Source organism: Dermacentor silvarum, chromosome 7 (assembly GCF_013339745.2).
Source record: "Dermacentor silvarum isolate Dsil-2018 chromosome 7, BIME_Dsil_1.4, whole genome shotgun sequence".
NCBI classification, from domain to species: Eukaryota; Metazoa; Arthropoda; class Arachnida; order Ixodida; family Ixodidae; genus Dermacentor; species Dermacentor silvarum.
In genome coordinates, this window is record NC_051160.1 from 8,169,992 (window position 1) to 8,284,155 (window position 114,164).

Sequence of the window (114,164 nt, forward strand, 5' to 3'; positions counted from 1 at the left end):
AAGTATGCTAGAAATATAACCTTAATGGGGCTGCTTGTTTAAACAAAGCTTCTGATGCATCGATGGAGAGCCAATCGATCGCTCACTTGAGTGACATCACTCATCCATTTTACTTAATGTGAGCAGAGGCAGCTGAAAATGCAGAAGTGGTGATGCCTGTGATCTCAAGCAACGTAGATGTTTAAAACCCAATAATAAATTATCCACTTTATGCACAGCACTTGAATCTTTCTCTTGATGATCAAAAGGACCTATTCTACCAATTCGATGCATTTGTACACAACCTTCAAAATCATTTTACTGTCCCTTCAATCCTGTGGGGATGGCACATACAAACTATCGTGGATGCATAGAACTGAATGAATCAATAAATGACATAATACTTTATCAGCATGCACTTCTAATAAAATTATTAGGTGATACGGCCAGGAATCCAGGACATGCTCCTTCCTCAAGGCTCACCTCTATCCCTCTCTGCTTAAAAAAAAATAAGGGGGAGGGAGTACGTTGGGTGGGTAGGCACTGTTACACCTTTAATGCGCACAGCTCAAAAAACTGTTGTTAAGACATGCCTGAATGTGTTGCTGGGAGGATAAGAGACCTTAGCATTGAGCAGGCTAAATAAACATACATGTCTAAATAAATTGAAGGTGCACAATAAACAGCTCCGTACTTCAAAGTTTCACAACCCTTGCACAAAAGAAAAAGAAACTGCTGATGTATGCCAATTCGAGAAGCTTATTACATCAAGGAGAGCTTATAAAAGAGTTCTCACACCCTTTGGAAGTCCTAGGAATCTTGTCTTGCAACTGTTCGAAATCTACCAAAGAATCTACCAAATGCTTCGATATATCTAGTGCAATTCTTTCACTATACCTGACCCTTTTCATATGCTTCTGTATATTCTAGCTTTGTATACATACCCTTGTTCTGCCTTTAAAATCATAAAAACCTGAGCCCTTTCTTCATCAATAATTTCTTCGATGCTATCTATGATTTCATGAATAGACGTGGTGCCTTCTGGCAAATTGAATGTAAAGTGGTGCCTCTTAAGGGCAACAGCAGCAGAGGTCTCGATGCCATTCTCACATGGCTCTTGGGAGGGCTGGCAATGATGGGTTGAGGTCCCCTAGATTAGCAGCGAGAGAGATCCCCAGCAGGTTTATGGATGCTGAAGCCAATGCTGACAAGACGCTAGTTACGCATCAACACGAAACAATGAGGTGCTTATTATGCTGTCGAAACTAAAATTAATATTAGCCAAAAGCTCTCGATATGTGAGAGAGGCAAAACAATGTGGTGCTTATTGCACCACATGCTGCCAAAACTAAAATTGATTTTAGCCAGAAGGCCTATATGCAATATGCAGAAAATGCTTGTCGATTTGGGCCCCTCCTAACTGACCATCAAACTGGAGCTGGTTAAATAGGATGTGACAAACGAGCCAAGATAAATGCCCAAATAAGTCTGTTCAAATGAGGTATATGCAAGGTAACTTTTATTCTATAACACTTCATAATTACGTTTCAAAGCCAATTCGGGGATTCTGATGCAAGATGCATTGCTGGTTCTTTGACATTCAATACCAGGCATGCTGCCACTTGCTGTTGGCCTTCGCCACCGTCAAGTCCCCTTAACAGCCTTGCTTCACAACAAATGAAGCTGCAAAGATGGTGTAGTTGCAAGAGAAAAAAAGTGTACACGCTCTAGGCGAGAGAAGACTGACCATAATTGGCTGACATGTAACAAAGCAATGCAGGCATGAGAAATAAGTGTACCAGTTGGCAACAGCGAATAGTTCGAAGCCAGTGCTTCATCTGTCTTTCCCGATCCATTTGTTTGTGCTGTTTTATTCAAAGTAACTGGCTCTAGCTTGTTGAATGATCTACCAAGCATTGTCTGCACAATCATTCTACAGCTGGACTTGAGGTGGCGTGGTTGCTTCACTTAAAACTGGCAAAACAGCTTTTTACATAATGAGGCTATGATGCACCGGGGAAACTTGGCCTAGTTGGTGAATGTTCACTGCAGACAAAAGCACACTATATGAGACAAGGATTAAGTAAGGTATGCGTGCAAGCACTGACTCGAAACAAGTTTATTATTGAAAGAACAAGTATATATATACATAACCAATTGAAAAACAGAACTGGTGATAATAAAGATCGTACCAGCATGATAACCACACTCCCAGGTACATCCAACAAGAGAGACAAGACCTGGCCACTTCAAAAGTAGAAAGTTCACACATGGTATCAAAACCTAGTAAACAGAATGAATGAATGAATTATTTCTTTTATTAAAAAAAGGGAGGATAAAAGGTTGCTTGTGGGGGAGGAGGGACATACGAGGAGAGGTAGACACAACTAGATCACGCGAGCCAGGCCGCTAGCAATGCCGAAGTGGGCTAATTTTACTAGGTGATCGGGGTTTTCAAGATTGTTTAAGGACATCGCCCTCAGCCGATCCCAGGAAATATTCATAAATAAAGTACTTGCCAACACAGCTAGTAAACAGAAAAATATATCGAAAGGAATCCAAGCTGAAGAACGGTGTGCTCTTGTATTTTTTTCTTTTTTACTAAATGCGGCTGGTGGCTTGCTAATGTAGTTGTCATCTCCCCTTATAATATAAGGCCTCCAATATTTCCATTGGGTTCTGGTTGTGGTAACTCAACAAAATCACTTTCTTTCTGATTAGATGGCATCCACATTTCCTTCTATATGCTGGCAGTTGCCCCAAAAGCATTCAAGGATAAGTGTTTCTTTAGCTGTGCACTGACCAATTTTGTCCACACACACAAGTCCACAAATATTGATAGCCGTAAACAATGGGTGTTGAAAACTGCCTAGCCTCTCGGAACACAGAATGGAACCTGTATTAGAAGGACGAGCTCTTCTTTGCACGGCAAGACAAATTCTGATCAGAAAGTTTTTTCAGAAAAATTATAACCATATGCACACCCAGTGACATCACTTGGCTTCCCGGCACCTGGGGCTGCTGCGCAGTATGTCAACCAGCCCCTCCCCTCTTTCTTTTGCCACTCCGTCCTATTTTTTAACGAACATATTGTAGAGTGAATGTGAAATAATTTTAAAAGGCAATGCTCCTATTTTTGTCCATAATTCGACATTTATATTTATCTTTTATGCACTACTAACAATTCAACTTGCTATTTTCTTTGTGACTTTATTGGGGAATTTAGCGTTTGCTGCAGTTTCAGGCCTTAAATGCAGCACTGATTAGCGCTGCTGCATGAACATCTTGCTTTGTATATTTCATAGGAGTTAAATAATTTTGAGCCAATGCTTTAATGCCTGTCCCTTAATTTCCAGGATTTATTGCACTTGTTGTATGAGACAACTGATAAATTATATTCAGTCGTTGATCACGCAGACTTTGCTAATTATGGTAAAAATTGTCCTTTATACATTAGCATACATTAAATGGCCCACCATTTATACCTGTGGGAATGGAGTAGCAATTTTTCTGAGTTTTAGTAATAAACACAACCTTCAAACATCTCTGCTCATGTAAGCACAACGTTGAGCATGTGTGTGCAATATTTAGTGACGTAGTGAGCAAATAGAAAGACGATACATTTGACGGTCAACCTCGCTTTATTCTGAAAGTAAGAGACGGGAGAGGGAGAGTGTTGGATTTCTAATTTCTGTTCCCCAGATGCTTTTGTTTATAAGCAGCTCAGGTGTGTGCTTTTAAAACAATCACAAGTAAACAACTCTACGCCACATTTGCTGTTACTTCTGATATGACGCTGCTGGTGTAATTAAGTCTCATCTCGTGCCACTTGTAGAAGTGCCTGAAAGCTTACACCAAGCACGCGGTTCCGTCAGCGCTTCTCTGCTTCAGCTTATTTTCTTCAGTGGCCAATTCAGCTGCCCTATGCACAGACGTTAACCGCATTCAGCTATAAGCGAGTAGCCGCCACTCAGCGGGCAGCACCTAAAGCGAACCCCCCCCCTACTGATGCCACTATGCACACCATATCCTACTGCTATACTCTTTAAGCAGTATGAAAATTTATGCACACACGACACAAATATCAGCCTTTTGTCATTACGCAGGGACTCTTTTGACATTTGTGTTCTTGTCTGCATCTTTTAACCAATTTGATCGATTTTTGGCATGGCCCCAACATTAAACAAATCAGCTACGTGCAATTTGACGCTGGAGGCATTCCCTTAATATATGTGTGTATGCTCTCTGGAGCACAAAACACAGTGTGGTGTAAACAATGCCAGTTTTTACAATCTTGGAATGCCCAGAAAAAAAATTTAAATGTGCTTTCACAAAGTGGAGCTTATGTTGCTAGCACGAATGTTTATCCTGCAGACTGGTAATCGTATGCTATTAAGCTTCTTTTTAGTATATGCATAAATAGTAATTTGTGTACCTGTAAACCATTATGTTACTCTGATGGTCCATCGGTTATCTACCCTATGCATTACATGGCCTGCCCAGCTCAGTTTCTTACTCTTAATGTCAGCTAGAATATTGGCTATCCTCGTTTCCTCTCTGATCCACACCGCTCTCTTACTGTCTCTTAATGTTAGGTCAACATTTTTCGTTCCATCGCTCTTTGTGCAGTCCTTAACTTGTTCTCGAGCTTCTTTGTTAACCTCCAAGTTTCTGCCCCATATGTTAGCACCGGTAGAATGCAATGATTGTACTCTTTTCTTTTCAATGACAGTGGTAAGCTCCCAGTCAGGATTTGCCAATGCCTGCCGTATGCCCTCCAACCCAATTTTATTCTTCTGTAAATTTCTTTATCAGGATCAGGATCACGTAAATATAATCACACAAATTCGAGACATGTAAATGTTTCTTGAACAAGTGGTAGACTTTTGCCTAAGATTGCAGATTGTCTGCTACAGTTGTTATCTGTCCATGTACATATCTGCACATGTGTGCTAGTGAAGGCATGGAATAAAGAGTTTCTCCAAAAAAAGCTAGGCTCAGTTGTAGAAGTGTGAGGTGGCATGGATGAAAGCGGAGAGTGTAAAAATCGCTACAGAACCAATCTCACGATGACTGTCGATGGTAATGTGTTAGCATTGAATCAGTATAGCAACACAACGTATTGCCACCATCGCAACAAGTTATGTATCAGGCATGTATTGCAGCGGTGCTCCTGTTTTGCCCTTCTGTAAGCACACTTGGTGCCATGTAGTGCCACTGCCCAGAAGCCTGTATGTGGACCTCTGAAATGTATGGCTATCATGAGCTGCACGTGCTGCATTACAACAAAGGCAAATACGACGATGAAGGCACGAGCATGACCGTGCATTGGCACCCAGAAAAGGCGAAAGAAAAAGAAGAATCTACAGAGAACCTCGTCACGTGGAATGCTGGAGAGGCGCCATTGTGAGAGAGGAAAGTGAGCGAAGAAGACAGCCACGACGGAAGAAGCAGCCCGTCAGCCCGTGGGTCCGGGCTCCTGCCTGTGTCTGGTGTTCCTGAGCCTACGGCTCAACGTCTGCAGCTGGTGTTCATCTGCAGGCCGTCCACCAGAGCACCGACCATGGCTTTGCTCGCGGCTTTCCCTCCAGGCTTATGTTCCTGTCCCGTCGTGCCACATCTTCTCACCTCTCGACTCCAGCTGGGGTACCTCAGCAGCAGCCCACTCGTCTGCAACATTCCAGCCGTGACCTCATCCGACGCCTCACACCAAACCATATGGGGATGTGTGAACATTAATCATTTGATTCAGTAGTTTGCAGACTGTTTAGAGACTCCATACTTAGAGGTGTTCCATATTTACGTTTGTCAGCAGTTATAGGTCATCGAATTGATATATAGCATTGTTTGTGAGTGTGCGACAGAGAACATACGCGTCGTATTTCATTTCCTAAATCGGTATGTATTGACCACGTTAAAGAACCTAGTACGGTAAAAAGATCTACACCGTGACAATGGCACACAGGTGCGTGCAAACGCTAAGAAATGCGGCATGCGGCAACCAGGCTCCTCCCACGCTTCTTTCTGAATATGCCATGTAATGGCACTGCCCAGAAGTCCACACGTGGCCTTTTGAGGAACTGATGCCTGGAACAATGCAATAATTTTCCTGTTCACGCTTTGTGAGTGGTTGCAACAGCATTCTAGCTACATTATCACCAGGATCAGCAGGTCATCAGCGGTAAACAATAGACAAATCCTGACATTATACCAGCTAATAACTACCTTGCTCAAGGTGGACAACTGAACTATTTCATGGTGGGAGTGATTGGAAGGTTACTTCAATTCTGAATGAACCAAATGCTATTTTGCTTCAGTGAATAGAAAGTAGAAATAGAAAGTAGAATAGAAGTAGAAAGAGCTAGCATTAGTAGGTTTTGTCTTTTGAAGAAATTTGCGTCTTCTGGTAAATGACTGGAGATGCATTTGCCCGTTTAGAATGAAAGCAGTGGAAATTAATGGGACGTTGAAAAGACACTTCAACATTCGAGTAGTTGTTGCACTTAAGGGTACAGCAGCTCCCCTAGCATTCCTGTTCTGTTAATCATTTCAAGGTTAGCTTGCTGCCTTGGTTTAGACATTTCACTCCTACCCCACATTCAAAAGACATGTTCTTGTTCATGTTCTTGAACCCCATCCTTTCCGTGCGTATACTTTGCCACACACAAAATAAAATAGTCACAAGTCAGTGCCGTGTCTGTCTCCTTTCCTTTTCCAATCAGTTTCCAATGTTCTCGTTCTAGAATACTTTGTAGGAACTAGGCTGTCAAGAAATTCAAGAAAGCCCTATACTACTGTGTTGCACAGACCAATTTGTCAGTTCGAACATTCTGCTTAAATAATTTCGGTATTGTTTACTCTTTTACAGGTCAACACCACTACATATTTCATGTGAATAATAAAAGTTACTATGCAGAAAGTGCTCACTTCTTTTATTTGAAGACCAAGCAATTTAAGTGGTTATGCATGTGCTGACAAAATAAAGTTAATGAAAAGTGACGAAACATATTTTTCAAAGAAAGGTTATGTACACACACAATATACGAAGGTAACAACTACATCAATCTGCATGCCACTGCTATAGGTCCCACGACCAATGCAACTGCAGTACAGGCTGTGTAGAGCTGTCAGATCAGCCAGCCTTTAGTCCGTCTAGCTTGCTTTGCTGTTCATTTCATGTATACAAACCAGAAAGCAGCTTTCTACAGTCTTATGTTTAAGATTATGAAAGGTTGCCCGACACTGTGCCTTGCAACATTCACAGGCATCTGACTTACTAGAAGGCACCATTTCTATTAGCAACAGTAGGTGAAAGGTAAATAAAACTCAAGTACAGACATTGATTTAAAGGACTTCACCATCACTACATTGTAAAATAATAAGATGGTTTCCCAAAGGACGAAGCCAGCGCCATGTGCGTGCACATTGCTCACCAGCTGCAGTGGCTTCATATCAACACAGGCGACATGCAAAGACATCTTTGTGCTTGAAGATAGGTGCATGTAAAGCACCACAGTCTAATAAAACTGCTCTTGCTGTATACATATACAGGGTGTCCCACGTAACTTGCGCAAATTTTAAAAATGAAAGGCGCGTCAGAAGCAAATTGAACCAAACTCGTACCATTCGCACTGGCCTATAGTAACTCGGGCCATTTTTTGTTTTCCCCATAACTCGCTCACTAATTAAGTTTAATTACCCAACTTTTTCATTATTGGCTGAGGACCCCAAGTATGATTCGCAGATTTGTAGAGCACCTTCAGAAACCACTGGTAGAGTTGATTCCTGTGCGATCCGATCGTCTCACGTAGTCCTTTTTTCAGGGTTGCAAAGAAAGCCCGCGAAATGTGAAAAAAGAGACACATGATGGAGCACTTGCACAGTGGTATCGTGCTGCTTTCAAGCGTGCGTTCGGTGAACAAGGTCAGCTGCATCGCGAGTGGCAACGGGGAAGTGGCAAGGCATTGTGATGGTTGTAGGCTGCTGGGCCGGCGGCTCCCGTTGGAGGACGGCGCAAATGCATGCTGCTGGGCCAAGCGCTGCCGAGGAGATAGCGATAAAGCGTCCAAGAGTGCTAAAAAAAGAAAATAGCCTTTTCATTCTGTTTAAGGAAGGAAAGGGTAAAGCGCTAGAGGACTATAGAAGGTGATGATGGCTGCTTCAATTTCGCTGGTGGGGGGGAAAAAAAGAAAGACCTCGCCGCCATTCATTAGGTGCTCCTCAGGCGCCCATATCCCTTCGTGTTCTCGACTGCTTCATAATTTGGCTTTAATCTACGCAGAGCAGCAGACATGCCGTATTCCAATGAAGAAAGAGCGGATATGGTTCTGGCTCTGCCTCATCAAGCAGCCATTGAAGGCAGGCAGTTAAGCTGTTTCAAGGCTGGCATCCAGGTACCCGTCCAAGCTCAATGACAATTGTGCGTGCACATGAGACGCTGAAACAGAATGGGACATTTGCCATGAAACGACACAAATCTGCAATTTTTGGAGAGGAAGCGGAGACAGATATTCTGTCCAAGTTTTCTGCACACCCCCGGGAAAGTGTCTGTAGTGTGGCTGCTGAAGCTGGTGTGTCGAAATCTTCAGTGTGGAGAATACTGAAGAAGAGACAACTTCATCCTTACCATGTGCAGTTGCCCCAAATGCTGGAGCCCCACGACTTCCAGAGTAGAACAGACTTTTCAAACTGGATTCTAATCAAAACAGAAGAGTACCCAGGTTTTGTTAGCAAGATCCTGTGGACCGATGAAGCTAACTTTTCGCGCAATGCCCAAGTGAACATTCACAACACTCGCTATTGGCAGGACGAAAACCCTCACTGGGTTTTGCAGGCGCATGATCAATATCAGTGGTCCTTTAATGTGTGGTGTGGAATTTACAGTGGCACTAACATTGGGCCTGTATTTTTTTACTACATGCTTGCCGGTGAACAATATGTCAACAATATCCTCAATGGGCCACTTCAGGATTTTCTCTGCGAAGTTCCATTGGCTAGGATCAAAGATATCTGGTATCAGCATGATGGAGCTCCTGCGCATGGCAGTCGCAAAGCTTGCAATTGGCTGGATGAGGTTTTCACGCAGCAGTGGATAAAGCCACATGGGCCCATTTCCTGGCCAGCAAGGTTACCGGATTTAACCCCCTGAATTTCTTTCTTTGGGGGTCCGTCAAGAATCAAGTATACCGGAGAACAACCAGATCATCAGCCAACTTAAAGGAAAAAATAAGACAAGTTTGCAACTTCATTCCCGAAACCATGATCAAGAACGCCACGGAAAATGTGCTAAAGAGATGCCAGAGTTGCATTGCAGCAGATGGCGATCTGTTTGAACACGCATTATAATCATGGGACGATTTCGCTAGTACTGACCACTGAAAGAAAAAAAAACCTACTGCTAATGCTCCCTCCCACCCCACTAGCACCCCCCTACTTCCACATCCTCCACATTGTCACCCCCTCTCACGCATTCCAAGTTCAAAAGTAAATAAAAAGGTATTTCCTTGTTTTCTTTAGCAGTCTTGAATGTTTAGTCTCCTCGGCAGCACTCAGCCAGCAGCATGCATTTGCGCCGTCATCCGACGGAGCCGCCAGTTCAGCGGCCTACAACCATCACAACGCCTTGCTGCTTCCCTGTTGCCTGTCGCGATGCAGCCGGCCTTGTTCACCGAACGCATGCTTGAGAGCAGCACGATACCACTGCGCAAGGGCTCCGTCACGTGGCTTTTTTTTCATATTTCGCGGGCTTTCTTTGCAACGCTGAAAAAAGGACTACGCGAGATGGTATCGCACAGGAAACAACACCATCGGTGGTTTCTGAAGGTGCTCTACAAATCTGTGAATCATACTTGGGGTCCTTAGCCAATAATTAAAAAGTTGGGTAATTAAACTTAATTAATGAGTGAGTTATGGGGAAAACAAAAAATGGCCTGAGTTACTGTAGGCCAGTGCGAATAGTATGCATTTGGTTCAATTCGCTTCTGACGTGCCTCTTATTTTTTAAACCTTGGCTCAAGTTATGTGGGACACCCTGCATAACGTCATCACTGCCACTACAAGGGCGATATGAGATGGGATGCCCGATACATAAGCTGCCAAGTTTTCAAATAGCATGAGACTTGACATGACTGTGATGGGGCTAGCCATTTCCTTTTTTTGTTTGGATATGCTGTTCAGTTTGTGCATGTTATAGTGCAAGCATGCCACCAATGGGGTTGAGCATTAGAAAAATCAAGTACACTGCATAAATACATTAACATTTGTGCAATAAAAATGTTTTCGGCTCGAGAGCTTTTGCTGTATACAGTGACCTATAGTGTCAAAGTAAACGTCAAGGATTATTCTAGAATGTAGAGAAATTCACTTCTATGGTAATGAAGAATGTTACAAAATGTGACGTCACCCAGCATGTTACACTAGGCATAGTAGGCAGAGAGACTGTGCTTGCACATTTATTGGTGCACAAGGGGAGGCCTGACTTGGATGTCAATGGGGACTAGAACCAGGGACTCGGATGCCAACTTCACTGCTTTAGCTAAGTGCATTTACACAGTAGAAATATCTCATGCCTACCAGGCACAGCGCTATATGGCATGAAAGGAAACAGTTGTCATCATGTGCTTCTTTTGCTCAAACTAGTCTGTGATGCACAAGTGTTTGTGCCAACTGTGAGCAGCACATGAATTGCTCTGGCACTCGCCATTGCATGGGTATACGCGCGCACAGAAACTAGTACAGTAGCTGCTGGAGAATTCAATAGTAGCAAGAGCAAGCAGAAGGAAACATTAGGTGTCTTATCACCAAAAATGAATTCACAGTGCTTACCTGCACTGAACCACATGCAGTATATCCTGTGGTTTTGGAAGTGCGTTGGCTATCTCGAGGTGGAATGTACCATTAAATGTGGAGTACAAACTCTGATACCCATGCATTCAGTCAGATCTTCCAGATTAAGAAGATACTAAAACTCCAGAGGAAAACTTGTAAAACTACAAAATGGCAACTTTATTTGGTAAGTGAAAGGTTGTTTCCAGTAGAGAAGCACCTGCATCGACAGAAGCTGTAAGCTGCAGTAAACGTTATACTTAAGCAAGTGAGTGCACTGACGTTACACAAATAATAAACACGATTTCACTACACAGATGAAGCATACCTCATCTCAAAACATTGTTCTCACCTTCTGCTCTCCTATTCGCCAGATAAGCGCTGCATACTAAGACATACTCTCAATCTTTAGTGCAATGCCTTTGTCACTGCTAACCACAAGTTAAGCACTATACAGTCAGGTGTAATATCAGCATTAGACTGTTCTCTTCAGCTCCTACTTTGTGACTGATGAGCCGGCTGTGTTTCCACGAGGCCGGATCCAGCTCCACAGGGTCACCACAGGACTGCAGGAGCATGGACACCTGCATAAATAAAGTTCTCTATTTTTCACACACTGCAAGTAAGTGCCCAGAGTCTTTATCGATCTTTTAACTCACGGATACAGGCGTACGCTATCCTTTACGTTCAATAAAGAGGTGTAAAGATCGACGAAAAGCTCTTGAACGTGTGTTTTCTAGCTTCGCCGCAATGCATGGGTGCTACGCGGTCAAGCATACGCTTGCTCAACAACACTAATGAACAATGCATCGGCACGATGTAATGCTTTGCCACTAAAGTCATCCGAGAACACACCTCACTTCCAAACCTATCCCCCTGCGACTATAAAAATTGAATATACTACCGTCGCAACAAACTCACCTCGGACACGGCTTCTTCGCCTTGCCGGTACGCATTCTGTCGATTCTGTGCTGCCAGCTCGGCTAGGGACGAACGGCGCTAACAACTTTCGTCCCCGTAGCGCACAAGCACCTCAGAATCGTTACGAATCTGCACTGTAGAGCTCTCACAAGGGTATAGTGTTGTGAAATTACATGACGATCATTTTTTCTTTAGCATACATTTGTTCCGTATTCATAAAGTGTTTCCGTTCCCGCGCACCTCCTGAAGTGTGCGGCATGTTGACCTTGCTCAACGACACTAATGAGCATCGCACGACATCGGCACCAATAAAGTCATCGGAGAAGACACCTCACTTCCAAACCTATTCCCCTGCGAGTACAAAAATTGAATATGCTACCGTCGCAACAAAATAGTGACCAACTCACCTCGGACACGGCTTCTTCGCCTTGCCGGCCACGCAGTCTGTCGATTCTACGATTCTGTGCTGCGAGCTCGGCTAGGGACGAACGGCGCTAACAACTTTCGTCCCCGTAGTACCTAGGCGAAGAGAAATTTTAGGGACCGAAAGTCTTCACATTTTTTCTCTTTCGCACCCACTACTCCTCGCGCATGCGCAGAAAGCGGACAACTCCAAATATGATGTGCAAGTGGTGGAGACAACTGCGTCGTCTGCTACGGCGTCCGCCATGTTCTTGCCCGCTGCGAGCGGCGCGTTGTAGGCGCGCGTGTGATGAGCGGTTTGACGGAAGCAATGCGCTGTTTTTGTCGACGATAGCACTTCAAAAAGGCACTAACGCGTCATGACAGTAAAGTAGCAATATATTTTATGGCATCCGATTTAACGGAACAGCTAAATAATCTTCGTCACGTTATTTGAAGGGACACTTACGAGAAACCGGAAGTTGAGCTGTATACTGGTGGATTGCAGTCCCGTTACGATTACAGTCGTGTCATTCTTACTGCGAACAGAGCTTTAATAAGCGAGTAAACAGCAAAAAACTGAAGGATCCTACAATACCGAATCAGGGACGACAGAAATTGAGGAAGAGATATTTGGACTTCGATTACGAATTTCTCCACTAATAAGACATCGTTTTGCACCGAACAAAAATTGTGCGCATTCCGTAAGACCCCTCTTTTATTCCAGCTGAACTTCCAGTTTCTGTTTAGTGGCGCTTTAATGCTGTCGTCTGGAAATACCCTCGTAAAACGCGTTGCAACCGCTCATCAGCGTGGCGTGTTTTGTTTACGAGCTGTAAATACAGAAATTAGGTTGCGCGGCAATCACTGACTTTGTTTCAGAGTGGGAAATAATGCTTTTAACACAAGCGTTCGTAGAGAAATGCAAAAATTGCTACGTTGCCAGCATTGCTGTTCTTCGGGCAGTTACGCGGTGAACCTGTGTTGCTGTGTTGTTGTTGTGTTGCGGCCGGACAGCAATTTCACAAGTGCACTCCGCTGGCATCTACCCCACATAACAACAGGCTATGCCCTTCCATATCACCCCGTCCAACCACCGTGGGTGATGGTTCAACCTTCGGTATGCGTGAACGTCCCCGGCATACTAAAGAAATCATTAGTTCCCGTTAGCGGACTACAACAACTTGCTCTGGCATACATCTGGTCAGAATACCAGACCTATGTTCATGTTTACACAGACGGGTCCGCGTCACCAAATGCATCGACAGCACCTGTGGTGATACCAGCCCAGCAGATGACTCGAGGCTTCATTCTAGATCACAATTGAACATCAACCGCTGCAGAACTTGTGGCTATTCGGGAAGTGATTCGCCACATCTGCGGGGAAAGACCTCAAGAATGGTGCATTTCACGGACTCAAAACCCGCGCTGCAAATTTTGGGATGCTACCTGCGCCACACCGCATATCAAGTTCTGGCACTACAGAGTACCGAGCTACTTTCATGCGCTCAAGAAAAACACCACCGCATAGTGTTCCAATGGATCCCGGGACACTGTGGGCTCAATGATAATGAGATGGCCGATGCTGAAGCAAAGCGCGCCCTCAGCAATGGCCTACGAACTGTAGTGCCGTTCTCTAGACCGGACATCACATGCCTCCTGTCAAAATTAATGAGTGCGACGACACAGCCAGACGCTCGTCACGTCCGCCTTAAAATGCTGGATCCCGATATGCAATTTCCTGTTCTGCGTGGAATTCTACGCCCTCATACATGCTTAATACAGACTGCGATTAGGCGTCGCTTTCACGCGCAAATACTTGCACATCATTGGACGGACAGACTCCCCGGACTGTTCAATGTGTGGTTTTATAGAGACTATAGACCATGTGCTCGTGGTGTGCCCTGAGTATGCGCGCGCATGACTGACACTGGCAGCTACCTTGAGGCATTTATACAATGGACCACTGTCGGAAGACCTCTTGCTGGGCGCATGGCCATAGACTTGGCAGACGATAGAGACAATGCGTGCTATTTCACGTTTCTTAGGCGACACGGGCCTGGACTCACGATTGTGATAAAATTTATGCAATGTATCCTTTCACCTCGTTCCTCCCATTGTCATCCCCCAATGTGACCCTCTTTCTTTCCCTCTTCCCCTTCCTTTACGTGGAGTAGCAGGCCAGATGTTCCATTTTCCGGCCGATCTCTCTACATTTTCAAATCATTAAACTACTTCTTCTTCTGTGTTGCTTGTCAGCATGTTCTTATGCAGCCCTGGAAATTCGTATTACATAAAAAAATGCCGGTGCTAAAGAAAAGAGGTCAATAAGTGACGAGTAGACACGTGATTTCTGTCATGACTTTTCAGTCGCCATGCAGATTTTTATTATGTCAGCTGTCAGGAGGTGTCAATTGCCACAGGTCTTTCGTAGATCTTAGACCAGGCATTTTGTACCGACGACACCCAGCGCACTCGTCGCAGCGATGTCCTACCACCTGCACCGGGCAGCGTGCGCGGCGGGCATGAACATGGCGGCGGCGGCTAGAACGAACCGGTTCTGGCGGCACCAACGCCGTCAAAGAATGTCTCCACCCTGTACGGAGCGGCGGGCGAGGAGGACATCGAGGCACCCTAAATACAGTTCGCTTGCAGCGCCCTCGCACAATTTTTCCACACGCGGCGCCTCAGCGGGAGAGCGCCGTTCGGCCCACTCGACCATTGTTTAGTACACAGCTCGTGCATGCATGAAGTTGTCTGGGTAGCCTGCACGGTATTTTCTATCAAGATACTGATCGGTTGCTGTTGCCGTTCACCAGATTCCAACAGCTCTTTTAATGATCAGTTGCGCATTAGCATAGACAAGGCATCTGAGCTCTTCTCCGCTGACATTACCTATCTGTTTGGTGACTTCAACTTTCCACTAATTGACTGGGAAAGGCTTTCATCACCATGCAACATGTCGACTGAATTCATTAACTTGACCCTTGACTATAACCTCTCCCGGACTGTATCGCAGCCAACCCGTGGATCTAACATACTAGACCTTATTCTTACAGACATATACCTGAAACAGTAGTTCACATAGAACATTTAGACGGTTTTAGCGATTATAATTTCCTTCATCTCATCTTAAATGTACCTTCTCCTGTATCTAATACGTCGCCGAAGCTAATTCGCGATTATAATTAAGGCAATTACATTGTCATCACCACCGAACTAAAAATGCTTTGGGAGCATGAGATGCTACCGTCATTTTACGACCGATCAGTTGAAGAAAATTGGTCGATGTTCAAGGAAAAAATGGCCTCGTTAATTGACATGTACATTCCCCGCATTAAAATCAGTAATAATGCATCGAATCCATGGTTCACTAAAACCCTTAAGCGCATGAAGGATAAAAAAAAAAAAGCGGCTTTACAAGTACGCCAGGCGCGTTAGAACGCCTTCATCGTGGGCTGAATACAAAGCCTATCTTAAATCATATTGCATTGCCGTACGCACAGCAAAGGATAAGTACTTAACTAACGACCTCCCACAATTACTCAAGAACAATCCAACATAGTTTTGGAAAACAATAAGCCCTATAGTCAAGAGAGTAACCGCATTCTGTTGCGCAATGATAACGCAATCGCTTTTTCTGAGAATGAGTGTTTCAATTCCTTTTTCACGTCTGTATTCACAAGTGAGGATAGCCCTAATGTACCCTTTGTACATGATTTCGACTACGATTACATGGCACCGATAAACATCACGGTAGAGAGAATTGCTCCGCTAATAAACAACCTTAAATTGTCTTCTTCTTGATGGAATAAATTTTAAGATACTAAAAAAATAGCACTTCTGTTTCAAGCGTCATCCTGTTCCACATATTCAGGCAGTCCTTAATGTCTGGTACGCTTCCCTTCGACTGGAAGATCGCAAAAGTTGTACCGATTTACAAAAATGGAAGTAAAACCTCGTGTGAAAATTACAGGCCCATCTCACTCACCTGCATTTGCTGCAAAATGCTCGAACACGTAATTGCTTGGCATATTTATAGACATCTCGAATCTAACAGCTTTTTTTTTTTTCCCGCAATCAACACGGTTTGAGAAAAGGCTTTTCGTGCGAGACACAGTTATTTGAATTGACAACCGATATGCACCTTAACATGGATCACTACTTACAGACTCACTCCTTGATTTTTCCAAAGCTTTTGACCGTGTTGCACATTTCCGCCTCATATCGAAACTTTCTGCGATAAAATTGGACTCCTGTACATTGTCATGGCTATACGTAACTTTTTGTCTAATCGAGAGCAATTTACATCTGTTAATGACTGCGATTCCCCCAAATCTAACGTTACTTCTGGTGTGCCGCAAGGAAGCGTCCTTGGGCCTCTGTTGTTTCTAATTTATATAAATGATCTGCCTAACCACATATCGTCTTGCATACGAATATATCGCCGATGATTGCATAATCTACCGCCAAATAACCAACAGTGATGATCATATAGCACTCCAACGAGACCTATAGATATCGTGAACCATGTGGTGTAACACATGGCTCATGACACCAAACCTAACATGGTCTGAGCACATTACGTGTGTCTCCGCCAATGCACCCAAATCATTGGGGTTCTTGCGCCGGAACTTGCGCAGTGTTCCAACTGCCTCGTGTAAACTGGCTTACTTAACATTCGTGCGACCCCAGCTTGAGTATGCGTCTCCCATTTGGTCACCACATCAGAAATACCTAATTGACGCATTGTAAATAATTCAGAATAGGGCAAGTCGTTTCACTACTCATAATTACAGTTCCCAGTCTAGCATAACGCAGATCGAAGCCGAAATATAATTGCAGTCGTTGAGTACTCGCCGTGATATTGCATTGCTGTCATTATTCCATAAATTCATTCACTCTGACGGAATATCCCTCCCATGCACCACGTCTTCGCATCGCGCAGATTACACAATAATTTCAGCTATGCCCGCGTATATGGCGTGACGCAAGCATTTAACTATATTCACCACTGCCTCGCGCTATCCGTCTCTGGAACAGCCTTCCAGATAGCATTGCGTCGCTCACAAATCATCACGCTTTCTGCTGTAATTTGACGAAACATTTTTTTTTATTCACAAATTCTCTAGTTTGCGTACAGAAAACCAGAAGGGTCAGGACTAAAGGCGCTAGCATGCGCCTGACTGAGGCCCTGACCCCTGTACAATCTGCGCTCCAGCGACGCGATCAGGACAGCGTAAGAATAAACGAAAAGGGACAAAGAGATGGGGGAACAAGGAATTCATCAGGCAAGCGCGAGAAAAAAAAAATTGTGCACTGCAAGCTAAGAAAAACAAGCACAACGATGTGCAACCATAAAAAGAAAAGAAAAGCAGCATGAGCAACGCAGTTAAGGGCGAGTAATAAAAAACGTAATTAACCATATTTGTAGTACTGCTATTCCAATTCTTGACGTCACGATTTGCAACAGTACGCATTCGGGAACAAATATAGGAAACAGGAAACAAAAACAGACATAGTTCTTTAATATGTCTTGCATATAATTACTATATATAATTACTATATGTAATTACTGATCGCAGTTTTATCAAACCGATTACGTTTGCAATGCATTGTCACGGGTTATGCCTGTGTTATTTTTTATTCACTTTTTTTTTCCAATATTATGCAATGTATAAAGTCCTTTGTAACTAAGTAATGTATAATGTAACTTTTTGTTTCATATCTTGCTGTTTTTTCGCAATACTCATCTGTTCACTTCTTTTTCTTTTTTGAAGATATGTCTGGTTTTTGGTATATGCAAATTTCTTCGTCTTGTGCCTATATGCTTGATTCCTTGTAGCATCGATATCCTTTAACCGATTGTATTTATTGTGACATACGCCGCACTCACCCTGTGCCTCTTCGTAGGCCTGTGAGATATTTATAAATAAATAAATAAATAAATAAATACCAAGATTTTTCTTGCATGTAAAATTCAATATCTCTCATAGCTATAAGTACTAAGGGAATGTTAAGTCTTTAGCGGAGCATCATACGTAACTTCGCAAGTTGAATTCGCGGTAATTCTTTTTACGCAAAATTTAAGGACAGACACGGCGGATATACGCATTGCAAAACCAGTAGACCTCAACGCTACATAGCTTGTGATATCCAAGCCGCAAATTTTCACGACTCGCGCGGTTTCGAAGAAACTGTGGTTTAGGCACGACAGCAGAAAGAAGCCGAAACATCCTTCACCAAATACGGCAAGAGCCACAGATACTCCGAGCACGGCCGCTGGATAAAAAAAAAAAACTTTTTTTTTTTTATCCAGCGGCCGTGCTCCGAGCATGCACGAAGGAAACGAGCTCGCGCGGCAGCTGAGCGAGCCGGAGCGAGCGGTGTCCTGGCCGTGATGTCACTCGCGAGAGGGCTCCCCTCCAACATGATGTGGCCAGCCATGCCGGCTCGTCCAAGCTTTGCACCTGCCACAATGTACCTCCAGGACAAGGCCGCGCATTCGCTCAGCAGCGCGACTGCCATGCGTAGCCACGGCAGACTATGGGAGGAGGAGAGAGAATAGACATTTTTAAGTACAATTTAACGCACGTCATGCGCTTTCCTTCGGGTGGAGCTTTCAGACCAGGGCGCCATTGCCAGTGGCCACGCGGCGAGCCCGCTGTTCCCCCCGGCTTGAGCTGAGTGCTCGGGGGTGGAGCGGGGGGGGGGGGGGGGGGGACCAGGCGCGCACTCCTGTCGACCGATCGTAGTTTGGAACGCCGTACGAGGTTGCGGGTTCGATTCCAGGCTACGGCATGAAATGCAACAACGCTCGTGTGTCCTTGGTGGAGGCAAAGACTTTGAATAACTGGTCCTTCTTGCGGGCCGCCCGGCGCATGCATTTCGTGCACTGCAGTGACAGGTCGCGCCTTCGTCAGCAGAAAATAATTGCGCAACTCTCCCGAATTGAGGGAATAAGCCAACATTGATGAGGTGTTCGTCAGCGTTTAGGGCAATACCAGAGATCCCCACTTTCGTTTGTCAACATTGTGCACACCGCGGGAGGCGCTTGCTTAATCAGGTTTGGGAGGTTGTTCGTAGCCTGCGAGCACTGTCGTTGCCTCGCATCGGGGCAAAAGTGGTCATTAAATTACGGGGCTTGGCCTTATGAGGCACGCGGCAGTGAGTTTTTACCACCCAGGATTCTTTGACGTGCAGGTAAACGTGAGTGCACGAACGTTGTTTTGAAGATTGACTCCAACCAAATAAGGAAATTTACTAGCCCGACGTTTCTGAGCCATTTCGGCTCCTTCAGCCAACCAGCGACGCCGCAGCCCCCCCCCCCCCCCCCCTCCCCCCTACCTCTTTCGTCTGTCAAGAACAGGTGCCCTGTCAAGTGTCTCCCCACCTTACGCTCTCTCCCCCTTCCTCTCCTTTCTTACGGTGGACCTTTTAAAAGCGGCACACCGCCACCTCCGAAGAACACCCCCTGAAGAAGGAGCCGATTTGGCTCCGAAACGTCGGGCTAGTAAATTTCCTTATTTGGTTGGAGTCAATCTTAAGGAACGTAGTTGCATTTCACCTCCGTCAAAACGCGGCTGCAGCGGTCGGGATTGAACAACTGCAGCAACTCAGTTGTCCGCTTGTCAAATTTGCACGGTGCTTATTTTTCAGAAATAGCGGAAACGTACCGCAGCGTACCTCGAATGCATCCAGTATGTCTGCTGCTGTGCAACGTTTCCCCTACGTTTTCACCGACCAGCAAAAGTGGCGCGTGTCTCGCCTTTCTCCCCCTCGTGTATGCGAGTGGCAAGGCATTCGTTTCGTGACACCGGCCTCCCCTCTGGAAACGTCAGTAATGCTTTTGTCACGGCCGTCAAGAGGGGCGACGCAATGGAAAGGTGCTCCTGCCACGTATCTGAACCACGTGCAAGTGTACGGCGGTGAGACTCCCAAGTTCACCGCAAGAAGGCCAACAGGAGAGCGAGACGGAATGAGAGAGGAGGCGACCCACCGCGTTCTTTTCTTGGCGCCACCGTGACCCCGACAGGCCGGGCGGACGGAGGAGCTTCAGACGCGTCTCATCGCAGGTGCGTCGCCGCGGTTGTTTCCGAAACGTCCATCACCGCTCTCCGATTTCCGGGCGGACTACGAGACGAAGGACCCTCCTTTTCGCCGACGGAGCCCACCTGCGTTTTCAGGAACAGAGGTGAGAAACGCTACTCGCGTGAGAGTGGCCAGGTAGCAAGTTGGAAAGAGTCAACATTTCAATTCACTGGCCAAGTAAGAAAATTGCAGATTTATGAATCGCGAGAGAGCTCCGATGGTCGTCATTTCTCTCCTCGTGTTGTAACACGTGGGCTTGACAGCTGAGTCGTGCGTAGCGGCGCGTGTGCTGCCCGTCGTGCCAGTTCATCACAACCGAGTCGCGACATGGCGGATAGAGCCTCCAGAAGCTCGTGCACAAAGCCTCTGCGACTTGCACACAGTTATCCATTAAATTAGACCCGCCATGCTTGAACTAAGCACATTCGCCACGGAACCCGCGTCCCGGAAACTTTTGCGACCGACTGTACTATACGTATTGGGCTTATATTTGACGTGGTTTCACACCCAAAAGAAAGGAACAGACCGGATATGCGCTGTTGCGGATAGGGAGAGAGGATAGACAAGGACACCTAATGTTACTCACTGTGGTAAAATAATAAATAAGTAAAATAAAAGCGACTGCTTTCAACATGAAGCACTGTAGCTGGCTTGTGCTGTCGCTTGGGCCAAGTGTCCCCGCACACTGTTTAGTTGGTGTATTATATGAGCAGCCGGATTGCGAGTTTCCTCTTTTTCTCTGACAAGACGGCATGGTAGGGCGCAGCACTTGCGCCCGCCCGTTCTAAACGGTGAAGCCACGCGAAAAAAGGCGAGAGATGGCTATTACATAATTTGGAGACACTGCGGCTGTATGTTCGTAATATGCTGGTGCATATTCGAGCTCAGCGTGGTTGGGCGCTTTAAAATAGCTCCGCACGAAGCTTTGAGGCATTTATTTATTTATTATTTATTTGTACATACTGCAGCCAGCAGTAGGAAAAGAACGATGAATTTTACACATACATTACAACTGTTAAAAAAAGCAGTAAGAAATGCATCTAAAGGGCATTCGCGTACATTCCCGGGCAAAGCATTCCAGCACTGAATCGTATGAGGGGAAAAAAAAAAACAGTACAAAAACAAGTCTGAACGAGAACTATACGCAACAATATTTAGGGCATGATATTGTCGAGTATTTGAGGGGGTGAAAATGAAATGTAATCCTGAGAAGAACAACGTGGTGAATTTACATAATTGTGCGAAAACTTGAAACAATCAAAGTGGCGACGATTCTGGAGTGTGATCAGATTCAGGTCAGAAAGGTTGGAAGAGGGTGAAAAATATCTATCATAACGACGACAGATAAACCCAACAGCTCTTTTCTGCACTGACATCTTTTTTTTTTTTTATGATGTGACAGAGGCGTACTCTAATATCGGTTGGATAGCTGCCATTCGGCTCTAGGTTTGAGCTCAGGGCATTCATGCAAGATGTGTGCTAAATCGGCTTTGTCGGCCTCGCATAGCGTACATTCGGGGGAGTGTATCCCTGGGTAGACTATGGATAGTTTGTACGGGTTGGGGAAGGTGTGTGTTTGGAGTTGCCTCCACGTTGCCTGCTGGTTTTTGGTTAAGGATTTGTCAGGGGGTGGGTATTCGAGTCTTTCGTTTTTATAGTATTGCGTAATTTCGTGGTAGGTTATCATGCGCTCTTTTGCTCCTCGCAGGATCGGTTGGCTCAGTGCCCGGTTGACGAGTCCTCGGGCGAAAATGTGAGCCGCTTCGTTTCCGGGATGGGACGAGTGCGCAGGGATCCAGATGATTTTGATCTGGCGGGGCGTGAAATGTGTTTTCTTCAGGATTTGTAGCGCCGGTTCGTGGATTCTGTCTTTGGCAAAATTACGCACTGCCGTCTTGGAGTCACAGAAAATTATTTTGGCTGCGGTATTTGTGATAGCTATTGCTATCGCGGCTTCTTCCGCTTCTTCCGCGTGCCTTCCAAAAATGGTGAGCGCGGTGATTGGTTTGAGGTCGTTTCCTACCACCCCTGCGGAGAAAGCTTAGCGTTCTCCGAGTTCGGCTACGTCTACGTAGACCGCCTCCTCGTGGTTTACGTAGTGTTTCTGGAGTGCTTTGGCCCGGGCCTGTCTCCGTTTGCTGTGATACTCCGGGTGCATGTTTTTTTGGGGGGATTGGGTCGACCCTGAGGCGACTGAAGATGTCTCTGGGTATGTGCTCGACGTTTGTTTGAGTGCTCTCGTACGGGATGTTTAGTTTCCTTAGGATGTGTCTTCCCGTAGGTATCTTAGTTAATCTTTCGTATTGGGCTGTTCTGTGTGCTTCAACTAGTTCGTCGAACGTGTTGTGGATGCCCATTTTCAGGAGTCTCTCGGTGGATGTGTATCTCGGCAGGTGGAGCGCCGCCTTGTAGGTTTGTCTTATGAGGCAGTTTACCTTTTCCTTCTCCGCTTTATACAGGTTGAGATATGGGAGGGAGTACACGAAACGGCTGAGCACGAAAGCCTGGATTAGACGCCTAAGATCCGCTTCCTTCATACCAAAGTGTTTGTTGGCGATGCGTCGGATCAAACGGTTGGTTTGGTTCACGCATGCCGTAAGTTTGTTGATAGTCACTGTGTTTTTGCCGTTGCTTTGTAGGCGCATACCTAGTATCCGGATCGTTTGGACCTCGGGAACTAGGGTGTCGTCCACGTATATTTCTATCGGGACTGAGGTTTTTGTGTAGCCTCGTGGATTGTATCTCATGACGAGAAGTTCCGATTTTTGCGGGGAGCACGATAATCCTATCTTTCTGGCGTGTTCTGAGACTATGTCTGCTCCAGTTTGCAGTAGGTCCGTCGTTTCCCTTGGTTACCCAGAGTGTAATGTCGTCTGCGTATAGGGAGTGCGATGGGTTTGGTATTCCTTCGAGCTGCTGTGCCATGGGTATGAGCGTGACATTGAAAAAGGTAGAAGTTTTTTTCTAGGTGGCATTGGCACGGCGCAGAACGCGCGTTTGTTCTCCGCCGTGCGTTGGCTCCCCGTGCAAGCGCGCGTCCCTCGCGCCCTTTCACTCGCACATACAGCGTCCGGCGCGCGGCGACGATTTCATCGCCGTTAACGTCATACGGAACCTCGCGGCGACGGCGACGCCAGAAATCCTCTTTGAGTGTCCATATAATTGCTATCGCAATAATATTAATTAAGACTAATTATGTAATTAGGTGGAATGAAAAAAAAATAATCTGAGTATCTCCGAGTGACGGCAAACATCACCTTGGTGCATGGTAGTTGGGACACCCTGTATTTACGCGAAGGCGCGCCGAATGACAGCACCGGCGAATGGGATTATGTATGCGTTGTGATTTCACTCCCGCCAATACCTGGGCCTGTGCTCACAGGCATCTCTAAAGTACACTGAGCGGTTAATGGAAGGGTGAGTTATATTAAACGGATTTTATTTACATTATTAAGGCGCCTTAACTGCCTCATCAGACGGTGGCCTTGAAAACGCGGCGTGCGCGGTACAGAAAGTCACGTGGCTCGCCTCGAGCAGAGGTGCGCTCGTGCCACTGCTCGCGCGTTCGTCGCCGTCTTCTTCCACAGCTGGCTCCGATGCCGCTCATCCTGCAAAAAAAAAAAAAAAAACTGTGGCTCCAATCTACGCTGTGAATGTGGTTGGACAGCGAAGCTGTAAACGACACCCACAACGATTACCCATTGTGACGTCACTTGAATTAACACATGTTGATCTACAAAGAGTGAAACCAGCAACAAGTGAAATGTACTTCACCACAACCTTTATTACTTCACAGCGACATTATATTCACGCTGTTCTTCTGGCATCTTTACTTTCCATGGTCTACCCATGGTAGCCTGGAATGAACTGAATGAGTTGCTAGACCCTGGTGACGTCACTACGTGATTTCTATGCTGTTGGGTACTTTTCCACTCGGAGTAGCTTACGCAACCGTAATCTTTACCGGGAAACACACGCGGGAGCAGGAACGTGCTTCCCATTATTCTCAGACGTCATTAGTATACATGATACGGTTTTCACTTCGTACGAGGGTTCTGAATGACGTCAACCCCTTTCCAAGCAGCTGCAAATGTAATCTTTACCGGAACGCGTCGGAGGGTGTTCCCAGTGTTCACACGCGCCTTATAATCCATCATGTGGTTTTCCTTTTGAAAATGAGTGTTGAGCTGTATGCTGCATCATTTTTTTCTTTAACTCCCTCAGCAATTCGGCCATTATGGGCGCCTTTCGTACTGTTTTAGTTTTTATTAATTATTACAGTTAACACGAGTTAAGTCGTAGGCTCGGTTTGAGCGGTGAATTAAATTTTATGCGTAAGTGTGAAATGACCCATTGAGGGAAATGCAGCTCCACTAACGTGAAACCTGGGAAGTTTTCACGTTTCAAGAGAGGTGAAATTCTACGCTGAAATGATGAGCGGCAACGCAGCCAGCTGTGGAAGATGACGACGGCACGCGCTCGGCACAACCGATTGCTTATCGTGACGTTTTTTTTGTTTACGCCAACAACACGAAAATCTCCTTGGCTGGTATGCAGCTTCGCTGTAAGAAGGCCAATGTTATAAAGATAGAGGCCACGGTGGGAGTGAACCCTCGATGGGAATCGAACCCTCGAGCTTATGTGGGACTCGAACGCACGACCTTTGATGTTAAGGCGAAGTTAATTCAGGCACAGTTAATTAATATAAATTAAGCCCTTCGGTGGGAGTCGAACCCACGGCGCTAACTAGGCCGAGATTAATTAAGGTAGCGTCAATTAAGGCACTCGGACCCACGACCTTTGGTGGGAGAAAACAAGAAGCAACAGCGCATTCGAATGCCATGTCTCTTGAGCCTCTTTGGCTATACATGCTGGAGTACTCTGCCATTTGGTATGTGCCACTGCTCCAGAGTGACACGAGAGGTGCACGTGTTCTGTGCACCATTCTTCCCTTGCGACACCGCTGCGTAGACTGCTCGATCGTTTGCATTTCGGCATAGCTTCTGAGCGACGTACCGCATAAAAAATTGCATGCCAGTAAAGCTGCGACTTCTGCGATGTGCGTATATCGTGCGACTTCATCGCACGATATACGCGTCGCGTAGGATGAAAGTAGACTGCATTGCACGCATCGCGTTTAGTTGTAAAACAATTAACCGCTTCGCTTCACGTAGATTCCAATATGTCTGTTGGATCTGTATAATTTACATTAATGCGATTAGCATTCTCAGTTTGCCATTTTGTGTCTGTCTACCTAGCCCTCGTTCTCCAATTTGCGACTTCGCCTACCACCTGGACTCTCCCGTCGCGAAACAACTTCACTGTGTTGCATGTGGTTGGGCGTCGCATTTACCAACGCCTATTCGTTTCTAATAGGAATGACCAATAGCGCGACGTGCAATTTGTGCGGGTGCGATGAGATTCTAGGGCACCTACTGTGTCATCCTTTGACACTCAAGTTTCAACTACGTACTCTCCAAGCTAAACTCAACCTGTTAGATAACAGAGCGCTCTCGGAACAAGCGATCCTTGGACCATGCACTCTTGCATGCAAAAAGCCACAAAAGCCCGTCTGCATCTGAGGAAAGCATGGTTGCGCGAACGGAAACGAAAGACTTGGTAAGAAAAGTAGGAACAGATGTCAACCAACTCGCCCAGCAACAAGTTCTACTCAGCCCGTCTGCAGTTCCTGAAGGATACTCGATTATACGAACGCTTGTGACGGCCGAGATTCCTCTGTGACTGACTCTGCGAATGACTAACTATGTTTTTAACAACGAGCTGTTTAAGCCAGCCGTAATTTGTGGTGCGTAGCAAGACACTACCGAGAAAGAAAAGAAAATAAATTTTCTTGCCGAGGCGGGATTCAAACCCGCGTACCCCCGGTCCCAAAGCGAGCGTCGTAACCACTGGGCTATAGAGCCTTTTTTTTTTCCCCACCTTGGCTAGAAGCCTGAACAGGAGTTTGTCAGATCACACTCGTTTTATATGTGCTAAAGCATCCAACATTGATACCACATCTTCATCACAGTCAGTCGTTTTGTACACATCATGTATACTTTCACAACCATTTCCACAAAATATTCATGCACAGATCGGCCTTTAACATCACAGTGTCTATATGCTAACAGACTACGCCAGACTGCGTGCAACCCGAGTAAGAAAATAACGTGCATCTGTTCAAAATCGCGTTCAGGCGGTAAAAAACGAGTGCCATGTGGATTGAGGGGTAGGTCTATCTTTAACGTTCTCTGTAATATATCCCAAAAGAATATAGCATTATTACAGTCAATAAAAACATGTTCAATAGTTTCAGCTTTGTTGCACATAAATGCCTCTTTCTTCAAACCACGTTTTAACAGGCAAGGTTCCCGTGTGAAGCTTGAAGAAAAATGTTTTAACGTTGGCTGGTATCTGCATATTTCTAACCCTCTTGAGTACGTCTTGCCCACGCCCTTCTTGAAACATTAACCGATACAATGGTACAGGGAACACACTCTTAACAAGATCCTTCACAAGACGCTTTCTTTTTACATTGGAGAGGTACTCAAGTGAAAATCTTGCTCTGAGGAACCGATAGGAAGTAACGACTTCCCGCAAGAACCGTGACATTGTGTAACGAAAGCCAATGGCCGAAGATACAAAAAAAAAATCGGGTATAACACCTGCTAACATGGTTTGAAAAAAAAAAAAAAACAACACAGAAACGGGTCTCTTCCGTCTCTTAGCAGTATGAAACGCGATACAACTTGCCGAAGAAACAAGTGACACGATAGACCACCTTTCTTTACTCGACGAAACAAATTTGTCCTTGATGTTCGCTCCCACGTAGAGCACCAGATAAACGTGGCAAAGATGCGGTGAAATTTTTTAATGTGCTTACGTGTGCAATACAGTGCCTGCAGAAGAAACATAATTTTCGCAGCGAAAAAAAAACGTTACAAATAGTGGCACGTACAAAAAAAAAAATGTCGCAGTTTCGCCCGAAAGGCGAAGCATCAATTGCGCTAGCAAATTAGTAGAGAGCTATTCGGAGTAGGGATAGTAGTTTTATCGGCTGCATAAACTTGGACACATTCGTTTTCTAACTGAATTGACAAGCGTGGTGTCAGCGCGCACAAGCAAACATGAATAGATCGCACTGAATGACCGCAGACACCGACTGTCAAAACGCTGGCAGCAAGCGCAGCCGCCGCAGCGGGCGAAGGTCCGTGCGGTCTATCGCTTCAACGGAAACTGAGCGGCGAATGCACAGCGCATACAAAGGTCAGAGCCGTGTGGAGATAAGAGACGGTGCGGGCGACCGCCACCACAGCCAGTACAAGCGTAGTTGTTGGCAGAGTAGAAGCTGCGCCCCCCTCCCTCCCGCGCTGCCTTCCCGCTTTCGCGTGGGAGATTGAGTGGCCAGTTCCCCTTGTGCTCGGTTGCAAGATACGCATTTGGTGCCGTAGCAGAGCGTCAGCCCGCCTCCTTCCCTTCCATACCCCACGGCCTTTCGCGCGACGGTCGCGTTTGCTTTCCGCCGTGCGTTCGCTCTCCGTGATAGCGCGCGTCCCCGCGCGCTTTCACTCGCGCATACAGCACGCAGCGACGATTTTATCGCCCTTGGAGTCTATACGAAACCTCACGGCGACGGCAGAAGTCCGGTTGAAGTGTCCATATAATTGCTATCGCAATAAAATGGACAATTCACGGCCGCCCCATGCTTCGGCCATCGCACGCATTTCTGTTTTTCCGAGCCAGAGTGACTCGTTCTCACGATATCTATCCGAAGGTACCCCCAGATAAGTGCTAGGTGTTGTGAGCAACTGAATATTTTCAAGAACACCGGGCGTGGCATTCCAATGACCATGCCACAGACCAATACTCTTTTGCTTATTAATTTGACTGCTGCTTTTCTCGCAAAACTTGTCAGTAATTCTTCTCCCTATCTACAGCAAATAGGGCAACGGCATCGGCGTAAGCTAGAACACGGACTTCACACGATTGTATCTTAAACCCCCTGATTCCTGTACTATTAAGTATTTTTCTACAGAGCGGCTCTAAGAATAAAGCAAAAAGTAAAGGACTTAACGGACAACCCTGTCGAGCGGAAGAGAGTACTTGTATGCGTTGTGAAAGTTCACCATTGACAATTAAATTGGTACACGAGCTTTGATATGCCATTTATATGCCTTTACATAAGACGGAACCAAGTCCAGCGTAATTAACAAGAGAACAGTATGTGGCAGCATGTCAAAAGCCTCATTGGAGCATCGCCACTTTGAGGAGAGCGCTATCACAATATTCTAAAATGCTTCTAGCTACATGAATGTTTGTAAATATTTTCCTACCCCCAATGTCGCATGTCTGGTGCGGCCCAACTAACTTCCGCTGCAGCCTTGCTGCAAGAACTTTCATGAAAACCTTGTAATCAGCATTTGTCAACGTAATTGGCCTGTATCTCGTTGCCTTACGTAATATATTACTATCTTTGCCTTTTAGGATTAGTACTGTGTGCGCACGATTGAACGATGGGGGTAAAGTCCCCCGCTCGAGCGCCTCTGAAAATACTTCGTGCAATGCTGTTGCCATATCAGTCTTAAACGCCTTGCAAAATGCCGCGGTAATCCCATCAACACCAGGAGATTTGCCCGAGCTTAGTTCCTCAATAGCCCACTCAATTTCTAGCATACTAATATCATTTTCTAATAAAATTGTTTCCTCTTCGTCTAGTGTCGGCATCTCTGCCAGGAACTCATCCTCGTAACCCGGCACCTTTGGCTCACGACAATCAAACAATTCTCGATAGTAACTTTCAAATGCTGTCATAACTTTCTGTTCTCTCGATATCTTACCATCATATTCTATTTCTAATATTCCATTTCCTCGAGCGTACGCCTTTTCATCTGACAAAGCTCGCTTTGTTGGTACTTCCCCCGCGAGATATTTTTCAGCTCGTGCACGTATAATTGCACCTCTGTGTTTATCGTCTCAGCTTTCCATTTTTCTTTTAACGTCTTGCAGTTCTTGCGTCATAACACCCAGATTAGCTCTTTCGATTTGTACCAAGTCTTCCAGCTCTTGCCGCAGGTCCTGTTCCTGTTTTTGAGCTTGATACTTCATGTATCCATCTCTTTCTATTGCGTTCAATTTTACCCGTTGTTTAAACAACTCCCATTTTGCTGCGGCATTGCGTAGTGTATTACTAAAAAACTGCTAGATTGCTTTCTTTGTTTTATCTAAGAACACTTCATCTCTGATTAGCTTAGTGTTCAATTTCCACCTTTCCCATTCAAGTCTTCTTTTTTGCTTTTCGCCGATCTCAAACCTCACTATACAATGATCACTAAAAGAAACAGCATCAACATCGTAGTTCTGACACGGAGGTGCAATCTCTGAACATACGTACACACGATCTAGTCGTGCATGACTGGTGCCTTAAAAGTGTGTGAAGTGTTGGCGACTTCCACCTCTTGCGAACTGTTCCACATCACTTAAAGAAAATTTGCTCACGCCTTCTTTAAGAAACGCAGCACTTTCATCATTTATACTAGCAGTGGTTGAATGGTTGGGTGACTTTGACACAGTTAAAGTCACCCAACACAATCACACACCTTTCACAACCAAAATACGCACTCAGTTCGCGAAAGATAAAACATCTTTCATGCGGCTCTGTAGGTGCGTAGATCCAAATAAATCTAAATTTTGCCTCCACGTAAGTAAGGTCACACAAAACAAAACGTCCTTGCAAGCAGCTTGTAACCGTTTCCACAACAATGCCAATAGAATTTTTAACAAACACGATACACCCGGCTGGTGTTCCCACCGCATGGCGACCAATCTGTCGGTCTCTTTCTTGCATCATGCGTTTGACCTGCTTGCGTCTAGACCCCGTACATTGAGCGTACCGCCGACGCGTAATGGTGCAGGAATACTGATTGTTGCGTCTCTGACCGGCGACCGGTCTTCGGGGACATCCCTTGGCGCCACTGACGTTGCGTTCGGTCCTCCGTCAACTTCGGAATGCCCGTTCTTCGGTGCTGTCTCAACCTGGTCATGAGTATACCTTGGACCACGTGGCAGCCCTTTTCATCAGCGTCGCCCAGACGGCGACAGTGGTCGACACCGACGGTGAAAGCTGACAAGCGTCCCGAATCGGGAGTGCGCACCTGGCTGTTGCCACGAGGCAGCGCCTTCATCAGCGTCGCCCAAACGGCGACCGCGCCCGACATCGGCCATGACGAGTTAACGGGATTAAGGCGAGAGGCCAACTTCCAGGCTACCGTGGGAGCGACAACGATCTCGGTTTCCCGGAAGACCACGCAGTGGCAGCAAAAGACGAGCGCGAGGGTATAACAGAGGAGTTGGGGTGAACACGACAACCCCTCTGATTGGCCGCACCAAGGTCAGCAGATTCCCCAGTCGAGTCTCCTAGGGAAGACGAAGAGATTAAAAGCGGAGACCGGTAGTGCAGTGGAGAGGGGGGGTCGACGTGACCTGATACGAACTGAGACGTTGAATGTGCTCCTGATGGAGTGGGCTTCCGTAATCGGAGCCAGTGTACATAGTGTAAATTAAACCGTTTTCCTATTTCCTTCTACTGGGTGTACTCATCGATGGGTTTGGTGATTTGTTGGCCCAAACGCCACCGAGAGCTGCAACAGTGCTCATGTCTTGCTCGAGAGCGGTGCCTCCTGCGTGCAGCTTCAGTTGCCTTCGTCCTGGCTGTCAGGCAGCATTGTCCCTCCAGCTTTCTTGGCGTCCGTCTCCTGGGCCTTGCCTTCGTGTTCCTTGATGTTGTTATTCGGGGCAGCTCCCTCCGCGTCCATTATGTTCTCTTGTACGTCGTCTGTTGGGATAACCATTTTAGTTACTCTAGCTCTTGGCTTTCATGTCCAAACACCCGGCACACTCCACAGCGTGGCGTCTGACAGTCCCGTAATATGTGTCCTTGCCTGCGGCATATAAAACATAGCGGTGACCGACCCGGGGCCACAAGAAGGACGGTGCCACTTCCAAACTTGAAAGGCAGGTCGTCAAGCACAACACCTTCCTTAAGTCGTCGTGGACGTCGCATGTTCAAAGCCAGCTGCGGACCAGTTGTCGTTCGAAACCTCAAGGACGTCAACAAAGTTGCTCAACGCTTGCCGAAAGCTCTCATTTTGGACAGCAAAGTCGACCCAGTGGACTTTCACGGTGACGTCTTGCTGGATGGGGTCAATGACAGCGCAGAAGCCGCCTTTGACCTCAAGTCCACCCGTCTTCACCAGAGCATCCTTGTCAACCTTGCTGCGCAGCTTGACCAGCCAGATGTGGTTCATCTGGAAGGCTCCTATACCGGTGTTGTTCTTGATGATGCCCGCTTCTTCCAGTGGCTCTCGAAAATCTTGCAGTCGATATGGTCTTTTTGCCAGGTCACCGTGCAAAAACACACACTGCTGCATGCTCTCTCCCGAAGGCAATGTCGGGAGCAAAATCCTGTAATCCGAGGGTGCAGAAGAAAACCTGTCACCGCGGCCAGCAGCGGCCGCCGAAGAACCACACGTCCGTCCTTCTCAAAAGCTGAACGCGGAATCGGGGCTCTAGCGCTTGCAGAACGGTGGCATTTATGCGAACCATATGATTGCGTTCGAGCGTCGTCGTCCACAGTTGGCGCGTTCGCACGCTCGTGCTCTGCGAGGTGTATATATCATGGGGTTTTACGTGCCAAAACCACGATCTGATTATGAGGCACGCCGTAGTGGGGTCTCCGGAAATTTGGACCACCTGGGGTTCTTTAACGTGCACCTAAATCTAAGTACACGGGTGTTTTCGCATTTCGCCCCCATCGAAATGCGGCCGCCGTGGCCGGGATTCAATCCCGCGACCTCGTGCTCAGCAGCCTAACACCATAGCCACTGAGCAACCACGGCGGGTTACCTGCGAGGTGAAGAAGAGGTTTTGCGCGCTATGTTGGGGGCAATGAACAGCAATGGAGACCGAAGACGTGTCTGCTTCAACCCTCTGTGAATTTCCTCAACGTCATTGCGTTTCTGGCCTTTCCACACGAATCGCTTGTTCATATGTCTCATTCAACAGCTCCACGAAATCATATCGATATTCCGCTCTCTCTGCATTATCAATATATGGCGCCCTTAGGAAAAAAAATCATGGTAATGATTGGTTCCCGCAAAATGGGACCAAGGACGTCACCTTGATAACAGAGTGGCATGGCGGAGTATGCAGAATGGCACCGTGTATATAAAATGAGCAGGCAGCAGGAGTAGTGTGCCTATTTGTCTAAATATGCGCCATAGTAGAAGAGGCCTATCTTCCGAAGCTAAGAAATTTATTTATTTGGTACCTGCTGGCATCGCAGCACATCAGTGGCATAGCAAGAAATGTTTTTCGGGGAGGCACGCGCACGGTGTGCCACCCCTGGTTTGCATCTTCGTGTACAGCATCGTGTCATGGACGACAAGATCACCGTCAGACACCAATTTGCAGGCAGAACACCATTCGACTCTCTGTTGGCACTTTTATTCACTTTTTTTTTTCTTTTCACTGCTACCACTTGTCCCTAAAGCTCCCTATCCTGCGTTAAGAAAAGGCTCCAATTCGTCGATTGAACTACGAAGGTGGAGCAAAGCAGAACTGCTCGCAACCGCCGAACTGACTTGAATGAAACCTGCCGCATTTATACAAAAAAAAAGGGGGGGGGGGGGTCTAGTGATTTTACGCAGATTAGCCATTTATGTCCTCAAAATCTTTTGTTTAACAAAGATTGCCGAAAAACAGGAAGAAAGTGAAGCCTTTCACGACATTGTAATCCCCGTAATAATAATAATCAATCATTTATTTAACTTGTCCAGGAACAACCGACGGTCAGAATAATGGCGCACATAGAACTAAAAAAAAATGTAGCACAACTGCGACGAACAGTTATGACTGAACTTATTAAAATCAGCAAGAGGTGGTGGCTGGGCCTAGGCCTCCCACGTGGGGACGTCGAGGTGTTGCCTCTTCGCCGCCTCGCAGGCTTGCTGGGTCGCCCAGAGTTGGTTGTTTTCTTTTCATTATATTTCTTATCCCATAACTGATCGAGATGGCACGAACAGTTATGGGATAAGAAATATAATGAAAAGAAAACAACAGAATAAAGATAGCGAGCATAAACTCAGCGATACGAGGAAATTGAGACACACACGATAGGTGGCACAATGAATAACGCATCTTGAACACCAGTTGATGGCCAGGAGTGCACGTTCGATGAGGTACATATAAGGAAGGAGAGATAAGCTATGGCAAGAGATCATTGCAGCTAAAAAGAATCGGCTCAAGAGAATGCGCGAAGCTCGGAACAGAAAGAATACAACACGTTCTGGAATATTCGGGGAAAATGGCTGTTGCATTCTGTGGAGAGGTCTGCTCAACGAAGAGACGTGGTGACCCTCAGCGGGACCCGTATGGTGCGTGTCATGAGTGGTTTTATGCAAACAAGGGGGCCATTACGACGCAGATGTGAGTATCAGCACTTGAAAAGTTGTTGGTACGCGAGTACAGAAAACGATGCTTGTGTATATTCGTAACGTTTTTTTTTTTTTTTTTTTTTTTTTTGCGCGGGCTCAATTGATATGCTGTTTTAATCGCTCGTGCCATTCCACATTACTACGGTGTGCTCAAGTAATGAAATACACATGGAACTTGAGGACTCTTGCAAGTCTGCAGACGGAACCGAGTGTTGCGCTTAGAGTGGGCTTAATTAACGTGCTCTTAGAGAAGCTGCGCCCAGATAATATCTTATTTCAACAACCACGGTCAACAGAACAAGTAACGACAAAATTATCTGTTTTACGTGAATACGAAATAAATGTGGTTTTAGAGAAAAAATTACGAGCGTCTGTCTAATGGGCACCATTCGTAGAACGAGGATAGGTGGTCGGACTGCAGAGCGCGGCATCTCTTCGGTATCGCTGCGGCGGTCTCCGCAAGCTATCGCCGTCACAGCTTCGCAGTTTCAACTCTCTCGCAAACCCGTTGCGGCGAAAAGTCACAACACGTGGCCCTCGTCGTCCGGCCGGCTTCCTGGACTCGATGCCGGTTTCCCCCCCTCTCTACAGCGGTGCGTGCAACGGGTCACTGGGTTGAAAGGTGGCTCCGCGGACCCGGTCGTCGTCCGGCAGCTTCTCTCTTCACCGCGAATAGGAGCAAAAAGGAACTGGCTTCTCCCCTCCCGCCGCGTCTTGCAAATCGCTTGCTCGCTCCGACCCCTCTTCTCTGCGTTCCTTCCGCTACTGCTCCCCGTCTCCACTTTTGTGCTCTTCTTCTGGCATTGGGAAAAAAAGAAAGGCCGAGCTGCTGTTTTAGAGGACCTCGGCAACTCCATTTATCGAAGCTGTGCTGAGAAAAACGTAAGGCGTTAACCATGCACAGCATAACCATTCGCGGTTGGCTACTGTGCTACATTCCTTTTGTCTCTGCAGCTCGTTTAATTTTTCTTACGCGCTGGAACATGTCCTTGAGACAATAAGAGACCGTTGTGAAAACAATTTGTCCGCACAAGCTTCAGGAAAACAATTGACGTCTACATTCTTTCATAAGGTCCGGACGCATAAAAAAAACCCAGAAAGAAAAAGAAAAACGAAAAAAGAAAAATACGCACACCAGCGATTTTAGAGTCTCTCGGGCTAGCGTACCGCCTTTAATTCCATCCCATCTTACATTCAGGACACCAACCAATTTCTTCGCATAATAACTGGACTCGAGATCCCAAAAGAGACCTTCTGGTTACAATGGATGCAGTATCCCTATACATACAACAAGGAGATGAAACAGCAGTTCCGCCTACAATGCGAAGCAGTGAGGCGATGGCGACAGTCACATGAAGGCAAACACGCCTGCAAGTCTAGACGAGGACACGCTGTCAACGCTACTGCGGTTAGTACCATGGGGTGCAATAACACTTTCGCCAGATACGCCATGGGCACGAAAGTGGCTCCTGCGAATATCATCGCCCGAAGAACCCTTTCTTGCGGCCAGAAGCCGTTCATGTACAAAAGGTTCCTCGACGATATATTCTTCATTTGGCACCACGACGAAGAAAGTCTCCTTAAATTTGTATCAGATTTTAATTCCGTTCACCCATCAATCTTTTTCACATACAGCTATTCCTACTCAGCTGTAAACTTTGTTGTTGTCGCTGTACAAATTGAGGATAATCACATATTCACGACCTTGTATAAAAAGCCAACAGACCGCCACCAATATCTTCATTTCAAAAGTAGCCATCCACAACGTTGCAAGGAAGCCATCCCGTATTCGCGAGCCCACCGATACCGCCGCCGCATCTGCTCTGAAGAGACAGAATTCGAAATTCACGCAAAGGAACTCAGAACGGCCCTGGGGGCGAAGGACTACGCGGAAAGTATGGTTGATGATGCTATAAGCCGAGCACAAGCCTTAGACAGAAATGGGATGTTGACGGGCTCAAAGCCCCGCCATCCTAGAAATCAAACCAATTTGGTCCTCACTTACTCGTCTACATTACCGCACGTCAACAACATCCTAGCCAAACACTTTAATATTAGCACAAGCCTTAGACAGAAATGGGATGTTGACGGGCTCAAAGCCCCGCAATCCTAAAAATCAAACCAATTTGGTCCTCACTTCCTCGTCTACATTACCGCACGTCAACAACATCCTAGCCAAACACTTTAATATTATTCAGCAGAGCACACGTTTGTCTTCAATTTTCACAGAGCCACTCCGAGTTGTAGTCGCCCGGGAAGGAACCTAAGAGATATCCTCGTCAGAGCTGGAACAACCACGGTTCAAAACATGGAATCAGGCTGCAAACCTTGTAGTAAGCAACGCTGCAAGGTCTGCAAGCACATCACTTCAACCTGCCTTGTTAAGGCTACTTCCTCTGATTTCACATTCAAAATTAAGGAACCTCTAAATTGTGACAGTAGCAATGTGGTCTACATGCTTCATTGTGAAGTCTGCGACCAACAGTATATAGGCCAGACTGGAACCGCGTTCAGACTCCGTCTAAATAACCACAAAGTTCACACACGCGCCACTACCACATCTCACATTTTCAAAACATACCAGTCTGCCAGAACATTCATTTCACAAAATACGTGTCAAGCCTTTCCAGTCAGGCTTCCGCTCTTCTCGTGAATGGCAACAAGGAGTGTCATATTTTACCCACAAATTTAGAACATCTCTAATTTCTCAGTCCATAAGTTAGAGTGGCTAAATAATAACTCCGCACATGCAAACCGAACACGTGGGTGATGTTCAAATAATGCCCACTACTCCACTGGGGGGAGCGGACCGACAAACCCACGTCCTGGTGCCTCGTTATTTCTTTTCATGCTTATTTCGTCACGTTATTATTATATTTGCAGTTTCTTTCGTCTTCTTTCGGCATTGCTTTTTCAAGCGTTTTTTTTTTCTTCTTTTTTTGTCCGGCACGATCAGTTCTTAGTGCTCCTCGGAACTGACGCTGTCACCCGCCCCCCCCTTTTTTTTAACGTTCAACTCAAAATGGCATGCGTCTTCGCCAATCATGTATGTCAAAGCACGCGTAACGGGGACCGTGTCAAAGACCTGTCCACTGCCAATGATGACCGGAACGCACCGTGAAGAACCCCGTTACCAACAAGTAATTACTTGTTGGTAACGCATGAGGGAGAGCCGAGCCGAGTGCCAAAGAGATTAATCTCTTTGGTACTCGGCTAGGCTCTCCCTCATTCTTTTTTTTTCTTTTTTTTTCTGCCTCTCTATTTTCTCTCTTTTTGTGCGTGTTCTTTCTCTACCTAAAGCTATAGGCTCCCTTCAATGGTCAGGCGGCGCAGCGATCGGCTCAGCCATCAGCGCCGCCGTGTCAGTTCCGCGAAACACCGAGGCGGCCACTTCTACGAAGGCATGCTTCTGCGGCGCTCGTTTGAAACAAGTCGGGCGTTCAAAACTGTGGTTTTTAAGGCAATTGAAAACATTGAGGCCCATTTTCGACCACCGACACTCGAGAAAGGACGTCAACTTTACGACAACAACCATATATATCGTGTCAAAAAAGTAAACCGGACGGACATCGCAGCAAAGTTCTTGTCACACCAAATAAAGCACGTTTACGACGTCGAACTCAAAGTAAGTTAACAAATAAATAATTTATTCCGCTTAAGTGGGCAAATACGGCCGTAAACGTTTTTCAACTATCATTTGTAGCTTCAGTATACTTCGAGTGTGCCTTGTTCATCACATTTGTCGAGGTTTTGGCGAGTTGGAAGGTCACTTGAATGATTATGGAGCTTTTTTCTCCGTTGACAAAGTACCTCGAACATAGTCTGGTGTTGTCATTCGCGCTCCAGTGTGAGAGGTCATCACTGCTGAAACATAACAGAGAGCAATCAGCTGACACTCAACACCAAGACTGAATAAATGTGTGCTAGCGTGCGCGAGAGAAGTGCTAATTTGCGAATACTCGATGTGTGCTGCGGTGCACTCCAGCCTTAGTTCTGTTCTAAACGCGAGAGAGCATCGGCATGAATGAGCCCGTTTTCAGCAGTCGCGTCTTGATCCAGGCGCAGAAAGGAGCTGCACGTTAACTTATTAATGCACAACAAGAACTACAGTGCGTACAAAGGCCTAACGCGGAGTGCTTACGAAGCTAGATTTGACACATAACAACGACTGCGCATTTGTTTCGGAGCGAGAATAGCTCAACAATTATCCAAACCAATTTACAAGAGCGAGAATCAGATCACGCGTGTTTATGCAGTTGTCGCTTTATTGTGCGTTTTCACGGATGCTGCCTTGTGTTTTTTTTTTCTTTTTATCCTGTTTTTAAGTTTGCGTTTGCGTCTTAGTTCATCAGAAATTCGCAAGAGCGACTCTTGACGGGCCGAACCGCGACGATCCACCTTCAGCCGCCGGGTTTCTCCCCACAGTCTTGAAGGGAAGCGGCACAATTTGATGCCGACATCCCCTTCACGGTTGTCAAAATACCTAAAACAGCAGTATATGCGCATGTTCTTTTTGTTCACACTTCTTACGGAGGAGCTGCCGAGTGGTCGCGGTGAATCCATTGAAAAATTGGAAAAGGAAGCTTTTAGGCGCGCCTGAGCGCAGTACGGACCAAGGTGAAATGGCAGTGAGGGCCTACTCGCGGGTGCTCACCGCCGCTGCTAGGTGGCGCGACATGTACAGCCAAACTGCATTGCAGGGTGCCTATAAAGAGACTGTTGCGAGAATTTCCTGTATCTCGGCGAAGTTGTGCTTGTCATCATATATATATATATATATATATATATATATATATATATATATATATAGTGAACGAGAAGAAAGGGAACCGAGGGGCCCGATTTTTTTAATAAGCATATCATAAGAAGCCAACAAACAATAGCACCAAGGACAACATAGGGGAAATTACTTGTACTTATTGATTGAATTAAAGAAATGATAAATTAATGAAAATGAAAATGGATGAAAAAACAACTGTCCGCTGGTGGGGAACGAACCCACGTCTTCGCATTACGCGTGCGATGCTCTCACCATTGAGCTACCGCGGAACCATTTTCCGATCCACTTTCTGGGGTATTTATTGTTGAATTCCAATGGCGGAGCCGGAGCAGCCGACGGACTCCGCGAGCGAGCACTCGACTCTGGCGTACGCCTCCAAATCCGCGAGTGGAACACAACCTGCGCCGCCGGAAGTTCTATCCTTCGGGCGTCCCAGGATACCTTGCGTGTTGTCATTCCTTTCCGCTCCCAGCACCGCCGCACCGGGCACTTGTCTTTTCAGCGCCGTTCACCCACTGCTTAAAACTGCAAAATGGATATCTTGCCAATTAAGCGTGCAACAGCTTTTGTTTGCTATGGTGAGCACACAGGATGCGGACAAACATGGTAGGTGTCTTCGCAACTTGAAGGACGTCCTCGATGAAGCTCACTACTTTCGGCCTCTTCGCGGGAATGCGGAACATCCTGTCGAATTCCCGCTCATAAGCGGCAGTTTCAGCGTCGCTGGCACTATACGAGAAATCGCTCGTGTCGGAACTTGAGCTTTCCGACTCGGAGCTGTCGCTATCGAGTAGCAGAAGCAATGCCGCACGCTCTGCCGAACTAGCCGAGCCGTTCATGTCGTCCGCCATTACCATCGCGAGTCGCGACCGGCTGCGCCCCCCGGCAGACAAACGTGGTAAAGGAAATGCGTCACGCAGAGTTCCGGTCCACTCCGCCGATTTTGGCGGAGCATCTTTTCATGCTCCGCGGAGTCACTCCCGCTCTGAATCCACTCCGACTCTCTCATTGGAACATTTTACTCCCGCCCTCACTCTGTCATTGGAACAAACTTGCTCCGAAACGAGCAGAAAAACTTGCTCCGACTCCGCCATTGGAATTCAACATGTGTTTTACAACTAGAACTAACCCTGGGAGTGTTAGCCACTCACAAACCATAGGGCGGATGTGGAACATCCTTTCTGCGCTTGCATGTAGGCTCCCTATCCTCGCCCCCATACACGGTGTAACATATATACTCTTTAGGTGAGGACACTCGCCAGACGCGATCGACCAGATAGAGTAGCAAAGGCGCGCGCCGATCGGCCCGGTGACGGCAGCGGATACCTATCGGCAGTACGACGCAACTTGAACACAGAAAGCTTTTTATTGGTTTAATCTCCCGTTGTTATAGCAACCGGCGGTTCGCGGGAAATCCGAAATGATTGAGTGACGCACGAAAGTAGGTCACCGGGGAGAGGGCATGCGCGCGTTCCTTGTCGGCGCACGCTCTCGCCTGCGTTCTAACTGAAGTTGCGTCGTTCCGCCGATAGGTATCCGTCACCGCCCCGATAGACGCGCGCCCTTGCTACTTTATCTGGTCGATCGCGTCTAGCAAGCAAGCCGAGAAGTGTCCCCGCCTAAAGAGTACACCGTGCCCCCATATAGCGAGCGACGAGCGGTCCTGCCGATGTAAACAATGTACCGGATCGGCGCTTTGGACTGTCACCTGCGTTCTTGCGGAATACAAGTGCGGAAAGTCGTCCAAGCGCTTCCCTGAGAAGGGGTAAAACACCTAAAATAGCAAGCAGCACGTATAAAAGGGGTACGCTTGGTTTTCATGTTGCAGCGCTGGTGGCGGGTCGAATGCGAACGGCGATTCGTGGCTATTGAATTCGTAGGTGCTTGACAGATCTGAAGAGGTGGTGCAGCTTACAATGTCACCCGAAAGTCCGGCGCGGTCACGAATCAGATGAGCGTCTGCTCTTCGTTCGCCCCGCGGGCGAGACCGGCATGCGTTGCGCGCCTTTCCCCGCCGGGGGAGAGATGGCCGCAAGCGCGTCGACGAAGGGCAAAAAAGTGTCGCTGGAAACAAAGTTCACTGCTTGTATACACAAAACCTCGCAACAAGATATTTAAATGTACGTATAAGTCTCCAATAAATCTACGTATCTAAGCAAACGTCACTGTATATAATGCGTAAGACAAGACAAATAAACATGCTGCTCAGTCACAGATAGTAAACTTTACGCATAGAAAGACAGACGATCCAGGCAAGAAGAAAACTATGATCGCAGAAATCGTGATATGTACTTGGGCCATGTGGCGGTCGCGACAGCGCCATGTGGGTGGAATAATGGAGGAATAATGCAGAAAGCTGTACGAAAATGTGTAATTTAACTGCCTGCAGAGCAGCAACAAATATTCTACACACACAATTAAAGAAGGGTTTTGCTTCGGTTCAAAAAAGACGTAAAAGCAGGTAGCTAAAGAGGAAAGAAAAGGCCAAACGAAAGCCACTGATGATGCGGCAAGTTGAACTATCCAATATCCGAGTGTGTTTGTTCGGAAACGCCGCGTGGGCCGGGCATTCAATGAGCAAGGTCGGTCAAAATTGGTTATTGATGTCCTCGTAATTTTCGTATTCGCGTGATAATTTTGATCATGATGCTAACTGTTAGAATAAACGGCGAAAATTTCTGCAGTTTTAAAAGTAATGAAAAGTCATACGTTTTCATAATTACGGGTTTACGGGCCTGTATGAACAGAGCTTTTTACATGTATTTATTTTTGCCGCTTCGCTATCTAAAGGACAAACTTCACTCGGCGGGGAAGTTTAGCGAAGCGGTCAATGACTTCGGACACGTTGATGCCGATGTCTCTGTGGGCGTATAAAAGCGCCATCCTAACCATGCGTTCTTCAGACATTGTAGAGCGGAAGTAGTTTTTTAGTAATCTCATGTTAAATATATTCTCTCTGCGCCGGCAGTGGTCACTGCAAGGGTGACTAGAATCTGCAGCAGCTTGTACACATTTACATAGAAATGAGAGACGGCATCTATATATTCCGGCGCTAAAACCTAAAAACACTCTTTCAATCTCGTTGGCATCCTTGTTTAGGTACCGCGCACAAACAGTAAGCTGTTCGGTTCCAGCAATATCGTCATTTCGTCAGGAAGTATGGAGAAGCAGCCTGCAGCGTTTACTTTTGCATCTAGACTTTCTTTGATAATTTCACCACAAATGTCTATAATTTGGTTCTGTACATCTGGGAGGCATTACTGGGGCAACCTTGAAAATGGTTCTTCAGATATGTATCTACACCACCAGCTCGCCTGCGAAGAAGTGCTCTGAAAATACCAGTATTTTCAGTGGGGGCTTTGCTTAAATCCATAGGACCACTGTCCCTATGGCCACGGAGAGCCAGACTTTGTCGCCCGCAAATAGGACGGCCTCAATAACTTTCTTCTCATTTCTCTTATTTGCCTGCCCTGGTCCACCTGATTTATCACATTGGGCGCGCTTCTAGAAAATGCTTGGAGAAAATTATCAGCTGCCAGCTGACAATCACGGAGATATTTAGTATTTTCGTGTGTGTGGAAGATTGCGAGCGCGTGCTTCCATTTCTGAGCTTCAGTGCGCGCGTATGTTGGCCTAAGAACATTAAGCCCATAAAGTTCCAAAATTGAAAATCTAAACCACGCCTTTGGAAATGTCAGTGCACCTTTCGCGTCAAAAGTTTATGAGAGCTTTATACCCGAAGGACGAAGGGGATAACCCCCCTCCACTCAAACGCAAGGCCCAAGCCAGAAATGATAAACAAGATAACATGGCGGTAGATAAAGCATTAGTCGATATCCAAAAGACCCTAATAGAGATACAAAAGGCAAATGAAAAACGGGACGAAATGATGAACCCAATGGCTAAGGCAATAGCAGCAATTATGAGTAGATTAGACATCCTAGAGGCAAACCAGTCACCAGGTAATGGACTCCCCTCTGGTGCATCAGAAGCACCACAATCCTCACCCACTTCGCAACCAAAAAATTATATAAGATCAGCTTCTCTCCAGCCTCCCGTCTCCCTCCCATGGTCGCACCCGCAATGAGGCGCGCTACAAAAGAGTTCAGGATATGGCAATGGAACTGTAGAAGTTACAAAAACAAAAAATCAGTTTTGCAGCAGTATTTAAAAGACAAGGATAAGCCGGACGTCATAATTCTGCAGGAAACACATGGGGTCGCAAAGCTGGCAGGATACAGATCTTTTGGCTATGCCGAAGGGGAGACCAGGGCATTAACCACGCTTGTAAAAAGAAACATAGTATGCGTGCAACACAATACAGGCATAGCGCACATAGACAATATTCAATTGGAACTCATCCCACAAAAGAAGACAGGACCTAGCTTATTTATTCTGAACATTTATAGCAATCCCACTAAACATAAACACAAGTTCAAGGGCCTATTCCAGAAAACACTCAAACTAGCTCGAGAAAATCCGGTAGTAATAGGAGGAGACTTTAATGCCCCACACACTGCGTGGGGATATCTATATTCCAGACCAAAAGGAAGGGCCTTATGGAATGACTCGCAAGAATTGGGCCTCACGCTAGTCACAGACCCCGGTACTCCAACCAGAGTAGGCACGGCGTTAAACAGGCACACAACCCCAGACCTAACATTTACCAAGAATATTGAAAAGGTGACGTGGCGCAACACACTACAGGATTTGGGTAGCGACCACCGCATATCGGAGTTACTCGTCAAAGAAGGGCCGAATAGACCCAACGAACGACAGATCAAATTAATAGACTGGGAACTACTTCGTAGATCGCGAGAGACTACACAGCAACGATCCATCACAGACATAGAGCAATGGACTAAAGAGCTCAGCGATGACGTCAAAGCTGCCACAAAAATAGCACCACCTGAATCTAACTTGGAGAAATGCGACAGCAGACTTCTCCACATGTGGGAAGCTAAGCAGTCGCTGCAAAATAGACTTCAAGGTCAGAAGCATAACAGAAAATTGAGAAAACGCATAGCGCTCCTCAACAAAGAAATAGAAGAATATGCTGCGCAATTGAGCAAGCAACAATGGGACGAGATATGTAATTCCATGGACGGGCAATTAAGCACCGGCAAAACCTGGCACATGCTTAGGTTCTTGCTGGACCCTGAGAATAACAAGAAAAACCACAGACAAAAGCCATTAATAAGTTAATACACGCCTATGAGTGCACGGAGGAGGACTTTCTCAAAGAATTAGAACAGAAATACATAACACAGGCACCCCCTTGCAACCATCCTAGCTACAACGGGAATATCAACGCAAAATTAGACGAGGAATTCACGGAGGCAGAAATCCGCGCGGCCCTACAAAAGTTGAACACCAAATCAGCCCCAGGCCCAGACGGTATAACAAACAAGACTCTCAGGAACCTCGATGATGGGTCGATCACCAACCTAACGGAATATATGAACGAGTGCTGGATAAAAGGAGCAGTACCAGCTCAATGGAAGAAAGCGACGATAACGCTTATTCCAAAACCTGGTAAAAAGCTTTCGATCGACAACCTCAGACCGATCTCCCTAACATCCTGCGTCGGAAAATTAATGGAACATGTAATTTTAAACAGAGTAGATAACTTCTTAGAGGATAATAACATATACCCAGATACAATGATAGGATTTCGCAAAAACCTTTCGACACAAGATGCAATGCTTCAACTTAAGCATCAGATAATCGACTATAAAACGCGCTCTACAAGGGCCATCTTGGGCCTTGATCTTAAAAAGGCTTTTGATTATGCAAACCACGCAACCATATTGGAAAACATCGAGTGATTAGGACTAGGGCGACGGACGTATAACTATATCAAGAGCTTCCTATCAGATAGGAGAGCAGTCTTTTCCGTCGGAGGACTCATGTCAGCCGAAATTGACATCGGGCGGGGGGGGGGGGCACGCCGCAAGGCTCTGTCATCTCCCCGATGCTGTTCAATCTCGTCTTGATGGGACTCCCCGAAAAACTAAATCACATATAGTCCCTCAATCACACAATATATCCGGACGATATTACTATCTGGGTCTGTGATGGCAGCGATGGATCAATAGAACAACGACTCCAGACCGCAATAAACACAGTAGAGGAACACCTCATAGGAACAAGCCGCACGTGCTCTGCAGAGAAGTCTGAACTTCTCTTATAGCGCCCCACACTTAGGGGCAGGCCTCCCAAAGGATACGACAGAAACGATGCTCATGAGGAAATCAAGCTGCACCCCAAGAACGGGTGGAATATCCCAATAGTCAATCAGCTCAAGGTACTGGGTCTAATAATCGAGAACAAAGGTACAAACGGGGAAACCATAAGGAAGTTAGACACAAAGGTAACAAACACCATGAGATTAATCAAACGAATTACTAACAAGCACCAGAGTATGAAGGAAGAAAGTATCATACGGCTCATACAATCATTCATAATCAGTCAGATCACATACATAGCAGCCTTCCACAATTGGTTTGCAGCTGAAAAGACCAAAATTAACAACCTCATAAAAAAGGCATACAAACTAGCACTAGGGATTCCAATCAGTACAAGCACAGATCTATTCCTTAAGTTGGGACTCCACAACACACTGGACGAACTCATAGAAGCGCAACAAACATCCCAGGTGGAACGACTAACCAAAACCAAAACAGGACGGCATATACTACGCAAGCTAGGAATGAATTACCACAATCAATACGGGGAAAAGACGACGATAACGAGAGAAATTCGCGACAAACTCCTAGTAACAAATATACCCAAGAACATGCATCCAGTTTACGACAAGGGCAAGACGCACGAGTAGAGCAGAGAAAATGATCCGAAGCTATGGCTCAGACGACAGAGCAGCCTTCGTAGACGCGGCTGAATACACACACAGAAATAGCTACGTGGCAGTAGTCGTAGATCACACCCAAAAACCCCTTACAAGCGTGTCAGTTAATACCAAACATTCCGAGACAGCAGAGGAGGTAGCCATTGCACTAGCATTGGTCTCCACAAATGCTCAATACATAATTAGTGATTCTCAGGCGGCCATTAGAAACTATGCTAAGGGTAGGATCTCTCCTGAGGCGTGGCACATCATCATAGTCAACAAAGCAAAATTCTCTAACGCAGAGAAGAACGGCAGGCAATTGCTCTGGTTCCCAGCGCATACGACTCCAGCAATTCACGCAATCAACCCCAACGAGGTAGCACACCGCGAACCTCGAGGTCTTACTCGCCGAGCTGAGCAAGGAGTGACTTCCATTGGTCAGGGAAACGCGGAGGAGGAGATCTGGAGAGAAAAAGACAGATTAACAAGACTTAGCGATATTACAAAATTCTATCAAAATCAGAGGCGAATATTACCACCACCTCACACTAAACTGAACAGAACTGAGTCCGTTGCTTGGAGGCGATTACAAACAGAAACCTATGTGAGTCCCGTGCAGTTAAAGACTTTCTACCCCGAGATATACGCCAGCGATATATGCAAGCTATGCAAGTCTGCTAGAGCACCCTTCAACACATGTTGTGGGGATGCACAATATATCAAGAAAAAATGGCAGTCTCCCCGGAAAATCTACGGGCGCGGTGGTCGGCCACGCTGCTCAGCTCAGAACTCCAAGACCAACTTTGGGCCGTCCAGCGAGCTATGGATGCCGTGCGGGAGCAACAGCTCCCAGTGGCCATCTAGGCGGCCCCAGGCCCGGGCCTCCCAATCGCCGGATTTAAAATAAAGTTATGTCACTCACTCACTTTATACCCGTAAAGTTTCGGAATTGAAATCCATGCGCTCCGTAGATTCCGCTGCGATATGCCGCACGCTATCGAAAAGCCCTTGAAAGTTTGTGCTCGGCTGGGGCTCCTTGCGACTCCAGCTGCAAGTGCGCTGCCACCAAATCCAGTTCGCAATGTTCGTGCCGAAATGTCTCTTCGAGCGCGAAAAAGACATTGTAGACCAAATCCAGAATGATTCCCGGCGCCGGTGGTTGTTTTGGTTGGCGGTGCATGCCAGCACGAAAAAAATTGGAGGCTACATCCCTGGTTCCAATAGAATACTATTCGATTCGTTGGTCCAGTGTTTCCAATATTCGCACACCCCTAGCTATTATATATCCCTCTCAAATATATCACTAATTTATGAGGAATTTTGCAAAACTCTCGTCAACATTACAATAAATTCACACCAGATATATTATATTTGTCCGCTTTAAATGCTCTATAACGGATACAGTTTACAGAACTGTGATGTTGGTGCACAAGCAGTGACGGATTTGTAAACTTCGGGCTTCCGTTCTTTTTTTTTTAGCTTAACAATTTTCGGCAATTTCTGAAAAATATTTTTGGTCCTAAATGACGATTTTGCTTAATACAGTCACTATACAGCTATCGCTCTCATATGCAACAAATTTCATTCAATTCGGTGCAGAGGTTGTCTCGTAAAACCATTTCTGCGTTCTACATGTATTTGAATAGGCGGCGTCAGAGTTGGCCTCGGGCTTAAATGGACACTAAATAAAAAAAAAAATGCCGCGTATCTGCGTGCTTCGCTGCAAATGTCGTCGAAAGACGATAGTCTTCTGCCGGCCGTACTACATGAGTGCTGGTCTGATCCGCGGCCACCCGTGATGCTGTTCTCGTACCATTTCCCTCCTGGCATGATAAATGCAATGGAGGTTTGTTTGAACAGATTTCATTTTACCGCATTATTTCAGCAAGCGGCCATTTATGTTTTGCCCTGCCTCAGACAGCGCTTCCTTTATGTTGAATCGGCCGCATCTGGCTGGCATTGATAAAATTGAGGAGGCGCTGCGTGAGACATGGACGCCATCTGGCAATACATCGGGAAACATGAGCTTGTGCAGAGGGTTTCCTTCCTCCATGGCAGAGGGCGCTCGTCGGCGCGCAGTCGGGGAACGTCGTTCGCCGGCGCGCATAGCATGGCATTTTCAGCGCAGCTTAAGAAACTAGGGTCTTTAGAGTTACGTATCTATGTATTTTCTATTAAAGGAACACACCTCCTAATACTTGCCTAGTGATGTTGCGCCTCAGATATGCGTAATATTTACTTTGTGATCGATAACGTTCACAAGTATGAACAGCCGTACCAGTTTAAGTAGTGTGGGCTTGCAAGTGGTCCAACTTTGGCCGGGTGGCTGAATCGGGTGACAGACAGACAGACAAACAGACAGACAGACAGACAGACAGACAGACCAAATTTTCAGCGTTTAAGTTCCCCAAGAAAGACTATCGTCTTTAAAATAGTAAGCTGAGCTGCGTTTGTAAAATACAATTCTGTGATAGCAAAGCGGCCAGTATCACCGCGCGTGGAGGCTTAATTAGTGAGAAAAAAAGGAAAATGTCGCAGTTTCACCCGAAAGGCGAATTATCAATTGCGATAGCAAATTAGTAGAGAGCTATACGGAGTAAGGATAGTAGTTTTATCAGCTGTATAAACTTGGACATCTAGCAGCAGCATCAACGCGCAGAACTGTTGTCGACGCAGTCGGCGTTTGGCCGCGTTCGCACCGAACGCGCGCGGCGTTGGTGACTCTTGCCGGTGCATCTGGCGGCGGCTCGGAGGTTTTCGGCGAAATCAGAACGGGACACTCGTCGAGCAGCGTCGGAAGTCTGTACCACATTCTCGCCTCGCAACGTTTTTATATAAATAGGCATTTGGTGCCGCAGCTGAACGTCGCCTCCCCTCCCTCCCATCCCCCCACGGCCTTTCGCGTCATGTAAGACGTCGCGTTTGCTCTCCGCCGTGCGTTCGCTCCCCGTGAAAGCGCGCGTCCCTCGCGAGCTTTCACGCGCACATACAGCAGACAGTGCGCGGCGACGATTTTATCACCCGTGGACTCTATATAGAACCTCACGGCGACGCCGACGGCAGAAATCCGCTTGGAGTGTCCATATAATTGCTATCGCAATAAAACTAAAGACGGCGCCCTGATGTTGCCGCGCCTCATGCGCGCGCTCACCGAAAAGGGGGGGGGGGGGCATGTATGTATCATACCTGAGTAACTCGATCAAGCAGGCCAGGTGACTATTTCTCACCACCCTGTTTCAGTGGGGATCCCAATAAATCATCAACATCATCATCAATGCCCGCGCCAGTTCGCCGTGACGGCATCTATTCGGATATAGTCACCGCCCCGTATAATCAAGTGTATAGTCAACTGTTTATCCGTAACGAAGGACGACGCTGCATTCTGAAGGAACCGATGACTCAACCTAGCAAGTTTCGAGAATATTTCCTGCGCCGCAACGGCACATATAGGAGAAACTACGAGTACTCTGAAATCCGTGACCACGCTGACCTACCGGTGCTAATGCCCTGGCACGAAATTCAATAAAAACATGGCCTTCATGTTTTTTTTCTTCGTTTTTTAAGTAATAGCACATTTCCCGCACCCCTTCCCCCCGCCGTTGAAAACAGAGCTTTGAAAGAATGCTTTACTGGTTTAAACTGATCGGGTGTTGCTTCTTAGTGCCCCTTTACAGTAGGGGTGTCGGAATAGCAAGGTCCCGAATTGAATCGAATACGAATATTCGAGGAAAACGAGCACCGAATAGCGAATCAAACATCGAGCGTTTTCTCATTTCTAAACTAAGTGATGGCGTGGAGTCTGACAGAAAGAAAAAAGAGACGGGTTATACAGCTTATTTGATACGTGCATGCAACACAGTTCGAATTTGGACGTCCGGACAACTAAGGAGTTTGTTCGCTCTAAAAACTGCTAGCTTCCACCCTTTGGGGCGCATCTTTCTCCCACAACAACAGCAATGACCTTTTATACCGTGCGTGCCTCTCCAAATTTCTGCGCGCACGATATACTAGCAGGTCACGAACGGCGTGCGCGTCCTGGTGCATCCTTGACAGAAGCCACAGCAGTGCTTTCAAGAGAGTAAATGCGAGAAAGACAGATGACGATTATTGTTTGGCGACACCCTAAGGGGTGCAAAAGTGTTTCGAGTATAAAAGGGACAGAACGGCTATAGCAAGAGCAGGTAGCGATGAAGCGTCCTGAGATATGCACTGAGGCTGCCGTCCGAGCCTTCGCCTCGGGGGTGGTCTCCAGGAAGGCTGCCGTTATCCTCAGTTCGGGGGGTGTGGTAGGCTTTCACACAATTACCTGGTTCCCGGCCCACATGGGCTTAGGGGTTCATCCGTCAGCTTCCAACGTCAACCGTGCGCGAGAAATGACGTGCCGCGGCGGTCCGAGCGGGTCCGCAGGCGGGTTCGCGGAGAGCTTCACTTGGCACGTCTGACCATCAGCTGTGAACCCCCTCCCGCATTCCAAGCTCTCTAGACCGCAGTCGTCGGCTATCCGGATGCTGCAGGCAGGTTCGTTCCCGTCTCGTAGCACGTTTAGTGACTTTGCTGAAGGCACAGATCCAGGATAAGTGCAGACTCGCTCACATGCTCTGGCAGTGCCCGGCGTCACGTATAAGTTGAGCACAGAGCAGGACTGGGAGAGGGCCCTCAAAAGCTCTCGGCAGTCCAGGAGGCCTTCCAGTACCGGCGTGTGGCCAATGCAGTCGCGTTCGTCGAAGGACAAAAGTATGGCATCGCAGCGCGACACAAGGGCGGCAAAGTTGGTCAGATTGGCCGAACATGCAGTCGAGACAACAAATGCGTACTAGGACTGCCTAAAAAGCGAGCCACTTTTCATTGAATTACTGGAAATTATTCCGTTCGTTGTTCGCTCACGAACTGGGGCAGAATTGACACGGCTTTTTGCCACTGACCGGCCGCCTTCGATAGTGTCAGGATTGGCAGGAACAACTTTAGCGTATCAACTTTCATTTTGCGAATACGAGAAAAGGAAAGGTTGGCGCTCTCTTGTGCAGCCCTTGAGGGAGCACGGCTCAGCGGCAGCAGTTCGGAACACTTGCATCGCTCCCTCGAGGCTGTGTCCTCATATTCGGCAATTGTGAATTCTCGAATCGAATGGCCGAGAAAAAGGAACTGCATATCTCACTGTATTTGCATTGATGTTATTGTATCTGGGTCGGCCTATGATGTGTAATCAAAATAAGATTTGCTGTCAGGGTGGCACAACCTAGTAAGGCTCTCTCCGGGCCGTTTGTTGTGCCTCGTTAGCCTATTTGTATGAACTTGTCTCAAATAAAAGAGAGACTATTCGATTCGTAGTCCTAGTTTCGGATATTTGCGCACAATCACGCTGTCATTCAAACCCTCGCAGCAGCCGGTAAAGAGGCGCCATGGCTCGCTGTGGCCACCTAGCGGTTGGCCTGTGCCTGGTCACGTGCGCCGTCCTGTCGCAGACGACGCCCCATCATCATGAAGACACGCCGATCGGCCCCAACGACGTAGCGGCCGGCAACGCAACCGTCCGCTCACTGCAGCATTCCTCGCATTACAGGTGAGCGATCAACTGTTCTCCGTGTGGCATACGCATTGTTCGCGACCGAAAAAATGTTGCATCTGAAAGAAATATAAATCTCGTATTATTACGTCGCAGAACACGGCGTATCCATTACGTGAACGGCGTCAGAGATGTTTGCCACCTAAAGAGCGGAGTGACACGTGCGACTGGCGGCAATGGAAATGCCATTTGTGCAGTCTTCTCCAAAACACTCGGCTAACCAGCAAGACGTAAGATTAAACCGCTTCACGAGTTCTTTCGATTACTACACAGGCGCGAAGGAAACTTGCTCGGTGAAATCGCTTGCATGCTGAATCTGCGTTTTTCTGGACGTACCCCTTCTCGCCCGTCTTGATCGCAACGTGCGTCGTTATCTACACAAGAAAGATGCCCTAGAATCTATTTAAAGGACCTCTTGCGGAATCACATCCAAATGCCGCGAGCTCGATAGTTCACAGTAAGCGTCACCAACTGTCAACACGATATTGTGTGTGTGTACTCGCTTCAAGTACGACTGTGATTAATGCTTGTTATCGCGCTGTGATGTTTCTTCCATGGGGCACTAGCGGATCTTTACTCACACGCCTGCGAATGTTATGCTCTGCGGCGATATTAATTTAATCTAGAGACACCGGCAATCCAAAGATTTTCTTTACACTCAACCTTACGCGGATATGCCGTCGGAAACCGAGGGGTCGCCTCGAAGCGCCAGAACAACAAGACCAGGGCAGAACTGCGCGTGCCGTGCTTGCGCATCGAGCACGCGTCTTTTGTAGCCGGCCACACAAGGCGCCGGCCGAGAGCGCCGACTTTGCGGCGTCGGTGGGCGCTACAATGCCAACCACGTTTTTAATCCTCAACTAATGAAATCGCTATCGTCCGTTGCAGGTCTAAGAGACCACAACTGACTACTATTTAATCTCTGTATCGCAGTTCCTATCCGACATTCCACAACAAAACACATTAGGGACTACAACGAAGCGGACTTTAGAAAAATTAACACAACTAAAAAAAATTGTTCAATTTTTTTCCCCGTTAAACTGTTCCTTCTCGTACAGTAGATGAATACTGGTTGCTATTTAAGAATGCATTATTGACTCGTCGTGGTTGCTCAGTGGCTATGGTGTTGGGCTGCTGAGCACGAGATCGCGGGATCGAATCCCCGGCCACGGCGGCCGCATTTCGATGGGGGCGAAATGCGAAAACACCCGTGTGCTTAATTTAGGTGCACGTTAAAGGACCCCAGGCGGTCCAAATTTCCGGAGTCCCCCACTACGGCGTGCCTCATAATCAGATCGTGGTTTTGGCACGTAAAACCCTATAATTTAATTTTAAGAATGCATTATTATCGCTGTTGAGGAACACTTGCCTCTTGTTCGCATTCGCGGTGATTTAGGAAAACACTGGTTTTTTAACGCAGGCTGTTGGGACAGAAAAAGCGTGATGGGAAACGCTCGAACTCTTGTTCAAAGTGGGACAAGTACTTTTCGTGCCTGCGTGACTAGCACTTTGAAACAATCCAAAAAGATCTTCCGTGTCATACGATCATACGTGTCAACCCAGTAAAATTTCGGAATATCTTTAAAGCGAACAATATCTCCAATAACATTTCTTTGACTTACCCTGACGGTTCCAACGTGCCACTTGATCAGCAGTCAGACGTAATCAACTTGTATTTGTTTGTCTTCGGTTTTCACTCGCGACACTGAAGGGCATTGATTTGCCCGAATGTTTCCCATTACCATTTTTCTCAAGGCACTTGATTGAAAACCCGAAGATTTCTAGCGCCCCTAGGCTAGATGACATCACTATTCGCAAATAGCTTGTCATTTTGGTGATAATTTCTTCTTTTGTCACATTCAACACTATTTCCGGCCTGGTTTGTCATGTCATACCTAGCGTTTTGAATTTATTACTGAACTTTATCTGACTCATCAGCGCGACTTTCACGACTCGACCCTCGCGTATTCGTTGCTTTCTCGCAGATCGCTTCCAGTGCACAGCTATCGGAAATCACTGCTAGCGGAGTGGTTCCGTCATCTACGACCTTCCTGACGGCATTTCATCCTCTATCGCACTTTTGCCTTTATCGTCGCTGTATAGACCAAACCGACCATGCAATGTTTCAAAAAAGCTTGCATTTAATAGAAACCTGGTGTTCCAATGAAACTTAACATCTCCAAATGTAGAGTTATGCAGATATCCCGTAAACGCTCTAACAGGGATTACCTGTACTCTTTAAACTCGACAACCCTATCCACCGTTAAATCACATCACTATTAACAGCGAGTTTACCTGGCCCGACCACATCACAAAATTGGCTACTAAATCACTTGGTCAGACGTACCCTCGCCCTGTCCTCAACACGAAAACTAGCTTATGAAACTTTCATTCGCAGAAAACTTGAATACGCCTCAGCTATTTGGAGCCCGCACCACGCTTACTTAATTAGCGCTTTGGAATCAATACGATACCGTGACTTTGAGGTACAGCCGTGAAGAAAGCGTCAGTGCGATTAAACCATCCCCAAGTCATGCGATGGAAAGCTGTGCCTTTTCCACTGACGCCTTTTGCAGCGAGGATGTGTTCCAACCAGGCCGCGGTTTACGTTCCTATCACGGGGGCCGGAATACGCGTGGGCCGATACGGAGGCCAGCTTCCAAAAATACATCTCGGGTCCAAATAAATCCGGCGATATATTATGAAAGAAATGCTCAACAACAACGAAAATACTGTTATCTTGCCTTCGTGCGTCCTGTTTGACGTGAGAGGGGGAAAGAGTGCGGCGACGGCGCCTGTTCACGTGACCTGTGATGGCGGCGCTTCTGTGTGGTGCCGTCTCCGTATGAACAGCATCCAGTGCTTGCATGGTCTTCTTTTAATCAATCGTTTTTGCCTATCGCAGATTTGAACCAGACAGAGTTGTCAACGAGCCTAAACAGCTGCTTACCTCAACCTTTATACTGCGTTTTTCCTTCTTCTGCAATGGCCGATTCATATTTTCTGCTTTTGCATTGTATTCAGTGTGCCTCCTAGTTTGTACGTTCCGTTCTCAAACGAATGCACAGGCTGAGTTTTGTACGAAACTGTAACACCATGTCTTTGTTCCTATCCTTACCGTCTGTAACAGGCCCCACCCTCCATCTTATGTAATACCCCGATAGGGGTCCTTAAAAGCACCTTACCAGGCCACATAGCAAATTTTGGTTATACGCTAGAAGGGAGCGTTCTACCGCAAGAAATTTTCCAATTGGTTCATTAATTACCGAGATAGAAACATTTCAGTGCCGTGAACCCATGCTTCTCCACTTGCCCCCGTCTCCCCGCGTTCGCCCATACCGGAGCTGCAGGATCCGTGACGCATATACGCCTTCTTTCTCATTTTTTTGCTGCGCAACTCACTTCCGGTGTCAGTCTCGCGCGCCAGCTGTCTCTCGTTTCGCTCAGCGCACTATTTGGCTCGCTGTGCACCAGACTAGCGGTATAAGTCAGTACTGATGCATCTCTCTTGTTGCGGTACCTCTTGTTACAGTACCAAGTAAAATCGAGACACGCAGACATTCGGTGAAGCAACAGATCAAACAAGTAACTGCTTTTGCCTTGAATAATTCTCAAAGTCATTGATCAATTAAATATCACATTTTTGAGCTCTAATAGACTCAAATTACAAAACTGCGATATCTATTTTTTGGATGCAGAGTTCCGGATTTCTAGTCTTCGTGCCTCAGTTTTCTTTTCTTACTTACCGAGTGTCGGAAGCTGTTGTTGAAAAAATTCAGGTCTTTAATCAAAATTGTGTTTTCCACAGTCGGTAGAAAGCAGCATTTTCTTCTTAAATGCAACATTCAAGTCGGTTGAGCCGTTGTCTAGTGAGAGTATTTCTGCATTTAGCAAGTATGTACTTGAACATTGATCAATCGACTCCGAGGTGATAAGGAGCCATCACACTGTGAGAGGAGGTGACGGTGCATACTGCTGGGCCAAGTTGTTTATCGACAAGAAAGAACTGCACTGCGTTCTCAAGAAACGGGAGAGCGAAGAAAACATGTTCAACAAGTGGGGGACGTCAGAGTGACGTAATGGACTTCGGGACGACATTCGGAAGACGACGGATAGCTTGACTTTTTTTTCTTTTACAGTCTGAATCAACCGGGAGTTTCTCCCTTGAACGAAAGCAATGTTTTCGAAGAACGCGTTAAAGGGAAAATTATTTAAGTTGCACGAGGGGCGTTCATAAAGTTCGTATTATTGGCATGAAAAAAGAGAGACAAAGAAACGAAATTTTATTGGAAGTTTATTCCTTCTCTGCATAATATCCTCCCAAAGTCACGCACTCCTGCCAACGATTCATGAGCTGCGGCAGTCTGGTGCTGTAGAACTCTTCATTTTGAGAGTTCAGGAAGAGCTCGACGTGAGTGATGACTTCTTCGTCGTCCCAAAAATGTTTCCCGTGCAGTGTTCTCTTCATGCGAGGGAAGAGGAAGAAGTCACTTGGTGCGAGGTCAGGTTTATATGGTGGGTGAGGCAAAATTTCGTAGCCTAAGGAGGCTGAATGCGTCGCCGTCACATGTGCCGATGCGTTGTCACGGAGCAGACGGACGCCTTTCGTGAGCTTTCCTCTACGCTTCTCCTTGATAGCACTTCGAAATTTGGTGAGAAGCTCTCAATAGTACTTTGCTGTAATAGTTTGGCCTTTTCTGGCATAATCTGTGAGAAGAGCACCACGGCAGTCCCAGAGAACGCTCAGCATGACCTTATCTGATGACGGCACAACCTTGGCTTTTTTGGCGCGGGTGAGTTTCCGTGCTTCCATTGTTTGCTTTGAAGTTTAGTTTCAGGGTCATAATTGTGCACCCAACACTCATCCATGGTTATCAGGCGTTCAAAAAAAGTCGTCAGGGTCGCTCTCGCAAAGCTTCAACATTTTTTCGGCTGCTTCCTTCCGCAAGTCTTTTTGCACTGCCGTCAGCAAACGCGGAACCGGCAACTTTCGTCACATGCAGGTTGTTGTGCACTCACGCTAACCTGTCCTACTAATTCTGCCGGTCAGCGAGTACGAGAGCCTCCACTTGCGCAACAATTTGTGGTTCACCATCGAGCGAGGGGCTGCCACTTCATTCTGCGTCGTCCAGGCTTGTTTGCCGCACTGAAATCGTCTGCGCCATTTGACAACTATGTCATATAGTTTTGTATGCTGCTTGTTTCGGTTTATAATTTATTCTGACTACAGGCGCCCCGCCGCGCCTAATGTGGTTATCAGCGCGAACGCTGATCCCTTTCCCCTCTCCGAATAGACGGAGTCGTCGTTTGGTCACCAACATAAGAAATCGTCTCGTTTTCTCTGCGGCGCTTAGCGCCCTGGCCGTTAGGCCTCATCGCGTAGGTCGTACGCGTCCGGCCGTCTCGCCGTTCGAGGCCCCAACACCACATCGTGGAGGCTCGATGCCACATCTTGGCGACGAGGTATTACCACACATAGGCTGGGGCATTGTCACCGTACACCGGGTGCGACTGTTTTCACAACAAATCCGTGCAGGGGCGCGGCCTCGCCTCGATGACGCATCACCATTTTCTTTTTTTCCCCTCTCTGTTTGGCGGCTTTCCAACGCCGCCGGAGAACACGCTGGGCTGGTGGTGACTAGGCACAACTGTGGCTGCTGTTAAGGGATCGATGGTATTCCTAATTAAACGCATCACTGTTTTGATAATCCAAATATCTCACTATCAAAGAGGGAGCACTCTACCTGACTGGAGCAGTATTTCTTTATTTGGGGTGTTGCTACGCTGTGCTCCGTAACACCCCAACAACCGCCGCTTCGCGTCGGCGCCTGGCACCGCGGCTTCCGCCGCGGCACCGGGGCACAACCGACCGCGCCGCCAGAGAAAATAGTGATACGTCATCGAAGTTAGGCCCCGCCCCTGCACGGATTTGTTGTGAAAACAGTCGCACCCCCGTACACCGCCACCAGCTCGGCGTGAACCATCTTGGCATTTTGTCCCTTCAAATACAGAAAGCGGATCACCGCACGTGCTTCGACTTTCCCAATGGGTGATGCCATTTATGTTTTGGCCTCCTAGCGGTGTTGCGCGGTATTATATAGAACATTAGTTTTATATTACGCTAAAATTAGACGCACACGCATTTTGATGCATATTGTGCACGCCTCTTCTATCTGTGGCACTGATAATACGAACTTACGCCCCTCGTATTAGTAAATTATCGTTGCACACTCTAACTGAACAAGTAACTTAGCGCAATAAAAGCCTCTAACCGCGATAAGAGGATTGGCCAGAAAGGAAGTAGCCTTCCCGTGCCAGCGCGTCATGGATTTTGACGCCATCTGCTGGTCGGTAAGAGTTAACTTTTCACAACGACATAAAAATTCAGCTTTGCAACTTTCGCGAATAATCTGCTGAGCCAACAAGGCCCAAATACGAAATACATACTTTGAGATCCGTCAAGTCACACTGGCTCTGGGGCTCCGGCACAAAATTAGAAAAAGAAAATTGATCTTTGTCCTTTCATTTTCTCCTCGGATAATATCGCGATATCGACAAAAAAATAAAATGTAGTAGTGAAAGAGTGCTTCGTAAAATGATTTAGCGTTGTCTCGTTACAGTGTCACCTGTTGTTTTAAGTGTGACTGGTGCTGGCAGGTCTCCGGTGGAGCTGGGCATGATCGCCGCGGCCGCCGCCGGCGCAGTGGGGGCGCTGCTGTTGCTGCCACCGACACCGTGGCTGGTGCACGGAGGCGATCGCGCCAGCGCGGGCGGCGGACTGGCGGGCCTCAGCGAGTTCGTCATGACGCGCGTCGACAAAGGGCTCGAGAAGTTCCCCAGCATCCCGAGCCTGGACCCACAGGAGTGCATGAAGCGCAGCGTGTGCGAGGCCCACAACCAGCCCAACAAGTACGGACTCATCGGACTGGCGCTGCAGCTGCTCTACCCGTGAGTGTGCAGTTCGTGCGATATTGATGCGAAAGCTTCGTTACGCTACCTCGGGCAGCCGTCGGCGACTTTTCACCTTGAGAGCTAGAGGTCAAACCACAAGCGCTTATAGTCCATCGGCACGCGGGCGAGCGTCATCAGACGCCGGGCGCGTCGGGTTACGTTGGCGGCGCCAGTACATCAAACCATCGGTAGAACTATAGCCGCTGTTGTCCTCGCCAACGTGACATAACGTGTGCGTGCGTTCACGCTTCGTCGGGCTACATTTAGGCCTTTACGGAGCCCTGAAAGGAGACATTGCCGCCGTTGCCCGAGTAGAGTTGGGACCGGCTGCGATTTGCAACCAAGTCTCACTACTTTACTGATCACCGCAGTGTCTTCATGGGCATAAAAAAAGATGAATAAACACTATTCATTGCAAACATGTCTGTATATAATTGCGAAACCGCACCTCGGCCACAGCTCGATAATGGGCCTAGCCAGGGCAGTGAAGCTTTCGCTATTAACCAGGGTTAACCAAAGCTAAACCACGGCAATTTTTTATGTCTACTGCAGGCCGAAGGCCTCTCCCTGCGATCTCCAATTACCCCTGTCTTGCTCTAGCTGATTCCAACTTGAGCCTGCAAATTTCCTAACTTCATCACTCCACTTAGTTTTCTCTTGGTATCCATTCTGTAACTCTAATGGTCCACCGGTTATCCATCCTACGCATTACATGGCTTGCCCAGCTTCATTTTTTCCTCTTAATGTCAACTAGAATATCGGCTATCCCCGTTTGCTCTCTTATCCACACCGCCCTCTTCCTGTCTCAAAGTCCAAAGCCAACGACCACGCAACGAACCCAAGAAATGCTGAGCGACCCGACGCGATGCATACGTGATTTGATCGCTTGTTTAGGATTGTATTTTTTGAACGTTGAAGTTGAATGAAGACACTTTTTTTTAAGTTGTATAGCCTTTATTTTAGATCATGTAGCCGTTGATTACACGCACACACTCGCACTTTCACGGACTGCATGCCGTTGCCATACGGGATTACGGGCACGATAAGGTTCGCGTACGGCAGCCTCTTCTGCCGTGTGCCGCACCCGTGGCCTGCCCATGGTGACGGCCGGGAATGCATTGCGTGACGCGCGTAATGCAATGCACATATACTATACAGTTCGTCTGGGTAGCGTGGCGTTGCAGTTCCCATTGTTCTTATCGGTACAACTGCGGATGTAAACTGCACTGTTGTACGATAGGTATGTCGAGCTCCGTTGTTCTATTATGCGCGAAGATGCGCGGATAGTTCCATTGTGTAAGTTGGCTTTCCTGCAGTGCGTTTTCGCGCTCACGGACGAATCAGTGAGACACAGAAAGCTTCGCTTTCAAGTGTGCGCTCGCGCTATACTGGTCGCCGCCCCCCTCCACTGAAGGGAGGCTGCCACTGCAGGAGTGGCCCTGCTAGAGAGACGTGCTCTATACCGCTGCGGGAACCATCGGCATAAGCAAGATCGCGCTCAGTAAACAAATGTTCTGCATTCGTTTTTTTTTTTTTTTTTTTTTTTTTTTTTTTTTGTTCGACGGCGTGTTGCTGAGCAGTATCGGTACGCGTAATTGTTCTGAGTGAGCTCGAATAAAGTTTGAGCGAGCTCACCGGCTCTTCCCGGAGGTGAATGCCAGTCGACTGCCGTTAATAATTAACCTCCCTAGCGCTCCCTGTTGGACACCATGCATTGTTGTGGAAGGGCAAGATCGTTTAGTTCGAACGGTAAAGCTTCGGTTGATTCCTCACCATGGCAAAACAGGTCACCTGCGTACATGTATACTTCGCGCTTACATCGATGCTGACTACTTCACTAAATGTATAATATGAAACGATACGGACCCAGTATATGCTCCCCCACGGGACGCCTGCTTTTACACCTCAGAATGATGTAGCTACGAATCGAGGCCCGTGTTGCAGGTCAGACGAAGGTGCCTCGAATACCGTAACGACCGAGTTAAAATGCCTTAGAAAGATCAAGAAAAATTGCAATTTCTTCCCTCAAATTCTCGTAATATAAATTATTTTTCAGTGAGCTGGGATATTTCAGTCGACTTATCTTTACGAAAACCAAATTAGGAAGAACTTATGATATTCAACCGATCAGTAAATTAACATAGCCGTGTAAGAATCGCTTTCTCCGAGCTTCTTGAAAAAAAAAAAAAAAAAAAAAAAACAGGTAGCACTGATACAGGGCGGTAATTCGAAGGATCATTCTTATTGACTTTTTTGTATATTACTGTGACCTTATTAGTCTGCATGCTACGTGGAAAAACACCTGAAGATAAACACAGATTAAAAATGTATTCCAGACAAGGTGTAATTGTGTAAATAACGAATTTCAACGGAGCTACTTGAATACCGGATGCATCAATCAATTGGTAGTGCGGTTAGTTAACGACAAGAATGCAAGAACAACTTCCTGTATACCATGTCAACTGACTATTTGGTGGGTTTATATACGATAGGCCGACATTACCTGATGCCAAGAGGCAAAAAGAAATCATTAAAGGCGTTAGCCAAGTACTGAAAGTTTGGCGAGCTATTCATCTTGAAACTGCAGCGCGCGCACACAAGAAACAATAAGGACAAGTCTCTTATTGTCCTCGTTTCTTGTGTGCGCGCTGCAGTTTCAAGATGAAACGTTAGCAAGATTCAGCGCCGTCAAAAGTGATGACGTATTTTCTAGCGTGGCACCAGGTATCGAGGCGAGCGTCCTCCAAATATTACTATAGGGCCGATGAGTTGAAGGGATTAAAGTGAGACTTCTTAAGCAACCTTTGTTTCGTTACGTCATTCCTGTATTCCTTAAATGTTCTTAGTGCCTCCGGAGATTTACGTTGCATTAATGAACTTGTCCCTTTTATTTATAAGCTTAAGCAAGTGGTTACTTACCCACGGCTTGCGACATTTCTTTGTGGGCTTCAACTTCTTAAGCGGGGAACATGCATAGTATATTTGCATAGATGTTTGCAAGAACTTGTCATGTACGTCACCCCAAGAAACATCTGCGAGGCAATCTGGAAATGCAGACAAGAAAACGCTCGATGCGGTTGTTGTCCTTGGCAGTGAATATGAACACAGGTGTGTATGATCAATAATTGCTTAGACCAGAACACTGGATTTTACACAAAACATGTCGAAATTAGTTTTAACAAATCCAGCGCATTCTCGCACGTCGCAGTAACTCGCGTAGGCAACATGATAACGTTCTGACAGATGAATATTTAATAGGGATTATAATTCTAATTTCATGTTACTCTCGGCAATTATGTTTATCTTGAAATCACCTCGATTTGATATCTGTTCATGTTAACGAATTCTGACAGTGAATCTAAATATGACAAGAACTGCAAATAATTTCCCGATGGTGGAAGGTAACAAACGCATCAAATCAATTTATACTGCATTTTAATTGAGCTCCGCCTTCATTAAATTTGCCACACCACCGCCACGTTCCGCCCTGTGTCCTTCTGCCTCTTCACTTGTGCTTGCGCTGACCACTAGGTATTCTCACGGCAGTTCATGTCACGTAACACCCTTCTAGTACGCCGAGGGGGACACAGAATGAGGTGGTGATGTCGGTAGCTTAATCGAGTAAAATTGAATAATTAGTGGCTGCAGTAAGCAGGCATGTTTGTATTGAAAAGTTAGGCGTGTTTCTACACAGTTTCGTTTGGCAGAATTGTTCCCGCACATCCGTGCTGCGAAGTTTAATTGCCGTTCGCATGATTACGCATGCAAGACAGTGAGGACCTTTGTGCCTGCTGTGCACTACGGTGTTTGACAACGAGGTGGAGGCACAATTGATTTCAGTCTTGGCTTGCGCAAGCTGCAGTACTCGGAACCGCTATCGAAACACGGAACCGAGCGGCCTGTAATGCCGAGATAAGGTAGCCAGGGGGCTATGCGTGATGATGTCTAGACGAGCGGGCATTGTGCTGACCTGGGCTAAGCAAAATAAATTGAGTGTTCAATTCTCAATATTGTAATCCTTATTAAAATCAACAAAGGTATTACCCATGCAAGCGAATTTTTCGCTATGTCATTGCTACAAGAATGACGAGGCAGATACACATTAAACTATTTATAGGGTGTATTTACAGTAGCGGTTGCTGCGCTAATCAGTTGAGCTGACAGCCCGAGCGAAAATCACTTGTTCGTCGGGCGACCGCGCGCATCGTCCAAGCGACCAGCTAATATTGATGTAGCACTATTTAAAAGTCGTTGTGCTCATGCACAAATTTCACGTCTTTATGGAAACCCATTAAGATATCGGTGCTTTAAGAAATGTTGAAAGTGATTTCCTTCCACAGCAATAAACCGCTCTCGCACTGACTCTGCGCAGTACTTCTGGCTTGCGCAGGCACATTTTTCATGTCATTAGTGTCAGTTGGCTCTGTTGCAAACACTCGATATTTCACGTAGCCCCAAAGAAGAAAGTCGAGCGGAGAAAGGGCCAAAACATCGCTCCTGCGCGCCCTGTCCGATCCATTGTCCAACCTGCTCTTTGCAGAGGTGGTCATGCTGGACGTTGAGCAGGTCGTTCAGGGGCTAAGTATTTTTTGCGTCTACTGTCGAGGTTGCGCTAAAATAGGGGTCCAATGACCCTGTCCCCGAGTATGCCACACCACACACTCCAGCGAATTTGGTGCTTGTGTTGTCGCAGCCAGTGTGGGTTCTCTTGTGACCAATAATGTGAACATTCACGGTGCCATTCCGGTAAAACCGAGCTTCATCTGTCCACATTACTCGTTGTAGGAAGTCATTGTCTTCATCAATCTTGATGAGGCCCTAATTGTAGAAGCCTTTAGAAGACTGCCTCGCTTAGGTCCTGGTGAAGGCACGTATATAGCCAATGCTTTTTTTTAGCACTCTTGCGACTGTTGCAAAACTGCGTCCTGACTCGTTGGCAATCCCTTGGATGCTGATTTCTGGCATTGACGTTACACACGCGAGAACGTCAATTTCCAAGTCTTCATTGACGATTGTCTCTCTCATGTCGCTGACGGTGGACAGAGCCCGTTGTGCAAAATCGCCGAAACGACTCCACCCCGTTGTCAAACTAAACAACGTACACAGCAGGGGAGGAGCTTTGCGCCGGTACTCACTGTCGTGCATGCGTAATCATGCGAACGGCAATTAAACTTCGCAGCTCGACATCTTGCAGCACGGATGCGCTAGAAGAATTATGCCAAATGAAACTGTAGAAACACGATTGCGTCTAACTTTTCAATGCCTGCTTACTGCAGCCACTAAAAAGTTAATTATTCAATTGTAGTTATGTAAGCCACCGACATCAATAATTACCATCTCATTCTGTGTCCCCTGGGCGCAGTACCTAATTAAAAAAAAAAACCTGTCGACTTCGATCACCCTAGTATGTATATATAATATTGTTTCTGCCAAGATGAAAATGTGCGCAGCTCCAGCGTAAGAAAAGTTCACTCGGTCCGTGCAAAAAAAGACGCTTATTGTGTTTGCAGGCCGTACTCTGCACCGGACGAGCCGACCAGCGTGGTGTCCAAGTACCAGCTGGCTGCTCGCTACGGACGCCAGGAGGACGCCGACTGTTCGCGCCAGTACGACGGCTGCATCGTCTCTCCGCTCGAGATCGTCCAGACCATCGTGGGCTACTTCCTCCGGTAGCCCTTCCCTGCGACGTTTCCTAGACGACCGATTCCGGGAACGTCACGCTAATGGGCCATCCCAACGCAAGCGCGCGCTTCCGAAAACACGCCTCGTAGCTTACGTTTAGTCTGTGCCCGCCCACGTGCAGCGTCCCTGTCCATCGTTACGCGCACCTTCCAATCTCAGTGCTTGCAGGCTTTTCTTTTTACTTACGGGTGTCCGGCAACCCCTTGAGGGCGGCACGGTGCGTCGGCAACACGCCTTTCTCGTGGTCGTCCGTCTGAAGCAGGATTTCTTGGTTTGCGGCGGCGGCAAATCCGGATTTCACTGGTCCATCTGGAGCGGGTTCGAGCTTTCCACGGGTGGTTTCGGCTCACCTCGCCCGCGCCGGTTGGCTCTCACTTGCTCCGCTGCCGAGGTGCGGGTTCGGGCGGAAGTAGGACGAGAAGTGCGCATACGTCACTTCCGCTCGCTGTGGGACGGTGAGTTTGGTTGCCATGGAAACGCACAGCACGGAAGTCGGTTTGTGTGCGTACAGACTTCCGGTATGATCCACCGCGGAGCATTCTTTCTCTCCGATGACAGATTCGGATTGCTGACATCCGAGCACTCGCTCTGGACTATCGGCGGACGCTCTAGATGAAAAACACCAAGTGCATGCGATTGCAGGTGCTCGAAAAGAAGCGGTAGTTACGAAATAGGCTTAGCATCCAGAGGACTCGCTTCCAGGAACATTTAACAGCGAAGCTGTTTAAGCCAGCCGTAATTTGTGGTGCGTAGCCGTGGTAGCCATCATGGTTCCTCCTCGCCAGCTGCTTGCCTTCCCGACCCCTGTTTTTCTTCTCCCCGCGGCGCGCTGAGCCAGGAGAGAGAGAGAAGCTTGCACTAGGCCGCGCAAAGCTCAAGACGCAGCGAAGCTGGCCGATTGATATCGAGCGGCTAGCTTCCAACGCTTTCGGCGTTGGCAAGCAACAGCGTTCTTGGCACTGTGCCAACCTTGGTTAGCCTGCCTGCGTTTGTGGCATGCCAGGAACGCTGTCGCTCATAGGCGCCGACGCGTCCAGCGCTAGTCACGCAAAATGTCGCGAAAGGGAAGGTACCTCAGAGAACGATCGCTCAAGAATACCTTTCTACACGCGTAGTTAAGTTAAACCAAGTTTAGACCTAGCAGCAACCAAGTTCATACATAGCAGTAGCACCCAGTAAGCTTCGCTGTGCCTAAGCTTTGCGCGATCGAGTGCAAACATTTTTAAAATTAATTATGTATTTATTTAGTTAGTTTAGGCAGTTACAGACGTGTGACTATGCTCATATTGCTTGCACATGTGTTGCCAATTTCAGACCGTTGTTCGTAGTATAACGAGGTTGAGTAGATAAAACGTCATCGCAACTCAGCGCTCACGCCCACGGTCCGTAAAATGTTGTCTCCGGCCGTATTAGCTTTCAGCTCGATAACTATTGTCTAGGTATTGGCAGCTGCAAAGCTTTGCAGGACATCCGACTTTCAAAACTTCGCAAAATGGCACGGGCTTCCGCTCTGGATCACTGTACACAATAGGAATGTCACGCTTAAAGGGACAGACAACCGCTCAGAACATGAATTGAGATACCCCGCTGATGGAAAGATCGTTTATCGAATTGGCAAGAACGGGCCCTGTTCTTCTCATTAAACGTGTATTGATATTTTTAATTCGTCACTAAAAGTCGCGAAAAATGCCCTTTGGCGCCCCACGCGGCAAAAACATGAACGTACTTATGAGGTCTACCAAGTGACTCTGTACTAGTGTACGCGGTTCCTGGTCCTTTTATTAATATTGAAATGCAGCAACATTCTTGCTATTATAAGTTTTTTTTCTAACTTCCAATGTGCAAATAAGCCTTCGTTTGTAGTGAGCAGAAAAGTGGCGCTGCCTTCGCCTTCGATTACTTGGCTTGGCTCGCCTATCGGGGCATAGCCGGGGGCCAGCCAACCATGACGTAGGCGTGTACTTGGGAAAAAAACGCGATACAACTCTAAGGAAGCAGGACAATGGGCGGCTTTCACAATTTGCGTATCGGCATCGCTATCACTTCTCAGCGTTGCTGGAGGAGGGACTCATTTATTTTCTTTAGAGGCTGCTCAGATCGAAAAATTCCGCTTGCAAAATATCGACTTGCTTTTGGAAGTAACCGCTGCAGGTGTGTAAACACTACCGAGTGTGAGCTTTTCGTTGCGCCATAAAAAAAAAACTGGGTCCTTAAAAATCGGTTGTCAGTCCCTTTAATAAGCGAGCGTCTCGAATATATTTTGGCATGCTTATTCTAAGCGTGCCGCATAAAAAGACAAACATTAAAATGCCAAACGGAAGTGATGGAATATTGCCGCGTCCAAAGCGTCGCTTTGATCAAGCAAACTTAGCGCACTAAACCTAGGCTATGATCGACCCCCAAAAGATACCCATGCTGCTTTTGAACACTAAGAAAAATTTAGTTTGTCCCAATTTTTCTTCGTCAAACTCAATATGCAAAGGACTATGTTTCAAAGGAGTGCAGCGCCCATATCAGGCACCCGGCAGAACATTACCTCCGACATCGCCGCCGTAGCTCAGGGTGACCACGTAAATGATCCTGATCGTTACACGTACATCTCGGATCCATTTAATGTTTGCCTTTATTTAGTGTGGCCTTAGCGCGATAGCGCTTTTCAAACATTTTCCAAGCGGCCAGGGATAGGAGTCATTTTTACACTTCCACTAGCGTGACGTCACGACTCCCAGTATCGCGGTCCCTAGGAGGTGCTGGCCATGACTCCTTCGCAAGGATACAAATGCCCAGCGGGGCGCGTCGCCGATGACGCGTAGTCACGTGATCGGCACGTGACCGCGGTGACGCGCTCTCGCACAGTCACCCGATGCGACGCAGAGCCTATCGAGGTGTATAGGCTGACTCAGCACTACGATATTGTCGTTATACGTGACTCTGGCAACTTTTGTTCATCTCCACGATTCCGCGGGGCCTCTTCTGTGCCACATCTGTGTGTCGTCGCGACATTGTGCCAATCGATCTCTCCGACAGACATCGAAAGCGGACGCTTGGGCGTAGTGACCAACCGCGTGCTCTTCTCCATCATCTCACCGTAATTTATTAAACGCATGGATGGGCGACTTTCGGGGAAAAATAAAGCACGCGTGCGCGCAAGTGAGCCACGTGTCCTGTGTTCATTTCCTGTCCGGCAAATCTATGAATCATTTGGAAGCTGCTCAAATCACTGACGTAATTATGAACTTAGGTCGGTTGCTGCGTGCACTGGGCAGTATCAGGGGACATTGCGTTCGGACGCGGTACAAGAAAACATTCTGTGGACAATGCTGTGGCGCCAGCCAAAGGTTATTCCGCTCGCATCGCTCGCTCTCTGCTGTGAGAGCCCTCCTTTTAAGTCCCGCATATGACGTCATAGATACGCGCGAGTTGGTGACAGCCCATAGACGCCAGCCGGCAGTTACTCCCAAGCACTGTGCATAAATGACATAAGAATCCCAAGCGAAAGCTTGTGCACGCATGCACAGCCCGACCTGCCCCTGATATGCCGCCTCTTGTTGCTCTCAGACGCCAAACTTGAGTATGTGCCACCACGAAAGGAAGATAAGCTTTCTTAAAAACGTCGCATTGATAGCGATAGCAGAATATTAGACAACTACATAAGGTTCGTGGTTTTATCAGCCAAATAAATTGCAGTAAACATTCGCTTATTAATTATGTTAAGCATCAGTGGTGTACCAGCTGTTTTTCGAGTGGGGAATCCGGTTGGAGTGTCCATATAATTGCAATCGCAATAAAACGTTAGTTCTCTAACCAAGGTAGAGCCGATTCCGCGCAACAATAGAGTTTTAGATTAGGGGGACGCAAGCGTAGGGGCCCCCTAACCTAAAACTCTCTATTCACCCAGTACACAACGAGGGTAGGAGACGCGCGAGAGCTCAGGCAATCCACAAACAGATCAGGGACAACACGCTCTATTCGTAGACGCTCTATTCGCAAGATGCGACAGCGCGCCCTATCGGTAGGCAATCTGGTTAATGCGGCCTCTGTGCGCACCGACTCTGCTCACGAGGCGGCTATTGCCGTGGCCGTACACAGCGCACATTCTCCCCTATTCGTCTTCTCGGACTCGCGTGCAGCCGTTAGGTCCTTTTCGGCGGCGCGCGTATCGAAACGGGCGAATAGGATTGCGATCAACACGCTCACTAATTTCGGTCAAATCGACACGGAAGCACATTTCATTGTTCCCGGCCCACCCGCGCAGCCGTCAACGGCCATCGTCGTAACGAGGCTTGCATCCAGAAAGAGTGCACCTTTCACGAAATTCTCACGCTACCGCTTGGAAAGGAGGTGGTTCTCTCCTCACTCAAAACTAAACAAACCACCACAAGCTAGCACGCTCAGAATGCTATAAACCCGCACGTACCCCACTCCTCGGTCCCTTAGCAGGATAGACCCAGACTTCCCGCCCCAAATGCGGAGCCGATTCATGCTCTTTTGATCACATGCTCTGGCTGTGCCCAGCCATAGAAAACTATACTTGCCACAAAGGAACAGTGGGAGGAATTCCTCAGAAGCGACAGCCACCACATCCAGCTCAAGGCAGTCCAGAGGGCCCACGACATCGCAACGGGACTTCGCCTCCTGGTGCCATCGTAGGCGGAGCCACCGACTTGACCTTCGGCTCCCCCTGGCCACAGTTTCTCAGGACCAAATAAAGTTCTTGTCACCGTCACCCTGTGTGTACGTATATATACCCGGTGCGCGAGGTGAACGTAGCGAAGTCTCTCGTTTACAAGGTGCGAACAGAACTGATGTGTTCTGGTGGTGACGTGGCATCTGTGGCGACATGGAGGAAGGAAACCCCAGGAGAGGCCCTGGCCAGCACCAATGTGTTGGAGAAGGTGTGGTGGAAGTCACGAGATGTTTTTCGCAAAGGAGCACTGGACGGTTACCCCAAGTGTCAACGTTGCCATGACAACCGCGCTCCTGAAGCTTTCGCTGCTGCTCTCGGTCTCTGAAAAGTAAGATAAGATTTTTCCGCCGGTGTCTTTCCCGCAGCACCTTTTGTTCACGAGAAAAGCTGACTTTGGAGTGTGGTGTGTAAGCTTGAAAGTTGTGTTTTGGGTCTGTGCGTGTGAGTGTCGGCCAGCAACAGATACACTCAAGCAATCACGGCGCGGGCCTTCGTTGTCTTCTTCAACGTGCCACGGAAAAACACAGGAGCGCGTCTGCTTCACTAAAACTGCTACAGAAGTTTTGTAGGCTTTGTTTTAACGCGCTTCAGGAGCACACACTTCGGGCGGCTCGTAACAATGCAAGCTCAAAGTTCGCGCCCATCTGCTCCGGCGAGCTGCAGAACTCCTGATTGGAGGCGCAAAGAGAGGTGGCACACCAACATGGCTGCACTTCCGGCTTCAAAAATGTGACGTCGGGGCCTCTCCTGTTTTGTTTCCTTCCTCAATGTGTGGCGAAAAGGAAAAATCACAGTCAGCGGTCAGACGTCGTCAGAACCCCTGATTTTTTCCGGCGGCTGCAAGTCATTGTGAGTGACGACCCAGGGAAGTCAATGCGGGCCATTGCAAAGGAGCTCGAAGTCGCGGAGTCGACTGTCAGGCTCGCTGTGCACAAGGACTTGAGGTACCATTCCTATGTCATGAGGAGAGGGCAATTCATGTCCTATAAAACTTGAGAGAATCGTATGCTCCAGTCCAAGCGCTTGCTAAACAAACTGAAAAGACCTGAGGAGCCTGGAATGCTCTAGTTTTTTTTTTTTTTTTTCAGATGAAAAGAACTTCGACCAAGAAGTTAACTGCCGTAACGACAGGTGGCTTTGCGCAACCGCTGATGAGGTGCCTACAGTGATGCACGCAAAATTTCCGTCGTCTGTGATGGTGTTAGCCGTCGTCAGCAACGAGGGTGACGTCATGCCGCCATCATTTTCGCAGAAGGACTCCGCGCTAATGCTGCCGCGTACGTGGATGTGCTTGCGCCGTTGTAAAGCCCTGGATAGAGACTGTTTCGAAAGGAAGACCTTATGCCTTTCAGCAAGATTCGGCTCCCGCCCACCTATAGGAATGACTTCGGCCAACTTGTGGCCTCTCATACATCAGGTGCAACGCTGTGGAAGCTACGCAAGGACCAAAATTTATCACTCCGCGCGTTCCCTACTTGCTTGCGCGAGCTTGCACGTGAGGCTGCCGCGACGGGCTGCAAAATAAAGAACAAGTAAAAGCGAATTGATCTAAAACAACGTGTTAGCAGCCGTATGAGTACATGGTTTGTTTGTTTCTAAGGATACATTCATTTTAACACGAAAGTGTTTTATGCCGGGGTCCACCAAGACTTCACTGACGTATTTCCGTCACGGAAATACGTCATAGAACATAATACAAAGAAAGAAACCAGAAGAAAAAGTTCCACAAACATGCAAAATTTGGAAATCGAACCCACGACCTCTCGGTCCGCGACGATAGATCGCCGAGCGTTTAACCCATTGCGCCACAAACGCATTTGCAGAGAGCTACACAGACGCGCCTTATATATCTAACACTCCTCCGTGTACCCGCGCTCTTGCTCGGGGCGGTGCCGCCGCCTACGAGCAGAAAAGAGAAGTACTGCATTATGACACTAACGCGCACCGACAGTGAACGCTTCGGTGGTCTCAGCACTACGACGCCTCGATGCCAGCATTCGAAGGGACGCTGGCATCAAGAAGCACTACCAACACTAGGTGGCGTTCACCGTACGTCGGCTTTAGGGTGCCTCGATGCCAGCGCCGCCGTTCAGGGTGGTGCCAACCTTTGACCGCCCCCGCGCCGCCGCTTTCTCGCTGCGACGCCATATTGTGTCACAGCGAGCCGTTGCGATTGCTTGGTGCCGGTGCTGCGTTCGAGGCACAGTGCGCGCGGATGCTTCGCGGACGCTTCTACTTGCTAGACAGTGTTCAGCCGCATGACTGACAAGCTATCAAGTGCATCGTGTCGACATGACGGGCTGTTGTGTTCCCAAGTGCGCCGGATCGACGCGTAAAGGACTGCGTTGTTTTCGCTTCCCCCGGGACCCAGAGCGACGGAAGAGATGGGAAGCCCAAGTAAAGCGCGATCACTGGAAGGCAGCGGATAACTCCTGCATTTGCGAGGTAAGTGTCAAGAATGTTTAGACTACCGCGCCGTGTTTTTCATTTAAATAAGAAAGTATTCTCTGATCCTCGCTCACGTACCTACGTTCGCTCACGAACTAAGTAAGCACTGCACCGATGCTGTCTGAGTAGCGTATGGTTTGCGAGCGCGCGTCGCATAGGCTTTTTTCGTTTTGATGGGCGCAGTCTGTACCCTTATTTTAAGGACTGACGAAGATGCTTAGCCGCGAAATAGTCTTACATTAGCTACGAATCGTCACGTAAGCCACCTATTTTCCTTTTTCACGGGAAGCACACATCGTGTGTGTCTCTTGTTTCTTTTTTTTTTTTCGGTACTTGTTATTTGGGACTAAAGAACGCAGTGCTTCGTCTGGGGAGAGCGGCTGTTTTGTACGTGGTAAGCGAAACATTGTGATTTTCTTTGATTTCTCAGGAGATATCTTGCGGACCTCAGGGTGTTACGTTACATAGCTGATTTTTTAGACTTGTACATATTTGTAGCGTGGTGATCGTAAGCCGATGGTCATTCGTGCTCATTCCCGATCGTAGTGGGTACTGTGACGGTCTTTAAATGCCTGTGCACGGTATGCCCAGGTGTAGTAGAGTTAAGGGGCATCATGGGACCAAAATGTTTCGGCGCTTTCTGGCATGGTGTCTGTTGTAGCCTGTGCATTTCTTCGAAACGTGTGAAGCGAGGTAATACAGCATTGCTTCTGCTAAAATTTATTTTTATGCACTGTAATGGGTTCTCTGTATTTACAAGGCAACTTTTCATATCAATAATCACTTTTGTTGTTTTACCTGTACTTAGAAACACTTTGAAGAGGACCAGTACGAGGGAAATCGACAGGATGGGCGCCGTCTGTTAAAGTCAACAGCCCTACATCATCATGGACTATATTTTAGAAGTGAAAAACATTGCTAATCTGTATTTGACTGTCTTAGTTTCATTTACGGTTTTTGTACTTGATATGTATGCAGTGTTGTTTATTTTTTCAATGTAGTTATCAGTGTTCTAATGGTTATTTATGAAATGTTCTGTACTCGCCATCGATGTGTTTGGCTGATGCGACGTATTCGATGGTAGCTGATGTATGTATTCTGGCTGGATATCTGGCCGGATATCTTGATTAATATTACCCGTGGTTGCGTTTTCTTGTTTGCATTCTTGTTTTCGATTTATATTGTGTGTAATAAGGTTGATGTACTCACTTGACCCCCCCCCCCCCCATGTAATGAATAAATAAAAAAAAAACTCTCTCTATCCCGAATTGTGTGTCGAGCCTACCTTGCGAATTAATTTTTTATCTCGTCTTTCAACATAACCTTCAGGCGCCACACAGTACATATAATTTTTCATGTACATATATCTCTTTCATGATTGATTGTACTAGACATTATAAGTAAATGTATTTTGTGCATCGTTTGATTTCTTGTGTGTACTACGCAAGATTGACACAGACAAGTTACGTTACATTTTTCTCTACAGCACTAACTAAACCTTATTTTCACATCGCAGTTATTTTTACACCAGCTTAATCCTGTCAACACACAGTTTTGTGGGCAAAAAAGCAAAAATTGCGCGTAGATATCGTCAAATAATTGCAACGAACGCGAAGAGCACGCGCAACGCAAGGGAAACTAACCGCCGTGCGCGAGTGGCTGGCTACGGTAAAGGAGGCGTGACGTGTAAACCAAAATATAACAGCGAAAAAGAAAAACTTCCACACACAGGGGGTCGCAAACCTTATATACCAAGCATCGAAGCGCAAAAAAAAAAATAGTGCGTATTTTAAACATACACACGGCATATTAAATGTGATTGAATTAGGCAACTTGGGGCATGTTCCCGGCGCCATACATTTACGTCTTCGACCTTCGACGAGTTAACGGCTATTGGTTATAAAGATATGCAGATGGGACACCGATAAAAAAATCCTCATCAAGGCAAAGCACTTGGAAGCGCGCCGCGAGTAACACTTTATGAACGCAAGCGTAGCTGAGTCTCAGCTCGTGTGACACAATATGGCGGCGCCAGCGGGGTTGTCTCCACCCTGGACGGCGGCGCTGGGCATCGAGGCACCCTAGTCGGCTTCACTCTCACGAGTGAAGCCGACGGGAGCGGACGTGTCGAGTCGAGGTGCCATTTCAGCGCAGCAGGAGCAGCGTGCCAAAGAGATAAGTTTTGTTATTCTATATTTCACTTTTTGGTTTTTTTAGGAGGGTTAGCTTAGCCAAACAATCTTTATAAATTATTTTAATGCTTTCTCACTTTCTTGGTCTTCTCGCTTAGATAAAAGTAGGTAAAGAATTTTTTTTTTCTTTTCCACATCTACGCCTTGTTAGTACGAGATGATGGTTGGTACTAGGGGGAACCCACGCGTGCGTTGTTCTGAGTGCGAGCGTTCCTACGCGCTGGAAGAAACGCGGTTTAAATCAGCACGCGAAGCGAATGGTGCAGATTTTATCTGTAGGATGTGTGTGCTAGGGTCGCGGCTAGACCGCCTAGAGCAAGACAAGGATAAGTTAGCTAAGCGGGTTGGAAAGCTAGAAAAGGAACTTCAAATCGAGCAGAAGCAGAGGAAGGAGGCAGAAGAAAAGCTAGCTAACGCAGAAATCCAGCTGAGCGCCACCATTCTGCAAAGCAATGATGAACGCATCGAGGCGAGCACCGCGAACGGAGCTGGCTCCGATGCGAGTGCAGAGACAGCCGAACCCGCCACGCCGGGAAGCAGTGGCGGAAACGTCAGTGATAATCACGAAGGGGATACCACTGACGCGGCGGGGAAGAAAACAAAGCCAAGGGCAAGAATAAGAAAGGAGGGGAGGGCATTGTGACTTCGGGGGCAGCTTTCGGCGGTGAGGGGGAAGGAAAGCGTCGAGTTGTCTTTGTTGGGGATTCCAACATGCGTAAAGTAGAACCGGCGATAGCAGAGAGGGTAGGGGCAGACGAACGAGTCCAGGTTAGCGCGCTTCCGGGAAAGCCGATTAGAGAGGTGATCGCGAAGGCCAAGGAACGCATGTGGATGGATGGATGGATGGATGGATGAGGCTGAACCCTTTAAATCGGGCGGTGGCATACGCCACCTAGCCATGGCTATTAACATAATTTGTACTTTGTGGTGGGTGAAATTTCACCCCTGCCTTAATTTTATCCACCAATCAGATAACCTCTGTTTGGTTATTTCTACCCGCTTAAAGTCTATTTTGCCTTCACTGTCCCTAAACCCCAATGCTTTGAAAAAATCAGCCCCGTTGCCTTGCACTGTAGGGTTAAGCCCCTTACAGAAAAGTATGAGGTGTTCAGCCGTTTCCTCTTCTTCTCCACACGCACAGCACAACGTGTCTATACCTTGGTACTTGACTCGGTACATCTTAGTCCGCAATACTCCCGTCCTGGCTTCAAACAACAAAGAGCTTCCCCTAGAATTATCGTAGATATTTTCTTTGGCAATTTCTTGCTTGAAAGTTCGGTATGTGCCCAGTGCTGATTTCGTCTGCATCCCTGTTTTCCACAGACCCCTCTCTGTTTCCTTAACCTTTTTCTTAACCGCTGTTTCCTGGTTTGCACCCCTCCTGCAGTCTAAATATTTGATTGACAGTTTTCTGGTCAGCTTCCTCCATTTTGTATCAACATTCCTCATGTACAAATAACTGAAAACTCTCCTTGCCCACCGCTTTTCTGCCATCTCTCTCAATCGCTCCTCAAATTCTATCTTGCTGCTGGCTTCCCTGCACTCGAATGACGTCCATCCCATGTCACCCTGTACCCCCTGATTTGGTGTATTTCCGTGTGCTCCCAGAGCCAGTCTACCTACCCCTCGCTGCTTAACTTCCAACCTTGCTCGAACCTCTGATCTCATGCACAGGACCGCATTGCCAAAAGTCAAACTAGGGACCATCACCCCTTTCCAAATCCCTCTCACCACTTCGTACCTATTGTAATTCCACAGTGCCCTATTTTTCATCACAGCTGCATTTCTGCTACCTTTAGCCGTCACATATTTTTCATGTTCCGTTAGGTACTCAGCCCCATTGTTTATCCACACTCCAAGATATTTGTACTTATCCACCACCTCCAGCGTAACCTCCTGTATCCTATGCTCGCTGCCCTGATTATCATTAAAAGTCATGACTGCCGATTTTTCTTTACTAAACTTCAAACCTAAGCTATCTCCCTCTTTACCACAGATGTCCATTAATCTCTGCAAGTCTTCCTTGCTGTCAGCCATAAGTACAATGTCATCTGCATACATCAGTCCTGGTAATGACTGTTTAATCCATTCTCCCTGCTTGAAATAGGAAAGGTTGAAGCCAAGTCCGCTCCTCTCTAATTTTTTCTCTAATCCTTGTAAATACAGCATGAACAACAGAGGTGACAGAGGGCACCCCTGCCTAAGCCCCTGCTGTATCTCTATAGGCCCAGATATCTTGTTTTCCCATTTTATAAGCACCCTGTTACTTTTATAGATATCTTTTAAAAGATTTCTTACTCCATCTTCCACCTCTAGAGTGCCCAGTATGTCCCACAAATCCTTTTGGATTACACTGTCATAGGCTCCCTTGATATCCAGAAAGGCAAGCCATAGGGGCCTGTGTTCCTTTTCTGCTATTTCAATACAATGGGACACAATGGAGGAGAGACACCTAGTGGTGATAATGGGCGGAGTGATTGACGTACTGAACGGACGAGGAGCAGGAATCACAAAGCAAATAGCCAAAGGGGTCACCGACCTGCGGAATGTTTCAAAAGAAGTACAAATCGCGGTGTGCACGGTGCCAGAGGTTGAAAGGCAGGGTTATAAAATTGAAAGGGCAGTTCTTGCAGTAAACAGGGAAATTTGGACTCTAGCTAAAGCAATGAATTTTACGGTCATTGACATCAACCGTGAAGTGCACCGAGCAGGCCGCGAAGGCGCTTTTGTGCGTGACGGGATACATTTTAGTGAAAGTGTAGCAACACCGGTCGGAAATCGATTCGCGGCACGAGCTGTAGCTTTTTTAGGCGGGCCCCAGGCAATCAGGAAGCAGGATTAAGTATTGAACATAGCGAAACACCAGTAAATGGCAGAATTAGGCGACCAGGAGTCAGGAAAAGACGCAGAAAGGATAAGAATAGAGAAGGTAAAATTTGCTACATTAACATGCAGGGTGGTCGTAAGCAGGAAAAATGGCTGGAAATTCAAACGCAACTGAATGATGAAGCGATTAGTGTGTACGCCTTGACCGAAACGCATCTACGAGATTTGGAGCAGCCGCCTGTTATTGACAACTTTGTATGGGAAGGGTGCAACAGAATGACCGGGTCAAGGAAAGGCGGAGGCGTAGGCGTACTAATTAGGCGAGGTCTGAAGTGGCGAAGGGTAAACGAGACATGTAAAGAGCATTTATGGATTAGTGGTACATGGCAAGGTAAAAAGACGTGGCTGGGAGTAGCTTACCTGTGGACAGGTAGTGATAGCAGGGAAAAAAATAAGGAATTGGTCGATTGCATTAGAAGCGATATTAATGAGTTCAGTAACTCGGGCCAGGTGATATTAGTGGGAGATATGAACGCGCACATGGACGATTTAGACGGATATACTGATTACAACGGCTCTCTAGTGCTGGATTTGTGTGATGAACAGAACCTTATAGTAGTTAACAGGGAGAATAAGTGTCATGGACAGGTAACGTGGCAATGCGGAAACAGGCAGTCATGTATCGACTACGCCTTAGTCTCAGAAATGGTCTACGAACAACTGGACCAAGTGATAATAGACGAAAATGGAAAAAATAGCCTGGGAAGCGATCATAGACGTTTAGCATTAAAGTTTGGGAGAGATACCAGCGCAGAACATGAACCAATAGCCTCAGAGTTTTTAAAAATGAATGACGAGCAAATAACAGAGATCGCAAACAACATAGAGAAGAAAATTGAGGCTTTTCCTACAGCAGTCTGGGAATATAAGGAACTGGTGGAGGTTATGCAGCATGAAATAAGGCGGACACGGCAATACAATTGTTGGATTGGAAAGAGGAAACCACGTAAGTGGTGGAACAAGGAAATTAAACAAGCTATAGAAGAGCGTAAAGAGGCATCTAGGGTTCATCGAGAAGCCAAAAAGTTGGGATTACAAGAAGAAGAGGTGCTCCTTAGATGGAATACGTACCGAGAAAAGAAAAGGGTTGCGAGTGAGCTCGTGCAAGAGAAAATTAAATGCGCAAGTGAACGTTGGGTGCATAACATTCACAAAAGAGACAAAGGCGCCCCAAAAAGATTCTGGAACCATATAAAAGCACTCGGAGCTCCAACTAGAAACTCGCAAACGGCTATAAGGGATGAAGACGGTAACATCTATGAAGGCGATGATGCGCTGCGGTACATCACAGACGTTATCAGGCATAACTTCGGTACGAGAAAAAGCGTAGTTCAGACAACAGATCCAGCAACAACAGAGAGGCCTGAGAGATCAAAATTCAGCATAGAAAGCTTTTATTGGAAAAAGGCAGCAGAAAATGTCCCTAACAACACGGCAGCAGGACCCGATGAAATCCCAATACAGCTAATCAAAAACCTCGGTCCAAAAAGCAAGGCACTGCTGACTAATGCCATAGAGCAAGTGATTAGAACAAAGAATATTCCCGTTGGATGGCGTGAAAGCAAGATGAATCTTATCTACAAAGGCAAAGGAGATAAGGATAAGACGAGCTCGTACAGGCCAGTTACAGTAGCTGAATCGTCACCGAGTCAAATCAGCGCGTACAGCGCGTCGTAATTGCAGCCTCCGCGATCAACTTCAGAAACATTTTCAGAGCTAATTGCGGAGGCCACGCTCCGCTGTGCTGAGTACGGTGAACGCCACCTAGTGCTTAGTGTTGGTAGTGCTTCTTCGTACGGTGAACGCCACCTAGTGTTGGTAGTGCTTCTTGATGCCAGCGTCCCTTCGAATGCTGGCATCGAGGCGTCGTAGTGCTGAGACCACCGAAGCGTTCACTGTCGGTGCGCGGTAGTGTCATAATGCAGTACTTCTCTTTTCTGCTCGTAGGCGGCGGCACCGCCCCGAGCAAGAGCGCGGGTACACGGAGGAGTGTTAGATATATAAGGCGCGTCTGTGTAGCTCTCTGCAAATGCGTTTGTGGCGCAATGGGTTAAACGCTCGGCGATCTATCGTCGCGGACCGAGAGGTCGTGGGTTCGATTTCCAAATTTTGCATGTTTGTGGAACTTTTTCTTCTGGTTTCTTTCTTTGTATTATGTTCGTGTACATTGTAAGCTGACGTATTTCCGTGACGGAAATACGTCAGTGAAGTCTTGGTGGACCCCGGCATAAAACACTTTCGTGTTAAAAATAAATCTCCTTGACCGTATGCTGTATGTGGGAGTGAAAGCGCTAGGGGACGAGGGACGCGCGCTTTCACGGGGAGCGAACAGCAAACGCGGCTTATGTTCGAGTGAAATCGCGGGGGCGCGAGGGACGCGCGCTTTTATGGGGAGCGATCGCACGGCGGAGAGCAAACGCGGCTTATGTGCGAGTGAAATCGCGCGAGCGCGAGGGACGCGCGCTTTTATGGGGAGCGATCGCACGGCGGAGCGCGAACGCGACTTCCCAGTGGAAGGGGAGCGGTGGCCGAGGTGGGCATCGAGGCACCCTAGACTGTGCGTGTGCGGGACCGCTCTCCCACTTCGGCGCATGCGCGCAGCCCTACCGGCCTCTGCCGCCTGTGCCGCGACTCTCTCTGGGCTCTCGCCCGCCTCTCCCCTAACAGTGTCGACAACGGCGTTTAGCCGTTCCGTCACGTAGCCAGCGTTGTCACAGCGGTTGTGTGCGGTCACACAAACAACGCGCACAACTGTTGTCGACGGCAGCGGCGCTTTGCCCGCGTTCGCACCGAACGCGTGTTGGTAAAGTTTAATCTTTGGTTAGCAGCGCGACGATCTGCATGGAAGCGAGAGAACGGATAGGAAAGAGCCCTGACAATCTTTCTCCGTGGCCCTGACTTACAACAATTTCATTGCGCGCATAACCAAGGTTTAAATACCACAATAAGGCACAATCGAAAGAACAGAAGGGTAGCAAGTGTTCAGGACTCAGCTTCCAACATATATATGATATGCAAATCATGTGATTAAATATTGCACTTCTTTATGGCACGGTGACAATGAAGGGACACTGACACAGCGCTCCCCAGATTTGTGAATTTCAAGCGCTTCAATAATTTCTCTAGTATGCTTGTTTTTGTTGCGAGCTGATAATTTGTGTGCTATCGAACAAGGGTTTGTAACGGTGGTCTCTGCAATGGATACCGAGATGACCAGAAACGGAGTTGAAAACATGATTATTATGCTCCTTTAATCGTTCATTGAGACAGCGTCCCGTCTGACCAATGTATTCGCGGCCACAGGAAAGAAAAATGTTTTACACAACACCTACAGTGCACGTGACAGCTTATGTGGTGCCGAAAACACAACATCGACGCCAGCACGCCGACCAACTTCCTTGAGATTATGGCACAACGTGTGAATGTAAGGGATGACGGTGACTCTTCCTGCGAGTGGCAGAATCTAGGTTGCTAGCTTTTTCTTGCTTTTGCAAGCTTCCGGCTACTGACGTCAGCAGACTGCCCGGGTAGCCCGATTGCTCAAATCTCCGGGCCTGTTTCCAGAAACTGGTTTCCATTAAGTGGTGACATGACTTTGAAAGGGAATTAGCGAAGCAAAGGCTAACGATTCCTCGCTTGATCTTTGAATTGGCTGAGCTAAAAGGTAAAAGAGATTTGCTAGCTCTGGGTTCATACATCCAGCACAGCTGGTTGTTCCTAAAAATGAGTGAGATCTAATAACCTAATCGAGTCGGCAACTGGCAGCTCATGGGTTAAGACTAATGGATGAAGACATTCTTCAAACAGCGATAAAGCATCACGGCAGCTAGTTTCGACAGTGTCGGCGTCAGTATCTAAAGGAACTAAAAAATCATCTACAAACCTAAAAACTTTTTCCACGAAAGACGGAAGGCGTTTGGAAAGTGCACGGGCGCTATGCATGAACCGATGCAAACTCCGTCTCTTTGTAGGTACGTCTTCCCGTTCCAAATGGCGAACGTCGACTTCAAATACGTATCTAAAAGCTCAAGAAATCCCCATATGGTGATGCCAGCGGCATTTTGAAAGGGTACGCTGCCAAGCTTGTCAATGCAATCGGAGACCTGCAGCGACGAGCACCGAGAACGAGATGCGGCAGCCCAACGGCAACGCCGCGAAGCTAACCCCGAGCTACGAGCCCGAGATGCAGCAGCACGCCGGAAACGGCAGCAAGACCCCGAAGCGAAAGCTCGAGCAGCAGCCGTAATCGTCCAATGAGCTTAGCTCCATCATCAGCATTCACTTCGTGATTCGGCTGCCAATTTTTATCATTGCGCCTTAAGTGCAAGTTACGCTAGCTTTTTTTTTTTTCTTCTAAGTACTGCAGACCACTGTGTGGTTCAAGCAGGAGGGACCACACTAAATGCACAGTAACAAGAAGATGAAAAAAAAAAAGACTAGAAGGTGGAAAGAAAAACAATATATATATATATATATATATATATATATATATATATATATAGAATAATACAAATAGAAATCAGCAATCTTGAAAGTAACATTTAAAAAATCATTTCCACCAAATACTCGCGCAGGCAAGAGCTCTAGGAAAAAAAAAAGAAAAACTCAGTGTATTTGTCTTAGCAAACATTGGAGGCAGCGATGTATTACGAGTTTTCCTTGCGCAGTGAGGCCTAACTTTTTTCTATAGGGTAACATTTCCTGTAAGGCGAACGATAACCGGCTCATTTTCCTGCACAGTTCCAATGACCGGATATTAAAACTTATGAACAGATCCAGCAGAGCAAGTTTATATTTCTTGTATTTAATAATGACTTGGGTATCTCTTACCTCCAGAAATGCAAGTTCCAAACACAGCAAGCACCTTGCATAATATATATCCTTTCCGATTTTCGTTCTTTCCCAGGTCCGTAAGGTAGTTCTTGTTAATAGTGCCTATTTAAATTGTTTTTAGGGCGAAGCTCCTTAGGGTCGAGACTTGTCCCCCGTCGCGCCGTTGTAGCCACGCTAGTACTCGCCGCTCCCGCTAGAGACGCAGCTGTGCTCTCGTTTGATTTGAATGGCGCCCACTAGATGGCGATTTCTCTTTGCGCTTCGATACTGCTTCCCCGCTACCCCGAAGACAAGGCGGCAGAGAGCTCGCAAAGCGGCTGCAGCGCGCGCTCGCCGTCAAGAGCCTGCGGTGAGAGCTCGTCGACAAGCAGACCCGGAGCTGAGGGCCCGCGAGGCCGAAGCGAGACGTCAGCGCCGATACAGAGGCGGCGAGGGCCCGCGCAGCCGAAGCGAAGCGGACCCGGAGCTGAGAGCCCGCGAAGCGAGACGGAAACGTCGGCAAGCGGAGGCGGCGCGGAAGCTGCTGCAAAACGCCTGCAGCAGTCGCTACCTGAGGTTGGTGGCGCCTGCAAAACGCCTGCAGCAGTCGCTACCTGAGGTTGGTGGCGCCGATGCACAGTTACTTATACATGTGTGAGTGTATCAAACTATTGTAGTGTGGCACCCTATTATTTCTCGTAATATGTTCCCCCCGAGCCTTCTTTTATTGCGATAGCAATTATATGGACAGTCAAAAGCAGATTTCTGCCGTCGGCGTCGCCGTCGCCGTCGCCGTGAGGTTCCGTATGACGTCATTTGGAGAAGAAATCGTCGCCGCGCGCCGAACGCTGTATGTGCGAGTGAAAGGGCGCGAGGGGCGCGTCTTTCACGGGGAGTGAACGCACGGCGGAGAACAAACGCGCGTTCTGCGCCGTGCTCGCTTAAGGGCTGCAGAAGTAGGCGTCTCTGTTCTCCTTCACAATCACCATGTATGTAGAGCAAACGCGCCTTCTTCCGACGAGCGAGAGGCCGTGGGGGAGGGGGAGGGAAGGGAGGCGACGTTTAGCTGCGGCACGCAGTGCCTATTTATATCAGAGGCTCCGGCAACAGTCAGCAACGCCGCACGCATTTTGAGCGAACGCGGGCAAAACGCCGATGGCGTCGACAACAGTTCTGCGTGTTGCCGATGCTGCTGCATGTCCAAGTTTATACACCTGATAAAGCTACTATCATTACTCCGTATAGCTCTCTACAAATTTGCTATCGCAATTGATGCTTCGCCTTTCAGGTGAAACTGCGACAACTTTTCCTTATTTTTCTTTCTTTGCGATATATTGTCACACCTTTCCATTATTGTGCCGCTGTGTATTCTGTGCATCTCATTTGTTTTCAGTTGTTTGGGTGAACGTTGTGAGCAGAAATCATGTATGTAACCTCGTCCCAATTCCTGCCACAGCTTATAAAGGCTAGATCAGTATGTTTAAATAATAAACAGCGCATCATAACGTGCATTGACAGAAACCTGCTAACGTTATGAATAAGGATGTGTTAATCGCGGTCGATTTGGTTCGCTTCTGGCACTATTCGATTGGGTCTATTCGCGCACCCCCCTACTGAAGAACATGCACGGGCCAACGATTTCAAAACGACTCAGAGGGATGACGTTCGGGCTGTCCTTTTCGTTCCTCTTCAGTGCAACTTTTTTTCACATCCAACTCGCCTGGCTTTCTGCGGTGCTGAAAGGCTGCTCTCCGCGCGCCGAGAATTCTCAACGATTAGGGACTCGAAGGTCACGTGAGCATCTCAGAGAATCCCAGCGCTTCCAAAGAGACCGGGGACCCCGGAAAAAACAGGGAACTAGAATCGCGTCAATTCACTCGTCACAGATGTGTATTTCGACACAGATTGGCCCACTCTTTCATTGTCACTAATTAAGATAGAGGTCATTTATCGGGCTGTTGCGAAACAATCTTTGTACTTTACAAGAACACGTGTTCTGTGAAACATCACTCACAGTGGCCTGCTATTTAATCCCGCTAATGGCTGCGCACGATGTTCCCTTATATACGCAGAGCCCAGTCTGGCCGACGTGGTGCACGCAACATAGACCGGAGCGCCACTCGGGTAAAATGGTTAGCATCGCAATGGAAAGGTTTGTCCATTTATTGGCGAGGAAACCGCCGCATTGGAGGGCTTTGACCCGGGGCTAAAGTGTTCATAGATTCGGTCGTCGGCACGAGACTCGCCCTGCAAGGTCAGAAGGACCGCCCAACCACGGCGGTCCCCTATAGAATCGTTTTCGTGTAACCTTCAGGACAGCTGCTGCATGACGCGGGACAATATACCACACGATGAGCTCCGCGTGCGGCTCATCAGAGGCAGTCACGGCGGTGCAGTGATGGGCTCGACCACTCCGCCACCTGCTGAGCCCCAGACGATGGGCGGAGCTGCTTGCTGAGCGCTGGAGAACGCGTGCAGCAGCAGCGTCGACCCGGGCTTGTTGGCAGCCTGCTGTCGGCGCAGCAAGTAGTCGACAGCGGCCTGCAGCGTCTGCAGCGTGTCCAGGAAGCAGCCGTCGTACTGTCGGCCGCAGTCGGCACTCGGGTCCCGGCCGTAGCGCGCCGCCAGCTGCAGGGGCGACATGCGAGTACCTTCGGCGTCGCCCGGCCGGAACGGCCTGCGCATGGCGTGACGTCACTCACAACGAGGTTTCGCGCACCCACCGCCAGGCGTACGTCCCCAAAGGTGTACACATACTGGTGACGTCGTCAGTTTTGTGTGCTTACGCTGACAGCGTGCTGCACAAAAGATCTGCCGAGTCCCTCGATCCACCCCCGCAATGCCATGTCAGCGCTTTCAAGTATTCTAGCGGTGTCCCCATGTATTTTGTTCAGTTAATAGATATCTTAAGAAACGCAAGAAGAACATAGCGCAACTCGACCTATTCAGTTGAATTATATCTCAAGGGGCAGCTTTAATTACTTGCTCTAAACAATACATGTTATCCGACCGTTGTTTCCCAGGAGGCGAACGCGTCGTGACGTCATGACGCAGAAGGTGGTCCCGTGGCGTTATTCGCACTCGCTCGGTCGCCTCCTATGCTGCAACTTGTTGAATGTGCTACCAAAGACATTCCATTTAAGAGCATCACAAAATCCTTTATCTAATAGTTCGGGACAAGTCTAACTACAACGCCAATGCATTTTAATGTATATTTAGGGGACGGAGGCCTCCCACATAGGATACAAGAGGCTTCAGACAAGAGGCTTCACGATTCAGTACAAAGACTTATACCTTTCAAGTGCAATACAATGTGGTGTTATTTTGAATCTAGAAGGCGCACATGGCTTACAAAAGGCTTCAGATATAAGAGATTAATTCACTAACCAGAGCAATTAAATAGCCATCGTATTAAGCGTCACTGAACTTGTTGAAGGGCACAAGAAGCACGATGCATGAACCGGTGCAAAGCCTTGAGTGACTATCGGAGGCACACAGATTCGTGAAGGCGCGTATCGGGAACTCACGGGAAGAAGAACTGGATCGCGATGCCGAGGAGCCCGTATCGGCCGGGCTTGTTGTGCGCCTCGCAGACGGTCCTCTTGAGGCATTCCTGGGCGTCCATGCGGGGCACCAGGTTGGGCATCTTGGCCGCCACGTCCAGCAGCAGCCGGTGGCTCTTGTCCAGCGCCGTCTGAACCAGCTTGACGCCGTCCATGCGTCGCTTCTGGGCGGTCGAGGCTGTGCGACCACCTGCGTCGCCTTATAATTGCTTGGAGACAGCAACTGACATTGCACCTCCTCTGTCAACTATGAAATAAATAAACTTTTTTTTTTCTTTTTTTAACACAACATATGAGTGCAAAAGCACAAACTGAGCTAACCACAAGCAAATAAAGGCGCGCACGCACCATGAAGCGAAGCAACATGGTGCAACTGAGCTATCGAGGTGGGCACCTTGCGTCCTTTTCTTGCGCGCCGTGGACGGAACGTGGTCGGCTTGGCCGAGGGACGGTAGGACGCCGCCACCCACGAGTCCCGCGCCACTCGTGGTTAGCGAGGCCAGCTTCGAGAGCGCCGGCGACGCGCTGTCGGCCACGGCGGCGATGCGACGAGACGGCAACTGCAGAACTTGGCGCGTCAGCGGCGCATCCCCGCCAGTGTGCAGAGCGGCTGTAGAAACAAGTGCAGGCACCAACCTCAGATACAGGACACACAAAACAATGTTTCTTATCCAAGACCAGTTCGTACACTCATGAGTCACAGCCACGTGAACATTCAAAGCGAACACATTTTCCTATACAGTGATATGCTATAAGGCATGCGCAAAAATTTCAGTTCTTTATCAGAGAGAGCCAGTGGCGGTTTACTGATACAGGATTTCCCCAAGGCTGTTCAGCTTCTATTATCAGTCTAGTAAGTTCGCACTTCTACCAGTAATGGTTGTTGAACCGTAGATAGGGGAGCAATGGTGTTGCCCACAATGAAGGGAGAGAATCAGATGCAACTTTGTCGACCTTATTTTTATGTTATCGCAACCCATCATTAATGCATCTGCCCGACGTAGTACTTTCCAAACGATATAGGTATGCGATATATAATACAAGTCTTGCAATCTCGAAACTTATTCCTGTGTGCTACTTGGCAGTTATAAGAGCACTTTCTTTCTTCTCTGGTCTTGTTGTCCTGCACAAGGCTCGTTAGGTGCTGATAAAAACCACACCAGTGTTACCTCGGCGTGCAATTTTCTTTAGGTTGTGCGACAACCGGTGGATAACTGTTGGCATTTTTCTCTCTCGGTTTTCTTGCACACGTTCAGATGTACCCGACTGCTGCGCTTGCCTTCCCTCTGCAACTGGTACCAGAACTTGACTGGGATAATCTGCATCGTGTGGCCTGTTGTCTGAACGCTTCGTCGGTGCAGTGATGACACGATGCGTTAGTGAAACACATTTTCACAATTCCTCTTTTTACCAATTTAGAATGGGCTCAATGATATGACAACAAGGGTTTATTTCTCCAAGGACTGTAGCACCAGCATGTTAGGTCGTCACTGAAGGTAAATTTAACATCAAGAAACTTGATCTTTCGTTGTATATAGGCACTTCGAAAGTAGCTTTCAGCGGATAAAGGCACTGGCGTATAACGTTACTAACAGCTGAATACTTTGTGTCAAAGTTGTCTAGCTTACAATCAACAAACACTAAAAAATCAACAAATCTGAATAGTTTAACAAACGTTTGCAACGTTTGCATGCAAGTCTCTGTCTAGCTTTGCTATAGGTATAGGTTGCTTAAAACATGTGCTAAGCAGGATCCTATGCAGACCCCTTACTCTTGAAGGTACGGAATGTTATTGCTTTGCACAAATGTTGACTTGAGGTCTAAAAGTTGTAAAAAATATTCAACGGTTGCACCCGCTTTCGTACTAAACCTTATGACCCCAAATTCATCTATACATGATTGACGGCAAGGAATAATACGAGCCCTTCACATCCGCTGAGAAGGCCTTCAGACCGCGTTGCAGTTGGCCTCTACAAACGCTAAAGCTTCCTCGGAATAAACGTGTCTTTGATCTCGAGTTGCGAGGTTAAGATATATAGATTGCAATGGACTTCAGCCATGCGCCTTTCTCTGATACTATTACCCTGAATGGGACACCTTCTTTATGCGTTTTTGCGCTAAAAAATACATCGAAATTATTATTCTTGCTTTTTTTTTCATTCCTTTCAATACTTTATTTAGATTCATGTCCCGGTACATCGCGACGGCTCTGCTCTTAACTTTCGCCAGCGAAATTTCTTTGAGTTGATTGAACACAGCTGTTATCGCTTCATTAGCTTTTCTGTCGTAGCCACCATATGAAAATACCGCAAAGTCTCCTTCTTTGTCAGCAGCTACCACGGACAGAGCATTTTGAATTAGGTACGACAGAACGCGTTTCACAGGTGAACGTTTGTTTAGGGCATCCACGCCTTCAGAGTTGATCCTCCCGCCTTCGTCCTCCGGTGCACGTCTGGAGATCTGCCGCACGAAGGAGACTAGCTTCTGTGGCGAGGTCCTCGTTCTAAGACTTGACGCACTTTTTCTGGCCCTTGCTACTTCCGTGGCTCGATGAGATGGGTCGCTCCTTGGAAACTTCTGCCTGGAGCTGCCTCAGCTGATGTTGCCACAGGTATTCCGTGACCTGATCGGTCAGGTACCTGTGAACTTGGTTATTCGCCACACTAGGCTCGTAGGTTGTGGGGATGCGCGACTCTCACGCGTCCCCTGATATTGTTTTCCCCGCATGGCTCCCGTCTCCTGTAATCCGGCTTCGCCGCGTAGCTTTACGGCGGCGGAGTTGCAGCGTATCACGAGAGATAGCGCTAGTGTTGCGCTGCTAACGCCACCTGACGGCGGGGTTACGTGGGCGCAAGAGGAAGAAGGCGCTTCCTCTTCGGGTTGGGGTGGGTGAGCGATGCGAACGGCCCGCGCGTGCGCCGATCCACGCTTCGCGAGACCGTCCCGCGTGGCTAGGAACAGGGCACCGGTATCAACGAACACGGATCGTTCGACCTCGCCACCGTTCGCGTGGCCGTACACATGAACGACTAGGCGATGGTGTCATAGCATGGGGCGAACATATTCGCTCGCTATCCGGTCGCGGTGAGTCGGACTTCCTTGATTTGTCGCGCACCCGTGTGAATGTTCTATGAGTAGTATGTATTAGTGTATGTAAGGTGCAATAAATGCCCTTTTGATTGTTTGCACTACTGTGTTGTCGTTCCTTTGTCCCAAGAGCACGTATGAGACCCCACAAGGTACGGTGTACTTGCGCGCCGAGGTGAGCCCTGAGAAGTCGCGCTTGCCATTGTCACTCTGCACGTATCATTGAGCCCATTCTAAATTGATAAAAAGAGGAATTGTGAAAATGTGTTTCACTAACGCATCGTGTCATCACTGCACCGACGAAGCGTTCAGACAACAGGCCACACGATGCAGATTATCCCAGTCAAGTTCTGGTACCAGTTGCAGAGGGAAGGCAAGCGCAGCAGTCGGGTACATCTGAACGTGTGCAAGAAAACCGAGAGAGAAAAATGCCAACAGTTATCCACCGGTTGTCGCACAACCTAAAGAAAATTGCACGCCGAGGTAACAGTGGTGTGGTTTTTATCAGCACTTAACGAGCCTTGTGCAGGACAACAAGACCAGAGACCAACACACAACTGTTGAAATCAATAATGTATAAATATAAATCTCTGTTATTATTCATGTATGGATCCAAACTAGCTTGATGCTAAGGATCCAGATGCTTCTCATGTATTTTCATCATTTTTGTATCCTTCTGGCAAATAAATTCAATTCAATTCAATTCAAAGAAAGAAAGTGCTCTTAGCTGACACACAGGATTAAGTTTCGAGATTGCAAGATTTGGATTATACAGGGTGTTTCAGCGAACACTTTCAAAAATTCGTAAAGGTTGCCTGTGGTAGACCGCACAATTTTCGTTCATGAGATGGTTTACTTAAAGAGGCGGACATTACTTGCACAAGAAATTGAAACGCATATTCGAATAATTAACAGAAATTCACTAATTAAGTTTTTAACTAATTACCTGATGGCCCTTATTGCAATTTACAAATTGTAGCCGTGGAGTTCGCAAGGCGGATCCACTTGGAACGAAATCTCGGGATGACACCAGTTTCGAGATATTAATTATCGAACTTTGCGGAGAAATGCATTGGCGTTCCAGTTAGTATCTTAACAAAACGTCGCTTTATGCATTCAAGCACAAAATTAACTTTCCAATCCAATTATTTGGATCATCAAAACAGTGACGCGTTTATTTAGGAATGCCATCGTTTCTCTCTCGCACCCGCTTGTCCTCGCGCCTGCGAGAGAGAAACGATGGCATTCCTAAATAAACGCATCACTGTTTTGATGATCCAAATATAATCTCACTATCAGGGAGGGAGCAGTCTACCTGACCGGAGCAGTATTATTGCGATAGCAATTATATGGACACTCCAAAGCAGATTTCTGCCGTCGGCGTCGCCGTGAGGTTCCGTATGACGTCAATGGAGATGAAATCGTCACCGCGCGCCGAACACTGTATGTGCGAGTGAAAGGCCGCGAGGGACGCGCGCTTTCACGGGGAGTGAACCCACGGCGGAGAACAAACGCGCGTTCTGCGCCGTGCAAGGGCTGCAGAAGTAGGCGTCTCTTTCCTCCTTTACAATCATCATATATGTAGAGCAAACGCGCCTTCTTCCGACGCGCGAAAGGCCGTGGGGGGGAGGCGACGTTTAGCTGCGGCTCCAAGTGCCTATTTATATAAAGACCGCGCATGCCGAATCGCCGATCAGGCCGCTCACGTACGACTACGAAGCTCCATCACAGCGGTATGGGGGGGGTTTTAGTTTACGCCTCTGGCCATCCGTCAAAACACCCAGCCCGCCTGTGGTTACCGGAATACTGGACACGCTCGGCGCTTCGACAGAACGCTCGCAACGCACGCTGCTCGATCGCTCTCGCTGGGGATCGACGGCCGGGCTAGCCACTGTAGCCGGGGCCCGGTCGGCTAGCGGAGAGGTTGGCGAGCCTTCGCGCGCCGGCTCCAAGATAACCGGAAATAGACGACAACGTACGTCACAGCATGACGTAGAGCCAGCGCAGGCGGAGCTTAGCCCCGATCACTCGGCGAGCGAGTTGAGGAGGAAATGCATGGCTAGGGAGGAGGTGTAATCGTCCGTAGCTCTCTTAATATGAGATGCTTCACTTAAATCGTGACGCGAATGTTTTACTGTAGCTGCACCCTACGCGTCTACAAAATTTGTCCGAACCGTTTCAGGGACCCTTTAACAATGGGAATAAGCATTAAAAGCTGGTTTGAATTACTTGCAGCGATTCATAATTGTAATGGGAAAAACGGCAAGACACTAAAGTACATTGGAATTAAAATTAATGCTAAGTTGCTATACGTAAAAGTTCGGAATAAAGAGTCTTGAATAAAGCTTTTTCCTTACGTAAAAGTTTGGTTAATTTCTCTATAGCTGTAACTATAATGCATAAAGCTAATATATCCTTTCATTTCCACTATTGATCAGATATATATGTTTTTTTTTTTCAGCGGAACATGCTTCCGCAAAGACAAAAAAAAAAAAAAAGGCGGTGCATTCAACCCTTGGCCAAATGTTTACATTGCGGAATGTAAACAAAGTTGCGTGTTTTGACATTTCTGCACCTGAAAGGAGGAGCCTACACGATCTGAATGAATGTGTAGCTCTCTGATATACTTTCGCTACTAAATCAGGCGCTCTTGTGCCGCGTCGAACCGTCATCAAATACAATTTCTCGTTGGTTCGCGCCACGTCTCACTCCGTTCCCTCTCGACGCGCATGCTTTCACGGGCATCCGAGAAGAAGAACGAGCCGCATTATTAGTGTGCCATATGTTAGTGCAGAAGCTCAGAAAAAAAGAAAGAAAAAAATGTCGCAGTTTCGCCCGAAAGGCGAAGCATCAATGGCGATAGCAAATTAGTAGAGAACTATTCGGAGTATAGGGATAGTAGTTTTGTCGGCTGCATAAACTTGGACTCATTCGCTTACAAACTGAATTAACAAGTGTGGTGTCAGCGCGCACAAGCAAACATGAATAGATCACACTGAATGACCGCAGACAACGACTGTCAAAACGCTGGCAGCAAGCGCAGCCGCCGCAGCGGATGAAGGTTCGCGCGGTCTATCGCTTCAACGGAAACTGAGCGGCGAATGCACAGCGCATACAAAGGTCAGAGCCGTGCGGAGATAAGAGATAGTGCGGGCGACCGCCACCGCCGGGCAAAGTGTAGAGTTGTGCAGAGGAGAAGTTGTTGGCAGAGTAGAAGCTGCCGCCCCCCCCTCCCTCCCGCGCTGCCTTCCCGCTTTCTTGCTTTCGCGTGGGATATTGAGTGGCCAGTTTTCCTTGCGCCCGGTTGCAAGATAAGTATTTGGTGAAGCAGCACAGCGTCGGCCCGCCTCCCTCCCTCCCTCCCTCCCATACCCCCACGGCCTTTTGCGCGACGGTCGCGTTTGCTTTCCGCCGTGTGTTCGCTCTCCGTGATAGCTCGCGTCCCCCGCGCGCTTTCACTCGCGCATACGGCGGGCGGCGACGATTTTATCGCTCTTGGACTTTATACGGAACCTCACGGCGACGCCGACGGCAGAAATCCGTGGCCATATAATTGCTTTCGCAATAAAACAACTCAAAACTGGTGCGCGCAAAGTAGCATGAGCGGGATTCCTCGGGAGCGAGCAGCGCTACGCAGTACGCCGTATGCTCCAAGGCGCTTTGAGGACCGGTTTCCGCGGCCGCTTTTCACACCTCCTAGAGCAGTGGCACGAGCGCGTGTCGAGCCCGTGCCGCCTGCCTGTGCAGCTCTGAGCCTTTCTTTTTTTCATGGAAAGGGGGTCATGGTAAGTGGAATTGGTTGGTTGGTAACAACTTTATTGAGGTCCTGCAGAGCTTTTGCCGACGGGGCCCACGTGGGGACGTCGAGTGGAATGTGCGACAAAATTTTCACGTTCCTGGTCTAGTTATAAACGCTTGCAAATAATTAATGAGCCGTTGTTCTTCCCCCCTATTTTTCATGCCTCATAAGGCGTTCCTAGTTGGTTTTAGCGATGTCCTCACTTGGTTTATATTTGGCGAAAATAAAGGGCGTGGTATGAGCACTATGTAAGTAAACTTCAGAGACAGGGAAATAATTATAATATATACAGTAAATTATTTTTATTTCCGGGGCTTTATGTGCCAAAACCAGTTCTGATTATGAGGCACGCCGTAGTGGAGGGCTTTCGATTAATTTTGACCACCTGGGGTTAATTCTTTTAAGTGCACTACAACGCAAGCACACGGGCGTTTTTGCATTTCGTCTCTATCGAAATGCGGCTGCCGAGGCCGGGATTCGATCCCGCGACCTTGTGCTCAGCAGCACAACGCCTTAGCCACTGAGCCACCGCGGTGGGTATTTGCAGTAAATTACGCAAGCAAGCGATCCAGAGCTTTACGAATGTGTTTTACCAAGAAAGCAGATTTATCCCGCTGCATGCTCTGGGAAAACTCAACCCATATCAAATCTACAGAAATTTGAGTGGGCAGGGGAGAGGGAGACACCATGGTAAATGTTATGGCGAAGTAACATGTGTTTCAATCAATTACTGGCTTTTTTAAAAATTCCAACAAGAAAAAGTGCTCGGCAACCTTTTAAACTATGCGATAGATCGAAAGTAACAACTTCGCTGGAAATTTGGTTGTAGTCACATACATCTGCTGTCTTTTTTCATTTTTTGGAATATTGCGAGTCATATATGTTGACTGTACTTCGTTGTGTATAATTTCTACAATACTATTACCTTAACTAGCGATACATGTGTGCTCTATATAGACTTAAACAGCAAGTACAATTCTTTAATTAGCAACATCGTGTGTAACAAATGTGCATTTTTTTTTTGAGCTGCACTGGTGCTACTGGGCGGGATCAGGGACCTCTGGGCCTTTTGTCACTGCGTCATATGTATATTTTATAGTGTCAAGAAAGGAATGCAAATTCATTGCCCCCATGGCCCCCATGGCCCCCATGTGTGATTGGTAAATAGGTAGGTTTATATCTTTTAAATATAAAAATAACTGACAGACGCACTTCCAGGCTTTTTCACTTATTGTAACAGTAATTAGATATATATATATATAATTTAGAGAGCGAGAGTCAGATCGTTTGCGGTATGCCCCCTCCCCATCCCCCCCTACTCGAGAAATAGTTGGTACGCCACTGCGCGGTGGTGAAGATATGGCAAAAGGAGAACGATGTGCAGTTATCTGCCGTGCATCATGTTCTCGTCCCTCCAAGGTGCGTGCTGCTTACAGACAAGCAACGACGAGGAGATGCCAGCTTACGTTCGCAAGGCCGCGGTGAAACGAAGTCCTAGTGACGAAAAGGCCGCCTATATCTCGAGTACCAGATGGCCGGTGTTCCCTGCGACATAGCAGCTATGCCAGTTTTGCCAAGTGCTTCCGTCGATCCACGCTACTAACAAAGCGCAAGCTGATGTCAGCGCCTCTCCCACATTGTGCATACATACACGGCTGCATCGCATCAATCACGTTTTCACGCAACTCCGATGATGAAACGGGCGGAAAGCTGTACAGCGTCCTAGCCAATGCCATATATGCAATAAACAAACAGATCAAGTCAGGTACACAACACGTACCTAGCTAATGCCGCGCAACGCGTGGTCCCAAAAATAACGGGACGACCCCCCCCCCCCCCCAAAAAAAAAAATATATAATAAGGGCGCGGTGCGTTTTTTTTTTCTTTTTCCTTTTTCTTGCCGAGGAATAAGGGGATAATTTCCCCCCTCTCCCCTCTCCGCACCCCCCCCCCCTCACAAAAGAAAGAAAAAGTCTTGCATCGCCCTTATCTTTTTTATCAATATGGTTATTATTTCTTTCTTTTTTCCTATGAAAATTTTGCCCCCCCCCCCCCCCTCACCTAAACACAACCATGTATGGGACCCCACCACTAGGTCATCGAAATTGGATTAAACTTCAGCGTGCCTCGCAGCACGAAATGTAAATTATTAGACAAGTTTATTCATTCTATGTTGGCGAGATCTCTCCAGTGCTATTCACTGCTTGCTAACAAGAAGTATTCGAGCGTTTAAACTGGGAGGACAGGAGTGAGGATCAACGGCGAATATCTCAACAACCTTCGCTTTGCAGATGACATTGTCCTGTTCAACAACACTGGGGACGAATTACAACAAATGATTCAGGACGTTAACCGAGAAGGTGTGAGAGTAGGGCTGAAGATTAATATGCAGAAGAAAAAAAAAACGTTCAATAGGCTGACAAGGGAACAAGAATTCAGGATCGCCAATCAGCCTCTAAATTATGTGCAGGAGTACGTTTATCTAGATCAATTACTCACAGGAGACCCTGATCATGAGAAGGAAATTTACAGAAGAATAAAAATTGGTTGGAGTGCATATCCTGACTGGGAGCTTACCACTGTCGTTGAAAAGAAAAGCGTACAATCATTGCTTTCTACCGGTGCTAACATATGGGGCAGAAGCTTGGAGGTTAACAAAGAAGCTCGAGAACAAGGACCGCACAAAGAGCGACGGAACGTTAGGCGTAACGTTACAACACCGGAAGAGAGCGGTGTGGATGAGAGAGTTAGCCACTTTAGAGTATATATATATGCACGTTACGTTTCTGGAACAGCGCCTGCGCAGCGGGACCGAGGTAGAGCGCGCATGCGCAGCACAGCGTGGCGGCTCTCGTAGAGGGCGGCATTGTCACGTGCTGCTGCAGAGATGCTCAGGCAGCCAAGCAGCACTGGCACCAAACCTGGAGCGAGAACGTTAGAAAAGTAATGAGGCTATTGGCAACTCCAGAATCTTGAGCTGGCAAATAAACAAAGATGGCTACGACATCTATAGGTTCACGGCGGCTCTTTCTCGTTTGTGGCATCGAAGCGGAAAGGGCCGACCTCCTTATTTAGATTTCAGCGACGCGGAAATAGTTGTGCTGTGCGTTCCCAATGAGCCGCATCAGAAAAGGCCTTTCAAGCGAGCCGCTGGTCGCGGCCCTGCGGGATGCATCCGGCGAAGGTGTTGAAAACCACCAATGCTTTATTGCATAACGGCAGCGCTGGCATTTCTTTGCCGCTCCTCGGGAACTATGCGTTGCTATATGCAACAACAATGAAAGTAGTTGCTAGGCTTACGAAAGGATATATAGTGACGTCACCACGACAGTGCCGGGAGCGCTTCGCATTGCCATCAGCTATGTGGTTCGGATGCGTAATTGTTTTGTGCTTTACTGAAACGAATGCTGTTCTTGTATGTTGTATGCGCGATTCCAAAGAATCCGTGCACTTTTCGTTTCATTTTCCTGAGTGTTTGACGCCACCTCCGCCGCAGGTCGGCCCGGTATTGCACTACCTCCGGGATCGGCCCACATTTTTGCCCATGGACGCGGACATGCCGAGGCGCGTAGCGGGTCTCCGAAAGCACCTGTTCGCGGCGTTGCTCCACAACGTTACTAGATTACCTCTTTCTAGTAACGCTGGTTGCTCCACTGCAGGTATACAGGTGCGATACTTAACGCAACTTAACGATACTTGACTGTTACCGACCTTCACAGGCACCTCCGCACTCGTGTTGTAGCATCTCACAATATATAACCACCAGCGTCTGTCATGCTTTCAGAAGCTAAAAACCTTGCACTCGGCCGCGCAACGCTTGAAACAGCGAAGCTGGGCGATCGTAGCCCAGCATTTTCCGGAAGTGCGCGCCAACTTTTCATCTTGATGATGATTTCGCGCGTCTCGGACTTACGGCCGTCACTGCGCGTTGCATAGCCCAGCTTGCAACACCGACACCGCTTTGCAATGCCGACACCACGTACCAGGAGACCGTGAATGCGTCTCTCTCTCGCTCTTATAACCTCTTCACCTCGCAGAGCACGAGCGTACGAACGCGCCAGTTGTGCACGAAGACGACGACGCTCTAACGCAATCATATGGTTCGCACAGATGCATGCTCTGCAGGCGTGGCTGTATTTCTAGAGAATTATTTTCTAGAATTTTCTAGAATTCTAGAATTTTCTAGAGAATTATTTCTAGAGAATTATTATTTTCTAGAGAATTATGTATTATTTCTAGAGATAACGCAATGTCGACAGCTCCCACTGTTTGCTCAATGGGAAATGTTCAAACAGAGAGTAAAAAATGAAGCGATTGCTATTTCATGTGAGCTATCTCAAAGAAAAAATGCAGAAAAACATCACCTTTATAATCTACTTCATAAGCTGCACGCTTTCGAAAGCCAGGAGCCAGGGTTGTATAGCGACGAGATAAATACAGTTCGAGCAGAGGTACAGAAATATGAGACGGAAGCGTACAGAGGAGCAGTGGTGCGTTCACGCACAACTCGTTTCACAGATGAGGAGCCCACAAAAAGGGCTCTTGGTGATGAAAAGCGATACGCGCTTTCAAAGCAGATATTACAAATTGAATCTGGTGGTTCCATATATACAGGAACGTCGCAGATAATCACCATATTTGAAGATCACTATAAAAATCTTTTCACTGCAGTTACGCTTCAGCAGGGTTACGAAGAAAAAGCCGATCAATTTATTTCTCTTATGCCACAATTACAAGATGATGATCGAGTCAGCGTTGACGAGCCAATAACTCGAGAAGAAATTAAGCTTGCTGTTGAAACTCTGCAGAAAAACAAGACGCCTGGCCCTGATGGCCTTAGTGCCGAGTTTTATGTAAAATTTCAGGAATTCCTGTGTCCCTTTCTTGAGCAGGTTTTCAAAGACGCTTATAAACATGGTGAGCTTCCTCCGACTTTCTATCAGGGCCATACGACCCTAATCCCAAAGAGCACTGATAATGAAGTATTAAAGAGTGTAAACGGATATAGGCCGATATCATTATGTAACGTCGATTATAAAATATTTGCAAAAGTACTTACAAATAGGTTGCAGACAGTCATTGCTAAATTAGTTGGTGACCATCAAACATGTGGAATTCGAGGACGCTCTATACAAACAAATATTAATATCGCACGTTCAGTCCTTGAGTGCTTAGAAGGTAGCATGGATCAAGTAGCTCTTCTTCAGATTGACCTCGCCAAAGCCTTTGATAAGGTTCAGCACAGTTTTTTGTTCCGATTACTGCGACATCTGCAGTTAGGTGATGCATTATATAATGGTATAGCACTTTGTTATAAAGGGTGTACTACAAAGTTAATTGTGAACCGTACCATCTCAGGTGTAATACAGGTACAGTCATCCGTCCGTCAGGGTTGTCCGCTCTCGCCTTTACTTTTCGCAATATACTTGGAACCTCTTTGCTTAAGCGTGCTTTATAACTCAAGCATTAAGGGATACAGGTATGCAGATGAAGAAATTAAAGTTCTAGCTTATGCGGATGACATTGCCTTCTTTTGCATCGATAAGCCCAGTATTGAGACAATAAACACTACCTTGCGTTTCTGTGAAATGGCAGGAGCTAGTGTAAATTTTGATAAAAGTAGGGGGTTTTGGCTAGGCATGTGGGCTCTAACTCCCTCTGTGTTCTCGAATATTCATTGGGATCAGTTTTCGCTGCGATATCTTGGTGTGCCTCTCGATAACTTCCGTAATAGTGGACCTCATTGGACATCCGCGATAACCACAATCCGTCGAAAGGTGACAACCTGGCAGGGACGCGACTTCTCCATTTTCGCAAGAGCTAAGGCGTGCAATATATTCCTTGCTTCTAAGCTTCCTTATGTTCTGCAGGTATTGCACTGCTCTCGCATCCATATTCAGGCATTCCACAGAATATTTGCATGTTTTATTTGGCAGTCATCATGGGAAGCCATGAGAAGGGATAATCTGTTCCTTCCACTTGAGAAGGGAGGTCTCAGTCTTGTGCATTTGTTTGTGAGACAATTGGTCATGCGATTATTTTACCTTAAAAATGTCCGTCATCCTTTCCTCCTTGCAGTTAACAGAACACGTCTTGCTTCACACCTCCCTTTTCTTTTTGTCACGACCAACTCTGCTCAAGAACTGCCGTTAGGGGGCTTCCTAAAAGAACTCGTGGATACTATCTCATTTTTAAAAGCCAGATTCACGTTAGAATATTTATTTAGCGTTGATCGAACATCGCTAAATATAGCACTTGTAAATAACCTTTTCCCTGCACCTATGTATCGAAAGCCATATCTGTCTCTATTTGGTCAAGATGTTCTTTGCCGTGTTCGTCGAATGTGTATAACGCCAGCAGCGAAAACATTTTTCTTTAAGCTGCACACTTCCACTCTGCCAGTTAAAACATGGCTTCATGAGAAAGGATTATATGTACCGTGGAATACAAATTGTAGACTGTGCAGCCAACCTGAGACAATAGAACATTGCTTTATTCTTTGTCGTGATGCATTTTATTTTTGGGACATTTTACAAAGAACTATCAAAAAAGAATTTCCTCTAACACCTTACGGTATCCGGTTCCTTCCTTTCAAAAAGACAATCAGTAATGCACCATATGATTTGTTTATGTTATTAGGACTGTATTCATTATGGAGAAGCCGAATGATCGACAGACATGCCGAGCCACCCCGCTCGACAAGGTCTGTCTTTCGAGAAGAGGCTGCTCAAGTGCGGAGTGTTGTTGCAACCTTTGACCCCGTTCCTGAATGGATTTCGTATCTGGACGCTTGTGTTTGTTTACCCGATTTTTGAACTTTCATTCGACTGCCTAGCGTGTGTGAATTTGTTTTGTCATGTATGTATATATGTAACACAACTAATTTTCGCATATAACTACTAATATTTCCATGCAATAAAGAAAAAAAATGGCTGTATAGCCTAGTGGTTACGACGCTCGCTTTGGGACAGCGGGTACGCGGGCTCGAATCCCGCCTCAGCATTTTTTTTTAACACGAAAGTGTTTTATGCCGGGGTCCACCAAGACTTCACTGACGTATTTCCGTCACGGAAATACGTCAGCTTACAATGTACACGAACATAATACAAAGAAAGAAACCAGAAGAAAAAGTTCCACAAACATGCAAAATTTGGAAATCGAACCCACGACCTCTCGGTCCGCGACGATAGATCGCCGAGCGTTTAACCCATTGCGCCACAAACGCATTTGCAGAGAGCGACACAGACGCGCCTTATATATCTAACACTCCTCCGTGTACCCGCGCTCTTGCTCGGGGCGGTGCCGCCGCCTACGAGCAGAAAAGAGAAGTACTGCATTATGACACTAACGCGCACCGACAGTGAACGCTTCGGTGGTCTCAGCACTACGACGCCTCGATGCCAGCATTCGAAGGGACGCTGGCATCAAGAAGCACTACCAACGCCACCTAGGTGGCGTTCACCGTACTCAGCACAGCGGAGCGTGGCCTCCGCAATTAGCTCTGAAAATGTTTCTGAAGTTGATCGCGGAGGCTGCAATTACGACGCGCTGTACGCGCTGATTTGACTCGGTGACGATTCAGTTACGTGCTTTGTCTTGCGCGTTGTATTAGTGTGTCAGTTACGTGCTTCGTCTTTCGCGTTGTGCTAGCGTGTGCAGCGTAGTGCAGCTTCCATATGCACGACGCTTGCTCATGGTCATCGACGTTGGTAGTCGTGATGGAGGAGACGTGCCACCAGGCGTCAGCGTGGGTGCATCAACGCCTAAGGGCGCTTTAGCCACAAAACACCAATAGACATTATATATCAATGTGCAATAAACATTACACTACTTCTGTGAAGACACGTTTCACTTTCGTGTTCTATACCGATTCCTATATAAGAGGGATCAACCACATTTTTTTCTTTCTTGGTAGTGTCTTGCTACTCACCACAAATTACGGCTGGCTTAAACAGCTTCGCTGTCAAAATGGATATTCTGCATTGATAAGCATAGAACGAGGCTGAAACCTGGTCAGGGTGTCTTCGGATAAAAACAAGTGAGAGCTCCACTTGTGCACTTTTCGTAAAGCGAAGCTTTCTATGTCTCACTGATTCGTCTGTGAGCGCACTGCAGGAAAGCCAACTTACATAATGGAACAATCTGCGCACACAATCGTAGAACACTGCAGTTTACATTCGCAGTTGTGCCGATAAGAACAATGGAAACTGCAACGCCACGCTACCCAGACGAACTGTATAGTATATTTGCGTTGCATTGCATTCCCGGCCGTCACCATGGGCAAGCGCGGATCCAGGGATCCGGATGTCCTGACCCTCCCCTCAGATTTCTGCATCGCCCCTCGCTGATGGCCCTGTCTCAAAAAATATGGCCACCAGCAATCTTCAAAAGTATTTTTCGCGAGTACCAGTGCATGGTATCAGCCATGTAGAAGTAAAACTAGATCGCTCAAATAACGTACACGGCAGCGTTTCACAACTGGACGGTTGCGGAAAGAAACAAGCTCAACGCCCTCATACGCAAGGCGTACAAATGTGCGTTGGGACTTGCGCCCGGAGTGAGCACCACCAAGCTCCTAGAACTAGGCTTGCACAACACGCTCGAGGAACTCGTGGAGGCGCAACAAGTGTCCCAACTCGAGCGCCTATCCCGCCCGGGCAGGCACGTGCTCGAAAAGCTCGGCATCACATACCACACGCAGCACGGCATCAAAGTGGAAGTTCCATCAATCATGCGCGAGCAACCATACGTGCCCCCATTGCCTCGCAACATGCACCACACGGGGAGACGCAAAGCACAACACATGAACCAAAGGTACTCCAACGACAAGGAGGCAGTCTTCACCGACGCAGCCCGTTATCGAGACAGGATGGCGGCAGTTACTAGCCACCGAGGTACGAGCGTCACCGTGAACACGGCATATGCCGAAGCGGCAGAGGAAGCGGCACTGGCCCTCACAGAAACCAAGGCTACATACGAGATCTGCGATTCGCAAACGGCAATTCGCAATTTTGCAAATGGGCGCAAATCGCAAGAGGCGTATCATACTCTAGCGACATCCCATACACCAGGGAGAGGCCGACGTCGATAACCGAAGGCACTTGCTATGAATCCCGGCACACACTGGACTGAGCACCCCCAACGAAGCGGCTCACCGCGTTGCTCGAGGCCTCACTCACCGAGCATCATCGGAGGAAGAGCCCGCGCGGGGTACTGCAAACGCCTGGGCGTGGGAGGATCGTTTGACCAGGTTCCACGACATCACGACACACTACCAGTTACAGAGACGCGTATACCCATTCCCTCACGCTAGGTTAGACAGGGCGCAAGCAGTACACTACAGACAATTACAAACTGATTCTTACATAAACCCCAGACTCATGCACGCCATGTATCCAGACATGTACACTACAAACAGATGCACATCCTGTGGCGAGGTTGCCACACCTAATCACATGTTATGGGAATGTCAGGACATAACAAACAATTCGGGCAGTGCCGACACCTCCGTCTCTTCCACCGCCAGCCTCCGCTCGCGTTGGAACACCGCACTGCTCAGCTCGAACCTGACAGCCCAACTCTGGGCCGTCCAGCGAGCCTAGGAAGCCGCATCGAGACAAGATCTCGGAACCGCGTCCGCGGCGGGTGCCCAGACCCACTAAAAAGACGCCGGACTCAAATCTGATTGATTTGATAATAAAGTTTACGTTCTTCTTCTTCCCAAGTCTTCCGTAGGGGTGTGGTGTCGCGAAGTTGCCATAGTTATTTTTTCTCATGAACACCTTGAACCTCCTGATGCCGGCCGCGCCTTCGTCCCGTCGGCGGCGTCGAGTGAACGAGGCGACGTCCCTTTTGTCAAGCACGCCGATGTCCGCACGAGCGCCTGGTTAACTTAGTTCCCCCTCCCCTCGGGGTGTCATCGGTTGCCTCATTGGCTGGCATCGGCTCCGCGACCAACTTGCTTAACGCAAAAGATCTCTCGCTGAAGTATTCATATATACATAATAACTAACAGCTAAACTAAGAACTACGCATAGGCAACTTCTTTAACACTCATTGTGAGTCCCAGTTACACGTTGACAATATCCAGTACGAGCACAGTACCTTTCGTATACGCTACAAGGTTTTCGTTATAACTTGGCAGTTTTATTGTCGTACAGCATTGGAGGCTCAAACCCGCCGGATCCGTTTGTCAGAGTGGGCGTTCTCGCGGAGCAGGATGAAGCCTCGAGCCGCGGCTGCGCAGAGGGGGAGCGTGACGTCAGCGACCAACGCCAGCGCGCGGGCCTAGGATGTCGTCGCATGGTTAGAGAAACGGGAGCCTGAGCGCCATGTGTAGAGTGACCTAGAATAATGGGGGAGTGTCCAAAGCGCCGGCTCCGGCAATCGAGGGCCTTTTTCCGTCTCTGAACTGCCGCGCCGCGCCGCTGCTGCTCCGGACCCGTGGGGCTTAACCAAGGAGGTTATAAAAAAACTCCTCCTTGGGCTTAACTCCACAGTGCAAATCAACGGGGCTGATTTTTTCAAAGCATTGGGGTTTAGGGACAGTGAAGGCAAAATAGACTTTAAGCGGGTAGAAATAACCAAACGGAGGTTATCTGATTGGTGGATAAAATTTCACCCACCACAAAGTACAAATTATGTTAATAGACACGGCTAGGTGGCGTATGCCACCGCCCGATTTAAAGAGTTCAGCCTCATCCATCCATCCATCGTGGGCTTTTTCGCGCTCGCGAAGTGCGCGGGAAGTGAAGGTCGTCTGCTCCGCGCTGTAGTTTTTTGCGTTCAGTTTCCACACAAAGCACTTAACGTCTATTTAACTTCAACACTGTGGTGCTGCATGGAGCTTACCCATCTTTGAGCGTTGTCTTTGTGCTTGGGCAGCAAGAGAATGCAAGAACTAACGCGTCAATCTCATTAGCGCGGTCTAGCTCCGGTGCTAGGGTTCGGGAACGGTAATGCGGTAAGTGTGCGTGCGTAGAAACGCCCTAAATGAGCCCGCGCAGAGAAAGAACGTAAAAAAAAAAAAAAAAACAGTATTCGCATGGGTACGCGGGCAATAGCACCATGCTTACAAGAATAAGAGTAACGCAAAAAGTACATTATTCGCGAAGTCAAGTGAAATACTTACGCGCGTGCAGTGACCGCTTCGCTCACCACTACGCGCTTTTCACTCACGGTCAGTAGTGGTTTAGAGCCATATGCATATGTATTTAGTCATGAATTTTTAGCCTCGACAATACTTTATTATGAACAGAGAGCAGTGAGAAGGTGGAAACAAGAGAAGGAGCAGAGACGGCCCTAACGCCGCAATATTGTTGGCCTATTTCGCTTCAGAGATAGCGTACGCGAACAATTCTTGCTGTACGCTATCGCTTCAATGCAAACTTCGCGCACGATGTACCTTAAGGTTCACCGTGAGCGAAGCTTGTTTCAAATTCAGACATTCAAAAGAAAAGCCATTTCAGCCAATAGATAAACAAACATAAAAAATGTGAATAAATTTATATTTTTCTACACTGAAATGAATAGATAGCTATACTACTGGCCTAGCCATTTACTCATTTGTTATGCAAAAGTTATTGCTGCAATAGCCTTGTTTTCATAATCCGTGAATCCTCTCTGAAATTACCAACATGTAACTTCTCGTGATATCATAGTTATTGCTTAACGTGTGATTTTTTACGTAAACTAACAAGCATTCATGGCGCGTGACGATGTTTGTGCTTGCATTATATTGAGTGGCAAATCGTCTTGAAGATTACTGTCTTTGAGGCACTACATATATCGCTATTGATTCTACATATCTCTATAGCAGTTACCTTCAATCAGTAAAACATGAAAAGTTTATGTTCTGGTGATTAGTTGCCTCTTTCATTACGTAACTACAAGTACGTAATAATTTATCAGTAAGTATATTTGCTGTTGTTATGATCGGCTTGGAACTGTATCTCTCAAATGTGGGAAGCAAGCCCGAGCGCTTTTCCCGTGACGAGATAATCCCCTTCATCCCCGAGAAAGCGTCTCACCTCTACGACCGGAGCAGACGAAAACGGCGAGCTACCAAGAAGGAGGACCCGAGGGAGAGGAGGTCGTCAACTTGACCACCCCGAAGGAGACATCGACCACCACGAGGGGATTTAAGGCCGTCCTGGCCCCCGTGTTAATCAGAACCGCTCGAGACTCGGATAGAGTCAAAACCATGTACCAATGAAGTGAATACAATCTTTTCTATTTTTCATCATCACGATGCCCGCCTTCATCGTCGTCTCCTGATTCCTGCGGTGACGACCCACCTCACCCGGTCAAGATTATATCACTGTGTACGAACCAGCGAGAATACGCAATAAATATTCCTAAAGTTACATTCATGTTAAAGTTCCCTTAGCGTTCGCGCTCTTGCAACACAAGAAGGCGAAAGACGAGTTGCACATCCGTAAAGCATCACGTTCGTTTTCTGACGTTCGCTCGTAATTATGAAATGAGGCGTACGTACACAATGTTGCACTATTAGCGTTTCATTTATTTTGTTTTGTCTTGTTTTTTGCCGCGTATATTTTTCGCGTACCCTTTTCGTGCACGCCGTGATAGCTTAGTGGCTTTGGTAGGTTGGACTGCTAAGCTCGAGGACGCGGGTTCGATTCCCGGCATTACATTTCGATGGAGGCGAAATGCATAAAACACCCGTGTACATAGATATAGGTGCACGTTAAAGAACCCCAGGTGGTCGAAATTACCGGAGCCCTCCAATACGGCGTCTCTCATCGCCATGTAGTGATTTTTGGATGTAAAACCCCAGAAATTATCATTACTATTATTAGCCTTTACCTGTGCTCTCACTTCTTCATGATATATGGGAAAGTTCGACACGTTGAGATCGAGATTGGCATTCAACACGTTCTTATCGTCACACCCACACCATTAGATGGATTTCTGGTCGAAAAAAGCGGCTTTGCACCACACGTCATATTGTTGTCGTTAATCGCGACGTGAATGCAAGTATGTCAAGTTACTAATGCCATGACCCATCAGTCATCTTAGTCACACATTTGTGCCTTTCCACGCTATACTTTGGCATATATACCAAGTGAACGAGACGCGAGAGTTACGCGGTTTGTATTTATTTTTGGTACCGCGGCCCCGCCGACGGACACATTCCGCTTCCCAAGAGCCAGTTAAGGATTTCGCTTTAATACAGAAACAGCAGAGCACGGGAGCCAGTCTAGTAAAACAAATCGAATGCATGAAATAAAAGAAAGGAAACGATAGGGTGTAAAAGCGTTAGCATGAGCTATAGCCATATCCGCCGCGTTCTTCTGGTTATCATCGCGATCTCCAACTTATTTTCTTATGCAGCACGTTCACGTTGCTCATTCCACGCACAAGTAAATGGAGTAAGCGCGTGGAATGTGTTACTCAAACAGCCGCGTAAGCGCGGACCAAGCGAGCTATAGAAGGATATGGACAAAATACCCGTATACACAGCCGGCAAGCGCGTTCTGGCAAGCGCGTTCTCTGTGCGGTGAGTCACTGCGGTATTACCTTGCGGTCCCAAATGTCGGCTAATAGCAACCAAAACATCAGGCTCGTAGCAGACGCCCGCCGCCTTGGCGCGGCTTCCGCAGCGGGGAAAGCCCACGATGGATGGATGGGGCGGAACCCTTTAAATCGGGCGGTGGCGCATACGCCACCTAGCCGTGAGTATTAACATATTTTGTACTTTGTGGTGGGTTAAATTTCACCCCTGCCTTGATTTTAGCCACTAGTCAGATAACCTCCGTTTGGTTATTTCTACCCGCTTAAAGTCTATTTTGCCTCCACTGTCCCTAAACCCCAATGCTTTGAAAACGGTCCGGTACAGCAGCGCCGCGGCGCGGGAGTTCTCCAATATTCTAGGTCGCTCTAGCCATGTGTAAAAGGATGACGTCGCGTGGGAAACAAAACATGAAGACGCTGGCTCGCGCTCTCGGCTACTACGCCACATCGTTCTTCTTGTAGGTGGCGTCGTGAGTCTTCATACGCGGCGATTCGCATATCGTAAACAACCAGCCTAGTGGTTGCTGCGTTGGAGCGGAAGCGGTAAAGCAAATGAAGGTGTCTCAGCCGAACACAATCTTCTTAAAGAAATCAAGGTGTCCCAACAGAACTTCAAAGACGGACCCGTGCTTACGCATCTATAACGAATTTACAACAGATGATCCCAAATGTTATTATAAGAAACAATACTGCAGGCTTAGATATACCGGGTGTTCAAAATTAAGCTTTATGGTTTTCTTAAAATTAGGCACAAGGAGGAACGCGAAGACCAACTGTGCAAATAAGTTAATGTGGCCAGGAGGAAACAAAGTGAGGTGATAATTATCGTTGTCAGTAGTCGAAGTAACTAAAATTGAATAATTAACTTTTTAATGACTGCAGTAAGTGTGTATGTTTGTCAGGCGCGGATCCAGGGGGGATGTCCGGATGTCCTGACCCCCCCCCCCCCCCCCCCCCTCAGATTTCTGCATCGCCCCCTCGCTGACAGGGGGATGGCCCTGTCGCAAAAAAAAAAAAATATGGCCACCATCATTCTTCAAAAGTATTTTTCGCGAGTACCAGTGGTATCAGCCATGTAGAAGTAAAGCTAGCTCGCTCACAAGCTTAGTTGTATTCCGTAGGAGTGTGGTGTCGCGAAGTTGCCGTAGCTATTTTTTCTCATGAACACCTTGCACCTCCTGGCGCCTGCCGTGCCTTACTCGTCCCGTCAGTGGCGTCGAATGAACAAGGGGACGTCCCTTTTGCCAAGCACGCCAAGGTCCGCTCGAGCGCCTTCGTGCCTGATTAACTTAGTTTCCCCTTGTGGTGTCAACGGTTGCCTCATTGGCTGTCATCGGTTCCGCGACCAACCCGCTTAATGAAAGAAATCTCTCGCTGAAGTGTTCATATATAAATAATAACAACTAACAGCTAAACTAAGAACTACGCATAGGCAACTTTTCTTTAACTGTAGCACTCATTGTGATCACAGTTACACGTTGACAATATCCAGTACGAGCACAGTGCCGCTCGTACGCTACAAGTTTTTCATTGTAACTTCGCAGTTTTATTGTCGTACATGAAGCATAGGAGGCTCAAGCCCGCCGCATCCGTTTATCTGAGTGAGCGTTCTCGCGGAGCGGGGCGAAGCCTCGAGCCGCGGCTGCGAAGTGGGGGAGCGTGACGTCAGCGGCTAACGCAAGCGCGCGGGCCTAGGATGGCGTCGCGTGGTTAGAGAAGCGGGAGCAGATGCGCGCCTTGTATAAAAGGATGACGTCGAGTGGGAAACAAAACATGAAGACGCTGACTCGCGCTCTCGGCTAACACGCCACATCGTTCTTCTTGTAGGTGGCGTCGTGAGTCTTCATACGCGGTGATTCGCATATCGTAAACACCCAGCTTTGTAGTTGCTGCGTTGGAGCGGGGCGTTACGCCCGTATTCAAGAACGTTCCTCTAGTCAACACACCACCACGACTCAAGAGAGAAGATGGCACCGCCATCCCTCCACAGAAGTGGTCACTGAGCTTCAGATCATTCACGGGAATTCTTGAGAATTGTCGCGTCTTTATCAGTCGATAAGCGGCGCTGTGCTCAACAAGGTAGAGTGGAGTAAGAGCTTCGAGTAGAGGGCTGTTTGAGAATACGGGAGTTAGTCCTCCAACGCAAACGAAGGTGTCGCAGCCGAACACAAAGAATCTCCTTAAGGAAATCGAGGTGTCCCAACAGAACTCCAAAGACGGACCCGTGCTTACGCATTTATAACGAACCTGCAAAAGATAATCCCAAATTTTATTTTAAGAAACAATACAGGCTAGATATACCGGGTGTTGAAAATTAAGCTTTATGGCTTTCTTAAAATTATGCACTGGGAGGCACATGCAGACCACCTGCGCAAATCAGTTATGTGGCCAGGCGGACACAAAGTGAGATCATAATTATCGCTGTCAGCAGCCCAATTAACCAAAATTGAATAATTAACTTTTTATTTACTGCAGTAAGTGTGTATGTTTGTATTCAAAAGTTAGAGGCAGTCGTGTTTCTACACAGTTTCACTTGGAAGAATTCTTCTAGCGTGTCTGTGCTCCGAGATATCCAACTCCAAATTTTAATTGTCGCTCGCATGATTACGCATGCAAGAGAGTGAGGATCGGCGCAAAGCTCCTCCCTGATGTGACGCGGCTGTTGCGTGCGGCGTTTAGTCTGACAACGGGGCGGGGGCATTGGCAAAGATAATAACTGTCCACCTTCCCCTCACGGCTGGCGAAATAAAAAAAAATCTAAGAACCCGTAACAGCTGTAGTAACACGCGACCGCGCAGCCTATAAAGATGGCGGCAGCTGCCATGCCGAGATAATGGCGCGAGCGGAGAAACCGGAGGGCAGTACGCGTGCGTAATGGTGACTAGACGACCGGGCATGGTCCTTGTCTGGGCTACGCAAATAAAGTGACTGCTGATTTCCAAGTAATGTAAGTTTTATTGAAATCAAGAGCAACAACTGCACCATCAACAACAGAAACCTTTTTAGCTATGCTAACGAATATTTCATACTGCCGCTTTAAGTTTGGTGTTGTCATGCACAAATCTCATGACAACATTTCACCCATCAAGATGTCAATACCCTAAAAATGTCCAAAATGCCTCCCTTCCACAGCAACGCAAAGCATAAACCGCTCTCGCTTAGACTCAAATATTCTGCGCAGCACGACAATTGAAATTTGGAGTCGGATATCTCGGAGCACGGACACGCTAGAATAATTCTTCCGACCGATACTGTTTAGAAACACGACTGTCTCTAAGTTTTCAATACAAACATACCCACTTACTGCAGTTAACAAAAAATAATTGTTCAATTTTAGTTAATTGGGCTGCTCACAGCGATAATTATCATCTCACTTTGTGCCCCCCCCCCCCCCCCCCTAGCCATATAACTTATTTGCACAGGTGGTCTTCGCGTGCCTCTCAGTGCCTAAAGTTAAGAAAACCATAAAGCTTAGTTTTTAACACCCTGTATTATCAGGCACAGCCACCCGCCGTGGTTGCTCAGTGGCTATGGTGTTGGGCTGCTGAGCACGAGGTCGCGGGATCGAATCCCGGCCACGGCGGCCGCATTTCGATGGGGGCGAAATGCGAAAACACCCGTGTACTTAGATTTAGGTGCACGTTAAAGAACCCCAGGTGGTCCAAATGTCCGGAGTCCCCCACTACGGCGTGCCTCATAATCAGAACTGGTTTTGGCACGTAAAACCCCATAATTTCATCAGGCACAGCCGCCAAGCACATGCCTGCATTGGGTAACGTCCTTTTCCTATAAGCTCGGAGAAACCGATACCAGGCTTCGCTACAGGTCTTCTTCCCCTTTCTGGGGTTTTACGTGCCAAAACCAATTCTGATTATGAGGCACGCCGTAGTGTAAGGCTCTGGATTAATTTTGACCACCTGGGGTTCTTTAACCTGCACTACAACGCACGGGCATTTTTTGCATTTCGCCTCCATCGAAATGCGGCCGCCGCGGCCAGGATTTGATCCCGCGATCGCGTGCGCAACGCCTCAGCTGACTGAGCCACCACGGAGGGCTATACAGGTGTTGCTCTAGCCGTATAAAACGCGGGTTTATCGTGAGCAAAAACGGTAAATTTCGGTAAATAAGAAAGGCTACTATCATCATCATCATCATCATTGACAGAAGCTGACCCCCCCCCCCCCCCCTCAGAAAAAACCTGGATCCGCCCCTGATGTTTGTATTGAAAAGTTAGAGGCAGTCGTGTTTCTACACAGTTTCACTTGGAAGAATTCTTCTAGCATGTCTGTGCTCCGAGATATCCGACTCCAAATTTTAATTGTCGTTCGCATGATTACGCATGCAAGAGAGTGAGGACCGGCGCAAATCTCCTCCCTGGTGTGACGCGGCTGTTGTGTGCGGCGTTTCTGACATAGGCGCCGACACTCGAGCCCCCTTCGGAGTTTTCCTGGGCCCCCCTAAAGTGTAATTACCGCAGTTCTATTGCCCACATAATTTGAGCAATCTTTTGTGTTGCCTCTACCTTTTCACTTTTGTTGTGGCTAAAAGCTTACGGCACCATTGTTGGCGCGGACCAGCACGGCTTTTAATTTATACTTTCGCTTTATTTCGGCAAATCCTGACAATGGGAGGACAAGCGCATTAGAAGCACCAGCGGCGGCTACCTCATCCGTGTTTCCTCACTTCAACATTTTTTTTTTGTTTTGTTTCCGCTGAGAGCGCCGTGCACAGACACAATATATTGAAATATATACACAGGACAAAGGTTACTATGTTTTTCAAGGAGAAGGAGGTAGCCAACTAAATGGATAGCCTATTCCTAGAGAATGAATATGTTGATGTATGTTCACCTCACTTCAAATTACTTTGCGTGCTTTTTTTGACCCCGAGAAAAACCTGCAGACTTCAGTGACCCCTTCGACAGAGTCTTCTATCAACGGCGTGTGAAAAGCACGTGAGTGATATTCATTCTCTTTCCACTAGGCAATGCTAACGACTAGCGACAAAAAAGAAAAAAAAAGCTCTTCTAATTATTTACAACATTTACGCATTAGGGATGGAAACATCGCATCTTGGATGTAGAAGCCATAAATACGGGGTGTTTCAGCAAACACTTTTAAAAGATTCTTAAAGGTTGCGTGTGGCACATTAGCACAATTCTAATTCATGAGCTGGTCTACTCGAAAAGGCGGACATTACTTGCACAAAAAGTTGAAATGCATAATCAACTAATTAACAAAAACTCACCAATTAGGTTTTTAACGACAGAAAGCTGAGCTAGTTGGTAAGGATTCATAATGCAAAAAAAGGTAAGGCGTGCAGACACGGACACAAGATGGCGTTTTTGTCGTCCACTTCTCTTCTCTTGTGTCCATGTCTGCACGCCTTACCTTTTTTGCATTAGGTTTTTAACATATTAACTTATGGCCCATGTTTCAATTTACACATTCTAGCCGTGGAGTTCGCAAGGCTGATGCACTAGGAAGTAATTCTCACGATGGCACCAGTTTCGAAATATACATTCCCGAACATTGCAGAGAAATGCATTGGCCTTCCAGTTACTTTTGTGCTTACCCGCCGTGGTTGCTTAGTGGCTATGGTGTTGGACTGCTAAGCATGAGGTCGCGGGATCAAATCACGGCCACGGCGGCTACATTTCGATGGGGGCGAAATGCTAGAAGAAACAACCACAGGTGGTCTAAATTATTCCAGAGTCCTCCACTATACGGCGTGGCTCATAATCAGATCGTGGTTTTTGCTCGTAAAACCCCATAATTTATATATCTATTAATATACTTTTGTGATATACTTTTGTGATTCGATGCCTAAAACGACGTGTGACTGGCACGCCAATGCATGGCCGGTATTTTGTAGCGATGCCTTTCCGGTATAATAATGCCTTTTCGCTCTTATCGCGCTTTGTCAGTGGTCAGAGCGATGATCCGCTCGCGTTATCAACGGGATCAGAATCAACGGGATCAGAATCAGCGCACGGAACGCGTTCCGTGCGCTGATTCTGATCGGGCTCAGCAGCGAATTGTCGCACGCAGCGTGCTTTCACGCGTCGCTATACTGGATGTCCAGAGGAGGCGATCGCGGTGATTTACGGCGGATTTCGTACTCGTAGTTGGAAAAATGAGGTCAAATGGCCCGGTCCCATGAAAGGCCAATCAAAACCGCGACAGAAAAGTGCGGCCCTTACACGAGTCTGAACGTTAGTTGTAGTGGCCACATAAATTGTAGTAAACATTCTCCTAAAATTAAAATAGCAAGCATAGTGTAATGCACGGACCATGTAAACTTGTAAATACCTCACTGGATGACCTCGAGCACTCGCTTTCACAACGCAAGCATTGTGAAGAACGCCGGCAGCGGAGGCGAACGAATTCGTACAGCCGCGCCATTCACCGCAACTCTGAAAATTAGATTCATCATCATTATCTGCCTATTTTCATGTCCACTACAGACGGCCTCTGTCAGTGATCTGCAATGACCTCTGTCTCTCAACTCTGCAACACTAGAGGCGCAGAAAGCCAGCCCGGCAAGGAAGACAGCGCGCATGAAGTTAGCAGCCATCCCTGCTCGCCCTTTATCATTGCACCCACCAATGTTTAACAACAATTAAATATGGCACGCGGGCCGCATAAGCGTCAGCCGCGCACAGTCATTCACAGCTACGGCAGGGCTATAGGAGCAGACGCGTGCTCTCCTTCCCATTCGCGTTTGATTACGGTGACCTACAACTAACCCGAATATTGAGCGCGTGGGAAGATAATGTCCATCAAGCCGTCATCCTTTTCGGCTCGCTGTTACGTGCTTTTTCCCGCACCCACAGGGTATGGGTCGCTCATTTATATGGGTTTTGGATTTAATGCGGAACACTACGGCGACGACAACGCGACAATTTGCCTGAAGTGTCGATATAATCGCTTTCGCCATCATAAAGCTAAATAGAAAATTGTTAGCAGAGGATATATATATATATATATATATATATATATATATATATATATATATATATATATGGGTAGGTTTCGGAAAGCCGGTCGGGCCCCAGCATCCTGCCCCGCCCTCCGCCCTTAGAAAAACGAAAACTTTCCGCCTATGGGCAAAGAAAACATCCCCTTCCCCTATCGGCTGGCGAAATCAAGATATGACAGCGCGGTGTGCCGTACGCAGTACGCATGATCCTGTTAATCGCGATAACAGGAGATAATTTTTCGGCACATTTTTGTATTGAGATCGCACCGAGACATCATCTTGTGAACGCGTTAGCTTCACTGTCCTCTAGAAGAGTGTTTCTGAATTAGTGGCGCCTCTGTACGGAAGGATAACCAAGAATATCCACGTGGAGTCCCTTCGTGCTAATATGGCTGCTTGTGGCGGGACGAGGTATTCTACCGAAGAAAAAATAGACGTGATACGCTCAATGGCCGAGATGAATGGCAGCGCTTCATTGGCAATGCGGCTGTACGCGGCTCACCACACACACCGTCCCCTTCCAACTAGGCCTAACTTTATAAACGTGTTTCGGCGCTTTCGCGCATCAGGGTCAGTCCATTGTCCGAGACAGACCAGGAAGACTCTCATCGATGAAGGCTTTGAAATCGACGTTGTAGCGTGCGTAAAGTCGATGCCAGAACTCAGCATCCGACAGATTGCCGATCAGTGCGGTCACAGCGTTGGAACAGTCGCAAATGTGCTAAGAAAGCACAAGTTCCACCCTTTCATGTTCAGCTTCACCAGGACGTAAGTGAGGCGTACTTTGAAAGGCGGGTTGACTTCTGCTATTGGGGCCTGATGAAAATTGATGAAGAAAAGGACTTGTTACACAGAATAATTTGGACAGATGAAGCTCGGTTTTGCCGCAATGGCATTGTGAATATTGTGGGCGTTTATTACGCACGTCTTCTTCATCTGTATATTATCATCATCATCCTACGTTGCTCGATCCTCATCTTCAGTTCCACGTGATCATCATCGATCATCAGATGTGTGCCTTTGCTGGCTCGATGCCGAGTACTCGCGCCGAATAAACGTCGGGCCAACAGAGACGTCATACGTGGTGGACTCTTCCATCCACAGACCTCTGCTGGCTCAGTCTATACCCCCTGGAGCTTCGTTCCGGCCGCCGCTTGCGCCGACTGTCCGCTAGCATGTCTCAGGACGACCCACCATCCACTTCTACCGTTCTGACACCGCCAGCATGCACCCCTTATATCCTAAGCAGCCACCAGTATGCATTATTAAGCAACGAGCATTATTGTTCACAAGAAAATCCACACTGGCTGCGGCAGCATCCAGTTCGCTGGAATGTGCACATGTGGCATACTCGGGAACAGGATCATTGGATCTTACTTTTTTGAGGACAACTTGAACGTAAAGATGTACACGGAATGAGTATTGTCGTCGACGTACTTGTCTCCAATCTCTCCATGAATGAAATGCGCCAAGTGTGGTTCCAGCACGACGGAGCACCACCACATTTCTTCACCACGGCAAAGAGCTGGTCGGACACATGTTTTATTGCGATAGCAATTATATGGACACTTCAACCGGATTTATGCCATCGCCGTGAGGTTCCCTATAAATAAAATCTTCGCCGCGCGCCGTATGCCCGAGCGGAAGCGTGCGGGGACGCGCGCTATCACGGAGAGCGAACGCACTCAATCAACCACGCGCAAGCAAGGAAGCGGGAAGCCAGCGCCGGAGGGAGGGGGGGGGGGGGGGGGGGCGCACTTCTACTCTGCCAACAACCGCGCTCGTCGCTCGCCCGCACCGTCTCTTATCTCTACACGGCTCTGGCCTGCATTCGCCGCTCAGTTTCCGTTGAAGCCATAGACCGCACGTACCTTCGCCCGCTGTGGCGTATGCGCTCGCTGCCAGCGTTTTGACAGTCGTTGTCTGCAGTCATTCAGTGTGATCTATTCATGTTTGTTTGTGCGCGCTCACACCACGCTTGTTCATTCAGTTAGTAATAGTCGGGCCACATTTTCCAACGCACGCTACACATGCAATGCTGCCCGGATCGGCAGTGCAGCACTACAGGTGTGCCCCTTCGCACGCGCTGGCCACTGGAAGCGCTTCTCATCAACACCACCGTTTCACACGCGCCTTCTCGTGGTCATCGAGTCTCTCTGCATGTCGGTCTACTTACGCCGCAGCACACCTGCTTACTTAATCAGCTCATGTTTACTACAATTCATATTGTTACCAAAGCCGCTCACCTTACTTCGTATGACATTGCTGTGTTGCTATCGCATTCATTGCTTCGCCCTTAGGGCGAAACTGTTACATTTTTCTATGACATTGGATCGGGCGTGCAGAAGTGATGTTTTGGCCGCCGAGATCCCCTGACCTTTCTCCGCTCGACTTTTTTCTTTAGGGCTACGTTAAAGATGGAGTTTATGCAACAGAACCCAGTGATGTCAATGATATGAAGCACAGGATAATATCTGCCTGTGCGAGCATCCGTCCAGAAGTACTGCGCAGAGTTATCGAGTCGACGCGAGAGCGGTTTATTATTTGCGTTGCTGTGGAAGGGAGGCATTTTGAACATTTTGTAGGGCATTGACATCTTGATGGGTGAAGTGTTTTCATCAGATATGTACATGTCTACAC

At 47.5% G+C, this 114,164-nt stretch overlaps 2 protein-coding genes across 2 annotated transcripts; one reads left to right on the plus strand and one right to left on the minus strand.

Annotated features, from left to right (window-relative positions):
- The first annotated feature begins 50,716 nt into the window (after window positions 1–50,716).
- LOC119458431 (uncharacterized) lies at window positions 50,717–67,037 on the plus strand. Its single transcript, XM_037720267.2, has 3 exons — window positions 50,717–50,897; window positions 57,558–57,848; window positions 63,362–67,037. Exons 1-3 carry the CDS (start codon window positions 50,737–50,739, stop codon window positions 63,522–63,524), a joined length of 615 nt encoding a protein of 204 aa, XP_037576195.1. The 5' UTR covers window positions 50,717–50,736; the 3' UTR covers window positions 63,525–67,037.
- A 15,736-nt stretch (window positions 67,038–82,773) lies between these two features.
- Window positions 82,774–94,603, minus strand: LOC119459406 (uncharacterized). The gene is made up of 4 exons (XM_037721193.2): window positions 93,790–94,603; window positions 84,516–84,731; window positions 84,086–84,311; window positions 82,774–83,235 (listed from the first exon to the last, which is right to left on the minus strand). The coding sequence occupies exons 1-4, from the start codon at window positions 93,872–93,874 to the stop codon at window positions 82,941–82,943; spliced, it is 822 nt and encodes a 273-aa protein (XP_037577121.2). The 5' UTR covers window positions 93,875–94,603; the 3' UTR covers window positions 82,774–82,940.
- Window positions 94,604–114,164: the final 19,561 nt, after the last annotated feature.

Bases quoted from the DNA above. Each gene is read 5' to 3' on its own strand.
- LOC119458431 (XM_037720267.2), top strand. From the start codon at position 50,737: ATGGCTCGCTGTGGCCACCTAGCGGTTGGCCTGTGCCTGGTCACGTGC. The intron at 50,898-57,557 runs GTGAGCGATCAA...TGGTGCTGGCAG, and splicing joins CAGCATTCCTCGCATTACAG to GTCTCCGGTGGAGCTGGGCA. The intron at 57,849-63,361 runs GTGAGTGTGCAG...TTGTGTTTGCAG, and splicing joins GCGCTGCAGCTGCTCTACCC to GCCGTACTCTGCACCGGACG.
- LOC119459406 (XM_037721193.2), bottom strand. From the start codon at position 93,874: ATGCCGCCCTCTACGAGAGCCGCCACGCTGTGCTGCGCATGCGCGCTC. The intron at 84,732-93,789 runs GTAACGTGCATA...TTGTTTCTACAG, and splicing joins GCAGGCGCTGTTCCAGAAAC to CCGCTCTGCACACTGGCGGG. The intron at 84,312-84,515 runs GTGCCCACCTCG...AAGGCGACGCAG, and splicing joins GCGCAAGAAAAGGACGCAAG to GTGGTCGCACAGCCTCGACC.